General features: G+C 40.3%; 2 protein-coding genes across 3 annotated transcripts; one reads left to right on the top strand and one right to left on the bottom strand.

Moving 5' to 3' along the window:
* Positions 1 to 21,239: 21,239 nt before the first annotated feature.
* Positions 21,240 to 22,457, bottom strand: LOC135211483 (uncharacterized). Its single transcript, XM_064244790.1, has one exon. The coding sequence runs from the start codon at positions 22,455 to 22,457 to the stop codon at positions 21,240 to 21,242; it is 1,218 nt and encodes a 405-aa protein (XP_064100860.1).
* Positions 22,458 to 31,989: 9,532 nt separating this feature from the next.
* LOC135211070 (GATA zinc finger domain-containing protein 1-like) lies at positions 31,990 to 104,346 on the top strand. Of its 2 annotated transcripts, XR_010313614.1 has the most exons (5): positions 31,990 to 32,493; positions 43,332 to 43,391; positions 59,796 to 59,982; positions 94,712 to 98,632; positions 98,667 to 104,346. XR_010313614.1 is itself a non-coding variant. In XM_064244131.1 (4 exons), exons 1-4 carry the CDS (start codon positions 32,095 to 32,097, stop codon positions 94,900 to 94,902), a joined length of 837 nt encoding a protein of 278 aa, XP_064100201.1. In that variant the 5' UTR covers positions 31,990 to 32,094; the 3' UTR covers positions 94,903 to 104,346. The 2 variants fall into 2 exon arrangements, 1 of the variants encoding a protein (XP_064100201.1); XM_064244131.1 differs by having other exon boundaries at positions 94,712 to 104,346.
* Positions 104,347 to 117,470: the final 13,124 nt, after the last annotated feature.

Genomic DNA, 117,470 nt, shown 5'->3' on the forward strand with positions numbered 1-117,470 from the left:
ATTTAATATTAGATACTGACCTAGGCTATACTGTACCAAAAAATTTCAAATTGTATACTTACATAATTATTAGGTTTTCAGATACTTTCTCTTGATGTTTAAAATCATAAAATATTTTTTGGGGTTTTTATGGGCAGTAGCAAGTATGTTAGTCATTTTCACAGAAACAATTTCCAACCAAAGTAAATTTTATATAACACTGAAAACTTGGAACCCAACACTGTTTTGCTAGTTTACACTAAATTAATCCACTAACTTACCAGATTCCTGTGGGGTCAGGAATGCTAATGATAAAAAGCTGTCAAGTTGATAAGATCCTGTAGTATTATAGTCTACATTTGAACATGCAGTATATCCTGCAGCAAATTCTTTCCTTAAATTAAATTGTATTTAACACTTATCATTCAGTTTTAGAGATTGATCTGTAAAGTGCATCACATCAGAGAAGGTAGCCTAGAAAAACATTCGTGATAATGTAGCTGATAAGCAAAAAGATTCACATTTGTATGTTGCCATACATCAAGTGCCCTCCCAGAAGCAGATAATACCTAGTTCATAATGTATCTATTTTCTGTATATTTAGAACCCTTTTGAAAGTTTATTGGCCTATTCAAGTCATATTTTTTCACCTCTTAAATATTTTTATTTCATATTTTGTGTTTTAATTTACTTTCATGAAAATTATGTGCATACCATACTCTATATACAGGTATAGGTCTATTTGCAAGCTTGTACATCTATTATAGATCTATTCTTCATTCCTAGGTTAGCTTACAGACAGCCATACCTTCCAGGGAGGTTGTTTTAAGGCTCATTAAAAGCATATTGATAGGCATTACTTATTTCTGTATTCTGTTATATGTCAGGAAACAAAATGGTGAGGCATATTTAACTTATATTTTAAAAGCCCCCATTATGTATTATTTTTTTATAAATGATAATTTGTTTATTATTATTATCTTTGGGTTTTATCCTCTCTTGTTTGTTACTAATACCACTTAGAGGAAGAGGAAATGCCTATTCAGGATGTAGGATATGTAGTAAAAATTTATGCAGTATTGCATATATTTTGCAAATATCTGAAAACTGTGATGATAAAACAACTGAGTGAAAGATTCAAAATCACAGTCTTGAAGAACATAAATGACTTTTAAACTCTCTTTCAACCACCTAAATCTGAAGCCATGAGTTGAAATTGCTCCTTTATTATTACAAGATAGTTGAGCAAGACCACCAAGTTAAACATCTTTTCTGTTTGGGAAAATTATGGAAGGCAGGATTTTAAGATGTTTGACAGACAGTCAGTTAGAAGGAAACAATAAAAAATGAACCATTGAAAAGTAAAAGGCCAAAATAATCCATCTTGGAGTCAAAGTGGGCTTACAAAGAACTTTAAGTACCCAATAGTGTCCCACACAAAGCATACTATAGGTACATTTCTTAGTCAAAGAATGAAATTTTATTCTGGGTCAAAGGTAAACTTTAGTTCTTTTAATTTTCTATGAATTGAATAATCCGGAGATGCTTTTTGCACAACATGACATTATGGAGCTTCCAGTCTTTCATTCTGAAAATTATCTGTGTGATTAAATATTGTCTGGATTATGTTGCACATGTAGTGCATAATACTGGTGGCTTTCTGTAAATATCAAAGAGTATGCAATGTCTTGAGCCTGATTCTGTAGTAATTGTTGTTCTTGAACAACTACAACTGGTTGGTTACCTAAAGCAGAGACTGGACTTTGTAATCACAAAATCAAATGGCATCTGATATTGTGAAAAGATGATTTAGATCTTATAATCCTACAACTGGAGGAAAGATTTGTCAAATGATAGAATCATATAAGACTAAAATTAGTTATGGAGTATGCACTTTTTAATTGCTGAAAATGTGTTGATTTGTTTTATTTACATGAGTGTAAATTATCCCAGTGAGTAATAGTAACAAGAAAAAATGGTTGAGTGTGAGGACTAGTAGAAGAAAAAGTTTGCCAAATTTGAATTATCGCTAGATTGCTTAATTTAAAGTAGATTATATAATGATTTGCTTTTTTCTTCATTTCCTAAATCTTTTGGTACCAGCATAGTACATGAATTTTAAATGTTTTGCAAGTTGCCAAAAATATCATAAACCCTCTGTGTCATGAGCAGAATGGTTAAGGAAGAGTTTTTCTGCTCTAGAAATGGACACCACAATTTATCACTTCATTCTTGTGGAAATGTCAGATTTTGAGAAATACGTACAATGATGAGTTAGTATGTTTACAATTTCCTTTTTGTACTCTTATAAGCACCAAACATACCACATGTAAATACACAGTAATTGCCGGTGGCCTATTATTTTTTGAGAGATGTCATCGTCATCTCTAAATTTCTTGGCATTCTTTTTCTTTCTTTTTGTAAAAAGGGCTTTGTGATAATTTTGTGTAAGAAGTTATGTCGTTTAAGAGTTTTCTTGTTTTAATAAAGCTGAATATTTGATGTGAATAAATGTATATTTATGTACTTTAATAAGATTTAGAAAGGTTATTTTTTGTGTGATAGGTCCTTATGTTAAATGGCATTTACATAATACGTATAATGAACATTTTAGTACAGTATTAGTACCTGAAATGAAAATATTTGCCAAAACTTAATTATTTATTTCCCCAGTGTGTACAGTGCATAGCTTTGGGTTGTATATTATAGTTTTAATGAAGGTTATTAATGATCAATCTCCTTCATTTGCATTTGACATGAATTTTATTGTAGATGGTTTCTTGATGTGTTGACAGTGCTTCATGGGTATTCTTAGATTTAAACATATTCAAAGCTATAGAAAGTACAAATTTGTTAGACTTTCTATGATAACTGAATCAATTCTTTTTATGTTATATGTACTAGAAATATCATCTTGTTTGTTGTTTACCCAGTAAGTGTGAACCTTCATTTGTATCGTAAGTTACAGTAATTTCAATTTTTTATGAGAATTTTGTGTCATAAGTGTCGGGCACACTGACAATTAATCTAGGCATCTTTTGTGATACGTAGTTATTTATTATATGAATCTATTTATTTGTATGAATATAGATGAAATCAATAAGATTTTTATTATCATGTAAAACTATGTCCTAAGATAAACATTCATTTGATATGGGACTGACCCCCTCATTTTGGGACCACCTTGACGTGGTGAGGGGGCTCTCGAACCGCAGGAATCTCTTCCCAGGTTCGAACCCAAGAGTCCCATATGACATTATATATTTTCGAGTTAACTTATGTGGACTTTTCCATTTTTGCCAAAATTTTTGAAAGTAAATAAATGAGAAAACATATCATGGCTTAACGTGGCGTTAAATCCAAAGCTAAATAGTGAGAACTGTGGTAGATCCATCATCTACCCGACAATGTTCGGACCTGTTTTTCAGGCGGAACTATTCTGTGGAGCTGGACCACGGATTCCAGGGGGGCCCGGTTCTAGGAATAGAACTCTCGGCATTCTATCCAGTTTGCCCATAATGTGATTAGGATGGGGATAATTGTATTAACATAATACTCTTAGTCCTAGCAAGCGGGTTCTGCTTACACTTGGGCCATACTAATCATGTTATGCCATCCCCTTTTTGGGGTAGGGTAGGGATGCAGACATTTGGGAGTCCTTTCTCACTTGTGCCTTTTGCGGAAGATTTAACTTCGCGAAGGGCCAATGATATCTTTTCAAGATTTCTTTTTTTTTCTTTTCTTTTCTTTTTTGTAAAAACTCAAAATTTATGAACATTGAAATAAATGATTTGAGTACCCCTGGGCCCCATGATGGAAAAACTACGGCACAGTTGATGACCATTGGCATGTCACTCCCGAATTTCCTAGGTACTGCCACAAGTTGTGAAAGTACTATAAAAGATACAAAGGAACACCCTGTTCCAAGTAAAGCAGCAGAGCCAGAAAACCAAATAGAGTGCATAAATAAAAAAGAAACAAACAAAAATAAATTGGTAAACTCCAATATCGTAACAATGGAACCATATATGATGAACAATAATTCTGAATTAGAGACAAATAATCCTCCCAGCAATACAGAAAAATATAAAAATCATAATAGACAGGCAACATACATAAAACAAGGACCAAAAAGAAACAAAAATTACCGACTTAATCCCACATTGGTACATTTTTGATGACCTCTTTGGACCAGATAATTGGTCAAGATTTCTAGTCCTCAAAGCTGACAACAAAATCTCAGCAGCGATGCTAGAAAACAAATTACTTAACATATATCCAACACAAGACATGGAATGCAGACACATCAAGGACAATGAATGGCTTATCCAAGTAACCAATAAAAAGCAGTCCACTGCCTTTTTAAGTATAACAGAAATAAATAATATAAAGGTAATAATTACAAGCCACGAAACATTGAATTATGTACAGGGTACAGTCATCCTACCCAATAGCAAGCAGGAGCTTCCTTCAAAACAACTATTGCTAGACTCCCTAAAATTGAGATATAACAATATCCACGGTTTAGAAATATACGCTATTTCAAGTAGGAAAGATAAAAATAAAAATTTCAACATTGCCAAAATAAAATTTACAGGCCAAGACTTGCCATTTAAAATAAAAATTCTTGGAAAAAATAGAGAAGTTCGTCCTTTTGTTCCTAAACCACTACAATGTACACAGTGCTCAAGGTATGGACACACATACAAAAGATGCTGTAATAAGGCTATATGTGCAGTCTGTGCATCAGATGACCATACCACTAATTGGAACTGTAATCAATCAAAATGTATTAATTGTGGACTAGCCCATCACGCAAAATCTAAGGAGTGTTCATTTTACCAATATAACACAGAGCTTCAGTTGTTAATAAATAGGACAGGAATGTCAGTCATGGAAGCCAGACTTGAGCTAAAAGTAAGAGGCGTTAATCATCCATCCAAAACCCCCACCTTTTCAAATGTGACTAAATATCAAGACATCAAACAGCACAATAACAAACAAGATAATATAAACATAGAAACTAAATTTCATACCAATAATACTGAAACCCAAAATAAAAGTGATATTACAACAACCAATACCACCACTAACATAGATGATTCAGTTATCCATGGAAAAGAACTTCCAATAGAAGAATAATTAAATAATGATGATAATCGAACTGGCAAAAAGAAAAGAATTCTAGAAAGAACCCCACCTAAGGGAAAAAAAGTAAATATTGAAAATTACAATCAATCCAGAGAAACTCCAACTCTACCAGGAGAACATTTTAAAAAAGATATTAAACTAACCTCATCACAAGTGGAAATACACAATTACCCTCAATCTCAATCAAACAGCCTATATCTGGACAGTAAATATCACACTTTACAATTTCCATCAAATATTACTAATGAAAATCATACCATTAAACCAAACCAAAATATAACTATCACCCCCCAACCATCCGCAAGACCCAAATATCCCATTAACAACAACAAAACAAATAACCCCTCAAACCAACAGTCATCACTACAGAAAAGGAACAATAGAATTACAAAACCAGAAATTTCTAAAGCTAGACCAAAAACTTCTGAACCAATAATTAACATTACCAAACATGCTTCATCTTGTGGTTGTAATGAATGCTTTGTAAGTACATATAACCAACTAACTACCAAGACAGAGGACACAGTACGAAATTGTATAGACAATTTTACCAAATTAAGGAGGTGCCCTTTAACACACCAACATGAGAAAGAATTATGTTCTGAATCCTTAAAATACAAAAAGGAAATTATAAAATCAAAAATAGACTTATTAATATTCAACTATGAAAAACAAACAACTGCAGAATCTAATAACCAACATACAAATGCAATGATTAAAAAACCACAAATAAATTCAAATGCATATAAACTACGAGATAAAGCAAAATCAGCAATCAATTTACAGAATTTAACAACAATTCCTCCCAATAATGGAATATAAAATCATTCAATGGAATATAAATGGTCTCATAACCCGACTACGTCTGGGTGAATTACAAAGAATCATACGAGACCACAACCCAATGTGCATATGTCTACAACATAAAGGAAGTAACCCTACAAATATCCAACACTATAAAATTGCCTGTTATTCACCAACTGACGGTGGAAAATTAGGCACAGCCATATACGTTCATAATAGCATTACATATGAACCTGTTGACATACCATCTATGTCATATCAAATAACATCAATTAAACTTTATATGCCTGATAAAAGTAAAATCACTATTTGTAATTTATATAACCAACCAAATTTCAATGCAAATTTCAGTGATTTTTCTGAACTTATTAGCAAAAGTATACAGGAACCCGTACTTATAGTAGGAGATTTTAATGCACATAATCCATTATGAGATTTTAATGCACATAATCCATTATGGGATATTAATAACCCCACCGACACATCCGGAATCAACGTAGAGAATACTATAATGAAACACAACCTGTATTGTCTCAATGAAAGTGAAGTTCCAACATATTTTTCAAATACACACCTAACCTTTTCTTCAATTAACATTTCATTATGTTCAAATGATGTAGCCGAGAAATTTGAATGGAACGTCCTAGACGAGTCATACACAAGTGACCATTTCCCAATCATTCTGAACTACTTAAGTAATGTCAAAATATTGCCACCTACAAGATATAATATCCAAAAAGCTAACTGGGATAAATATTTCCTATACACACGAAACATACCACCATTCCCACATAATGAAGATCACAATACTACATGTGAATCCTTCTCAAACTTCATAATAAATGCTGCAGATAAAAGTATTCCAAAAACCAAATCACATTCCACAAAATCCCCTGTCCCATGTTGGAATCCAACCTTAACAACATAAAGTACAATGAAACATATATTGAGTCGCAATCTATACAGACTCAAAACTCGCCTTAAATCACTCAACAAAATACCCTATAGTATAAACATATTAAACAAAATAGTTATAACAAACATAACAATTAACCTCATTAAACCACTATATAACAAATATACATCCAAATTTAGAAAAACGGTAATAGCTGAAAAAATCGCATCATGGAAGGAATATGTCTCAAACATATCTTCAAACACATCCACAAGGGATGTCTGGCAAAAGATAAGGAAAATCAATGGAAAACATATAAGACCTCCAAGAAGTGCAATACATTTAAATGGAAAAATATACCATGATACTTATGAAATATCAAACATAATTGGGAAACATTTTGAAAACATCAGTGCTTACTCCAGCCTAGATACACATTTTCAAAATATCAGAAAACAAAAAGAAAATAAAATACTCAATTTTGAAACTCTTGAAGACCTGGAATATAACTATATTTTTAACATGGATGAACTAGATAATGCCATCAACTCTTGTCATCCCTCTGCACCAGGATATGATAAAATATCATTTGAAATTATAGAAAAATTATCTCTTATAGCTAAATCATATTTATTAAAATTTTATAATAGTATCTGGCTAAAACGTGTCTTTCCTGATAAATGGAAACATGCCATAATTATTCCAATAAACAAACGAGGAAAGGATGCAAGTAATCCATCCAATTATTGACCGATATCTCTAACAAGTTGCCTATGCAAAATCTTAGAAAAAATGGTTAATGCACGATTAACGTATGTAATAACCAAAGAATCCATATTAACACCAACACAATCTGGTTCAATAGCTAGCAGATCAACCCTAGATCCCTTAACACATTTAGAAGATCATATAAAAAAAGGCTTTGAACAAAAGAAATTAACAGTAGCTATATTTTTTGATATAGAAAAAGCTTACGATACAACATGGAAACATAACATCATGCAAAAACTCCACTCCAAGGGACTAAGAGGCCACTTATTAATATTTATTAAGAACTTCTTAACAAACAGAACTTTTCAAGTAAGAGTAGAAAATTCCTACTCAGTAACCTACAAACTGGAAGAAGGAATCCCTCAAGGTAGTGTCTTGAGCTGTACATTGTTTGCTTTAGCAATCAATGACATTACTATAAAATTACTAAGTGGTGTAAAAAAAGAGTTTATATGTTGATGACTTTGTCATTTACTATACGAGTAGTAATTTGAGACATGCTCAGAGAGTTCTCAGTACTGCCATTTCAAATATATGTAGTTGGACAAATTCAGTTGGATTTAAATTTTCAACTGATAAAACAAAAGCAATCGTCTTCTACAAAGACAAAAGATGGATGAAGAACCAAACAATCAAACTGCATCTTTATAGCACTGAAATACAATTTTGTACAAAAATCAAGTATCTAGGAGTAATATTTGATCAACATTTAAATTGGAAAGAGCACATCAAATACATTAAAGCCAAGGGCATCAAAGCTCTTGCCATATTAAAAAAGTTATCACACACTAATTGGGGATCAAAGCGAGACATTTTATTAATGATATATAAGGCAACAGTCTTATCCATAATAGATTACTGCTGTCCAATATATTCATCCGCCTCAGAATCTAGGTACATTAAAATCTCTCGATGCTGTGCACCATGAAGGCGTGCGATTGTGCACAGGAGCATTCCGATCGTCCCCAACAAACTCACTTTTGGTGGAGGCAGGTGTTTTGCCCTTAAAACATCACCGTAATTTAATAACAATACAAAGAGGTCTTTCAATGCAAGCGGGATCGTCTCCTGCAGCTGACTGCTTCCAAAACTGTAATCCAGTAACAGCAGTTAATAGTACTAGCTCTTTCCCAAAGAGAGCTAGATACATAATGAACATACATAATACGGATCCAATTTTTCACCAACCAATGGAATTTCCACCACCATGGATTTTAAATCGAGTAAAGATATGTACCTCCCTGTCTTACCTACTCAAAAAGCAAATGACAAGTACGGAAATGTACCGCCACCATGCTTTGTAGCACATTAGAAGAAAAGGCGACAAATTTATGGTATATACAGACGGCTCCAAAAATAATGTTGGAGTAGGAGCATCTGCATATTCGAAAAATATGTTAATTAAAAAAAGCCTACCTTCAATATCATCAGTATTTACTGCTGAAGTCACAGCCATACAGATGGCTCTAGATATGATATCTGAGGCAAAAGCAAGTGTCTCTGTTATTTTCAGTGACTCACGTAGCGCTATAGATGCAATAAGACAGTATAAACCAGGAAACCAAATAGTACAGGAAATTCAAATAAAAATTCATCAACGCCTCCAATCAGGAATATCAATGGAAATATGTTGGATCCCAGCACACGTGGGAATAAAAGGAAATGAATATGCAGACTCTGCTGCCAAATTAGCCTGCACTATCCCTCCAACAATTTCACATTCACCAGTGTCAGACTGGGTAAAATCTGTTAAAACATTGATTTACCAGGATTGGAAAGGAGAATGGGCCTCGGTGCCAACAACAAATAAACTTAAAAACATAAAAACTGAAGTATATGCATGGAGGACATCCTCACAGGAGGAAAGATCAAAAGAGGTGATCCTAGCAAGGCTCCGTATAGGACACACAAGATTCTCACATGGTCACTTGATGTCAACACCACGTGCTGACCCAGTGAAATGTAACAGATGTCAAACACCCATGACAGTACAGCATTTGCTTGTTGAGTGCCCAAATTGGACCCAGCAAAGATCTATTTATCTGCGGAGTTCGGAAATGAAAAGTATTCTTGCTGAAAGCAGGGATTTTTCAATTAATAAAATCATAAATTTTTGAAATAAGACGGGTTTCTCAAATAAAGTTTTTTTTTTTTTTTCTCCTCAGGATTGATCCCTGAGAACCAGCCCGAGAAGTCTACTTGAGACTCAGGGGTCTGGAAAAACTAACCCCTATTAATAATAATAATAATGATATGGGACTGAGAATGATGTTTTAGCTCTCAGAAAGCAACATTTAACTCATGCCAGTAATATTGTTAAAATAGGCCTGAAAATTAGTATTAAAAGATGAAAAGCAAAATTTACAGAAGGGTGAAGTTAAAGAAGTTGGAAAACCACAGGGGAAGAGATCAAATGACGTTGATAAACAAAAAAGAGGGAGCCATGCATTTGGGAACTGAAACAAACCAGAAAAAAACAGTTTATACCTTCTACACAGTACAAAATAAAAAAAAAGGAGCTCTATATAGGTGGTATCCCCTTAAGAGAACAGCATTTGCTAATGAGTAGGAAATTTGGGAAATTATAGTGATTAGAAAGGAAACTGTTTCCCTTTTCCGTTAATTGGCAGTGACAAAAATAGATTACTTACATCTTTGGTAGAACAGCAACTTCATTTTATTGTTTGTGTCACTTTAGCACTATGCCTATGACAGCACACTGGTGAGTAATTCCCTGAGAGGTTTTACTAAGCACTTTTTCAATGAATGCTGTATTACTAATAATGTTTGGTTAGTTGATCTCGTGCTGCTAAGAGAAAAACGGCAGAGTAAAGAAAAGGTAGAAATTAAGAAACTGTATACATACCTATTTTAATCACCTCTTGAGGTCAGTTAGGCAAGGGCAAGTAGGTATGGCATTTTTGCTTTGAAAAATAAAAATAATATTGAGTTATTAATTGGAAAAATTTATACATTTAGTTTATTATATGCTTCCTTTTTCTAAATAGTTTACGTTATTTTATATTAACAGCTGTAAAATTTGTTTGCAGCAGAGAGTGGTCACTTAAAACTGGAGGCTATTTTGAAGAGGGGTGACTTCAAAATACAGATATTTATAGATAAATACTGTACACTGGAAAGATTGTTTTAGATAAGGGGCTCCCAGGCTTTTCTTAGCACAATCCCATTCAGCGCTTTCAACTGTTCAGTGTGTCCCCAATCAGAATCTAGTTAATAATATATATATATATATATATATATATATATATATATATATATATATATATATATATATATATATATATATATATATATATATATATATATATATATATATATATATATATATATCTCAGGCAGTCCCCAGCTTAAGACGGTTTTGGCTTACGATGTTCCAAGGTTACAACACAATTCAATTATATTCATCAGAAATTATTTTCAGGTTTCTGATGTATGTTCCAGGGTTACGACGCCAATCTGACAAGAAATATGACTCCAAAAAGGCAAAATAATAAGTATTTGAAGTTTTTTTTAATACATTAAAAATACAGTTTTCATAGTTTTTTAATACAGTGGTACCTCGTTTGTCGAACATTTCTTATGTCGAACTTTCTGTTTTTCGAACAAAATTTTAGAGAAAATTTTGTATCGTTTGTCGAACAAATGCTCATACTTCAAACTGACTGATTATCTATCTAGTTTATACTTTTATTTGACGGCCTACTGAGTCTTACAAGTTAAACTGTATTACTTTTTTCATTTACAATATATAGTTTAATGATAACAATATTCGACAAAATAAATAAAAGTATAAAGCATTTAATATAAAATTTAGTTATCAATATAACATTTAGCATAAAAGATGTATAAAATCGTTCATAACCGTTGTGACGTCACGCCTAGCTGACTTGAGACTGAACAATTGAGCGATGATATGTTGAGGAGAGAAGAAGAGAGAGTTAAAATATTACTGTATGTATGTAAAAGCAATAACAATTCACTTAAGGGAGTTTCCCAATAAATTTAATGTAAAATATGAAAACAATCAAATGCAATACGTAGGCTACAAAAAAAAAAAAAAAAGTTAATTGAGCCAGTGTTCGGTGCGTAGAGTGAGACGATCTAGTTGAACAATATTAACGAAATAATAAAAGAAAGAGCAAAGCTTTTCACAATAAAATTTAGCACAAATGATCAACAAAATCATTCATCATTGCGGTGATACACAACTAACTTGAGGTAGCGGGAGGGAGTGTTTATATTTTTGAGGAATACAAATGAATGAATGATTTTTAAGTTATCGTGTGTCATGGTATTGTTGAGGAGAGAAGAGACAGGAAAATCTTTACTATGCTATTTACATTTACGTAAAAGCAGTACCAATTCACATGAAAATTAAAATGTTATTTCACATAAATTTAACATAATGATAAAACATGAAAACAAATGTAATAAAAAAAAAAAAAGGCTTGCTCAAGTCACTGTTCCAGTGCGCTGAGTGAGAGAGAGAAGGAAGGCTCTGCTTCCCACTGACTTATCAATTGATCTGGGATGTTTATTCGCCCATTTCTTTCACTTACACTCAATCTGCCCAAATCACTTTTCTTTTTGTTATGGTAAAATACCAGTCGTGTGGCAATTGCTTTTTACGATTCTTTACTATTGTAAAAGTAACTCAGCACTGTAATAAACAAACTGGCTCAGCTTTCAGCTTCTGCATGCCTTTGATTGTTTGTTGAAATGGCTTCCTTGTGAAAAGTTATTTTATCTCTCGTTCTTTTTCTTGCATTCTTGACTTATTCCTTATTTGTTTGCAAAATCCTCATGCTAGTTTTAAAATTCTGCCGTTTCCCAACAGTAAGTTGATGTATTGTGGCATAATTAATCTCTTTTGTGCACTTAAGATCCAAGTGTAAACACGCTGATTACTCTCTCTCTCTCTCTCTCTCTCTCTCTCTCTCTCTCTCTCTCTCTCTCTGACACACGCACTATCGATTCTTTTGAGTATCTTTGTACCTAATATGTGAATAAAATTGATTTTGTTATCGACCTTTGCATACTGCAACCAATTTGGAACGCTCAAAGAGTTCCCATTTCTCCTTCCTCCATCCCCCAGCCAGCTGGCTCCATTTTTACCAAACAGTTCATAAATTGTATGCAGAAAAAATAAAATTTTAAAATTTTACTTCATATAACGTACTGTTTCATTACTTTACACTTAATTTAACTTTTGAGCACGTTGATAATTGAAAAAAATGTGAAAAGGGGGACTTTTGGGGTTGGCTGGAACATATTATCCTGATTCCCTTTACTTATGGGGATATTTGTTTCATATTTTGAACAAATCATACTTTGAACAGCCTTCTTGATTGGATTAAGTTCGAAGTATGAGGTACTACTTTGCACCCAAAGCATTAAAAGTAAGGTTTTCTTATGATTTTCCACGATGTTCTGGCTTACGGCAATTTTCGGCTTAAAGCGAGTCTCGAGAACCGAACCCCTGTTGTAAACCAGGGACTGCTTGTATATATGTATATGTGTATATATATATATATATACTATATTATTATATATATCTATATATAATAATATATATAATATATTTATCTATTATATAATATATATATATTATATATATTTATATATATTATATATAGAATATATATATATAATATATATATATATATATATATATATATTTATATATTTATATGATATATATATTATATAATATATATATATTATATATATATATATATATATTATATATATTATATAAATATATATATATATATATATAATATATTATATAATATATATATATTTATTCAGTTTCCACCTCGATCACTCCCAGGAAATACAATTAACACTGAAAATTTTGGCTTTGACTGGAGGACGAGGGGTCAGAACAAAGAAAAAAAAACTAAACTACTCAGGCATAAGGCCAATATTACTGAGGAGGGAGGAATTTACATAAAAGCTGGACTCTAGTTTTAAAAGCACTGTACAGTGGTACCTCGAGATACGAAATTAATCCGTTCCGAGGCAGCCTTCTTATCATGAGCTTTTCGTATATATCTTGGACCGCACTTTACATGTAAAATGGCTAATCCGTTCCAAGCCCTCCAAAAACACCCCAGTAAATTTCATAATAAAGCTAAATTGACCTATAAACAATGAAATACTACAACAATTGGGACCATTCAATACCTAACTTAATAGCGTACTGCTAATTACCTGTAAATAAAGTGTATTAGTGTACATGGTATAAGAGAAATACTGTACATATGTAGTAAAATGTGGAAGCTTACCTTTCGAGTGAGGCTATCCCCGAAAGTGGCGACAGAGGAGGAGGACAAACAGCAGATACGTACGTACGTACGTACACTTAACTTTACGAAACATAAAAAAATGTAAGGAAAACATACATAAACTAAAATTTACGAAACACATTAACAAAACTGTAGCACTAAACTTTACAAAAAACTAAAATTAAAAGAAAAAAAATTTCTTTTTGATTTTTTAATTTTTTTGTTTTTGTTTACTTTTTTATACTGCGTAGGTTTTTTTTTTTTTTTTTTTTTTTTTTTTCAAAATTTCAACTTCATCACCACTTCCAACTTTCTGTTTTTTAGTATCACTTCGTTCTTCCTTTTTGCTTACTCCTGCTAATACTAAAGGGCTCTTTAAAAAATAAGTATCCAAGGAAGATTGCTTCTACCTACTTTTCACAATGTTCCTGAAATGACTCAGGCAAACGTCATTGATCTGCACAAGCATACGACCTGTGTGAGCCTTTTCGGGGTGTCTTTTTTTCTACAAATGATTGCACTTTATGAAAAGTGGCTAGAATATCCATAATTTCTGCCGTTGTCATAGGGTTGTCCTCCTCCTCCTCGCCGCTGCTAGAGAACTCCTCTTGAACGACGTTATGTTGCATGGCTTCCAACTCCTTCAGGTCATCCGTCGTAAGCTCCTCTTGGTGCTCCTCGAGAATGTCGTTGATGTCGTCCTCGTCGACGACCAGCCCCATGGACTTGCCGAGTGCAACGATCTCGTCAAGATCTGGGTTGCAAAACAGTTTCAGGACCGTCAACTGTTTCTGATCTTGCAGCACCAGCTTCGCCCGCGTCGAATCCCTCGAAGTCTCGGGCATCAGGCCAGAGTTTCCTCCACAAGGAATTAAAAGTTTGCCTCGAAGCTTCCTGCCAAGCTTTGTCGATGAGACGGATGCATATGACGATGTCAAAATGCTCCTTCCAAAATTGACGCAAGGTGAGGTTTGTGGTATCGGTGATGTCGAAACATCTCTTGAAAAGATGTTTCGTATACAGCTTCTTAAAGTTCGATATCACTTGCTGGTCCATGGGCTGGAGGAGAGGGGTGGTGTTAGGCAGAAGATAAAGAACCTCGATGAAGGAATACTCCGCTAGGATATCTCCCTCGAGGCCAGGAGGGTGGGGAGGGGCATTGTCCAACACCAGCAGACATTTCAGAGGGAGGCGCTTCTCTTCCAAGAATTTCTTCACTGTCGGGCCGAAACACAGATTTACCCACTCGGCGAACAAAAGCCTCGTTACCCAGGCTTTTGCATTAGCCCTCCACATCACTGGAAGCTTCTCCTTAAGCACTTTGCGGGCCTTGAAGGCTCGAGGAGTCTCGGAATGATAGACCAGTAGGGGCTTCACCTTGCAATCCCCACTGTCGTTTGAACAAAGTGCGAGCGTAAGCCTGTCTTTCATAGGCTTATTCCCTGGTAGCTTCTTCTCTTCCTCCATGATGTACATCCGACGAGGCATTTTTTTCCAAAAAAGGCCAGTCTGATCACAGTTGAAGACTTGCTGAGAACTTTACCTTCCATGGTCATCATCTCGTTGAACGTCTTTTTAAAGGCTTCGGCCGCTTTCGTGTCCGAGCTGGCAGCCTCCCCATGCCGCACCACCGAATGGATACCAGTCCATTTACGGAATTTCTCGAACCACCCATGCGAAGCCTTGAACTCTGGGGTTGGCGTTGATGTCCCTTCTCCTCCGTCGTCTTCGGCCTGGGCAATCAAATCGCTGAAAATAGCGCTGGCCTTGTGGGAGATTGCCGTCTCCGTTATCGTACCGCCAGCGATTTCTTTGTCTTTTATCCAGACAAGAAGCAGCCGTTCCATCTCGTTGTGCACGTGGGTCCTCTTGCTGGACAAAATAGTGACACCCTTGGAAGGTGTAGCTGCTTTGATGACATCCTTCTGCTTAAGGATGGTGCCTATTGTCGACGGATTTCGGCCGTATTCCTTGGCGATCACACTCAATTGCATACCAGCTTCATACTTCTTGATAATCTCCATCTTTGTCTCCAAAGAGATCATTCTCTTCTTTCCATGAATTTCAACTTTCTTGGGACCCATGACTACATATATACTGTACGTAATTTACATATAAGTAGAGTAAAGTTCTCACACAACACGATAAAGTACGTATACGGCAACGAAATCACTAACGAATTTACGTTAATAAACGAAATCGTTAGAATGAACGAATACCACGTGCATACGATAACGATGGTGGTACTGAGTGGCCGAGGCACGCTGCTATGTAGTAAGATGCATGATGGGAAGGATGCTGACCAATAGGAGAGAAGGATCTCATGGCGGTGACTAGCATCAGGAACCAATGGGAGAGCAGGAGGATGGTGGCGAGTCTACTCAGTTGGTGGCGCGCGAGCTTCAAAATTGTTATCGGTGATCTGGGCGAATCTCGGACTTTCCAGCAACAACCTTTCGTATCTTGAAAAATTTTTGTGTGTAGAGCCGTAAAAATTTTCGTGTTAGCTTTCGTATCTCGAGTTTTTCGTAAGTTGAGCTTTTCGTATCTTGAGGTACCACTGTATTTACATGAATTTACAAAGGTCCAGGAACAAAAAGGGGGACCGCGTTTTGATCCAACAGAACACATGGCTGGAGCAATTCGGTCACGGCGTTTAGAGATTTGCACAACGGATTAAGATTGCAAGCTTCAAGGATTTCCAATTTCTACCACAGCCAGGCACAGCGTTTGTCTGCAAATAGAGGACACGGGCATGAGGCAGGGGGGGTACACGAGGGCGAATGTTACTCACTACTTTCTTTCAATCGAAAAGGCTACTCATGGGGGGAATGAAATGACTGGGAAATTTACACAAAGAAAACTATTTCATGGCTTTAATTCACAAGGGGGATGTTACTAGTATCACAGGGGAGTAAATACAGAATTGAGCCCAGATGGGGGGGGATGAGAACTACGCAAGTCGCCTTGGAAAAGGAAATAAAATACAGACAAAGGTAAAAACAATTCCCTGGCTGAAATGGAACTTCCCCTTACAGTACCTGGATAATGAGGGCTGGTTGTCTTCTCCTCGATGTCTCCCGGCACTATGATGGACCTTAAAAATATACTTGGGGCTTCCCAGAGCATGGGAACGCAGGCCAGGTGGGGGGGGGGGGGGGGGGGGGAGCAGCGTTGGGCGGGCGTCTGGTCAGGTGCAAAGGATCTGACCTCTCCTAGGTCTCATGTTTCTGAGAGTGGGCTGCTGGGTTCCAGGCCTTTTGAAGTGTTGGCTCTGCAGGGTGTAATTCTAAGAGCCAATGGGAGAAGAGATAGCTTTTCCAAGAGATTGGATTCTTCCAAAGTGAAAGGGGCAACTTGTATGCAGACATAGATGCATTAAACTTGGGTAAAAGACTTTATTTTTCCTTGGTTCTGGCTTAAAATCTTGAACACCTCCCCATTCTAGAGGACATTTAAACCCTGGACGGGTTGGAATGGACAAGACTAAGCTAGAAACAAGGACCAATTGCAATATAGGTTACTGAGCCTTCCATTCTCCCTTGAGTGGGCTTATAATATAAGTAATATTTAAACTCTGCCGATGATAATATTCATGAAGTCTTACTCGACAGGCAGAGAATTAGGCAAAATGAAGTGTGACTTGACTAAAGATTAACTTGCTATATTCCAATAAAGAATACTCTTAAAATATAACGTCACACTGAGAATAACAATGAATAGCAAATAATTGGTTATATATGGACTTAACCTACAGGTAAATTACATCCTATATAATACTACTATCTCGGTTGTTCAAGGCAACACATACTATCTGTTTACCCTTAGGGAGCGATATGAAGCGTTCAGGTGTGTTAATGTCTCTACGATTTTGTTAAGTACTTGGTCTCGTAACAAGATGACGCCTAACAGTATTAATTACATCAGCGCTAACATTAGTGCACTAACAAGGGGAAAATTAATGGAGTAATTCTTCGTAGGGATTAAATAAGATGACACAAAAAAAAATTTAATTTTATCAAAGACAATGGCAATCTCACAAAATATAAAGACTAGGGAATAACACTAAATCAAAAAGCTAATCAACTGATGTATAAACGAGCCAAGCTTCGAAATTATCTCTAAGCTATAGCAACGTTTGCTGACTAAAATTTTCCCAAGTTAAATGGAATTCTAAATGCCTAGAATAGGGCACAGTGCCAATTGTGGCACTGTTAAGACAGTAGTTCCTAAAGAAATATGAATTTATACAAGACCAGAGTAGCTGGCAGGTTGGCTCGGCCTAAGCAGAGTGTACAATATACAATAAATGCCTCAAGGCAGTAAATAAGAGGAAAGGAAACCAAGGAAGATAAGATACAGACCGTACAAAAAGGAAAGTTACCAAAGGGTCAGAAAGAAGTAGAAGTAGCAGAGTCTGGCACTCTCTTCTGGATGGAGAGGGTCAGAATTCTCTATAAGAGGGTGGCACTGTGCCAGGCACACGTGCAGAGAGGCTATTGGCTCTCATAAGGTTTTGGAAAACCTCTACGCCCTTGTCCCTTCTTTCTTTGACCTCTCCGAGGTCGGTTTGACGATGCCATGGGGGTGCCTTGGAGGATCCAAGCCCTTTGGATATTCCGAAGGGGCATCTGCTCCACCTGCTGCGACAACTGGGGCCTTGTCACTCGTCCCCGTGCCTAATGCTGCGTGGCTCGGTTCCCTGAGTTCCTCGGCCAAATAGGATTCGGCAGAGTCATTACTCCAGGACCGGTTAGCTGCTGACGGAGGGGGATTGGTTGAGGTAATGGTATTCGGGATGGGCTTACCCATGGGGAGGACCAACTCAGGCCGCACCATTGGGGGAGTGTCCACTATGGTCATGGGTGTCCTGGAGGATTCCTATTGGAAATGGCTCTTCCTTGACTGCCAGCATGGTGTCCTGGAGGATTCCTATTGGAAATGGCTCTTCCTTGACTGCCAAGCCAGCAGAGAGAGAGTGACCGGGACTTAGAGCCCCAGGAGGAAGACTCGAGTCTGTCCTTGGCACTGGCACTAAGGCCGTTCCTGACTTAGTGGAAGGATTCGAACGTGGCTCAACATCCATGAGAGATGGAGCCTGGCACTGCCTGGCACCTTCAAGTGGCACTGGCTGTGCAGAGGTAGTCCTTGGAGGCCCGTGGAACGAGTCTGGAGCTACGTGAGGACAGGGGCCCTGATACGGTATAAAGTTAGGAGGAGACTTAAAATCTTGTCCTAGCAGGACATCATAACCTCCTGGTATATAGGTTGCTACTGCCATGGTACATATCTTAGAACGGTGAGGTCGTGTGACTCTCTTACCTTACCTTACCTTACAGACCTTACATCTTGTTCGGGTTGCCCCAGGTCCCTCAGTATGAGGCACCTCTAATGTCTACCAGAGAGTTGCTATTACATCTTCCGGTATATTCTGCATCTTCCAATCTTGGATGGTCTGGGATGCAGTTTAGATATTTGCCGAGAAAAAGAGGTGAATAACCAATTACCGTAGAAAAAGAGGTGAATAACCAATTACCTTTCTTAGACGTTCTTGTCACTAGGGATAATGGCTCTTTTAATACATCTGTTTTTAGAAAGAAGACTTTTACTGGTCTAGGATCCAATTACTATAGTTCTTGTTTTTATGATTTTAAACTGTTACTCTATTTTTACTCTCCTCCACAGGGCGTTTTATATTAGATCGAACTGGCAATCCTTCCACCGAGAAATTAGTTTCCTTTCTGGATATTTTACGAATAATTGCTTCCCACAGACCTTGTTTTATAAAAAAAAAAAAAAAAAAAGCTCCGTTTGATTCTTAACAAACAATTCGCTAATGTCGCCAAACCCTGTACAGTACCAAAATTAGCTTTTTATGCCAAATTTCCGTTTTTACATGATGACTCCTTTCGGAAAAAGTTTGCACAAATTGTTCATAAACATTATGGTGCCATTAATCTATGTCTATGTCTATGTCTGACGGTTTATCAAGTATCCCTGCTTTCGCTATTAAGCGTTCAGACGGGATTTCCAAATCACTTATATTATAGTTAAAAATTTAAAAGTCTATGTAATGTAAAGAGGGTTAATTGCATTTGTCTCAGTATTATAGCTGAGTGAAAATAAATGGGTTTTCAATAGCTTTTTGAACTGAAGGATATTTTCAGCACACTTAACTGATACCGGCAGTTGATTATACAATCTAGGAGCGCAGTGCTTAAAAGTTCTCGTACCAAGAGTGGTCGTTGCACGAGGCTCATCAAGTCTGAAATCATCACGGGAAAGGCGTGTATGAACACCAGGCCCTACTACGTATCTTTTCAGGCAACCTTTAAGACACAATAGCTCTCCCGTGTTAATAGCTTGATATGTTAAGACGCAAAGTTTAAAAATAATCCTTGCTTTGACTGGTAACCAGTGTTATTTAATTAAGGTTGGAGTAATATGTTCTCGCGGGGATATACCAACAATTAGTCTAGCAGCTCTATTCAAAATCATTTGAAGTTTCTTAAGACGATAATTAGGTAAATTGTAATACAACAAGTTACAATAGTCTACTCTACTAACTACCAAACTATTAATTAGCAGCTTAGTGGCATCTTCGTTAAGATATTTTCTAATGGATGCGATATTCCTCAGATGATAATTTGCGGTCCTAACCACATTGTTAATATGTTCATCAAATGTCAAAGAACCATCAACTACTACCCCGAGATCTCTGACTTTATCAGTTAACAAAATATTTTCCTTATTGATGGAGATGCTGTTAACGTTATCAAACCTTCTTAAGTTATATTTAGTGCCAATTAGAAGACATTCAGTTTTATTTTCATTTAGTTTCAGCTTTTCTTTGCATCCATTTCGAAACATCTGCCATAAGTCTATCAATAACAGCTTGATCTTCAATAATGTCATCCACTATTAAATAGAACTGGGTGTCATCAGCAAAAAATTTACATTGAACGCCACGTAATTTAAATATCTAAGACAACTCGATTGTATAAATACTAAAAAGAACCGGGCCAAGTACGCTTCCTTGTGGAACACCCGTGGTGAACTTTCTACTTTCAGAATATCTATCTTTAACCTTCACCTTGAAAGATCTATTCGATAAATAGTTATTAAACCATTTAAGAGCATCCCCATCGATCCCAATAGCAGTTATATCCTCTATTAACACTTCATGAACCACTGTATCAAAAGCAGCGCTAAGATCTAGGAGAATAAGCAAGCTACATTTACCGTCATCAGAGAAACCTAACAAATCATTAATTACGGCACAAAGAGCTGTTTCAGTAGAATGGAATTTCCGATAAGCCGACTGATCTTCAGGAATAGCTCCAATTACTTTCAAGTGCTGACTGAGTTGGTCTAAAACCTTCGATCATTTTTGACAAAAAAGACAAGTTAGAAATTGGTCTGTAAGATTTCAATTCTTGATGATCAAGGGATCCTTTAAGAGATGGTTTAATGATAGCAACTTTTTCAGAGGACGGGACTAAGCTCTTAGTAATACTCAAGTTGACTATTCGAAGCTGCAATTGCAATAACCTATCTATGTTCGGGGCGTCGATGACCTCATTTATTGGAAAAGGATCGTTACTGCAATAAGAGCGGCCAGAACTAATGAACATAGTTTTGTAGGCATCGAATGAAATTGGCCTAAACTGCAAAAACTTTGAGAAAGGAAAATCAGGAAAGTAAGGATAGGGGCAAGAAACATCAGTTGTGAAGTTACAAAGTAAACAGGCAACCTTTGACTCAAAGAATTCAGCAAATTCATTTGCCAATTCAAGCTCAGACCTCCCGTCTGGTAAAACATGCCTCTTAATTTTCCCTAAAAGTTCATCGAACACAGAATACAGCCTTCTGATATTGGACCCAACCTCAGTTACTTTTTCATTATAATATGTCTTCTTTACATCTCTTAATAATCTATTTACCTCATTCCTAGCTTCCACATATAACATTCGATTTCTCTTTGTTTTATGCTTATGCCAACGTGACTCTGCCAACCTCCGTTTTTTCCTGGCTTCCCTAATTGCAGCATTGAACCATGGGGAGCTGTCTTTTATGACAATATCTTTCTCTACCACAGGGCACATTTTATCATATTCTTTGGAAAATACAGAAAAATACAAAGCAACAAGACAGACCACACATTCACCTACAGAAATATTTCTGCTACTATTTAAGTCAGTACATCCACAGGGTTCATTATATTTTTCTTCAATAACAGTAACGCCCACATCTATTAGTACAGTAGAGTCTAATAACCGTTTGTTCCTAAATGTTATTTTAGTCCTAAGTTTACTTGGTAATAAGACTGAAATATCAAACATAATAAGCTTGTGGTAAAAAGAGATAGAAAAATCTGGCTCCACTATCAAATTCATAAAGTAATTATCACCCATAAAACAAAACACAGCATCTAAAATATAATCTGACCTAGAGGTAAATACATTCACCTTATTAACAAAATTCATATTGTTCATTATATCAATAAACTTCTTTACATTTGTATCTCTATAATCCTCTAACCACATATTAAAATCTCCACATATATATACATTACATTTTTCATTTTCAAAACAATCCAAGAATACAGAAAAGTCTTCTAAAAACGTAGCCTTACTTAGCTGAGGAGGACGATATACTACTAAAAATAAAAACTGTACTTTATAGGCCTTAAACTCCAAGGCTAAATACTCAAAACTCACAAATGATCCAACAACCCTAATTCTAACGTTTGTAAATGTTTTGGATAAGACAATGCCAACCCCACCTCCCTGACCAAAATTACGTGGTGTGTGAAAAAGTTTATGAGTGTCCGGCAATAGTTCATTAATTTTCAAATTATCAGTAGCACTTAGCCATGTTTCTGTTATAGCGAACACATCTATTCCTTGTTCACAGATTAATTCTCTTAATTCTGTTGTCTTGTTGCGTACTGACTGCGCATTCAGTAAGGCACATTTTATTCTTCTATTACTGGAATCCATGATCAGTCTGTTGGGCAATTCGCTTCCTCTCAGCAACATTCGATGGACAATTCCAGTCAAAAACAGCATGTTCATTATCGGAGAGGTTCATTCGCGCACAATGATGACATTTCAAACTTTCAGACTGACAATGCCTTGTCTCATGATCAGCTCTGTTACAACGTCCACATATCCGAGATCCATTAGAAGCCTTGACTCTACATTTGGACTCGAAATGACCATATCCTTGACAGTAGTTACATATTATAACATGACAATTATCCCATACCTTATGTCGACCAAAGTTGGTGAAAAGTATATCTCCATTTTCGTATATCCTGCGTCTAATGATAGGTGTACATTTAAAAGTATAATTATACGATTTACCATCTTTAGCTTCTCTAGTTGATACTAGTTTCATATCATCTGGACTTACATTAATACCTTGAAATATATTATTCTTCTTCAAGATCGCAGGCAGGACGCCATCCATCTGTTCTTGATTACTAACATTGGCAACGGTGATTTTAGGCGACATCTTCTGAAGTACAGTTGAACATAATTTATGGTTATCAGCTGTCTGGTCCAGAGTTCGTTTAGCATTTTCTCTTGTTTTCTTGTCTGGAAAGTCAACGACCAGTGAACCTTTTTTCGTAGGCTTTACATTACTAATTTGAATATTCCCAAGGACTTTTGTTAATACACCTTTCTTCTCTTCCATTGTGGTAGCTTCATTTTCATCTTCATCAGCAATCAAAATCAAATTTCTCTCTTTCACCACGTCAGAATAACTTGGTTTCAAATCCTTTATAGGTAGCTCACCAGTAACCCCAAGCCTAAGAAATTTATTTTCCGTCTTCAGTTCAATTATTTGTTTTTTTAATGAAGCAAACATATCTCTTGCCATTAATTCTAACGTTTCCATTTTTCGGCCAAGCTCATTCAAGGTAACTGTCTCCGAAAAATTGGGCTCACATCTTCTACAGTAGAATTTAAGACCCTTACATCCAATAGAAATTGACTTCTCTACCTTTCTGTAGTCTTCCATAGATATTCCCTCACATTTCCGATGTACTTTCCTGTTACATGAAGAGCAGTCCAGTTGGTTATCATCGTTTTGACGATCGCAATAACAAGATGCCATTTCACAAGAAAAAAAAATTAATTCCAATAAACCCACTAACAATCTGTTCCTTTTTCAGATATAAAGATCGATTGGACCCTTTTTTGACCTCCAACGTGGTTTAAGTATACTTGCCCTAAATGTAACTCTGGGACATATGTTGGATGCACGAGTAGGTTACTGCGGGTCCGAATCGACTCTCATCGGGGATTAAGTTTCCGTACTGGCTGTAGGCTCTCCAATCCCGAACATTCTAATGTAAGAAACCATTCACAGAACTGTAAAATATATATAGAGAGAAGCAATTTCCGTATCATAGGCCAAAGAAGCAATGCATATGAACTGCCTATCCTAGAATCATTACTTATTAAACAACTAGTTCCCCAGTTAAATACCCAGACCTCCTCCACACAACTGTACCTGAGTTCTTTTATTTATGTATTGTTATTCTGTCTTCTGCCTTCTCAGCATAAGGTTGGTTAGCGGTCTTTGGTCTTGTTTTTGCTTCTGTGTGCTTTTTTTAACTATGTTGTAATTTGTAAATGTTGAATTTGAGAGTAATTTTATTTATTGTCTAACAGATTCCCTGAAGATGTAATAAAGATATTTCAAAGCCTAGGAAATAAAGAATTAAAATGAATTACAACGTTTCCATTGGTCCACCATCACGCTGATGTGTCCTACTGGCCGTCGCCTTCCACTGTCTTCTTATATATATATATATATATATATATATATATATATATATATATATATATATATATATATATATATATATATATTTCACACTATACATTAACATAAAAGATGAGTGGCAGTTAGTGTCTTTAAATAGATCAGGAATTCAACACCCACACTTATGTCTTCAGTTAATCACTGTCCAGATTAATTTACCAGACAGAACAAATATTATTTTGTTTTAAAAGGACACACACACACATTACTATTATATATATATATATATATATATATATATATATATATATTGTCATTTCTTTAAAGAATACCAAAAGAACTAAAGGAGAAGTTTATCACTGATTAGTTGACTTCCAAATGGCAGAGTTGCAGCATGCACACTCCCGAGTTATTACTATCATCAGGAGAGCACTGAGAAGTATCACTGAGTCGCTCGAATCACGAAATATCGAGCCATAATTGGGCACGAGTAGTTGAAGGTGATCTGTTGACCTGGCTGTAAAGGACCGGGGAAATACCCGAACACCTTATAGTCCTTGAATTCCATGTCGGGCAAATCTTCTTTCAAAAAGCACTTCTATGTTGTAAACAATTACAGGTATAATGTTACCCTGCAATATTATCATGATCAGCTGAACTGGCTTTACGCTTCCCAGATCCAGTTTTAAGTAAGGATTGAAATAGTCACTAGGCCTATAGCACTCGTTGATTTTTAGGGTGTATATTCCATCCAATAAATTCTCTTTCACTCTTTTGGGGAACAAAGGATCGGCAGGGATTCCTGTTATTGTTGCCCCAAAGGTCAGGTCGGGCTGCTTCTTCACATAGCAGTCCATAGCGTCGGCCATGTTCGTTTCCTGATAGTAAGTTGATATGTACATGTTGCAGATTGAGACACCACAGCTGACACCATTGCAACTCACTGCAGGAGTTGAAGCAGATGAGTGGAGATCAAATGGCAGTGCTTGGTATAATCTGAGAGTAGCCAAGCAACGCACGGGACTTGGATAACTTACATGGACCATATAAGACCCCACTAATGCTGTGCACAACTTTGAGAACACTCATGGCCAAGGTTAATTGGAAAAGAAGAGTTAGGGCTCCTTTGCAGTGCTTGTTTCAGGACTGGTGATGTTCAGTGTCCAAAGCCTTAAGAGGGATGCTGGCAAGAGCGTAGTCTGATGTAGAGCAAGTTGTGGCCTTAGCCAAGCGTTTCTCACACTAAAGGTCTGTATTGACGCCACTACTCCACAGGGGAATTCTAATATGGTCTACTCTTAGCATGCAAACAGGGAACGCCCCCTTCCTCCAAAGAAAAGGCAAATCACTGCACTGGCTCTCTTGGTTCATTCAAAAGCTATCCTTACTCATGTGCCCCATTTTCATTCAATGAACTTATTGTCTTGGATATTGATTTGCTGACATGGCAGCTTTGAATCTTCGCATGTGTTGCTTTTCCCTCATATGTTTTTGGGTATAAAAGAACCACTTCGATATCAGAACATAGAAGCTTATATTACTTTCATATTAGGAAATAAGGACCCTTTATGAAATTTATGTTTCTGTTTTCTTTTTATGTCTGTGTTCTTTTTGCTGTATATTTTTTTCTTTTTCACAATAAATATTTGCAAAGTACTGTTCTTATCCTATGAGGGATCATGCTGTCATCTTCATGGCGTTCATGTGATATGATTTAATGATCAAGCTGTCATCTCCATGGCGTTCATGTCATATGATTTCATGATCACGCTGTCATCCTCATGGCGTTCACGTCATGATTTCATGATCACGCTGTCATCTTCATGGCGTTCACGTCATGATTTCATGATCACGCTGTCATCTTCATGGCGTTCATGTGATATGATTTCATGATCACACTTTCATCTTCATGGCGTTCATGTGATATGATTTCATGATCACGCTCTCATCTTCATGGCATTCATGTGATATGATTTCATGATCACGCTCTCATCTTTGTGGCATTTATGTCATATGATTTCATGATCACGTTCTCATCTTTGTGGCATTTATGTCATATGATTTCATGATCACGCTGTCTTCTTCATGACATTCATGTGATATGATTTCATGATCACTCTCATCTTCATGGCATTCATGTCATATGATTTCATGATCACTGTCATCTTCATGGCATTCATGTCATATGATTTCATGATCATGCTGTCATCTTCATGGCATTCATATGTTATGATTCATGATCACACTTTCATCTTCATGGCCTTCATGTCATATAATTTCATGATCACGCTGTCATCATCATGGCGTTCATGTCATATGATTTCTTGATCACGCTGTCATCTTCATGGCATCATGTGATATGATTTCATGATCACACTGTCATCTTCATGGCATTCATGTGATATGATTTCATGTTCACACTTTCATTTTCAAGGCGTTCATGTCATATGATTTCATGATCACGCTGTCATCTTCATGGCATCATGTGATATGATATCATGATCTCATTTTCATGGCATTCGGTGTATATAATTCAGGCAGGTCCTCTCTTCTAAAATGTACCTCTGTGTTGTAATGATACTGATTCCTGCCATCACCATGGCTATACACTTGCCTAATTAAGCTCCATTCTGTTAATAGAGCTGTTATATCACACGAATGCCATGAAAATGAGATCATGATATCATATCACATGATGCCATGAAGATGACAGCGTGATCATGAAATCATATGACATGAACGCCTTGAAAATGAAAGTGTGAACATGAAATCATATCACATGAATGCCATGAAGATGACAGTCTTTTGTTGGTTCAATTTAGCATGGGCATGGGCTAATTTTCTTGGGCAGCCTGTACCTGATATATAATAACCAGAAAAAAATGAGGAAACCTAAGAGGGGTAATTAAGACTGGTAACTATTTGAATGACACATTGGCTATCCAGAATCCTGCAGAGGCTGGAAGGAATAAAAGGATAAGCTTAAGGGGAAACTGCTTCAATCCAGCGAGCTCTGTCATTTAAGAGAAAAACCATTGTTGCAATAGTAAGTGTAAAGGCCTGGAAAGAAAGGACAATCTTCGGCAGATGAAATGACTGGGGAAAAAACAGCTCTATTAACAGAATGGAGCTTAATTAGGCAAGTGTATAGCCATGGTGATGGCAGGAATCAGTATCATTACAACACAGAGGTACATTTTAGAAGAGAGGACCTGCCTGAATCGAATTTCAATGGTTATAGGTCACTTGGATATTTCCCAGGTCCTTCACAGGCAAATCGACAGATCGTTTTCAGCTCCTTGTTCCCAACTAAGGCTCGATATTTGGTATTTCGGCATTTCAGTGACACTTCTCTTTGCTCTCCCACTACCAATGTTGACCTTGACTTGTGCATACTGCTGGTATGCCATTTGGAAAGCAACTAAACAGGAACAAAGTAAGTTCATTTCTGTCCTATCTTATCCTTCCCATATGAGCAGATATACTTGTAGTGGCAAATCTACTTGTAGTGGCAAATCTATTATCATTTTATCTAAACAGAATCCATTGAAAAAGTAAACCAGCATAAAAATAACAAAAGTTCCCCCTCCACCACCCCCTTTAGCAGGCCCACATTTGAAAACCACATGACCATGTGGGCAACACAATACATTCAAACTCCGGCCCAAAGCATAAACACACTCTAAGAGGACTTTGTGAAGAGCCTGCAAAATGCAGCAAGCATCTCCATCCCTAAGAACAATTTTAGGACAAACATAACCCCCCTCCCCCACAAGGACAGCTGGTACTATAACTCAAGAATCAAAGAAATGAGCATGAGAATAAATAGAACAAGAAAACTCCTCAGGTGTAATCCCACTGATGAGATGCATGCTATCCTAAGAGATATTATAAACCATGCAACCCAAACTGCCAAAGAAGTGAAGCAGGAAACCTGGCTGAAATGGTGCTCACAGACTACCCGACTTACTCCCATTGCAAAAATGTTCAAATGGTTCAACAAAATATCAGGAAAAACCAAGCCAACAAAAGTGCACCATCCTGACCCTCAAGCTGAAGCAAACAGGCTTGCACAACATTTTGCTGACAGGACCAAATCAGCGCACCTACCACTAGCTACAAAAGAAAGGCAAGTGGCACTAGATCCAGGAAGATGGAGAGTCATCGACACAGCTTGCAGTATGCCTGATGACACAGACACTCCATTCACACTAAAAGAACTTGGCAAAGGCCTTCAAAAGGGGACAGACACAGCCCCAGGAGTGGACATGAACACATATAGCATGCTGAAAAACATGGCACACCAGCCAAAAAAGTTCATCTCCATATAATCAACAGAACATACACAGAGCACAGCAAACCCACACAATGGAACCAACAAAATACACAACCAATCCCTAAGTCTAAAGAACCCAACTCCTACAGACCCATCTCTCCCATCATTTGCACAGAAAAGACTGCAGAGAGAATGATGCTAAACAGACTGCTATGGAAAACAGGACCTCTACACCATCGCCTATACGCCTGCAAAGAAGGGATAGGCACACAAGAATGCCTAGCAGACATCATGTCCACAATTAACAACAGAAAAGCAATTGTAGTATTTCTGGACCTAGAAAAACCCTATGAGCTACAGCTGTCATCCTCGAAGCCTTAGCTGACAAAGCAGTGAAAGGCAACCTTTTAGCATGGGCCAAAGGATACATGTAAAACAGACAGGCCAGAGTCACTCTCCAGAAAAGACTGCAGAGAATGATGCTAAACAGACTGCTATGGAAAACAGGACCTCTACACCATCGCCTATAAGCCTACAAAGAAGGAATAGGCGCACAAGAATGCCTAGCAGACATCATGTCCGCAATTAACAACAGAAAAGCAATTGTAGTATTTCTGGACCTAGAAAAACCCTATGAGCTAGCCAGTGCAGCTGTCATCCTCGAAGCCTTAGCTGACAAAGCATTGAAAGGCAACCTTTTAGCATGGGCCAAAGGATACATGTAAAACAGACAGGCCAGAGTCACCCTCCAGGGAGCAAGCTTGGACTTTCTCAGTCTGGAGAATGGAACACCACAAGGAGGCTTACTCATCCCCTTCCTCTTCAATGTATTAATGGAAAAATTAGCCACAATCACCCTGCCCATTGGGGTTGAAATATTCATATACGCAGACAATATCTGCCTAGTTAGCACAGACAGATACTGATCCCACCAGAATGCAAAATGCAATAACTAAAGCAATGGCAGACAAATAAAGTCTAGACCTGAACGGAATACTGCTCATGGGTGAACCCATCCAATGGGTAGACAACTTTGCATACCTAGGTGTAAACATTAACAAACAACTTAAGCAGAAAATCAAATGCAGACAATGCCATGAGAAGGATCACCTCTCTACAACAAGTAGCAGCATACCATGCCCACAGAACCTTCTATATACAAACAAAAAGGTCAGCAGTCGAGTATGCGGCACCTGTCCTCACCAGTCTCGCATGCACAGAGCAGAAAAAGCCTTGAAGTGATCCAAAACAATGCCCTAAGACTCATCACAGGTGCACCAGTGTGGACTAAAGCCTGTCCACACAAGCGGGCCTCATCGGCGTGCTCTGGGATTTACAGGCAAATTCTGGCGGGCTTACCCGTGAATGTTGTCCACACGGTTGAGGTGATGGAGAGGTGGGCGTGCCCGACAATGCCAGTAGTGTGTTCAGTGTGGTACAATAAACATGGTGCCTACTGCAAAGAAGATATTGTGTAGCATGATAATTGTTTTGTGTGTGATGAAAAAGAAGAGAATATGGTGCAAAGAAAGGCTCAGTAAAAGAAATGTATATAGTTAACGTATGTCTGCCAGGGTCGAAACTCAAGCCATCGGGCACCACCATGGTGATTTTGCTACAAGTCCCATGGGGCAATTTGACGGTTTGCCCGTCAAGTGTGCCTGTTAAGAGGGGAACTCCGCCGATCAGGCCCGATCGTGTGGACAGGCCTTAACTTATGCATCCTAAGAAATGAAATGAAACTACAGTCTCTGACATACAGAATAGACCAGAGAAACACATCCATCCTACTGAAAACCTTAAAAAAATGATAGAAACTGTCCACTAAAAAGAGAGATCAAAAGGTGCATTGATCTCTATGAAGAACTAAATCCACCCAAGATAGTATAGCTGGCAACCTTTTAGAGACATTAAGAAGAGAAGGCATGCAAAAACATGCTGCAGCCATCAGAGAAGGCTCACCTTCACTGAGTACGCAGAACCAGCACCCTGGGAACCAGAACTTTTCAAAACAAACTTCACAATCCTCCCGGCAAGCAAAGAAGCATGCACCACACAACAGCAACAAATTAAATGGTTAGAATGCATATTTTCCGATGTGGAATTATTTTCCGTGATGCTGAAAAACTACATGTCACGAGCTTAGCATAAAGTATTTTTGACAAAGAAAAATAAGGGATTTCAATGAAATTCATTTGTATAAATAAGCAGGATATGTTTTATAACCTTATTTTCATAATAAAACAAAAAAGGCAAAGTGAAGAATTTTATTCCTCAGTGCGTGGCTGTGGTCAGAATAGCCACAGAGGGTTGCTAGATGTCACTAGAAAGCCACACTAGTAGACGAAATTCCTCAAAGCGGCAACACTGCAACCAGTGGCTACAACACAAGCCTTTCGTTCTTCCAATCTATTTGCCTCTCCTACTCGCCAACACTCACTACTTTCGAGCTTTCCCTACAACTGAAGGGTACCTTAGGAAGGGTTTCAACCTTGCCCATCAAATCTTTCATTCAGTATTAATATCACCTTCATCGTGTCATATTCATGTATCACCAATAAAGTTTCATATCCTAAGCATCTCACATTCTCAACTTTCAATATGACCCAGGGGCTGCTCTGGGAGCAAGAGCCCGCGCTGGCATAAGGCCAGCTTAATCTCAAACAACAACCACAATAAAGCAGTAAGAGTTTCTCCTCGTCTCAGTCCACTCCTCACTGTTATATATTTTTTGCCTTCACCTAGGGCATTTCAAGCATAAACCAATTTATAAACAATTATCAAAACTAAACGGCGCGATGGAACTGTTTTCATCATCAAATAGCGTAGCCTTCATACAGTTGTCTTGATTTTCACCATTTAGGTTTATTTCACGTTAGTTTTGCCACCCTTTCCCATATATTTTAAAATTTTCCCGTTCAAATTCTCATTCTCCAGTTTAATGATTATAAAATTATAAATGAGAAATATAGAAACATTCATGGCTAAGGAACGAAACCAGAAACAACGTATCTTGCACATTTAAACTTCCATTGTTTACATTTTATAGAAAAGGTGTCAAGAACAGTCACCCAGTGGGAAGAAACTGCTTGTTTTGTTGACATTCATTCAATTTCTCTGATTCAAGAATGGTCTTCGGAACTAAACCAGAATGTGCAAAATGTAAAGTTAACGAGAGCAGTATTTGGCAAAAAGATGACAGAGACCAGGTACTGTGTACAAACTGCTATTCAGCCGCCACCCACTCTGCGCCTGGCTCTGTTCTCCCCAAGAATCAGAAGGAAGTAAAAAATGAAGACAACGACAATGGAAAGAAGGACGAAGAAAAAATGGAAATAGAAGAGAATAAAGAGGGCGATTCAAGCAACGGTGGGAAAGAAGACGAACAAGAGGTTGACAAAGATAGTAAGGATTCAGCTAAAAATTCTGAAAAACGGGACACTAAGCGCAGAACCCGCAAGGGACGCCAGGGTGGCAAGGGCAGCATACCTAAAGGAAAAGGAAGGCGGTACATATTCAAGAAAAGTGTAAGTTGACTTGTGACAAATTAATTTGAAGTTTGGGATAGGGTAGCTAGGTTAGTAGGGTAAAAAACCTCATGGTACAGGGTTAGACCATGTACGATCGTACAACCACAAAAAAAGTACATTACAATGCGTCCTGACATCAGAGATGGGCGTCAGTCGCGACTTGTTGTTGGTGAGAAACGGAGCTAAAGAATTCTACTCTCTTTTCGAAGTAAGTAGTATTACCTATCTTCAGAGTTAGAAATTAAGGCCAAATTTTAAGATTTACCTAAACAGAGGGTAGTGAAATGGTGGTACAAGGCAGTCCAAATCTCACCAAAACGCGTTCAACATTTTTACTTACAACTCAAAATATTTAGAAGATTGACGCCATCTCGATGTTTACGGAGTCGCTTGTGTCAATAAACTTCCCATTTCCTGTGATAAATCCGCACACCACTTGCACCCACAGACGCTGGGGCACTTTCATCATGACAATCGGAACACTGTCCCTAACCGGCTTGTTTGTTAGTAAACAACTGTTTTGGTAGAAGAAGACGACGAAGCGTGCACTTGGATAATTTTTTACATAAATAGTAAAACATCAATATTTTACATATTTGTGATGATTAATTTGAAAATATTCGTTATTGAAAAAGTAACTCGATTCTGACTCAAATTTAAGTACCCAGTTTTGTGTAAGTCTTATACCCAGTTTGGAGGGTAAACACATACCAATTGACAACACTGATAAACAATTTAAGAGCGCAAAATGCCGCAAAGAATGCCGCAGTCCCCTTGAATAAGTATTGGTTAAAGGTCGGGTTTACGATTGTTGTGATGAAAGTGCCCCAGCGTCTATGGGTACAAGTGGTGTGCGGATTTAGCACAGGAAATGGGAAGTTTGTTGACACAAGCGACTCCGCAAACATCGAGATGGCGTCAATCTTCTAAACTTTTTTAATCGTAAGTTAAAATTTCAAAAGCGTCATGGGTGTAGTGTGCACTGCGTTGGCCACACTTTTCATTACCCTCTCTTTAAATCTTGAAATATGGCCTTAATTTCTAACTTTGGAGAAAATACTTACTTCGAAAGGAGAGTAGAGGTCTTGAGCTCCAGCTATCACCACCAACAACTCATGACTGATGACCATCTCCGGTGTCAGGACGTGTTAAAGTACTTTTCTGGGCTCGGCCGTGTCGCTCCGTGAAATACGTTCCTTTAGCGCTATTTCTAAGGTAAAATATTGCTATACGTAATACCAGAGAACTGCTCTAAATTGGACATGCCAGAATATTCTGACTCGCTCACCTTTATTAAAAGGTGTCGGTATGGATCTGGGGCGAGTGAAATACACTACCACAGCAGCCTCTCCAATTAGCCTTTTCCACATCAAAACCCTTTAGAAAAGGGGAGCCGTGCTACGGCTCACTTCCTGCTACCGTGTAGGTAGCGTCAGTGACGTCATTCCTTTAGATAGCCTTTCGTGAGCTGCACACATTTTTTGCGCTCTCGTATTTTCTGCTTTTTTGCTTGTGTTTTTACATTATGGATCGTCAATCTCCTTCTGCTTCAAAGTTAAGTACTGGTTTTATGTTCGACACTATTTCTAGTCCATGTGTGTAATCATTAAAAATAACCAAACAAGATACAAAGCACAATGATACAGAAATACTTGCAAATATAACCTTCTTGTACCTAACCTGACATATGGTGGGTCTTATCTGACCGGGTGGCAAAGACCTAACCTAATATGACCTGAAGAGCTGTACGATATACAGTAAAGTACAGGGATGCATACTAATTTACCCTGATGTGGTGTGCTTGGTTCTACCTGACCTAGGCTACCATAAATGATATTATTTCAGTGTTTTGTTAAAATGTAAATGCTATAATGGAAGCCAACTCGTCTACCCTGAGTAGAAAGGGCACTAGCCCCAATGAACATGCACTCATACCTAATAAGGAAAGTGAGTCTCTTCCTGTTGGACCTATGAAAGGATGACTGGAAGATGGAAATAAGATACGAGGAGGCAAGAATATCCAATTTGATCTGAGTCATTTTATTTGTGTGTCTCTCTCTAGAGCATCATCAGCACTGAATTCCCAAGTGTCACAGTGCTTGGCTTGACATCCTAAATTTCATAATTCAAAGTTTAGACGATTATTTCTATACAATCTGTAGTTGACCTGCTTCATTTGAATTTTAATATTGTGAATAATAGTAATACTATACATCAAGAGCTATGGATGTTTTGACTGTTGGAATTGCTAATCACCCCTATGTATTATATGGTAATAAAAACTGCCATAAAAGTTGTTTGTTCCGACACGGCATACAAACCTTCGGTCCTTTTACAATAGGAAGGTACTAGCGGCAGCTGGATAGGTCGTAAGCTTTCGAACAAGGGTTCGGTAGTTAACTGCTTGTCCGACAGGCGCGCGCGCGCGAACTGGGAGGTAAAACAAATCACTTTTGCTTTCGGCCTCACAGCGAGTGGACGTGTGTGTTCGACGCTCTCTGCCCGCTTCTCGTCGTTTGCTTTCTTGAGTATATGGTTGTGTTTGTGTATGAAAGAATTCATTGTAAGTACATCATTTTCTCTCTTTTCATATTAATTGAACTGCAATTAATTAATGATGGAATCTCCTCGCCTCGCTACCCCACGGAGACTATGCCCGGTGTACCGAAGGGCGTAAATGCGGGAAGTTCCGCTCTTTCCCGGAGATAGACCCTCATTATTATGTGCTCGGTGTCGGGGGCGCGAATGCTCCCGAGCCGAGCCTTGTAATGTGTTTTATTAATTGGTCGGAGGCGCAGTGGATTTTGTATGAGGGCAGGAGGAAGCGAAGGCCTGCAAAGGAGTCGTCGGAAAGCTCTCCCCGCGACTCCTTTGGTGACGGACACTTCGTCTTCTTTCCTGCCGCCCGCTCAACTTTCACGTCTCGCGCCTTCCCCTTCGGGGGGGGGTCTAGGTCCTTCTCCTCTCCTGACTTGTCGAGTGTGGAGGAGGGCGCTAGATACCCTGACGTCGAGTTTGTACTCTGGGTCCTCTATCTGTTCGTCTTCGCCGCGAAACGAGTAAGAGGATCCCCCCTAATCACCCGAATTTTGCCTCCTCAGGTGCGGTTGCCGCGAAGGATGACCTCGGACAGGTGTGGGCATCGTTGGGGCTGCAGGGCGTGCCGAGTGTCCAGGGGCTGCTCTACCATCTCGCTGGCTCCGTGGCGGTCACCCTGCAACGGTCACGACCACCACCACGACCATTACAACACCGGCTACGCTTCACCTCCTCACCTGGTGTACACCCAGCACGCGGTCCTCTGTGACACCCACTACATCGGTGCAGGGGCCAGTCGCCGTAACTCGGGGGAGTGTGAAGATGCCGCCGCCTGTGTTTGCCGTGCTGCCGCGACCGGACTTCGTGTGCCCGAAGAGCTCGCCCCTGGACCTCCCACCGGTACCTAGATGTCTGTGCCGCTGGTCCGCCCATCTAGACCGCCTACACAGTCTGCCGTACCTGCCGTACCTGCCCAGCTGCTGTCCACGGACGTGACGTGGACACTGCTGCCGTTCCTGTACCTGCTCCTGCGGTTTTCTGCCGTTCCTGTGATGCCTGCACCTGCTGATGTTGTTTCCTGTTCCTGGCGCCGCTGCTCCCGATGCTGATCTGTTCGGACAGGTGCGTCCGGGCCCTGTTGCTTCGGCAACAGCAGCCCCGGGCTCCGCTCTGGATGACAGATCTGACGTCGGTCCTGAGAAGGTTGACGAAGAAGAAGAAGAAGAGGAGGAATGTGTCGTCGTCGTCTTCATCGTCTTCTTCGTCTTCGTCGTCGTCTGCCGCCTCTTCCCCCTTCGTCTTCTAAGGCTCCCCTGCCGAAGAAGAAGAAGGTCGCCTCCCCCCCCCTAAGAAGTCTCCTTCGGGAACTTCTAAGGGCCCGTCTCGCTCTGGTGAGACGGGGGGTTCTTCCGCTGGTCACCCAGCTCCTTCGGGGGCAGGACCGTCTATTCTTCCGCAAGGAAGAAGACTACGGGGACCAGAGGAGTGCCGGCTAACACCGGCACTTCCTCACCTGCTGTCAGTGGTTCGGCCACAGCAGCAGGGTCCGTCTCGGCCTCTCGTTCACGAGAGGTACCGAGTGTACGGTCGCTTACCAGCGACCGTGCAGCCAGGAACCAGACCTCTGAGTTCGCTCAGCGTCAGGTTCACGGCACGGAGCGGAAGACTGGTGACAGCCGCTCACGCGACTCTCACCAGACCAGCTCTCGCTCTCGCGGCGAGCAGCTGGCTACCCGGGCGGACGTGACGGTCCATGACCGGCCACGGGCTGAGGCGGGGAAGAGGTCCCCCCGTTCGCCGGCACCAGCCACGGCTGGTACCAGCGAACTGACGCACCGTGAGGATACGCACCGATCTCACCGTGACAGTGGAGCTCGCCGGTCGCCTGACCGTCACTCTCACAGAGAGCGATCGGGTACGGCGACCAGCACCAGCTCCTCTGACACACGAGACCGGAGCCGCTGTTCTCGGTCCAGCCAGTTCTCCACAGCGAGACGGCTCGACTAGGTTCCTGGCAGCTCGAATCGCCACCACCCGCGGGTTTTGGCGATCGCCTTGCAGTTCCCCCCCCCTTCCAAGCCCGCTGGTTTCTGCCAGCGAGCGAGGAGGGAGCGTCAGGTCTGCCTCTTCCATGCCTTCAACCTCCTCGGATTACACCGGGAGGGGTGGCCGAGGTATTGAGGAGTGATCGTGAGGGGTGCGCCCCTCAGGATCCCACCACGGCGTCGTACGTACCAGGCACGGTTCTCGGACCAGCCAGGTCGTACGCACAGGTGGTTGGAGCAGACCGAGAGGGGTCTGTCGCTGTTCCTCTCCTTGAGGGAGGAGGGTCTCGGGAGTTGCCCTGTTGAGGGACTGGACGGTCCAACTCCGCAGGAAGCAGTCACTCCTGAGATCCAAGAGGAACTTTGCGAGGTTATTGCGCTGATTCGTCAGCACAACGACCTCACGGAAGGATCGCTGCTCCCACCATCCGAGCCCACGTCCTGGCTCGAGTCGTTCTGGGGCCCGAAGAGGGAACCCAGACCGACGGTGGGTTTGCCGCGTTCTGAGCTCCGCCGGGACTCAGTGCTGGACCAGGGGTTGAATCGCTGTCTCCGGACAAGACGGCTCGCTTTTTCCAAAAAAAAAAAGTCTGGCAGGTCGAGCAAGCTGCTTCCACCTCCTCTGCTGCGACAGCGCGTTTTTTACGTGCCATCTGAAGACCCGATGCCGCCCAAACAGGTGAACCCGGAGTTAGCCAGGCTGACTTCGGGTGTGTCTCTGCAGCAGCTCCTGTCCGAGAACCTGTGGTTCTCGCAGCAAGAGACATTCGGCCTGGATCACGGTACCGCCATGGCAGCTTTCCAGGCCGTCTCCTGGCTAGATCTGTGGTCCCTCACAGTATCTAAGGTCGCAGCCAACTCCGGGGAATTTCTCCCGAAGATGACTCGGCCTTCAGGAGACTTTTGCCAGTCTGGGGGAGGAGCCATCTCCTTCCTTGCCCACCAGACGGTGAACCTGTGGGCCAACCTGGTTCTCCGACGAAGGGACGCTGTCCTTACTCGGGTTTCCAGGGCGGCCGGGCGTGAAGCGGCGTTGGGACTTCGCAACGGACCTTTACGGAGTTCCACGTCTCTCTCTTCCCAGGAGAGATGGTGGACGCTGCGGTGGACAGACGGCGCACTGACGACAGTGACCGTCTGGTTCACCAGGCAGTCTCGAAGGCCTCTGGGCAGCCTTGGACTGCCGGCCAAGTCTATCTAACGGCTCGGCTAGCGCTTCCTCGGTGGCTAAGACGGTAGCTGCGTCGAAGCCCCGTGGAATGACTCTGTCTTCTTCGACTTCTAGTAAGGGGAGCCGTAACCAGCCCTCCTCCCAGCCCTCCTCCTCCCGTGGAGGCTCTGGGAGGAAGTCGAAGAAAAAAGGGGGGAAACGCTAGGGACGGCGTTCCCCCTCACCTGCTGCCGGAAAAAAAAGTGGGGGGGGTGGGGGGGTGCCTGGCCAGCCATTGGGCAACTTGGCAGCGCTTAACGGCGCCGAGACCTGGATTGTAGATGTCCTTCGGGAGGGAGATCTATTACCCTTGCGAATCTCGGTCACCCTCACCTCCACCCGGTCCAAACAGCAGGCGTACGTTCCAGGGGGCATCGAAGGACGTAGCATTGAGACAGGAGATCAAGACCATGCTGAGCAAGAGAGCTGTAGAAAATCGTCACGGATCAATCACCGGGCTTTTACAGTCGACTCTTCTGGTGGAAAAGTCTACGGGAGGCTGGCGCCCGGTGATAGATCTCTCTCCCCTGAACCGGTTTGTTCGCCAGACCCGGTTCACGATGGAGACGGCACGCTCAGTGCTCGACTCTATCAGGGAGAACGATTTCATGCTTTCAGTGGACTTGAAGGATGCGTTATTTCCAAATAACCCATTCATTCAGTCCTCCAGAAAGTACCTCCGCTTCATCCTCGACGGGACGGTGTACCAGTTCAGGCCACTTTGCTTCGGTCTCTCAACCGCCCCACAGGTGTTCACGGCGAGTGTTCACTCTGGTGTCTGCTTGGGCCCATTCGCACGGGATACGTCTGATGGGGTAGGTTCTCGACGATTGGTTAGTCCGGCTGGCGAGCTCCCGCTCGCAGTTGCTACAGGACAGGGATCAAACTGCTCGAGTTCTGTCGCGATCTGGGGATCGTTGTGAACTTCGAAAAGTCCGATCTCGAGCCCAAGCAGAGGATGAAGTACCTCTGGGTATGCTGATCGACACGGTAGCAGGGCGTCTTCCCGCAGACTCGCGGATTAGCAAATTCAGGGAGGCAGCCAACCAGCTGTAATCGGCAGGAACGGGTAGCTCAGCGATGGCAAGTCGTGATCGGACACCTGTCGTCACTCGGAAGACAGTCCCCTAACGGGCGTCTTCACCTGCGGTCCTTCTTCATGGGAGACTAAAGGAGCGTTGGTTCCACAGGCGACGGATCCCCCAAGCTTTTCCATTGTGCACTGACACAGGAGGTGAGGCAGGACCTAGCCTGGTGGCTGGACGACATGGAACCTCGTTAAGAGGATGGGCCTACTGCGCACTCTCCCCCCCGGACATGCAGCTGCTCTCAGACGATCGACCGAGGGATGGGGCGCACACCTGGAGGAGTTGCTGACTTCAGGAGTGTGGTACGAGAACGACAAGCACCTTCACATCAATGTACTGAAACTCAAGGCAGCGTTCCTCGCTATCCAAGAGTTCCAGGACCGCTTGATGGGACACTCAGTGGTGTTGATGTGCGACAACACCACGGTGGTGGCTTACGTCAACAAACAGGGGGGGTGGGGGGGGCCTAGTGTCTCTCCCGTTGTACCAGTTGACTCGGCAGGTGCACGAGTGGGCCGAGCACACTCAATAGAGCTGTCGGCACTCTACTATTCCAGAGAAAGGAATGTAGTAGCAGACACGCTCAGCCGTCGGATCAAGGGATAGGGACCGAATGGTCTCTACACCAGGACGTGGCGGAAAGGCTCTTCGACCTGTGGGGGCGACCAGTCGAGGATATGTTCGCCACCCGGCACAACAGGAAGCTCCAGGTGTTCTTCTCGGCCGTGCCGGACCCATGGGCAGCTGCAGAGGAGGCTCTTCAACACCCGTGGGACAACCTTTTCGCCTATGCCTTTCCCCGTTCACCCTGATTCGCAAGTGATCAGTCGAGCACTGGTCACCCCGAATCTCAGGATGATCCTGATGGCTTCCCAAATGGCCACAGGCCATTTGGTATCCGGACCTGCTGGCTCTTCTCGCAAGAGAACCGAGAGAGATTCCCCCTTGGCACAACCTTCTCGCCCAGCCACACGTCGAGCGGATACCCTACCGTGCAGATCCATTCCGCCTAAACGTCTTCACTTGCTGGCTGTTATCCAACATCTCTTGCGAACGAGAGGCTTTTCTCGTAGCGCAGCAACAGAGATGGCTGGAAACGTCCGTCAGTCCTCTGCAGATGTGTACCAGGGGAAGTCGGCCGTCTTCTGGGGTGTTGGTGTCGTGACCGGGCCTATCTCCTCTCAGAGCCACTCTTCAGCAGGTAGCGGATTTCCTCGTTTTTCTTCGCCGAGAGAAGCTCCTCTCAGTTCCCACAGTCAAAGGATACAGAGCCGCCTTGACGCTCGTCCTGAAACTGACGGGATTGGACATCTCGAACTCGTTCGGAGATCTCCTTACTTAGGAGTGAGCTTCGAAAGGTCTTGCCCACCCAGGGAACTCACAAGCCCCTCTTCTTGCTGGACCTGGCATCGGCGAAGAGAGTACGGGAACTTCATGCCGATAATGATACGATGAGATGCTGCTTTGTCCTGGGAGGACGCTACGGCGCTATCTGAAGAGAAACTCGACACCTCGGGCCTGAGTGTCGACGCCTCTTCGTTAGCACCGGGGTCACCAAGAAAGAAGTATCCAAAGAACACTCTTTCGTCCTGGCTGCGTGAGGTCATCAGAGGGCGTATGAGGCTGATGGTAGTGACGACATCCTTACGTCCCGTCCGAGAGCTCACGAAGTCAGAAGTATTGGCCCCTCGTTGCGTTTCGTAAGAACTTCTCCGTGGCGCAGGTATGGAAGGCAGGGGTCTGGACAACCAGAACCACCGGCACCTTCCTTATACCTTTTGGATATTGCCCACAGGTCCTTGGATCGTTTTCCTTAGGACCCGTGGTGGCTGCTCAACACGTCGTCTAGCTAACCCAGACCCTAGCAGGCTGAACAGCATCGAGTCCTGGTGTGACTGTATGAATAGATAGTAAATGAGAAAGTGACTGGCTTCTCTTTCTATCTTTTTCTACCCCTCTACCTGTGGGTAGAGGGATACGGTCATCACCCTGCTGGATAAGGACGAGATGACCGTGTTGAGTCTATATGACAGAGCCCCATCCTATCCCTTTCACTAGGGAGAGGAGCAGAATATCCACCACTTCCTCCTACAAGGGGGGTGGGGGGGGGAAGTGGATGCCTACAGGAGTCAAATCCATGACTTTATATTTGCTCCTGTACAGGAACAAGTTCTTATATTGCTGGTACGAAGAGATACGCTTGCCTCTCTCTTAGTACTCGGTCCAGAGGTCTGACCATTGATCCTGCGGTGCACACCCCCGATCAATCGGACAGAGGCTTGGATCCCTCCCTCCGCTCTTACGACCAGGGAGGCTTCCAAGGTTGGGCGAACACCAGTCTGTTCACAAAAGACTCAGATTCCACCCACCGAAGAAGTGAGTCTTCCTATTGTAAAAGGACCGAAGGTTTGTATGCCGTGTCGGAACAAATGACAATTTGTCCAAAATTGCATTTTTCCTAACTATACAAACCTGAGGTCCTTTTACACATAGCCCCACCAACATGCCACCCCTCACTCTGCAGTTTTTGCTTGGGCCAAAAGCAAAAGTGATTTGTTTACCTCCCAGTACGCGCGCGCGCGCCTGTCGGACAAGCAGTTAACTACCGAACCCCTTGTTCGAAAGCTTACGACCTATCCAGCTGCCGCTAGTACCTTCCTATTGTAAAAGGACCTCAGTTTGTATAGTTAGGAAAAATGCAATTTTGGACAAATTGTCATTTTTAGGAATTATACTGTACTGTATTGGCAGACTGGATGAAAAGTTTGGTAAGTATATATGTGAGGATTTGTAAAATAATCATTGTTCAAATGCGAAACAAACCTTCGGTCTTAACATTAGGATAATCTTCCAGTGCCGGCGGGAAATCTGGTAAAATTAATAAAAAAATATGTGATCCAGGGACTATTAGCATCTTTTTTTTTTTAAATTTTCAGTGCATAAGATTTTTTGCACATTTTGATTTTGTTATTCCTGTGTAATTTCTCGTTACCTTTTTTTTTTGCGAGTGGTAACACAGGTACAATAATGTTGGTATGTATTGTTATGTGAACATGACTGTAAACAGTTGTAAAAATAATGCTTCTTCAGTATCCACTCATTATTTTTGCACAAATCATAATAGGATGTTGATAATACTGTAATTAATTGTATTTTGCAATACTGTATTTTTTTTCAATATAGCCTATATACCAGGAAATTTTCTATTTAGTAACAATTATAATTTTCAATGCTTTGAGACGGTTTTTCGATTAAAAATAATTGTGCATCCATGTATGTAGCTGGGTAGGTGGTACTTACTGTACTTTTATACTTCACCCAAACCCTTTTACCTGTAGAAAATTATCTTGGGGTGCTTAAATTTGTGGGTAGTGTGGTGGGAGGATCACATTATATTGGAGAAAGTTTCAGAGATATATAGTGGTCTGTGGATGGAAAATAGTTTACACTCAAAGATTGAGATTTTTTTGACATGTACTAATGAGAAAGGGGTGAAGGAAAGGTAAGTCAGAAGAGTAGCATGCAAGGAAAAAGTAGGGTGGAGATCAGTAAGGAGGTTTAGAAAATAAAGGAAAGGGTCAAAGATGAAGACTTAGATCAGATGGGAACTCTCACTTAAAGTGCAGGTGACAAAAAATGGGGAGAACTCTTAATCTGGCAAAAAATTCTAACTGTTGTAGATAGTTAACATTTGTGACCTTTTCAACCAGTATGTTAGCCCAAGCTATGCATGTTATAGAACATTAGAATTATAGTATTTTGTAGACCTAAGGAGGTGTAATATAGATCTGAATATAGCCTGTTATGCCAGTTGTTGATTTAAATGTTTTTTTTTATCCTTCATATCCAAGTGTATGCCAGGTAAGCAATTGTAGCTATAAGTAATATACTACATAGTTTGTTGCTATTATTTATCTTGTTTCTGATGTTCTACTGATTATGTGTACTTTGCAGGCCACCAAAGCTCCAGTAGCTGTAGCTACACCATGCACATCAGAATACTTGTTCTATAAGGTAACTATTTTATTGATACTGGAATTTGAAAAAACTTGTATATATCTTAGATGAAAGAATTTGAAAACGTAGTACAGTCGACCTTTTTTAAGATGGACTAATAGGGGGGCCCAGGGTGTCCGTCTTAGCCAATTGTCTGATTTAACTGGCGATACCTATAAATATACTGTATGAATAATAAACCAACGTAGAAACATTTGGATGAAACCTTATATGTAGTAAGAGATGAAAAAGGAAGAATAAATCACTATAAAAATGATAAAATTCAGCCGCATATGTAGATGGCTAGGTTAAGACATAAACGCATAATTGGGTAATAAAACATTACTACTACAGCAAAAACATTTTTCCTTTTTCATGGTTTTTTTATTTGTTCCTACACGATATACAACCCCTCGGTCCTTTACCGCAATATACAAACCCTCGGTCCTTTACCATGATATACAAACCCTATGTCCTTTATATTAGGAATTATTTTCAGCGCAGGCTGGAATACGACTGTTAAATTCTTGAACAAGGTGTTTAGGCAGTAACCACCGGCTGGTAAGCCGATAGGCCCACTTACCTAGATGTAAACACTCCACGTTACTTTCGGCCATTTCCTAATGAAGACATGTTTGTGAGCTCTTGCTGACCAGCCGTTAATCACGATTTTCCCGGCAGGATCTTTCTTTTATTGTTTTGGATGAATATACAGAGTATATATTGTTTGATGTTAGTAATTAATTGACTTTAATCATTAATATACAAACCCACTTTTGTGATAGCCTTGCTAGCCATCTTTCTACTTAATGTGTTAAGGGTCGAGGCGAGACTACAGGCGGTCCCCGGGTTACGACGGTTCCGGCTTACGACGTTCCGAGGTTACGACGCTTTTTCTTAAATATTCAATGGAAAAATCCATCCTGGGTTACGACGTTTGTTCCGAGGTTACGACGCTGACACTTCCGACACTCCGAGTTAACGATGCTTTTAAAAAACGCATACTATGATAAAAATCCTTTATAGTTTAGCACGTATATTAATAAAAATAAGTTTCTGGTTAGTTTACAACAAAAATTTTGAGGTTATGATGATTTTCGACACTTTTTATGTCGTATTTTTCGATGTTTTTTAGTGACGCCTCATATGCGGAACTAGTTTCCGAGCGAATGAATACATACTAGCTTGCGGTGCGCAAAGTTTACATATAACAGTCCAAAAGTGCAAATAATGAAAAAATCATTGCTTGTTTCCAGTAATAATAACAAAATGAAGTTTCTGGTTAGATTACAACGCAAATTCCAAGTATCCAAAGAGAGACATTATCCAGTAATTTGATCAGAGAGAGAGAGAGAGAGAGAGAGAGAGAGAGAGAGAGAGAGAGAGAGAGAGAGAGAGAGGTGTCTTCCGACGCTCCGAGTTAAGGACAGAGAAGTGTTCGTTTCATTAAACGGCCTCTGACTCATGCCAGTAAATGTTTTGTTGATACTAATAATATAAGCCTATTTAAAGATACGTTTACTTTAATTAGTCTATATGATACGTAAATAGTAATCGACTGTTCTTGTAGCCCTCAAGATTTGGCAAAATCGAAGTATCCAAAGAGAGACATTATCCAGTAACTGGAACCTTGACATACGAATTTAATTTGTTCCGTTACCATCGTCGTATATCAAAACAGTTGTATCTCAAAGCATTTTTTCCCATTAAAAATAATGTAATATGTATTAATCCGTTCTAGCGCTATGAAACCACACCTAAACACTGCTAAATTACATATAATATACACAATTTATACACAAATAAACGAGTAATAACACACACAATGATAAAATAACATAGCAATGTGATAAATGATAATAAATGTTAATAAAATCAATTAAAAAAAAGAAAGGAATTTTACTTACCACAACGAAAGATGACGTGAGGCCAGCAGGGGAGGAGGTAGGTAAGGGTGGCAGGGAACGATTTGTTCTCTTTTTATTTACGTATGTACACTAATAACTACGTAATTAACACAAATGAAATAACATTGCTAAACTAATTTTTATTTATTTTTTTTTAATCAGTTCGTAGTTTAGAAATAATGGTGATGCCTTTGGAAGGTTTTTATAGCTTCCTTCTGCTTGATGATCGTGGATATTGTAGAAGGATTTCGACCATACTCGTTTGCCAAATCGATGATACGAATGCCACGTTCATGCTTTGCTATAATTTCATGTTTTGCTTCCATCGAAATCATTTTCTTGGGTTTTTTCTTATCACCTGCTTTGTCTTTAGCTTTGAGACCCATGGTTAATAGTAAAATAGACAAAATAACACGAAAAATAGGCGCAAATACAACGAACTAAACAACGACGTGTTAACATGCAGCACCAACAAACAAACAGACTGAACGCCATTTATCGGTCGCCTATACAACTAACACTCATCGCAAAATCGTATCTCAAATATTTTGTTGTATATCAAAGCTTATATTTTCGCAAATTTTCTGTTGTATCTCAAAACATTCGTATATTAGGGTGGGGGCAATCGTATGTCAAGGTTCAGTGTAATTTGATCAGAGAGAGAGAGAGAGAGAGAGAGAGAGAGAGAGATAGAGAGAGAGAGGAGGAGAGAGAGAGAGAGAAGGAGAGAGAGAGAGAGGAGACGCCTTGGCGGCAACAATGGTCCTCGGGATTGATGGTAACGTTTATTTTCTGAACAGATAGGAACAGCGAAGTGTTTGTTTCATTAAACGGCCTCTGACTCATGGCAGGAAATGTTTTGTTGATACTAATATATAAGCCTATTTAAAGATACGTTTACTTTAATTAGTCTATATGATACGTAAATAGTAATCAGCTGTTCTTGTAGCCCTCAAGATTTGGCAAAATCACTCCAGGTTGTACAGAAAACTTCAAGAATGTAGTGTCACCAGAGGATTCCTAAGAATAGTTTTTTTCTAACCTTCAAGAAACCAGCATTCTTTTATGAAAATAACCTCCAGTTGTACATAAAACTACAGGAAACCCCATGTTTAGTGTAACCAAAAGGATTACAACGTAAGGTTTTTTATTAACTTTTTATTAGTTTAAGACATATTTCCAAGCGTCGTTCCGGCTTACGACGTGTCTCAAGAACGGAACCCCCGTCGTAACCCGGGGACTGCCTGTATATTAATTTGAAATTTACAGTTCTGCTTCAGAATTACCGAGGGGAACTTCGGAGGTTTGTCCTTTGTTTTTCTTCTGGTATTTCCTCTCCTTTTTTGTCCTTCCGCTAGCTTATTAGACAAAGAGAGAGTGGGGAGGCGTGTGGTGTTATTGTTTAAGGGATCTATTCTCATTTTGCAAGGCAGTGCCCTTGGATCCGAGAGGAGTATCCTTATTTTTTAAATCATATTTCCATTCTTTTACAGGCTAACAGTGGTGATAGTTGATTACGGCAGTTGATGGTTATATATCTCTTCATGTTGGCTATATCCTAACCTTGGAATTGTACCTGTAACTCATAACGTACTGTGATGTTGGTCCTCAAGTGTGTGCACCGTTCCCATGCTGAAAATCATATTAACTTGCCCCTGTTATCCTGGAGTTTCATCTCTGGACAATGCCTTTGCGGCTGGCCTATGACTATTAACTCTACTTCTGTTGTTAAATGTGCCTCATCCTGTAAAAGAAGTCTTGCAGAATTTGGAGAAGAAGCAAGTCGAGGAGGAAGAGAGCTCACCAGGTGTCTTCATCTTCCTCTTCATAATCATTATATTTTTCTTCAACCTCCTCCCCTTCGACTTCTAAAGCTTCTTGCTGAAGAGGGAGAAGGTAGTCTTCCCCCCCAAAAAGTCTCGTCACGGGACTTCTAAGGGTCTGCCTCCTCGAACTGAGGTGGCAGTTGGGTCTTCCATTGGGTCTCCTGTTCCTTCGGAAACAGGAACCATCATGCTGTCCCTAGCGTCTTATCATGTCGGGAGCTATAGAAGCGCAAACTTTGGTTTGCACTTCTGCTAGTCATAGAGGTTCTGCCCCTAAGATTAGTTCTGTGTCAGGCTCTCATTTTATGAAGATTTAATATAAGGGATTTTGACGAAGGAAAAATCTATTTCTGGGTGATTGGCTCGTGTCGCCCTATGAAAGGATCCTTAATATCATTCTTTCTAGGCAAAATTAATCTAAAATTACCAGAGAAAAACAAAATTAAGAAAATGTCAGTAAAACTGACTCGCTCACTCTTTAAAAGAAGTGTCGGTATGAGAATAGGGGCGAGTGAGAACACTACCACGAGACATTCACCAATTAGACCTTCCAATCAGAATCCCCACAAGAGGGAGCTGATACCAACGGGCGATGCGGCCGCTACTACTACTACTAGGGGACGCCACGGACAGCAGCGCCCCTAGCGGTCATCCTTAATCTAAGAACATCTTGTCCTGCAGGGGGGGGCAATCAATACAGGGTGGGTTTCATAGGGCGACACGAGCCAATCACCCAGAAATAGATTTTTCCTTCGTCAAAATCCCTTTTCTGGGCTCAGCTCGTGTCGGCCTATGAAAGAGTACCAGAGAAACAGACAAGATGGGAAAAAAGGACAAATGAAAAACAGTTGTAAAATGAGGAATATAATATAAGTAAATCAGTTTATTACAGTATATAAACTATACTTAAGGCTAACTTATTTTAAACAATGACATAAAAGAAAGTTAGTAATGTAAAGTACTTAAAATTACAGTAAACATAGTAAAGTACAAAAATGCAGTGTAATTTAACAAAATAGATTTACTTAGATAACTTATTTACAAAATATACAAACCACATTTGTCCACCCCTAGCATAAAAATAAGGTAGGTACACTGAAGTACATTATCAGTACATAGTGTGGATGTCCCTAGCAAAAAATAAGGGACAATCCACTAATATGATCTCAGCGGCTAAGGCTAGAATATCCGGAGTAGCATGGCGATAGGGTGAGGCATGTTGGATGAGGTAGGTAGAGAGGAGACCTGGATCTATACTACGACTACTATACAGTATCAGGGGAAACAATGTTTCCCGCTGCTACTGCAGAAAATTTTAAAAAGATTCCAAGGACTTTAGATAATGACGTTTAAAGACTGTCGGAGATTTCCATCCAGTATACTTTTTAAGATCCTCAAAGTTCATATGTTGAAAGTAATTGAGGTGGCTACTCCCCTGATGTCATGTGCTTTGGAAATGAATCAGGATTGGCTTGTTTAATGAAGTAAAGGATTTGTTGCCTAATACCTTTTACTGATAAAGTACCACCTTTTTCTCTCATGAAGAGAGAACCTGAGGATCTTGAGGATGTACGAGATAGAAAGGCTCTTAAAGTTGATACTGGGCAGAGAGAAGGGTCTTGCGGAAGTGGGATGACTTTCCAAGGGGCCCACCTTGCAAGAGGATCCTTATTTTTAGCCAAAAACTACGATCCGGAGCAAGCAGAACTTCTCCTGAGGGGAGGAATTCCACATGACCCGCATCTCTGGATAGAGCCGACAGTTCTGAGATTCTAGCTCCTGAAGCTAGGCTTAGTAAGAATAATGTCTTTCTAAGAAGCATAGTGAATGTACAAGACGAGTTGTCAGTATCTGATGCTAGTTTGAGGACATCATTTAAGAACCATGAGACTGCAGTAGGCCTTTGAGAAGGTCTAAGTCTAGCACAGGCTTTAGGGATAGACGTAAAAATAAGAATCAGTCAGATCTATCTGGAAACCTAACTGAAAGCTCTTCCTTCAAAGCCAGAGATTTATGAGTAGTAATAGTGCTAGCTGCTAAACCTTTTTCAACAAGGATCTGAAAAAGGATATAGCTAAATTAACTGTCATGGTTGTAGTGTTTGATTCTTTCAGGAAGATGCTAATTTTTTAACAGCTGAGTCATATTGTCTAATAGTTGACTCTCTCTTATCTGATTCTAGGAAGAGGATGTTTTGTGGATCAATGTTAGCATCTTTATTAGCCGCAAACTTCATGAAGTCCATAAAGTTAGGGTCTGAAGAATTCCTGAGGAAGCGAACACAGTCCTCATTTGTACTGATTGTGACAGCTTGGGATTGGGAATCCGTTGAGGTCGGAGACCCAATTCCAGAAGCAGAGGATACCAGTTGCTCTTGGCCCAGTCTGGAGCAATCAGGGCATACTAGTCCCTTGAAAGTCCTCAGCTTGCTCAAGACTTTCAAGAGAAGATTCACTGGAGGAAAAACATAAATTTTTCTCCACTGATTCCAATCTAACGGACAGGGCGTCCGTGGCATAAGCCAGAGGGTCCAGGTTTGGGGGCCACATAGCAAGGAAGCTTGTGGTTCGCTTGTGAGGCGAAGAGATCTACTTGGAGACCTGGGACTCTCCGGCATATCCACCGGCATGACCCGTCGTCTAGGGACCATTCTGATTCCAGAGGGACTGACCGGGACAAGGCGTCTGCTATCACATTTCTTACCCCCGCCAGGTGAGTGGCGGACAGATGCCATTTGTGTTTGTTTGCTAGGGCAAAGATGGCTATCATGACATGGTTCTTACATGCTTGGATTTGGACCCCTCCTCTGTTGATGCAATGAACTACCACTGCACTGTCCAAAACTAGTCTTAGATGAGACTTTTCGGGGGAAGAAGTCTCTTCAGGGTAAGAAATACTGCCATTGCTTCCTGAACGTTTATGGTGGAGCTGGCGGAATTGAACTGCTAAACCTTTTTCAAACAAGGATCTGAAAAAGGATATAGCTAAATTAACTGTCATGGTTGTAGTGTTTGATTCTTTCAGAAGGATGCTAATTTTTTAACAGCTGAGTCATATTGTCTAATAGTTGCTCTCTCTTATCTGATTTCTAGGAAGAGGATGTTTTGTGGATCAATGTTAGCATCTTTATTAGCCGCAAACTTCATGAAGTCCATAAAGTTAGGGTCTGAAGAATTCCTGAGGAGCGAACACAGTCCTCATTTGTACTGATTGTGACAGCTTGGGATTGGGAATCCGTTGAGGTCGGAGACCCAATTCCAGAAGCAGAGGATACCAGTTGCTCTTGGCCCAGTCTGGAGCAATCAGGGCTACTAGTCCCTTGAAAGTCCCTCAGCTTGCTCAAGACTTTCAAGAGAAGATTCACTGGAGGAAAAACATAAATTTTTCTCCACTGATTCCAATCTAACGACAGGGCGTCCGTGGCATAAGCCAGAGGGTCCAGGTTGGGGGCCCACTAGCAAGGAAGCTTGTGGTTCGCTTGTGAGGCGAAGAGATCTACTTGGGAGACCTGGGACTCTCCGGCATATCCACCGGCATGACCCGTCGTCTAGGGACCATTCTGATTCCCAGAGGGACTGACCGGGACAAGGCGTCTGCTATCACATTTCTTACCCCCGCCAGGTGAGTGGCGGACAGATGCCATTTGTGTTTGTTTGCTAGGGCAAAGATGGCTATCATGACATGGTTCACATGCTTGGATTTGGACCCTCCTCTGTTGATGCAATGAACTACACTGCACTGTCCAAAACTAGTCTTAGATGAGACTTTTTCGGGGAAGGAAGAATCTCTTCAGGGTAAAGAAATACTGCCATTGCTTCCTGAACGTTTATGTGGAGCTGGCGGAATTGAACTGACCAAGTCCCCTGAACCTGTTTGAACTGAGAATATCCCCCCCACCCGGACAGGGAGGCATCCGTGTGAATGGTTAACACTGGAAGGGGATATTGAAGGGGTACCCGCTTGGCCAAGTTTTCTTTACTTTTGTCCATGGACGGAGTTGATTGCGAAGGATCTGTGGAATTACTGACACTTGTCTCGAGATTTGGCGTTTGCTCTCGATCGCCAAACTCGATTTATATCTTTCAGCCTTGCTTTCAGGAGGATATCTGTCACTGAAGCAAACTGAAGGGAACCTAGGATTCTTTCCTGGCTTCTCCTTGATGTTTGCTTGCATTTTAGAAAATGTCTGACAGACTTTGCTATCTCTTTCCGTTTTGGCCACTGGAATTGACAGATTGTGGGAAGACAAATCCCATTGGATTCCTAGCCACTGAAAACGAGACTCTGAAGTAAGTCTGGATTTCGTTTTGTTTATCTGGAACCCCAGATGTTCCAGAAAGGACTGACTGTTGGTGCCCAGATCAACCAATCGTCGAGGTATGCTGCTATCATTATTCCCTGAGTTCTCAATTGTTACCACTACTTCTGCTATTTTCGTGAATACCCTGGGGGCTACATTCAGACCGAAGGGCATCACTTTGAATGAGAAATGTCTGATTTCCTAGCCTGACCCTAGGAATGGGCGGAAGTGTCTGGCTATAGGGATATGATAGTTATGCGTCTGTAAGATCGATGGAGCATGTGACGGCTCCACGAGGAAGTAAGGTCCTTACTTGCGAGAGGTAAGCATTTTGAACTTGTCGCAACGAATGAAAGAGTTTAGCCTTGACAAGTCTAAGATTACCCTTCTTTTTGTTGAGCCTTTCTTTGGCAAGCTGAATAAGCGACCTTGAAATTTTAGATGCTTGACTCTCGCAATAGCTCCTTTCTGAAGGAGTTCCTCCGCATAATCTGTCAATTCCTTTGATGGTACTTGGCGGAATGATTTGATTGGAGGGGGATCTTTGATCCAACTCCAACCCAATCCCTTGGACACTATGCTCTGTGCCCAATTGCTGAACCCCCACCTGTGACGGAAGAGGAACAGCCTCCCTCCTACCTGGGAGCCTCATTGTTGATGGCGGGTTTGACCACGCCCTCCTCTGAACTGCTTACTCCTTGCCTTGCCCGCCCCTTCCTGTGCCACGCTGGCGAAAGTGGCCTCTCGCCCTACCTCTCGATTGCCTATTAAAGGGAGGGTAAGTCTGACCATCATACATAGGGTTTGAAGGCCGGCGAGAGTGCGTAGGAGGTCGAGGGTTGTGACTGAGGAAGACAGCAGGAGGATGGGCTTGGGTCTGCTTGGATGTAGAAGGTTGTCCCTGTTGGGTAAACCGGGACGGCCTGAACGAATTGCTGCTGTTGCTGGTGTTTCTGGGAAGGCTGGAACCTTTTACCAGACTTCTTTGGTTTCTTACCAGCAGTGGGGGCGGATTCTTGCTTCCTCTTAGATGAGATACCCCACCTAGCTCTAAGGCTCTGGTTGAGCCTAGCAGCCTCGTGGTGTACCTCATTTACAGCGGACTCTGGGAAGAGATCCGCTCCCCCACATGCTGGAAGCCAGGAGTCTATTAGGTTCGTGCCTAATAGTGCACTCCTGCAGAACGTGCTTTCGGCAATTCCTCCTAGCTTGGAAGAAGTCGAAAGCATCTGTCTGAACCGTCTGAAGCTGGGACTTGGCCAGAATCTTAAACAAAGGTTCCGTGCCATACGAGAGAGCAGCCATCTCTGTGATAATCAGAGAATGAGGGACCTGCCAAACCTAGTTCGAGCGTCGAACTCTGCCTGAATCAAGGAATCAGGCAGCCTTGGGAGCTTTTCGCCGAACTGGTCCATAGCACAGTCCGTTTTGAGCTTACCAAGCGTGAAAGTGGCAGGCAAGTTCTCCCACAATTCTCCGAAAGCTGGGAAGAGCGGAGAAGTAGACTCTGCTTCCCTCAGCTGTGGCATGGGCTCATCCTTGAGGACTGCCTGAAGAGTCGTTTCTACTATTTTTGTAGCGACGGAAGAGAAGCCTCCTCCTCCGTCGCAAAAATAGTAAAAGGACTCTTGAAAGCCTGGAGCTTGGTGTTGGTACACTCCCAGTCCTCAAGGCAGTGAACCCATTCGCGTTGAGCGTGATCTCTACTATAGAGAACGTTCTCCCTGGAGATCTTGTCCTCCCTAGTGAGCGCCGCTACGGTCAGCCTAGCATAACCAATGAAAGGCTGCGTCAATCCCGGAGGATAAAACTCGAAGTCCTCAATCCTTCGAGTTCCATGGAGAAAGCTGGTAGCGACTCATAAGGTGGAAGCTGGAGAATACCAGCACTTGCTACTGGGGAGATTGGAAGAGAAAGCCTGAGCAAGCCCAGCTACTCGGTCCTCATTCTCTCTAACTCTGTTAGAGAGATCTTGGATGGACTGGCCCGACTGAGACAGAGTGCTCGACAGTTGTGCGAACATCTGCTCGAACTTTGTTCCTAGGGCGGAGACTTGTGAGCAACCATCTCACCTACCTGTTGCATCACCACTGCTGAGAAAGCAGTGGGATCAAAGGTGCTAGGTCCCGCTACTCCAACCGGCGTTGCCGGAGTGGATGCAGTGGAGGCCGGAGAAGGCATTGGCTCGGCGGGAGCGCGAGCCTTCTCCTTAGAAGACTTGCTTCTAGAGCTCTTTGAATATGAAGAGCTCGGCTTAGCCTTCACCGCGGGTTCAGCATAGGAAGTCGAAGACTTCTTAGCTGAAGAAGACGACGACGACTTTTTAGAAGTCGTCTTAACAAGGGTCTTCGGTTCTCTCTGTCCCTTCACCTTTGGGGGTACAGAGAAAGCGGGAGAGCGGGTAGGGATCTCAGATCCCAAAAAGCCTTGGAAAGAAGCAGTAGAAGAAGGGACAGGAGAAGATCCAGGAGCGCCCAAGGAAAGACCTTGGGTGGCAACCCGACACACCTACCTCAACCAACAAATCCTCAGCACCTACCGCCATAGGCTCAATATTAAGGTCCAAGGTTGCGACGTCCGGGACCGTCTCTTGCGTGGCCACGACCCCGAAAGACTGCTGCATCTCCTGCTGGATGGAGGCTATGAGAGGGGCTGCGGATATGGGGTCAACATATACCCTGTTGACTTGCCACCGGGGAAGATCTGAACGGCCAGCTTCTTGTCAATATGTAAGGCTGGCCTTTGGCGGCGTTCTTCCCCGAACGCGCCCACCACGATTTCAGGGTTGCTAGGGCGACTTCCCTCACACCGGCAGCCTGAAAGAGAAGGCGAAATGAAGCTTCTAATGGCGGAGTGGGGTTAACAAGCTTATGACTAAGTGTTGTTAGTAAAACGATAAAAAAGTCTATAATCGACTTACCCCCTCCACCAGCTGACTGGCCAGGTCGTAACAGATGGCGCAGGCTTCCGGGTGCCAGACGATCATGTCGTTGTAAGGCGTGGCACACGGAGCGTGAGACCTGCACTCATCGTGGGCACAGGGGTCGTATAACGTCGCATTGCAACCCAAGGACAGTTGGTAGCCTGTAAGTGGTTTTTTTTAAAGATACATAAAGTATCAGGAGAACACTTACAGCCTAACAGTTGCTCCGCTGGTGCTGGAGCGAGAAAGTTAGATTAAACCAGAGCCCCGCCATAATACGTGCGGTAGTAATATGGTTGGTTTGTCCAAGGCTACGCCGGAGACAAGAGATAGAATCCAACCAGGTGTGGTGGTGAAAATGAAACCACGACGGACAACGGCGGAGATGGTATACATATAAATATAATTATAGAAATCATCGTAAAACTAGGGTATATCCTTAAAAATAACAAAATAATTATCAAACCTTTCCCCTCCCGTCTACTAGAAGAGTGCCCGGGTAAGAAGCAAGCTCCCTTCCGGTAGCGGGGGAGAAAGGTAAGGATATAGTAGGCAAGCAATAGACCACTAGTAGTGACCACCCCGCCCGCTGGCGGAGCCAGTAATCTATAACCAAAGGTGCCCCGGCTGCGGCGGAAGGCTCCGTTCGTTACAGTGGGGGAAAGGTGGCTGAGCAACTGGGGAGGGGGGGAGGGTTCTCGGCGTAACACGGCGGGAGAGAGAGAGGGGGGGTGGCCTACTCCTCCCCGTCCCAACAACTACCCGCTCGGTGACCCGGTACCCGAAAAGTGGTCGCCCTATACCCCAGCTGGGGAGAACCCCTGGCCTCCTCAGAGAGGGAGGGAGGAAGGCAACTGAGGTTGTCATGGCAACCAAGGGGTCCCCCAGACCCCTCCCTATACCTGGTAGGGAGGGAAGGGGAAGGGTAAGGTGCGATGGAACACGTGACCGCAAGTGGCCTAAGCAGCGATAGCAACACAACCGTGAAAGGGCCACGTGAACCAGACTGTACCAATACATGGGACATGCACCTAGGCTAGCCTAACACCCTAAATAGAACTAAAATTACATCGTAAGATGGAAAAGACACTTTTAGTAGAAGAAAAAGAAGCCCAGGAGGGGGCAAACTGTTCCGAGGAACAGAAGCCTACTCGGAGCCAGCGATAGCCGATGAAGAGCAAGAGCCGGGATGCTGGGCTAGAACACAGAATAGCCCTAAATACCAAACTAAGAGAATGGTAAATGGGCTAACCTAGCTAAAAAGGCGATGTAAAAAACGATGAACGTGATATAGTAAGCCCATAAGTATAAGAAGTCCCAGTATGGAAGACCGGGAATTCTTAATGAGGCAGCATGGCGCCGCCACGAGTCGACCGGGAAACCGTATATGACCTATTAGAAGGAAAATACTGGTTCCTGGAAGACTAAAATACGGTAAAACACTACTTATGAGGCACTTAACTTAGCCGTTGCGATGGCAGCACGTTCCATAACGGATGATGAGGTAAATCCAGAAAATAGTACACAAGCAAGAAAATGCGTACGACGCTTGGCGCTAATAATTAAGGATGACCGCTAGGGGCGCTGCTGTCCGTGGCGTCCCCTAGTAGTAGTAGTAGCGGCCGCATCGCCCGTTGGTATCAGCTCTCTCTTGTGGGGATTCTGATTGGAAGGTCTAATTGGTGAATGTCTCGTGGTAGTGTTCTCACTCGCCCCTATTCTCATACCGACACTTCTTTTAAAGAGTGAGCGAGTCAGTTTTACTGACATTTTCTTAATTTTGTTTTTCTCTGGTAATTTTAGATTAATTTTGCCTAGAAAGAATGATATTAAGGATCCTTTCATAGGCCGACACGAGCTGAGCCCAGAAATACACTTTATAAAGATTTTATACACAGTTTATTATTATATTAACCGTTAATATTAAACATCAACAAAAATTGTCTGTTGGGTGCTTTATTGACGTATTTTACGTCGACACAAAAAAGTTTTTTTAAAAATTCGCGGAAAAATAGTTATAGGCCTAATTGGCAAAAACTTTTGCATCACGCACCTTGAGGGATGCTGGAATTTCACGGACCAAACTGTTGTTTTGTGTACAAGCGATACCCAGGCGTGCATGCGCGAATTTCTTTCTTCTCACACTAAAAAGCATCAGCGACACATTTCAGAAATTATTTTGTCACTTTGACGTAATTGGAACAGTTTTGACTAACTGCGCACTCCCACTGTGCATGTTGCGGTGTTGCAAAGTGCATGGCGTATGTCCTACTGGATGCCGCACATTGACATTGGTAATCATGTCATCCACAATCAAATGGCGGCATCATTGCGGCAGTCAAATTGCCATTGTGGCACTATGGTGTCTGCTGGCATGACATGGCGACTTTTGACAGTTGTAGTTGTTATGACTTGACTGCGTAGGTGCTAGGCAGCCTTGCACATCCGCCATCATTTGACAGACGTCTGCAAACTCTCCGACATGGTTACGGATCATGCCAATTGATGGCGCCTTGTACGCAAGTGGCGTTATAATAAGCAAATTTTCGGCTGTTATGACAGTCGCAGTCTTGAATCACAAATATGTGACTTAGGCATAAATGTTGTTGTGAATGCAACTGTATAACTGTATGTTTACATTTTGATTTATATAAATTGAAAATGGCTTTATTACCTTTATTGTCAGTTTTTATAATGTGAATCTTTTCATGCCTGTCGATGGTTATCGCACCGTGGCCGAGGTCTAGCCTGTCAATAAAGATCATTACACAACACAGACAAATCAGTGATGCTGTGATTCACACCCATGATATAGTAGACTGAAAAGCGGTCCAAGGAAAAACCTGTGGCTAACTGATCCTGCGACTGCTGATCCGTGACTAAGGGGTGATCCACTGTTTCATCCTCTAGAACCACTATCGCTCAAATAGCAGACTTTCTCTTGTATTTGAGATCTTCTAGAAGGCTGTTGACTTCCACCAATAAAGTGATGTTGAGCTCTGTATTCTGACACAGATATCGATGTCTCAGGTAATCAAGATCTCTCGGATCTGATTAAATCTTTTAATGTTTCAGTATAAAAGAGTTGTTATTCGCTTGGGATTTAAACGTGGTGTTGTAGTGGTTATTGAGTGCTCACTTCAAACCTCTTAGTTTGTCATCCCTAAGGGACTCAACTAAGAATACGATTTTTCTGGTGGTGCTCGCTATGGCAAAGAGAAGTAGCGAGCTTCAAGCTATCGATGAAAGGATAGGCTTCTCTACAGGGGATGCAATATGCTCCCTTGCTTTAGATTTTTAGCAAAGAACAGAACCTGTAACAGCCATGACTGTGTTCTTTTGCTATTAAGAATCTTTCTGATGTTTTAGGGATGTGTTTGGTGAGAACCCTCAGGTATTACTCACAACATACAGAGAAGATTAGAGAACAGTTTAATAACTTGAGTTGCAAGGTGAAAACCCCTGCAAAGCCTATGTCGAAGAATGCATTGTCCTTCTTCTTAAGATATTTGATTTTGGAGTTGCCCTGCCAAATTGCGGAGGAAGATCTATGGGTGTTAAAGGTCAGAGTACATAATTTCAGGGAGGTTGCTACTTCTGTAGCCTTTAGACAAAATTTCTTCCATACTGCAAGCAACGTATTGGAAATGTAAATCCGATTTTGTAATGCATTATCTTCGGGATGTAGTAAGAATTTATAGTAATTATAGTACCTTGGGACCATTGTCCATAGCTGGCATAGTGATGGGTGCGTAAGTGTAGGAAGCGGTCCTTCCTAAAAGATATTTATTTCTCTCACATTTCATATGGTGTCGAGCTCTATGGGAGTCTGGGGTTACCGAGTACCTAGAGTGCCCACCAGTTTTAATGTAGGGTAGTGGTCATGTTTTTAAAGTTGATGTAAATGTAATTGCATATTTTTTTGTATAAGTGACTAAATAATCTGATTTGGTTTGTTGGTACTAATCCCTGCACAGGGACTATTGTGTTTACCTACAGTTGTATCCTTCGTCACAAGCTGTATAATAACACCTTGTCAACCTTCAGAATACTCCTTTGACACAATTGTCATGTGGTAGTAGAAACAATTCTGGCTTATGCAGCCACATCCTACAAGTTGAGAGGAGTGCCAACCTGAGGTAAGGAACAATAAGCATTGTTTCAATGCTAGTTATTTTAGGCATTGCATTATAATGAAGGGTTTTGTTAGTAGTTGAGTCCAGTTTTCCCCACCTCCTTCAATATGGAATCAGCTAAGTAATTACTGGGTAAGGAGTGTGGTACGTGGTCTCTGACCAGCTCTCACCTCGCACGTGCAGGAGTTGCCATATCTCAGATTCCTTGCTTTACAATTTTTGATTGTTTTAAACCAGTTTCCAGCTGGTGCACTAAGATGTATCCTATTGCTATTGTTAAGACCTCATGTTTGTTAGCTATGAAAAATACAAATTGATTAAAAATTTGTCATTTTTATATATATACTCACCCGGTAATTAGGGATGGAACCCGCCCTCCTCCCCGCTCTTGGAGGTTTAAGCTTAAACAAATTGAGCTGTTGGTGTAGCTGTTCCTTTTCTCTGCCATGTAAATGGCCTGGTTAGTCACTTATAGAAACAAAAGAATCGCTACCGCGAATTTGGAAAATTCAAGCTGCCATCAAGTAATGACTCTTCGCTAAGTAATTACTGGGTAAGTATATACGTATATAAACAATTTTTTATCATAAAAACGTAATTTTTCTATGGAGAATTGGATGCCTACTGATGAGGACAAGGATTTATTTTTACTGTAGCATTATTAATAATACATTCCTCTTGCCTTATGTTTGACACTAGTATGCGGAGCAGTAGTCCTTGAAATTATTATTTTTATATCCCATTTTGAAGTGAGTAAGTCTTTAAATTAATAGTATCAGTTTGCATTTGAAAGGTACAGCTTGTGAGAAAGTTTTCAATGAATTTGCAAGGAACCATGTTTTTTTTTCTTGTACAATATTTTTAGTATTGAATATCTCCATGTGGTATCTTAAGCTTTTTGTATATCAAAGAAAATAATTATATTACTTTCTTGCATTAAAATCATCTATGGATGTGATCTTCCAGATGGGATAGTGAACAGACAGTAAATCTGTTCTGTGATCCAAATTAGGTAGGCTTCAGCGTATTGTATTTTTATGAGTACCATAGGATATGTTTATCATTTTCTGTAACAATTTGCAAAGCAACTTGTTAAGGAAATTGGTTTTTAATTGTTTAAGTAATGTAGGCCAGTTATTTAGTGAGTAACAGAATGAAACTTTTTCAAAAGAATTCTTCATTTATTTTAACTAACTTTGTTTTACCAATTCATTGAGATTCAGGATGTAATGTCTCCCCTAGCAGAGAGGAATAAGGTTTTTGCAAAATAATGATTAGTATTTGTGAAAGAAAATTTGTTTAAAAAAAATTTTTCCATTTTCAATATCAGAACTTGTATTACCAAGTTGGTGACATAGTCTCACTGATAGATGTTGACGGAGGAACGTACTATGCTCAAATTCGTGGGCTATTACAAGACCAATATTGTGAGAAGAGTGCTGTCCTTACCTGGCTGATACCAACCAAAGAATCTCCACCACCTGAGGAAGGATTCGATCCATCTACATACATTATAGGTTAGGCTATTTAATTTTTAATGTGGGTTTATTTTGTTAATTCCATTAACAAAGTTAATTATTTTTTATATAGCATTGTGATTTAATGTTATGGTTAATTTTCTGCTCCCAGAGCCTGAACTCTGACTTTTCTCAACCTTCTTAGGTTGATTTCATGTTAACATAATGGAATGTAACCTTTAGAGGAGAAAAAACTACCCATTATTTTGATATGCACAAGACAATGGTACAGTACTAATTATTTTTATAACAAAAAATTATGGTACCAGTGGTTTTGATACAAAGAGCAACAGTACAGTAGTACCAATTATTTTGTCGACACAGGAAGCAATAGTACCCACTAGGCAGTTTTTTTAATAAAAGTAACCCACCAAGTAATTACTTAACTAACAATTAGCTTCACACAGCATCCTAGATTATAAAATTTGCATGCAAGTGAATGTTGCAATGCGGGGGTGACAGGTCCAGCCCACCGCAACAGGAACTCACAAGTGGCATAAACTGACAGCCTCATTCTTTTTCATGCCACGCAACCGACAAGACATTGTCTTGCTCCCGAGTTCGTGTTCGCTGATTTTTCGATTGCTTGCTGAAGTCGGTGATGTACCCGCTTTAGTTGGTTTTTTGTCTGTTGCATTCAACTTGGTTGCTTTAACTGCATTAGTTTTTTCTTCTGTTAGCTCAGAATATTAGTGTTTGGCTAGATTGACCAAGCTGTGCTATGATGCATACACTAAGTGCAGTATAAGTGTTGGAAAGGCATGTCTGTGGATGTGCACCATTTATCTTCTAGTTTTGACTAAGTCGGATCACGGACGTTGTAGATGCTATGGGAACACTTCTGGGCCATTGAAAAGGCATGAGTATGATTCGGCTCCCAAGTCCCCGGTACCAATCAAGTGGCATAAGGACTCCTATGACCTCGCGCTTCCTTCGTGTATCTACGGGGTTGACCCGTCAGTGTTTTCTCCGGTACAGTTGCCTTCTCATCCATGGGACTCACCTGTACTGCCATCTCCCAAGGACTCCAAACATCAGAAAGAAACAAATAAAGAGAGAAATCAAGAATATCAGGTAAAAGAGAAAAGAAAACCACCAATGAGATATGCAGAGGTGTCAGCAAAAAATTTCAAAGCATCAGCTCCGAAATTCTACTCAAGAGATAATAACTGTATTTATTATGCAAGAGGATATTGCAGAAACGGAGAAAATTGCAGATTCAGACACAAAATGAATAATTATGATGAAGGAAGATCAAATATTATGGAAAAGTTGGATTTTTTAATGTCAGAATTTTCTGGAAATGAAAAAAAAGAACAACATACCAGAAACAGGAAAGAGACATGGGAAAATCCTTATTACTACCATTATTAAATGAAGGAGAAAACACGCAAACCATCATAGTGATGAATGCGCAGGGTTTAGTTACGAGTAACTCAAAAAGAAAAATAGAGTACTTAGAAGAACTAACCCAAAAATGAAAAGAAAAAGAAAATAGATATAATGAATATAAGTGAAACTGGTATTCCCAAGAGACTGGGAATGATGATCAAATAAAAGGGTTCCAAACTTATAGATCAGATAGAGAAAATAGGAATCAAGGGGGAACCGCAATATATGGGAAAGACAAAAAAACAAGGAAAAAATATATGAGAAATATAGTAACTCAGAATTGTGAACTAATAGCGGTAGAATTTGAATCTGAAAAATTGATGAACTAGTAATATATAGACTCCTAATACTAAAGAGTTTGACTTAATAATTGAAAAATTGGATGATATATGTAGAAATCACAAGGACTGGACTATTCTCCTATCTGGTGACTTCAACTTTCCTTTCGTAGAATGGAAAGAACGAATAGGAGACTGTGGTTGTACTTATACATATAAAAAAGAGAGTAATAGTAGTGCAGAAGATAAGAGGCAATTTGAAAAGCTATTAGATATGCTACTAGAATACAACATTCAACAAATAAATCACCTGCCAACAAGAAAGGAAAATACTTTAGACCTAGTATTTGTGAACGAGATGAATTATGTTTAAAGAAATAATAGTTTATAATGCGAGTATTTCAGATCATAATGTCATAGAATTAACAGTTCATTCCAAAGCAAGTGAAAATAGAGATAAGCAAGAAATGAAAAAGTGGGAAGGATATGGAAAATACAACTTCTACAGTAAAAATATAAAATGGTCAGAAATTAAATGAAGAATTAAAATAAAACAAAGATTGGGATAACATTTTCGTAAGTGTGATAATGGGTAAATACGGAGATATTATATAAAATATTGGAGAAAATAGTGGATAAATATATACCGAAGAAGAAAAGTAAATATCCATTCATGCATACCAAGAGACAGAAGGATCTTGTTCCAGAAAATCAGAAAGTGGAAAAAAGGTCTTGCAAAAGAAAAAAATGCATGGAAAGTTATAGAACTAAAAAGTAAGATAGAAAATGAAGAACAAAAGATTATACAATCAAAAGAAAATGAAAAACGGGACTTGGAAGAAAAAACCCTATTAAATATCAAGCAAAACCCCAAACTATTATACTCATATGCGAAAAGAAGATGAATAAAAGAAGAATAGAAATAGGCCCTCTGAGAATTGAAGGAGAATTAACGAATGAAAAAAAAGGAATTTGCAACATACGGCAGAACGATATAAGAGAGAATTCACCCCTAGAATAGATAATGAAGATAATGATATAGAAGTAAGGGACGAAAATAGTGAATATTTAGCTGACATAGAAATTAATGAAGCTGATATTGTGCAGGCAATTAATGAAATTAAAAATGGAGCTGCTGCAGGGCCGGATGGAGTCCCTGCTATTTTGTTAAAGAAAGTAGTTCATTCTATCGCAAAGCCACTTGCAATATTATTAAGACAAAGTGTAGATACAGGCAAGATTTATGATGAGCACAAAATTAGCATATATCACCCCATACTTTCAAAAGTGGATCAAGACTAGAGGCAAGTAATTATAGGCCTGTGAGTCTAACATCACATATTATGAAAGTGTATGAAAGGGTAATGAAGAAAAATATTATGAAACATTTATAAAAAATAATTTGTTTAATATAGGACAAACACGGTTGTTTCGTACCCGGAAAAAGTACACAAACCCAACTGTTAGTCCACCGTGAGAACATATTCAAAAATATGAAAAGCGGAAAATGAAACAGATGTGGTTTATCTAGACTTTGCAAAAGCTTTTGACAAAGTAGACCATAATATATTAGCAAAGAAAATTAGAAAACACAATATCGTAGATAAAGTAGGAAGATGGTTAAAAGAATTTTTACACAACAGAAAAACAGATAGTTATTGCAAATGATGAGAAATCGGATGAAACCAAGGTAATATCCGGTGTGCCACAAGGTACGGTGCTAGCTGCAATATTGTTTGTTATATGATTGAAGACATGGACAGTAATGTTAAGGATTCGGTAGTGAGTAGTTTCGCTGATGACACAAGAATAAGTAGAGAAATTATTGTGATGAAGATAGGAAACGCTGTGTATACAAAGAGACCTTAACAAAGTATATGATTGGGCAGAGGTAAACAATAGGATGGTATTTAACTCTGATAAATTTGAATCAATAAATTATGGAGACAGAGAAGGAAAGCTATATGCATATAGGGGACCTAATAATGAGACCAATCACAAATAAGGAAGCAGTTAAAGACTTTGGTGTGATGATGAATAGGAACATGTTATGCAATGATCAAATAGCCATTCTGTTGGCAAAATGTAAAGCAAAAATGGGAATGTTGTTACGGCACTTCAAAACAAGAAAGCTGAACACATGATTATGCTTTATAAAACATATTTTTGTACAAGTAACTTACCCAGCAGATATATACTTAGCTATAGACTCTGGTCGTCCCAGACAGAAACTTCAAAACTCGCGGCACACGCGACAGGTAGGTCAGGTGATCCACCATTCCCGCCGCTGGTGGGGGGCTGGGGTACTGGAACTATTCCCGTTTTCTAAACCATAATTTCTCTGTCGGTTGAACGGACAACACCTATTGTTCGTTCCTCCATCTTGGATTTCAACTCGTTTGCCGAGAATTTGGATTGGTTTTTTGGTGACGTATTCTGTTTTTTCTCTGGCTTGGCCATACGCTTATTGTGGACTGTTTTTCGACTTTGGTTTTGACTACTCTTTCACGATGTCTGACGCTAAGGCTTCACCTATGTTTAGAGTTTGCAGTAGGGAAGACTGTAAGGTTAGGCTGCCTAAATCGGCATTAGATCCGCATAGTATTTGCGCTAAATGCAGGGAGAATGAATGTTCTTTTATTAACACCTGTGTGGAATGCGAGAACCTTACGGAGCTTGAATGGAAGGAATTATCTCATATGTTAGGAAGCTTGAGAGAGATAGAGTGAGGAAGGCTTCAGCTAGGTCATCTAGTAGATCTTGCTCCTTAGAACAAGAAATTAACTCTCCATCTAACAATTTTCCCTAAGCCTCAGCTGCTTCTCCCTGTTCTGAATCCAAAGATTCTTCATCAGAGAGGGAAAATGTAAAAGCTTCAATTAAGAAACTTCAAGCTCAGCTACGAGCTCTAAACCAAGGTAAGAGTGGGTGATAGTGACTTGTGCAGTGTCCCCAGTGCAGTGGAGGGGGCGTCTGACCGGTTCCTCATTGCTCCTAGGCCTAGACCTCTTCCAAACTCCCAGGACCAGGGGAGGAGGAATTGTCGAAAGCCGCAGGGAGGATGCAGAACATCCCCAACGGTCAGGCGTCCCTTCGGCAGATCCTGTTGTTAAGTCCCAGGCTGCCTCGGATTGCCGCAGAAAAGGCGTCCTTAAGGAGTGTTTTTCGGCCTCAGACTCTTCCTCTCCTAAACGAGGATGGAGTTCGGCCTCCCGTTCGCGGCCCGCCCTTTGAAGAGAGCCTGGAAGGGCTCCTAAAGGAGACGCTGCTGACTCCAGCCCAGAGCGTTTTCCCGAGGATTGGCCTTCGGGACCTAAGAGGACTAGACAAGAGGAGCTGCTCTTCAGGATCCGACCAAGAAGTTTTTTGGTTAATCTGCAAGAGCAGTTAGCGTCGCTCGTAGGCTCTTTTGCTAAGGACTCTACAAGGAGGAAGGATGTCTCGCTCCCTGTTAAGAGTTCCGCTAAGCGTCCTTCTTCGTATGGGAGAGAACTCTCACGTTCTCCAGGGCGTTTATCGCCTTCGTCAAGGGACTCGTCGGATAGGAGTTGTTCTCCTGAGAGAAGAGCCCTTTCGCCCTATAGGCTGGCTTCCCCGAAGCGCCCTCTTAGACACAGCGCATCGAGCAGAAGTCTCGATCGGTTTAGCTACAAGGAACCGGAAAACCAGATTTAGGTATCAGGATCCCTTGGGTCTTCAGGACCAGGAGCCAGACAGACGCAAAGAGGCAGCAAGCAAGACGCAAGAAATAGGACGTCAAGAGCCTCTTTAGAACGCTGGATTCAGGACGTCAGGATTCTGCTAGAAGGCAGGAATCAGGACGCTTTGAGCCAGGACGCCATGAGTCAGGGCGCCAGGAGTCAGGGCGCCAGGAGTCAGGGCGCCAGGAGTCAGGGCGCCAGGAGATCAGGGCGTCAGGAGTCAGGCGCCAGGAGTTAGGACGCCAGAAACAGGACGCCAGGAGTACGTTAGGCGTCAAGTGTTAGGGCGCCAAGAGCCTGTTAAGCGTCAGGAATCAGGACGCGGGGATCTTTTCAAGCGCCCTGAATCAGGACGCCAGGAGCCTAGCAAGCGCCACGAACCCGACGAACCTAGACAACAAGAGTCTAGTAGGCACAAGAGGTGTTGCCGACAGACAGGAGCCTCACTCTTCGTATAGGAGTGCTAATGTTCCGCGCTCCCCTTCTCGGGAAAGGAGTTCTTCTCCCCGGGAAGAGCCAGATCACTCAAAAACGATCTCCTTCTGTAGATCAGTTGGACCAGGTATCGAAGACGAAGAGCCTGTAGATTTAGCAGTTTCGGACTACAAGAGACTTTCTCTTTTGCTGCTAAAGGAGTTCGGAGACTCCCTTCATCCTGCGGACCCTCCTTCACCAGGATCGTTGATGTCCAGCACTAAAGCTCTCAAATCGTCTTCCTTCGTTAAGATGCGCCCCGCTCTTTGTATGAAAAGGCATTGAAAACTTTTTCAGAGTGGTTGACTTCCAGAAGGGAAGCGGGCCAAGACAGTTTTTCCTGCCCTCCTTCCAAGTTAACAGGCAAACCAGGAAGGTGGTACGAGACCAAAGAGCCGATGGGGTTAGGCCTGCCTTCTTCCGCGGATGCGGATTTTGCTTCCTTAGTGGACTCTGCTAGAAGGAAGTCGTTGCTGTCTGCTAAGGCGACTTGGGGCATGTGTGAGCTGGACCACCTTCTAAAGGGCCTCTTTAAAACCCTAGAAGTCTTCAACTTTATGGACTGGGCGTTAGGAGCATTAGCGAAGAGAGCTCAGGACACGGACTTTGTTTCCATGGAGGAACTTTCGAGCGTCCTGGCTTGTCTGGACAGAGCGGTCATGGACGGTTCTGTGGAAGTTGCCTCTCTTTTTGGAACGGGAGTTTTGAAGAAGAGATCTGTCTTTAGCTCTTTCTTAGCAAGAGCAGTATCACCCTTGCAAAGGACATCTCTTCTTTTTGCTCCTTTATCCCCGCACCTTTTTCCACAAGAGACGGTTAGAGAGGTTTCGAAATCTCTTACGGAGAAGGCAACTCAAGATCTCCTCACGCACTCAGCCAAGAAGTTTAGGCCGGCAGTGCCGATAGAGAAGAAAGAGAGACCCTCTTTTGTTCAGCCCTTTCGAGAGCCTCCTCTTCTAGAGCCCCTCTCAGAGGTCGAAGACCAGAGAGAAAGAGTAGAACATCTAGAAGGTCCTTCGGGAAGTCTAGATGAACAGCAAGTCCTCCAGACGAAAGTAGGCGCCAGGCTACTCCACTTTGCCAAAGTCTGGGCGCAGAAGGGAGCGGACTCCTGGTCCCTCTCTATCCTGAAAAAAGGATACTTGATCCCCTTCAGGGAAAATCCTCCCTTGACGACAACTCCAAGGGAGTTAACCGCCAGATACTCGGATCCGGTCCGAAAGCTTGCTATGTTGCAAGCAGTGGAACAGATGATTTCCAAGGAAGCGGTAGAACTGGTTCAAGATCTCCAGTCCCAGGATTCTACAATCGGCTATTCCTGGTACCGAAAGCATCGGGGGGATGGAGACCAGTTCTAGACGTCAGTGCCCTGAATTTCTTTGTCTTGAAGAAGAAATTTTCAATGGAGACGTCTTCCTCTGTTCTATCTGCTCTTCGTCCAGGGGACTGGATGGTGTCCCTGGACCTTCAGGATGCGTATTTCCATGTGCCAATTCATCCGGCAGCAAGGAAATATCTGAGGTTCATGTTCCAAGGGAAAGTGTTCCAGTTCCGAGCGATGTGCTTCGGACTTTCGACTGCCCCTCAAGTCTTTACGGACATCATGAAGAATGTAGCTTATTGGCTACATCTGGAAGGGATCAGGATCTCGTTATATCTGGACGATTGGCTAATAAGAGCCCAATCGGAGAAAAAAATGTCTGGAGGACCTTTTAGTGACTCTAAAGTTGACAAAGTCCTTAGGACTTTTAGTAAATCACGAGAAATCCATGCTGACTCCCCAGCAAAGTATTGTCTATCTGGGGATTCAGATGGATTCTCGGGATTTTCTAGCGTATCCTTCGCAGGAAAGGAGAGAACGCTGCCTAGAAAAGGTGTCAGTCTTCTTAAGGAAAGAACATTGTTCCGCGAGGGAATGGATGAGCTTGCTGGGGACCCTCTCCTCGATGGAACAGTTCGTTTCCTTAGGAAGACTTCACCTACGACCCCTTCAATTTTATCTGAAGGAGAAGTGGGATTGGAAGTCCAACAATCTGGGAGAGACTTTTCCAATCTCGAAACGGATCAAGGAGAATATCCGTTGGTGGTTAGATCCACAGAAACTAAGCAAAGGAATCTCCCTTCGCTTACAGAACCCGCGCCTAGCGTTGTTTGCAGACGCCTCAGATTCAGGGTGGGGAGCGACCCTAGGTTCGCAAGAAGTGTCAGGCATTTGGGAAGGAGAACAAGTGTCCTGGCACATCAACAAGAAAGAGCTAACAGCCATTCATCTAGCTTTGGTTCATTTCGAGGAACAGGTCTCAGGTCTGGGGATTCAGATTCACTCGGACAACACAACAGCCCTCGCTTATATAAAGAAGCAAGGGGGGACGCATTCCTTTTCCCTGTACGAATCAGCAAAGGATCTGCTGATTTGGGCACAGGAAAAGGAAGATCTCTCTCTCACAAGGTTTGTACAGGGAGAGAAAAATGTCCGGGCAGATCTGTTAAGCAGAAAAGATCAAGTCCTACCCACGGAATGGACTCTCAATCCTCAGATTTGCCAAACAACTGTGGCATCTGTGGGGAAGGCCCAATATAGACCTGTTCGCGACCAACAAGAACCACAGATTAGAAACCTATTGCCCCCCCGATCTCGGATCCATCAAGCAGTAAGCAGTAGACAGCTTTCTGCTAGATTGGACGGGCTTGGACGCGTACGCCTTCCCTCCTTTCAAGATAGTAGGAGAAGTGTTGAGGAAGTTCGCTTGCTCGGAAGGAACAAGAATGACCCTCATCGCTCCCTTTTGGCCGGCTCTCGATTGGTTCACAGAGGTGCTGGAGTGGTTAGTGGATTTTTCCAAGATCGCTTCCACTAAGGAACGATCTTCTCAAACAACCCCACTTCGACAGGTTTCACAAAACCTCCCCGCTCTAAGTCTGACCGCCTTCAGACTGTCGAAGGACTTGTCAGAGCAAGGGGCTTTCACGAGAAGTGGCGAAGGCTATTGCAAGAGCCAGAAGAGTCTCCACTTCAAAGTAAAGTATCAGTCGAAGTGGGAGTGGTTTAGAAGATGGGTGTAGGGAAAAGAAAATATCCTCCTCCAGTACCTCTGTAACTGAAATCGCAGATTTTTCTCCTATATTTGAGAAAAGACTGTAACCTGGCAGTTTCAACAGTGAAGGGTTACAGAAGTATGCTGGCCTCAGTTTTCGACATAGAGGAATAGATCTGACAAACAATAAAGATCTTCATGACCTTATAAAGTCTTTTGAGACCACGAAAGAACATGTAATCAAGAAGCCTAGCTGGAAACTTGGATGTGGTCCTCAAGTTCCTAATGTCGGAAAAATTCGTACCGTCTCACGCAGCTTCGTTTAGGGACTTAACAAGAAAGTCTTTATTCCTTTTTGCGTTAGCAACAGCCAAGAGAGTGAGCGAGTTGCAAGCTTTGGAAGGTAAAGTGGGGTTTAAGAAAGATTCAGCGATTTGCTCCTTTCAACCATTTTTTCTAGCGAAAAATGAAAATCCCTCAAGCCTTGGCCAAGAAGCTTTGAGATAAAAGGAATATCTTCATTAACAGGGAGAGAACTAGAAAGGACTTTGTGTCCAGTCAGGGCACTCAAGTTCTACCTGGAGAAGAAGAAGTTGCTGAAAGGTACAGAAGAAAGTCTTTGGTGCTCTGTAAGAGATCCGAAAAGAGCGATTTCTAAGAAACGCCCTTACATTCTTCATAAAAGATGTAATAAGGGAAGCTCACCTTAAATGCGAAGAAGAGCATTTCAAGGTTCTCAGAGTGAGAGCTCATGAAGTGAGAGCCATAGCTACGTCGATGGCATTTCACAAAACATGGTCGCTTCAGGCTCTTATAGATTCGACATTTTGGAGATGTAATTCGGTGTTCGCCTCGAATTACCTAAGAGATGTTAAAATTTCGTACGAAAAGTGCTTTGCTCTGGGAGCGTATGTTTCGGCGAATTCAGTGCTGGGAGAAGGGGCTGAGGCTAATCCTTCCTATTTAGTTTAAGGCTTAAATTACTGTTTATTGGTGGTTGTTTTTATTGGTTAATTGTCAGAGGGAATAGGGACCCTCTTACAATTCATAGATTGTAACAAGACTAACATGGTCAGGTGATCGGGATTGGCTTCAGTGCTCTTTGTGATTTGTTTAAATAAACCTTAACTCTGTCATGTAAGAGGGCGAGTCTCCATTGATATGACAAAAGGTCAAGGCTCTACCATGTAAGTGGGTCAGCCCCATTGGTACGATCCAGTATAGGCTCTGTCGCGTAAGCGGGCTAGCCCCCATTGACACGATCCAAAGAGTTATTCAACCATAGGTTCATTCCTCGTTGAAACTCTTGAGGCAAGCAGACTCATCGACAGTAGTCATGAAGTCTTCAGCCCAATAAGGTAGGAACTATGGATTATGTTATCCAAGAACATAGGTTGTTTTTTCCCTGTTTTTTAATGTATTTAGTTAAGTATTATTTGTTTTTAGCTGTCTCTTGCCCGCCACCAAGGGTGCCAATCAGCTAAGTATATATCTGCTGGGTAAGTTACTTGTACAAAAATGATATTATTAAGATACAATAAAGTTTTGTACATACTTACCTGGCAGATATATACGATTAATGGCCCACCCAGCCTCCCCTCAGGAGACAGGTGTAAGAGAAATTATGGTTTAGAAAACGGGAATAGTTCCAGACCCCGCCACCCAGCGGCGGGAATGGTGGATCACCTGACCTACCTGTCGCGTGTGCCGCGAGTTTTTGAAATTCTGTCGGGTCGGGACCGACCGTCTATAGCTAAGTATATATCTGCCAGGTAAGTATGTATAAAACTTTATTGTATCATAACAATATCATGTTCGTAGTCCACTTGAATATTGCAATATGATATGGTACCCACACTATCAAAAGGATATTGCACAAATAGAGAGTGTACAAAGGTCCTTTACAGCTAGAATAGAAGAAGTTAAGGACCTAGACTACTGGGAAAGACTACAATCCTTAAAATTATATAGTCTAGAAAGGAGAAGAGAACGCTACATGATAATTCAGGCATGGAAACAGATAGAAGGAATAACAGAAAATATCATGGAACTAAAAATATCAGAAAGAGCAAGCAGAGGTAGATTAATAGTGCCCAAAACTATACCAGGAAAAATAAGGAAAGCACACAGGACATTAATCCACTACGCACCAGCATCGATAATGCAGCGTCTATTCAATGCGTTGCCAGCTCATCTGAGGAATATATCAGGAGTGAGCGTAGATGTGTTTAAGAATAAGCTCGACAAATATCTAAACTGCATCCCAGACCATCCAAGATTGGAAGATGCAAAATATACCGGAAGATGTACTAGCAACTCTCTGGTAGACATTAGAGGCGCCTCACACTGAGGGACCTGGGGCAACCCGAGCGAACTGTAAGGTCTGTAAGGTCTGTAAGGTAAGGCCTGAGCAGCTGGCTAGGCGCAAAGCTCCCACTCCCGAGAGCCCAGTCCTGGGCACAGTTCCATCTCCAGTGACTGCGCGCCCACCACTGGCTCCCACGCCACCAGTTCTCGCTCCTGCTTCGACTGCTCTCACTCTCATGCTGCATGCTCCCGCTCCCATGATGACTGCTCCTGCTCCTGTGATGTCTGCCTATGCACCTAATCAACCCACACCTGTACCTCCTCTGGAAGAGACAGCTAGCAGAGTTTCACCGGTTTCTTTGGAGGATGAGGAAGATGAGGGTCAAGATTTGGCTCAGTTGATGGCATGCAAGGCTTTACTTCATTTCCTCCTGGAGAGCTATCCGGGCTTCTTCACTCCTCCTACTCCTGCGTCTCCTGCCTCCCCATTCCTGATGTCGAAGAATCGGCTTCAACTCTTTCTCCTTCCCAAGATGTTCCTTTCCATATCCTCCAGGAAAGCTTTGGAGGTGGTCAAAGAGTGGCTCTCGATAAAGAGGAAACAAGGGAAGGTGACATTCGTTCATCCTCCCTCACATCTTATCAAGAGGTACCATAGGCCTTACGACACCAGAGAAAACCCCTCCCTGGGAGTCGCTGCCTCCTCCCAAGGGACTTCTCTAGTCTCATCTACTATTCGTGCCGGGCAGCCTTTGCCTCAGCCAGAGTTTTCTTCTCCTCAGTGGAATTGGACCACTCGTCAGGAGCTTGTTTAAGGTGTTTGAGGTATTCAGTTACCTTGACTGAACTGTGGGTGCTCTCGTCAAGATCGAGAATGCCACAGGGTTGGTTGACTCCGTTTCAGCTGACCTTCTGAGCATGCTTTTGTGCACAGATAAAGCCATCCAAGACGGCGTGTCAGAGCTTGCATCACTCTTCACTATCAGACTTCTGAAGAAGAGGGACATTTGGTGTTCTTTTGCTTCAAAGGGAGTTGAGACCTCGCAGAAAGGGGCTTTACTTTTCATGCCTCTGGACCCCTCCCATCTCTTCTCGGTAGAGCAGATAGCTGCAGATCTGCAGAAGTCGACTCAGGACCTCCTGACTCGGTTGTCACATTCCAAGTCTTCTTTGTTGGCATCCCTTCGTCTGAGGTTGGTCTTTCCACTCCAACAGCACCCCTTCAGTGCGAAGACCCCAGTCTCGTCCTAGACCCCTCTCCAACCTGCGCTTCCATTCGAAGTCCGTCAAGAAGCACTCCACCGCCAAGTCTCAACTGAAGAAGTGAACAAGAAGTCCTTTGTGCCCCAGTGGGAGCCAGGCTCCTAGAGTTCTGGGAGATGTGGGCTCTGAGGGGAGCAGAGCCATGGATAGTCAGGGTATTAAAGGAGGGCTACTTCATCCCTTTCTTGGAGATTATTCTGAATTATTTACTGTGAATAATAAACCAAGAAAAAACTAAAAAAATTTAATAATAAATTCTACAGTTTAATTTATAAATTAATTTCCTATCAATCTTCTGTGAATATTCTTGCTTCCTGGTTTGCAACAGGTAATCCCAAACCATACGAGGTAGAGGGATGGTGCTGGCCCTGCTGCCAACTCACAGTTTCAGAATAAATCATGAGAATCTGAAATGAGGGAAATCCTAATGTAAGAAGGGACTCCTAATCAAATTAACTTCATAAAATTTCATGTAAAGCTTGAGAAATTGACTTAAGTAAAATATATATATTTATAAAGTAAACCTCTAAATGCTCAAGATCAATGCAAATATATGGGCATTGTCCATTCAAAAACAATGAGGCAACGAAACACGAGATTGAGTGGCTAAGCAAAACTATCTGGGATAAACAAGTAGTTACTGGGTTAACCCGGCAGACCATAAATAGAATATTATGGTTTGAAAAATATAAATTACTACCTGGTAAATATAAGTAAAAGTACTATGCTAGCTCAAGAAATATTAAAGTTGCCTTTAAATGAAGGCCCAAAAGACGGTTATATAATAGGCCTACTTGGTAAATATAATTACATACATGGGTACCAATCAAATATGATTCTCTGATAAATTCCATGGGGAAATTCTGTTAGGACATTATTGTTCAACAATAATTACTGAAATTGAAATCGCAAATGACAAGCACCAAACAAAATTTGCAACGAACCTTCAAGTTTTCAGCTATCCTTTCTAGGTCCAAATTAAGCCGAATAGTTGTATTGGCAACTAGATGACATCGGTCGGCAAGTTGTTCTCCGTGGAAAATGGTGGTGGCCTAAGGTGGATAATAGGCAGCATTATTCTCCTCCCCACCCTCGGTACATGGGCCAGGTCACAGATACATTTTAGCTCTTCATAGTTCCTTTATAATGCACTGCACGAAAGATTGGTATGATCGTAATAACGATCTCAAAGTCGCGCTGTGCTAGGTAGTGGTCACGTCTTCACTGTCCCTCTCCTTCCGAGCTACTGCTGCTCCAAGGTATTTTGGGAATGGAGTCGAAGCTGGAAGATAAACCAAAACTAGGCAGTAACTAGTTACAGGGTTAACGTAATTAACTACCTTTGTTGCTGTTTGCTTGATGCTTGGTATAGTTAAGTTAAAGGAAAATCAATTTATCAAACATTTATTTAAATGACGGAAATGCATATATTTACCAAGCAATTACAATAGAAGAACAAGGACACCCAACAGCAAGATATAACTAATAATAATTAATGCTTATTTTAGAGCACAAAGAAGCAATAAAAGCAAACTACATGAAGAATACAAGACTAACTAATAATATTACTCAAGATAATGAAAATCTCTTCAATTAATGAGAAGGAAAAACTAAGGATAAACATAACTTTCCAAACACTCCCAGGAAAGGCCATTCAATTTTGTAGCAACAAAAAAAAATTGAATGGTAACAAGTTACTAATGCTTATTTCATTAGTAATTTTGTAATAAAAAAAATTTCAAAACAAACCATATACAAATGTGTTTATACAAGCAAAAATCAAATCAAACCATCTTTAGCCAGTTTAAAGTTTCTCTCATTTGCCCTAATGGCAGCTTTTCGCCGAGGCCTAACAGCATCTGCCTCTGGTATTTGTGCTTCAGCTGTGTTTTCTTGCAATGTCCTATTTTGCTCATATTCCCTGATGCTCATCAAAGGAATAAGGCTCTCAACATGCATATCCACACGGGATCTATTTCCTTTCATTACTGTTGCCCCTGTAACTTCTTGCAAGTCATTTACCTGCACCTTCAAGACCTTCCCCATGGGGTAATTTGCAGGCTTCTGCATGGCTTCTTTAATCAATACAATATCTCCTACTTGCAATGGTTTGTGGCCAATAGGCATATATCTTGATTTTTCATCTATTGCTTGACTAATAAGTTGAGCAAGAAATTCTGAATTATATAATTCTATTAATTTTAAGCGAGCTTTGCGTAGCTTGCTATAATTCTCCCTAATTTGTTCTGTAGAGTTAGGATTCCAGGAGGGATCATCCATAGGTATAGGTTGCAAGTTAGGGATTATATTTAAAGATACAAGTTCATAACCCTTAAGCAATATTTCCGGTGTAATTGGGGCAGGTATATCTTCATTCAGGTTGCAGTCTCTGAGAGCTTCTTTAAAAGCCACTGGCCTTCTGTTGACAAGGTGCACAACTTCACTAATTAAAAATTCAAAATCTACAAAACTCAATATTGAATTTTTTATTGCACCATAAATCAGCCTTTTTACAAGTTTAACACAACTCTCAACTAATGAACCCAGTTGTTTACAACCCTTGTAATACTGTTGAAATTCCAGAGCCTTGATATTATTCTCTTGCAGATATTGTCTAGTATTAGGATCACTGAGAAAATCCTTAATGATATTTGTGCCACTTACTATTTGAGTGCCTTTGTCAGAAAAACACTTCTCAGGCATGCCAAACTCATGAATGTGCATTTGGAATGCCCTCAGAAACGTAGGCTATACCGTTATGCGACACTGTATTTGGGGTATCAGTTGAAATATCTGATTGCCGAGAATCTCTACTTGGGCACAAAAATGAAAAGTGCCATTTACTACAATGCTTGCATTTGGTATTAAACCTAAATTTACAATCTTTGGTTCTGTGAAAATTTGCACATTTACAGCATGCATGCAAACTTTTAAGCTTCTCTGTCTTCAATTTAGGAGAGGCAAAATTTGGGCATTTATATATTGGATGATCAGAAGACTCCCCCTTCTTACTACAAAGAATGCATGCACGAAATCTACTGGGAGCAGATTCATCCAAGGGCTTAACATTTGCTGCAAAACTAGAAATAGCAGCATCAGATTCATTGGACTTTTTCCTTTTAAATTTCTCTTGGGCTTCGACATACCGTTCAGTAGTTTCAAATATGTGATCATCAATTTCCTTTAAAGAAGGTTTAGATTTTCCTGTGATCTGAATTAATTGTGACCTAAAGCTTTCATTTAGAGAGCTCCAATAAAAGAACTGAAGAATGTCATCCACAGAAACTGAAAGATTATTGAAGGTATCTCTGATCATTTTCATCTCTCCAATAAGCTTATATGGGTCATCCTGGTAAGAAAGTCTTAGCTCTGACAACAATTTAATACTATCATACTTCTGAACAATTACCGACCCAAATGCTTCCATAAGCAGTTTTTTGGCATCCTCATATGTTCGACTCCCTGAACTCAAAGACTGAATAAGTGTATGGGGTTCCTTCCGAGTCTGTCTTTGAAGGTACAAAAGCTTTGTGTAGGAGTTCAAATTAGCTCTACCAGTTATATCCTCAAAATCTCTAAAGAACTTCTCAATACTCTCTCCCCTAGCATGACTATACACTGGAAGTGGCAACTCTGGAAGCTTGAGCTTGTTACTTACATCATTACCATCAGATATATTTGGAACACTTTTGAGCAATGAAATGGCATTAGTAATTTTTTCATCATATTCATCACAGCTCTTAAGTTCAGCAGAAAGACCACCCTTATCCGACTTCCAAATAAGCTCAGAAATCTGTGTGTTGCAGTCATCAAGTTTCTGTTGTAAACTCTCCAAAGAGAGAATATTTTCTTTGACCTCACATGAGGTGAAAGATCCACAGTTATCCTGAACATTCTTACACTTTTTGGTTACTTGCGTCCTGTGGTGAGCTCTGACAGATTTTAAGTAATCCAAGTCACCCATCATGTATGAAATACTACTAAAATAACCGCAATTTCAGATAAACAAATTAATGGGTTTACAACGCGATGTGCAATATTAAATGTTACTAAATATTCAAATCACAAATTTTCTCAAACGAGTAACCTAACAAGAGCAACTTAATATACCCTAGAAATCTAATACAATACACAAGGAAATTTGCCTATGCAGCGACAAATATGAAACATGAAGAGTAAATATGACCCTAACCATGACCTTAGGTGAGGAGTTCCACGAAGCAAGGACCCACAGAGTGCCCCACGTTGGGCGCCATATTCTGAATTATTTACTGTGAATAATAAACCAAGAAAAAACTAAAAAAATTTAATAATAAATTCTACAGTTTAATTTATAAATTAATTTCCTATCAATCTTCTGTGAATATTCTTGCTTCCTGGTTTGCAACAGGTAATCCCAAACCATACGAGGTAGAGGGATGGTGCTGGCCCTGCTGCCAACTCACAGTTTCAGAATAAATCATGAGAATCTGAAATGAGGGAAATCCTAATGTAAGAAGGGACTCCTAATCAAATTAACTTCATAAAATTTCATGTAAAGCTTGAGAAATTGACTTAAGTAAAATATATATATTTATAAAGTAAACCTCTAAATGCTCAAGATCAATGCAAATATATGGGCATTGTCCATTCAAAAACAATGAGGCAACGAAACACGAGATTGAGTGGCTAAGCAAAACTATCTGGGATAAACAAGTAGTTACTGGGTTAACCCGGCAGACCATAAATAGAATATTATGGTTTGAAAAATATAAATTACTACCTGGTAAATATAAGTAAAAGTACTATGCTAGCTCAAGAAATATTAAAGTTGCCTTTAAATGAAGGCCCAAAAGACGGTTATATAATAGGCCTACTTGGTAAATATAATTACATACATGGGTACCAATCAAATATGATTCTCTGATAAATTCCATGGGGAAATTCTGTTAGGACATTATTGTTCAACAATAATTACTGAAATTGAAATCGCAAATGACAAGCACCAAACAAAATTTGCAACGAACCTTCAAGTTTTCAGCTATCCTTTCTAGGTCCAAATTAAGCCGAATAGTTGTATTGGCAACTAGATGACATCGGTCGGCAAGTTGTTCTTCGTGGAAAATGGTGGTGGCCTAAGGTGGATAATAGGCAGCATTATTCTCCTCCCCACCCTCGGTACATGGGCCAGGTCACAGATACATTTTAGCTCTTCATAGTTCCTTTATAATGCACTGCACGAAAGATTGGTATGATCGTAATAACGATCTCAAAGTCGCGCTGTGCTAGGTAGTGGTCACGTCTTCACTGTCCCTCTCCTTCCGAGCTACTGCTGCTCCAAGGTATTTTGGGAATGGAGTCGAAGCTGGAAGATAACCAAACTAGGCAGTAACTAGTTACAGGGTTAACGTAATTAACTACCTTCGTTGCTGTTTGCTTGATGCTTGGTATAGTTAAGTTAAAGGAAAATCAATTTATCAAACATTTATTTAAATGACGGAAATGCATATATTTACCAAGCAATTACAATAGAAGAACAAGGACACCCAACAGCAAGATATAACTAATAATAATTAATGCTTATTTTAGAGCACAAAGAAGCAATAAAAGCAAACTACATGAAGAATACAAGACTAACTAATAATATTACTCAAGATAATGAAAATCTCTTCAATTAATGAGAAGGAAAAACTAAGGATAAACATAACTTTCCAAACAGAGATCCTTCCTTTAGTCTCCTCTCCCATCGCATTGATGGCGTACTCGAAAGGCTCAGAGACACTTGGCTCTTTCGAAGGAAGTATCCTCCTTCCTTCTGAAGAATGCTATAGAATAAGTAGTAGAAATCCATTCCCATGAATTTTACAATTAACTGTTTGTATTTCCCAAAATATCAGGGGGCTGGAGACTGGTACTGGACGCAAGTGCTCTCAATCGCTTCTTAGGAAAGACCAAGTTGTTCATACGCGAACAAACCTTCGGTCTTAACAATAGGATAACTTCTAGCACCTAGCTGGATCCGGTTAAAACGCAGATAAAAGCAGGGAATCTTGTGAAATCTGGCAACGTGTGCGTATGTCAGGTGAAGAATGGTCAAGGACCACGCACCTACGCCACCGCGTCAGTCATTTCTTAACCGTCTGGGCGAGAGGTCATAACATTGACCTCTCTCAGCCTTTACCCAGTTCATTGCCCGTTTCAATTGTGTTTAGTGTGTGTGTGTGGGTATGTGCTGATATTATGGCTTCTTCTGCTCCTTCTCGGCCTCGTCATTTTGTGTGTCCCGGAACTCCAGGTTCTCCATGTTCTAGTTTTTTGGCTTCGACTGCGACCTCCCCCCCCCACATCACTTGCAGTTGGTATCGCTCTATGTTTATACATTAACGAAGCCTTGTACGGAATGCCGTGTGTGGCCTAAGAGCAGTGGAAGTTGTTTTATAGCAAGAGGGAGCATCATAGGATTTCTTCTTCCCAATGCTTCGTCTCCTGATACGATCACACCCCATAGTAGTGTGGTGCCTTGGCCCTCTTTTTCTTCCATCGATTCGTCGTTGGAAGTTTTGGGAGGCCCTCAGGCTTTTTTTTTTTTTTTCATCGTTGTCTTCTTTATTTTTACAGAGTCGGAGGCGTCCAAGATGGTGGCGCTTTGGAAGACCGTGGGGCTACGAGGTTCTCCATCCTTGGAGGGTTTGCAGTCGCTTTTCATGGATTTTCGCTGCCCCCCCTCCTCCTGCCCTCGTCTTCGTGGGTAGCCGAGATCAGCCATATTGTATTGCTCCGCCAGTGACAGTTGCCGCTTCTTTGAGTCAGAGGGAAGCCATGGTGTCAGCCCCACTAGTGACGTCACCGGGTCAGCCATTTTGTATCCCTCCGCCAGTGGCGTCTGCTTCCCATTCGGATTGAGGGGAAGCTGACGTCATCGCCGCTTATGACGTCACTTCTATGGATGACGTCACTCTCAGTCGCCTCCACTGCGCTGCCTCGCTCATCTGTGTCGTCATCGTTCGCTGCCGTGATGTCATATCTGCCATCCAGTTCGCTTCATCTCCCTTCCATGTCGTTAGAGCCTTCTCTTGCTGATCTGTCTGTGGCTATATGCCAGGAGGTTATTAAGAGATTGGACTTTATTTTGGAAGTTGAGTTGGCTGCCATGTTGGCTGGGAGGACTGGAAGCAAGCGTGTTGCATCGTCCCCCGCCTCTTGTGAAGAGGTTGCGTAGAAGCCAGTGCTGTCTTCCTCTCCTTCTCCCCCCATCTCCGCCGCGTTGGCGTATCAAGCGTTGGAAGGCTAAGGACTGTGCCCTTTCTCCACCTGCAAGTGAGGAGCAACATGCCCGTGTTCCTGAGAGTGTTGGTGTTTCGGAGAGTGTTATTGTATCTTCTTTTGTGCAATCTGCAGTGGCTCTTCGCCCTCTTCATTGAGTCACGAGCATGTTGCAACCTCCCCCGTCCATGCACATGTTGCAGTCACTCCCACTTCTTCTCCAGGGCCTATCCGTCGCTGTAAGGATCTCAAGGCGCCTGTCAAGAGGTTGAAGGTTGTGAGCGCGGGTTGGTGCGGCAGGAGTCTTTGCCTGCCCCTCTCCATGATTCTTCCAGGAGTTAGACTCCGAGGGGTTCTCATTTGTTCTCGAGTGTTTGAGATGCCTCCCCAGCTCACGCCCGGGTATGTCTGTCATACCTGTGCCCATTCGCTGCCCTGTTCAAGAGTCATCTGTTGGTGAAGCGTAGTAATGTTCCTGGTGTTGTGGTTGGTTCGTCCTGGCAGTCGGCACTTGGGTCCAGCCCACACAGTTTAGTTGGTGTTTTTGGCTGTTTGGCTGCTGGTTCTTCTGTTATTTTGAATGAGGAAGGGGTTTTAGATGGACTGCACACCCTTCTTGTCGTTGGTGTCTGTTGCCGAAGCAGGAGGAGGAAAGATGCGGAAGAGTTTTGTCTTCCTTTTTCAGAAGTCGTCGATTTCTTTCGTGGTTTCAACAATTTGGAGAGTAGAACTCGGGCTCGGTCGTCTTACACTCCTTTCTGCTTGGAAGCCTTGGAGGGAGCTACGCAGGATCCCAAGCCTTCGTTTCACCTTCCCTCGTCGGGGCATGTCCAGTCAGTCTTGCATAAAGTTAACTCCTCTATTTCAGATCTGGACAGTTTGCTTCATGCTAAGGCTCTCCCAAGCTGCTACTCCCACCTCTCACAAGGCATAAGAAGTACTATGCTACGAACTCTGGCTTTTTTTAAGTCACATCATCTTAACGCCTTAGCGTTGGAATCTACGGCAGCCTCCATGTTGCAGACGGTTTCTTGGCTCTGGTCTGTGGTCATTGCTAAGATTGCTTCTGACAGGTCCCGAGAATGGTTGATGACTGTGTCCTCCCTTGCCAGTTTGTTGCAGTCCGGAGGCAAGACGTTTTCGTATATGGCTTATCTCGATGTTAATTTATGGGCTAACCTTCTGATTAGAAGAGACGCGGCTTTATCCAGGATGGAAAGATCAGTTGACCCTGACTTCTTGCTGGTGTCGAGAAATGGGGATCTGTTGGAGTCTCATTTTTTGCTCCCTCGGACCAAGTTGGAGGATGCGATAGACCAGTGCCAGCCCGACACCAAGTACTTGGTGCACCACAATGTGTCTAAGTCGGAGTCTCGTCCTCTGAGGCGTCCTGCTCCCCCTCCTTCCCCTGCCCAGCAGCAGTCACAAAGTTTGTCGCCTGGAGGTAAAGGGGGCCGTCAGTAGGTTGCCGCCTCTGCCTCTCCTGAGCCACGGGTTGGGGGGTGCTTGGTGGGCCGTTGAGCCAAGTGGCTGTTGTGGGGTGTGAAGTGGGTGGTAGATGTCCTTCCGGTAGGGTACCCACTGCCATTTGGTTTCCCTCCTCCTCCCAAACAAGCTGCAGCTCAAAGGGCATATCCTCCAGATTCTCTGAAGTTGTTGGCTCTTCGGGAGAACTGCAGAAGATGCTGGACAAGGATGCGATAGAGGAAGTGGTGCGTCCGTCTCCGGGGTTTTATAGTCACATCTTGGTGCCCAAGGAGTTGGGAGGTTGGAGACCTGTGATTGATTTATCCACCTTGAATCACTTCTTCAGGAAGACACGGTTCATGATGGAGACCCGCATTCAGTGTTGGCAGCTGTGAGTGAAGGCGACTTCATGCTGTCGATGACCTGAGGGACGCATACTTCCAGATCCCTAGTCATCCGGTGTTCAGGGAGTTTCTTCGTTTCTCTCTCGGGGACAAAGTCTTCAAGTTCAAAGTCCTGTGCTTCAGGCTGACCACAGTCCCTCAAGTGTTCACAAGGGTCTTCTCTCTCTTGTCAAGTTGGGCCCATGCTCCAGGGATTTGTTTGCTGAGGTACCTCGACGATTGGTTGGTCTTGGCAGGTTCCAGGGAAAAGCTGCTGCAGGACAGAGATCATCTACTTTGGTTTTGTCTGGAACTGGGCATTGTGGTTAACCACGAAGAGTCAAACCTTGTACACAGTCAAGTATTCTCTACCTAGCCATGGTAATCGATACGGTGGTTGCAAGAGTTTTTCCATCGGATCAGAGATTAGAGAAGTTGCGAAAGTGGCACGCGACTTCCTCTCGGAACCACATCAATCAGCTCATCATTGACAGGTTCTTCTGGGAGTTTTGTCTCCCCTGGAGAAGCTGGTCCATCATGAGTGTCTTCATCTTCAGTCTCTACAATGGAGATGGGGTATTCTGGTCTCCATTGGGGACTCACACTGTTAAAGGTTCCTCTGTCTCTGGAAGTAAGAGAAAACCTTCGTTGGTGGTTGGATGACCAAAATTTTTTGAAGGGTGTCCTTCAGTGTTCTCTACCACAGGACTTCCTAATGTTTTCAGATGCCTCCCTCGCAGGTTGGGGCCTCATTTAGGCGGCCTCATTGCCTCAGGTGTTTGGAGTCTGGAGGACAAACTGCAGCATTTCAGCGTCTGGCAGTTGGAGGCAGCCTTCTTGGGTCCGAAGGAGTTTTGGGAGAAAGTTGAGAGTCGTTCTGTCGTTCTCATGTCAGACAACACCACGGTGGTCGCCTGTGTGAACAAGCAGGGAAGTGGTTTCACGTCAACTTCACGCCTTGACTGTCAAGGTTCACCAGTGGGCAGTCTGCTATTCAGTATAGCTCTCAGCCAGTATATTCTAGGCAAACAGAATGTGGTCACAGACAAACTCAGTCGTTGGGATCAGATCCTAGGCACAGAGTGGTCCCTTCAAGTAGTAGCAGACAAGCTCTTTCTGGTTTTGGGGAGACCCATGCTGGATCTTTTTGTGACTCAGTTCAACAGGAAACTGGAGATATTCTGTTCAGTGGTTCCAGATCCTTTGGCGTTAGCGGAGAATGCGTTACAACATCCCTGGGACAACCTGGAGGTGTATGCCTTCCCTCCATTTTGTTTGATCCATCAGGTTCTGAACAGACTGATGAGTTCGTAGGGTCTCAGGATGACTTTGGCCGTCCCTCTGTGGCCTCAGATGGAATAGTTTCTAGATCTGCTGTAGTCGTTGTTGGAGGTCTGAGGGAAATTACCCCTTGGTGGCATCTCCTGTGTCAGCATGCGGAAAGGTTCCACCAGTCAGTAGAATCCGTCTCTTCACGGTTGGAGGCTATCGAGTATCTCCTCCGAGAGAGAGGCTTTTCTCAGAGAACAGTAGGGCATATGTCCAGCAGTCTCAGAAGGTCAACCTCTGTGGTTTACCAAGGCTATGGGCGATCTGTGATTGGTGTCGTAAACTGGGTTTTTTCTCCACTTGCAACCTCTATTCAGCGAATAGCAGACTTGTTAACCTTCCTCAGAGATGAGAGACGTTTGTCCGTTTCTGCCATTAGTGGCTACAGGGTGGCCCTGACTTAGTATTATGCCCTAGAGGTATCGACATCTCCCTGTCCTGGGAACTTTCCTGGCTAGTTAAGGGGTTTGAGCAGTCGAGTTCTAGGGAGCTCAAACCTCTGACGTGGGATGTTTCCTTGGTCCTCAAGAGCTTCACCAAGGGTCCATATGAGCCTTTATATCGCTCATCTGACAGGAACTTGATGCTCAAGACAGCTTTATCCTGGCCTTGGCATCTTTGAAGAGGGTAGGAGAGCTCCACGGTCTAAGCTATGATGTGAAGCACACCAGGGGTTGGGGGTCGGTGTCCTTCGAATTTGTCCCGGAATTTGTGGCCAAGACCCAAAATCCCTCTGTGCACGATGATAGGTTCACTTCATTTTCCATTCCATCACTGAATGACTTTGTGGGTGGTGATGCTCAAGAGCTTTTGTTGTCTCCCGTCCGGACCCTGCGATGCTATCTTAAAGGGCACGGCACCTTAGAACAGGCTGCCGCAGACTTTTTTTTAGCACAGGACGTACAAAGAAAGAGGTGTCGAAGAATACTATCTCCTTTTTTTTTTTTTTTTTTTTTTTTTTTTTTTTTATACGGGAAGCCATCAGACAGGCATACTTGACTCATGATTCCACCACCACGTCTGCGCGGGCTAGAGCACATGATGTTAGAGGTATTGGTCCCTCTCTGGCTTTCAAAAAGAACTTGGCTGTACATAGAGTGCTGAGCGCTGGTACTTGGTTACACCAGCCCAGGTTCAGCTCTTTCTATCCTAAGGATGTTGCCCACAGATCTATAGACATTTTCCCTGGGTCCTGTGGTGGCTGCCCAACAGGTTGTGTAACTCATAGTTGCCCTTAACAGGGCACTTTTTTTTTTTTTTATCTTACCTAAGATGATTGTCTGGATGAGAGAATGAGGGAGTTGGCTGGTCTCTCTTTGTCTCTTGTACCTTTCCTTCTTCCTTCGGGTGGGTTAAGGAATAGACATGTCATTCGCTGGACTGGTCTGATACAGGTGAGTTAGGTAGTCATACTGATAGTGTGGTCGCTTGGTATACAAATATCAAACCCTCTATTCAGTAGCACATGCTCCACTCCTTGGCAAGGAGGAGTTCGCAGTGATAACAAACCCTGGTGTGTTGGTTTGTTATTGGACAGTCAAAGTTTCTCTTTGTTTCCCTATACAATGATTCTCCCATATATCATTGTACGTCATTCAGGGTCTGAGTGGTTAGATATAAATTTATCTAGCTTCTCACGGGCTTCAGTCCCTCTCCGGAAGTTATTTCTTCTGGAGCTGGACTGGTGGGTAGGCCCCCAGCCAGTTTAGTATGTCTTGTACCTCCCTCCGAGTATGAGTCTATCCTATTCTTAAGACCGAAGGTTTGTTTGTGTATGAACATATGACAAATTTTCTAAGACATTCATTTGGCCTCAGATATCACAAGATTCCTTGCTTTCATCTACTTTTTTACCGGATCCAGCCAGACGCTAGAAATTATCCTGTTGTTAAGACCTTAGGTTTGTAGTAATCAGTCATGGTCCAAGAAAAACAGACAATAGCTTGAAGAAGTGAAGTTTTCGGCATTGTCTCGTCACGAAAAAGTTGTGATTAAAAGAGGAGAGGCCGGCCATTACCAGATGTCTAAATATCACGGCCAGGAGTAAGCAAGAACAAGAAGTATATTTGAAGTTTTAATTCAGAATGGTACCAAAAGAAACGGTGGCTCTGTGGTTGTGAAGTGAAGAACGCATTATTTTGCTTTCCGTGTGTGCTGTTTGGAGGTGATTCAACATGGTCAAAAGACAGTTTTACAAATATAAACAAAATGAAAGAGAAAACAGAAAAACATGAGCAGTCAAAGAATCATATTGTTGATATGATTTCACTGTCTCTTTTCGTGACTGTAAATATTAAAGAAAGACTTAGTGAGGCCTACAGACACTCATTCAATGAACACGATAGGAATGTTACTAAAAACCATGAGATTTTGTCTAAAATAATAGACTGCATTAAATTTTGTGGAAAGTTTGAAGTTGCATTAAATTTTGTGGAAATTTTGAAGTTCCTTTACATACACATGATGAAACAGATGATATGGTTAATCTAGTATTCAGAGGACTCATAAATTTTGCATTAAAATTAGATCCAGACTAAAGAACCATTTAGAAACTAATACAGTTTTCAAAGTTTTTTAGAGTATTCAGAATGAAATTCTCAACTGCCTGCTACAAATATACTAAGATCATATTAAGAAAGAAATTGAAGATGCTTCCTTTATAGCTGTCATGGCTGAAGACACAACAGATGTTTCAGGGCACACTCAAATGGTTATTGTTATAAGATACATGGTGAATGAAGATATTGCCGAGTGCTTTTTGGGGTTTTTCACTCCAGAAAATCAAACAGCAGATGGGTTATCAGTGTATTCTTGATCACTTAGACATAATCCTCATAGGTAATAGAGAAAACTGATAGCTCAAATATTTGATGGTGCATGCAAGGTGAAAAAGGGGGCATTCAGGCTAAAATAAAATTAGTTTATAATGATGCTCATTTTGTTCACTGCTATGCACACCAACTTAACCCTTAAACACCTATTGAACGTATTTTACGTCGATGAAAATTGTCTGTCGGGTGCTTAACCCTTAAATGCCGAGCCATTATTTCCGAGTGTCTCCCGTGTTTTTTTCAAAAAATCACAGCACACTTAGTTTTGAAGATAAGAGTTCATTTTTGGCTCCTTTTTTTTGTCATTGCCTGAAGTTTACTATGCAACCATCAGAAATTTTAAAAGATATTACTATTATCATATATAATAAATATTAGAATATATGACAGCGCAAAAAAAAAATTTCATATATGTATAATTGTATACAAATCGTGCTGTGAGCAAAACGGTTAAAGCTAATAAGTTAATTTTTTTCATTGCATTAAATTGCGATCATTTTGGTATATAACAAATAATAAAGAATCAAAGCAACACAGAGAAAATATTATCACAATATGATGCATGAATTCGTAACACACGGATGTGAAAAAAAGTTGTTGTAAAAAATTCAACATAAATCGAAATATTGTGTCAGAGACTTCCCGTTTGTTGCCAAATGAAGGTAAATAATTGAATATTACTGGAATGTAAGTGTTGTAGCTTACAATTGCAGTTTTCAACCATTTTGGTCGAGTTAAAGTTGACCGAAAGTCAAATTTTTTCTATTTATCGTTATTTATATGAAAATATTTCAAAACTGATAAAAGCTACCACCATGAGTTATTTTTTGTTGTATTCTACATGAAATTGCGCACATTTTCATAAATAAAACTTTATGTAAAGGCTAATATAAAATGGTGCAAACATTACAATAATCCAATGAAAGAATTTCTGATTTTTTCGGTAGTTACCGTGCAGACGTAAGGAAAAAGTTTTTTCCAGAAATTCACCATAAATCGAAATATTGTGCTAGAGACTTCCAATTTGTTGCAAAATAAAGGTATATGATTGAATATTACTAGAATGTAAGAGTTTTAGGTTACAATTGCATTTTTCAACCATTTCGGTCGAGTCAAAATTGACCGAAGGTTGAAATTTTGGCATTTATCATTATTTATAGGAAAATATTTCAAAATTGATAAGAGCTACAACCATGTGTTGTTTGTTGTTTTATCTTACATGAAATTGTTCACATTTTCATATGTAAACTTTATGTAATGGCTAATGTAAAACGGTGCAAACATTACGACAATCCGACGAAAGAATTTCAGATTTTTTCGGTAGAGTTACCACGCGGACATAAGGAAGAAGTTTTTTTCAAAAATTCACCATAAATCAAAATATTGCGCCAGAAACTTCCAATTTGTTGCAAAATGAAGGTAAATGATTGAATATTACTAGAATGTAAGAGTTTAGCTTACAATTGCGGTTTTTGACCATTTTGGTCGAGTCAAAGTTGACCAATGGTTGAAATTTTGGCACTTATCGTTATTTATATGAAAATATTTCAAAACTGATAAAAGCTATAACCATGAGTTGTTTTTTTGTTGTATTCTACATGAAATTACACACATTTTCATATATAAAACTTTATGTAATGGCTAATATAAAACGGTGCAAACATTACGACAAACACAACAAACTGACGGAAGAATTTCTTATTTTTTCGGCAGAGTTACCGCGCGGACATAAGAAAAAAGTTTTTTTCGTAAATTCACCATAAATTGAAATATTCTGCTAGAGACTTCCAATTTGTAGCAAAGTGATGGTAAATGATTGAATATTACTAGAATGTACGAGTTTTAGCTTACAATTGCGTTTTTTAACCATTTCGGTCGAGTCAAAGTTGACCGAAGGTTGAAATTTTGGCACTTATCGTTATTTATATGAAAATATTTCAAAATGATAAAAGCTACAACCATGGGTTGTATTTTGTTGTATTCTACATGAAATTGCTCACATTTTCATATATAAAACTTTCTTCTCGCACTAAAAAAGCATCAGCAACACATCTCAGAAATTATTTCATCACTTTGTCGTAAGTTTTACACCGTTTTATATTAGCCGTTACATTGAGTTTTATATGTGAAAATATGCATCATAATTTCATGTCGAATACTACAAAAAACAACCCATGGTTGTAGCTTTTATCAGTTTTGAAATATTTTCATATAAATCACGATGTGCCAAAATTTCAACCTTCGGTCAACTTTGACTTGACTGAAATGGTAAAAAAATGCAGTTGTAAGCTAAAACTCATACATTCTAGTAATATTCAATCATTTACCTTCATTTTGCAACAAATTGGAAGTCTCTAGCACAATATTTCGATTTATGGTGAATTTATGAAAAAACTTTTTCCTTATGTCCGTGCGGTAACTGCCGAAAAATCAGAAATTCTTCTGTCAGTTTGTCGTGTTTGTCGTAATGTTTGCAACTTTTTATATTAGCCATTACATAAAGTTTTATATATGAAAATGTGCACAATTTTATGTAAAATACAACAAAAAACAACCCATGGTTGTAGCTTTTATCAGTTTTGAAATATTTTCATATAAATAACTATAAGTGCCAAAATTTCAACCTTCGGTCAACTTTGACTCAACCGAAATGGTCAAAAAACGCAATTGAAAGCTAAAACTCTTACATTCTAGTAATATTCATTCATTTACCTTTATTTTGCAACAAATTGGAAGTCTCTAGCACAATATTTCCATTTATGGTGAATTTATGAAAAAACTTTTTCCTTACGTCCACGCGGTAACTCTTCTGAAAAAATCAGAAATATTTTCGTCCAATTGTCATAATGTTTGCACCGTTTTATATTAGCCAATTGCATAAAGTTTTATATATGGAAATGTGTGCAATATCATGTACAATACAACAAACAACAACCCATGGTTGTAGCTTTTATCAGTTTTGAAATATTTTCATATAAATAACGATGTGCCAACATTTCAACCTTCGGTCAACTTTGACTCTACCGAAATGGTCGAAAACCACAATTTTAAGCTAAAACTCGTACATTTATGGTGAATTTTAGAAAAAACATTTTTCCTACGTCCGTGCGGTAACTGCCGAAAAAATCAGAAATTTTTTTGTCCAATTGTCGTAATGTTTGCACCGTTTTATATTAGCCATTACATAAAGTTTTATATATGAAAATGTGCACAGTTTCATGTACAATACAACAAAAAACAACCCATGGTTGTAGCTTTTATCAGTTTTGAAATATTTTCATATAAATAACAATGTGCCAAAATTTCAACCTTCGGTCAACTTTGACTCGACAGAAAAGGTCACAAAATGCAATTGTAAGCTAAAACTCTTATATTCTAGTAATATTGAATCATTTACCTTTATTTTGCAACAAATACGAAGTCTCTAGCACAATATTTTGATTTATGGTGAATTTATGAAAAAACTTTTTCCTTACGTCCGAGTGGTAACTTCTGAAAAATTCAGAAATTTTTTTGTCCGATTGTCGTAATGTTTGCACAATTTTAGTTTAGCCGTCACATAAAGTTTTATATATGAAAATGTGCGCAATTTTTTGTAGAATACAACAAAAAACAACCCATGATTGTAGCTTTTATCAGTTTTGAAATATTTTTATATAAATAACGTAAATAGAAAAAATTTGACCTTCAGTCAACTTTAACTCGACCGAAATGGTAAAAAAATGCAATTGTAAGCTACAACACTTACAGTCTAGTAATATTCAATCAATTACCTTAGTTTTGCAACAAACGGGAAGTCTCTAGGACAATATTTCGATTTATGGTGAATTTTTTAAAACATTTTTTTTACGTCTCCGAGTTACGAATTCATGCATCATATTGTGATAATATTTTCTCTGTGTTGCTTTGATCGTTTTACAATTTGTTATATACCAAAATCATTGCAATTTAGTGTACAATACAACAAAAAATAATTAACTCATTAGCTTTAACCGTTTTGCTCACAGCGCGATTTGTATACAATTATATATGAAAAATTTTTTTCCACTGTCATATATTCTAATATTTATATATGATAATGATATTATTTTTCATTTCTGATGGTTGCATACTAAACTTCAGGCAATGACAAAAAAAGGAGCCAAAAATGAACTCTTAATCTTGAAAATTAAGCTTGCTCTGAATTTTTGAAAAAAAAACTTTTTTCCGCTTCAGCGCTCACTCGCGAATGCTGCTGGGATACGGGAGACACTTTCGGAAATACCGGCTCGGTGTTTAAGGGTTAATTATGCATCTTTTCCATAAATCCTTTAAAAAGTTATATCCAATAATATTGCATGTATTCTCATATTATTGTATTATAAAATACTACAGCAAATCTAAGCTAGTATTCCGCGGAGCGGCTAATGTTTTGGTTTCAAATCAGCTGATGGCAAACACGAGTTTGTTTCACCATAGTTAACACAATTCTGAGCTAATTTTTTTGCTTCAAGTTGGCATAAACGAATATCTAGATACTTGACTTATATGTGACTAGGTTATTTTTCCTTATATGACGTGTTTTTAGGTGAAAACATGAATTTAATATGTCTCGTTGTGATTGTGAACTTTTTTTTTCGTTAACAGATTACGTTGGCGGCATATTTATTGCGTAAAAATATTACGTGATTCCGTTCACGATTTTCCTTTATATCATCGTAATATGAACTTTACGTTATTTATCTTATATCAGTGTGAAACCAATAGTAAAATGTGTTCTTTCAAGCCCAGTATTTTTGAATAAAATGATTTTATCTCAATTTTATCTACGGTTGTGTTTGATGGTATATACTTTTACTGGAGTTTTATCCTTGTTGCCGATGCATGATAATAGTCATTAGCAGCTTAAGCAGTTTTCTCAGCTTTCAGTTATAACTAGGTTTAAATTTAACTGTATATTTCCTGATTGACCTTTGATCTATATTGATCTTTGATATATAGTGATCATTGATCTATATTGATCTTTGATCTATAGCAAATAAAGTTATTACATTAAGATATTTCAGTCTATTCTATACAACGTCATTTATAACAACTACGGTAATACGTAGTGTACTAAAGTACGATGATTGAAATACAAGCCAAACAGATGTTATCGAATTCGGTTGTATACTTAGAAAAAAAAAGGTCGTTTCATGTTCGGTTGCTCATGGCTGTACATGTTTATGTAACGAGTATAACCATACTTTCATCATTCTCTGTTGCTGTTTTTGAACTTATGTAACTAGAAGATGAGATACAGTTAGGCTATTGTAATTTGGTCTCTCATAAAATTGGATTATCATAAGACGAATTATCGTAACTTTAACACTACACCTACCTGTGCACTGTATAAAACCTTATTATATCTTTACATACTCTAGACACCCAAAGGATTAAAGCTAGGCTTTTTTCACTTTACAGTATTGATAATACTATGATGTACTGTACAGTAAATTCTATAGATCTATACTGCATAAATATAATTTTACTTATTGCGCCATCGCGGGATTAAGGCGCTGTTTGACTGGTCTAGGGCACTGTTAACTGGTCTATAATTTCGAAAGAAGGTGTGCGGTGGCCGTAGGCTTTAAAATCGCTTAGCGTCGAAATCACTTAGCGGCGGCGGCCAGGAACGGAACCCCTGCCTCTAACTGAGGGCCGCCTGTAATAAATTATGACTGCCTACCAACGTACTTTGGTTGGTCAGGCTGAACTATGATTGAGCCCACCTCCAGTTGAATGTTGTAAATCGGGCTAATTCAGGTATTCAGGTGGTGTAGTACGTATTGCAATATGGAGTTTTCATATTAAAAATAATATTGTAATAAATGCCTGAACACCTGAATGACACCCCCCCTCCTCCCCTCGTCAAATGCTTAATGATTCTAGCAATTGACGTTGGTAGTCACCGTCGGCCGGTCTCCGGCAAGCAGCGTTGCCAACCTTGGACAGGCGACGCTGTAAACATTGTTTGCCTGCAGCGCTGGTAATGCTGGCAGTTAAAAAGTTTTACCCAAATGTGGGTAATTTTGTGGGATTTTGCTCGGGCTGGTCAGATGACCAGGGCTAATTAAGGTGTTCAAGTAGGTATCACAATATTATTTTTAATATGATAACTCCATTTTTCATAGCTAACAAATCTTAATGTTGACTGCCCACCTCTAGTCACCCCTCTGACAATCCTGGGTTGGAAGAAAGACTAAATGTGTCGTGGGGTTCATGTGTGGTGACCAGTCTCCACCTATTTTATGCATAAGATTCCTTACATATACAATCTTTGATTGTTTTTTAACTGGTTTCCAGCTGGCACCAGAAGATTGATCTTATTGTTAAGCCATCAGATTGTTAGCTATGAAAAATACAAATTGATTAAAAATGTCATTTTGCTTACCAAGACAATTGAAATGTACTTGAAGCCTCATACCACGTAAGTTACCACATCGCTAAAGCTGATGAAGCTCTTGCAGTTGCAGAGTACTTACTGAAACTGTGCGTGAAAGATGTGAGTCCCTATGTTACGAGAGAGACAGCAAGATCCTTGCTAGTATACCCCTGTCAAATGACATGGATCATGCTGAAACAAAGAAATGGTAAGTAGAAAATTGTGAAACAGAGTTAATAAATCACTTAAAACCAAGTTCTGTGGGTTTCAACATTCAGCTTGATTAATCTATGGATGTTGTAGGTCTAGATATCCACCTTGTGTTTGTATGTTATGTTTCAGAAGAGTCTGTGCATGAAGATTGCTGGTGTGCCAAGCTATGGAAATTACAATAAGAGGTGTGGATATATTTAAGATCTTGGACACTTTCTTCAACAAAAATGATCTTAGATGGCACCTTTGCATAGCTGCCTGCACTGATGGTGCAAAGGCAATGACAGGCCCAATAAAAGTTGTTCTTGGTCTGATAAAAAAACATTTTACCTGCTGTGAAGCATAGTCACTGCTGCCTTCATAAAGAGGCACTAGCTGTGAAAAAGATGCCAAGTTATATAAATGAGGCACTTAATGAAGTAGTCAAGGTAGTAAATTTCATTAGGGCTAGGCCTCTTCAATCTTGAGCATTTTCCTCACTGTGACATGAAATGGGGTCCATTCACAGAGCTCTGCAGCTACATACAGAGGTGCACTGACTGTCTTGCAGTATAATTCTTTCATGTGTGTATGAATTGAAAAATGAGATTGAACTATTTCTCAGAGAGCACAAGTCTTCTCTGTCAATCCAGTTCATTGACAAAGTTTTGAATGTTCAAGACAGAATTTCTTCGTAAGATTGAGTTCCAGATTGGCTGTGTAAAGAAAACCCAGAGAGAGCATTTGCAAAATTGCCATGCATTCCTGAACAGAATCTCCTTAGAACTGGCTGACAGTACAAGAGGCAGCATGATTCAGCACCTACAGTAATTAAAGGATAATCTATAAAAGTATTTTCCAAAGCAATGAGACCCTCTGACATGGCTAGGCAACCCATTCATGGATGCAGATAATGTGATGAAGCAGAATCTGCCAGTGACCGAAAAGGAACAGCTAATTGACTTTTTAAGTGACCTTATTTTGAAAACTAAACACAATAAGGACTTTCTCCTTCCTTTTTGGGTAAACCTATTGCATGAGTACCCAGCAAAAAAAGCATTGAAACATATTCCCTTTGGCAACATACATGTGTAAAGTAGCTTTCTCTTGTTATATTACAACCAAAAACAAATACTGAAGCAAGTTGGATGCAGCACCTGATGTGCATCTGCAGTGAAAAGACATAATTCCAGAGGTCTGTTCCAAGGAACAGTCTCACCCATCACATTAAATAGGGTAAGGGATGAGGGGGTTATAGGGGTTTCTGCCGAGTACCAGGAGAACCACTGCTCTGGATGTTCAGATTTCCATTTGAAGCTTCACATCAGCCAAGGTGTCCTTGATTTTAATTTTTTATTAGTATATCTTGTTGCTCATGTCATTAGAGAAGTCCTCTGGGCTTGACATGTGGCAGAAGCTTTTTTTTTTTTTTTTTTTTTTACAATGAGTACTGTCTGAAGACAAAACATTTCATAAACCCAGTCCATATAGGTATATATGTACAAGAGGACAAGGTGATTGCAAAATCAAGAAGTGCACAAAAAGAAACTCCTGAGTCAAATATGAAACTGAACACTGAGAACCTATTCCCTCCTATTCAGGCACATCAGCCACTCTAGTCATTTAGTGATGGCAGGACATTCTGCAAGGTACCTTTCCTAGGTACAGTGGGCCCCCCGTATTCGTGTTCTCCGGATTCGCGGATTTCTCTCAGGAACGTTACCCTGCATTATTCGCGTAAAATTAGCTCATTCGCATATTTTTCTATGAGAAATATCCACAAATTCCTGGTTTTTTTTGATCAATTTCATCATAAAATGCACTTTTTGTGATAAAACTATTAAAAAAACCAAGTATGAAAATTTTTAGTGTTTTTCTTGAGTTTTAACTAACAAAATAGGCTGTTTTTAGCGTTCCAAACATTCGCGGGTTCTAACTATTCACAGGGGGGTCTGGTACACATCCCCCGCGAATACGGGGGGACCACTGTGTTGCATATCAACGCAGAGAAATTCAGTGATGGAGTAGGGAAGACTTGGGGAATGTACCCCGAGCTGGACAACTAGAATAACACGAGCAATCATAGATATACACACTGGCTTTTGTTTTTGTACACAAGTCAGCAGTGAAACAGGAAGTTTTTTATAATATGAAGCTTGTCTGTGAATCAGCAGAAGAACTGGTATGACAGTAAATGTGTGGTAGTTCTCCATGGGAACAACCTGTCCCTGGAAACTTTAGATTGTGGAAAAATAACATTCAGTTTTGCTTTTGAAATAAAAGTATAATGCATAAATTTTTTGGTATATATATTTAAAATTACTCATGTTTATGGTCTACATACTGCATTCTTTTCAATTATTTTTCCTGCCACTATGACTTGTAAGAGGCTGCCCATCAAAATTATATTCATCTTAATGAATTACTTACAGGGCCAGAAGAAGATATTCCTCGTAAACTTGAGTACATGGAGTTTGAGTGCCATGCCCCCTCCGATTACTTCAAGGATCGCACTTCTCCATATTCCACAATTTCATATCGCCCACAGTCATGCTTTGTATGGTCAAGACTAGGTCCTCAAATAAAGCCTATAGAAAAAGCAAAAGAATTAATGGCTAAGTAATTGAGGTGTTTGATTGTATGGAGAGATTTTTTATTTTCTGTACCCTCTAGATGATAATGTTAGAAATTTTATATTCATGTTAATGTGTCCTCTCTATTAGTTTCATAGGGAAATAATAAAAGATTTCTATAGGTCCTATACAGGTATTTTGTATATTTTTTTTCTCTGTTTGAGGTAATTTTTAATTAGCTTGAACTATTTTAGAGTAAAGATAATGAAAAATTTATCTAGAACACTTGGATAAAGTGATGGCAGTAACCAAAATTGGAACATTTAGAATGCAATAGGTAAAGAGTTTGACTCAGACTGTAAATGACTATTTTATTGAGTATAAGTAGACACCATAAGAAAGAAAACAGTTAGTCCAGAGGGACTTCATTGCATGTGCTAAGTTTTAAACTAATATATAAATAGCAGTACAGTAATACAAATGCTCCTAGCTTTATGATGATCTGACTTACAGTATGATGCTGCTGTAGTGTAGAGTCTGTTAATAGGAAAATGAGTGTCTATTGTAATGCTTAATTGTTCTGTCGTTTATAAAGAAATTTCTTATTTTTATTAATAATAAAAAATTGTATATTTACTACAATGTTGTTCATAAACATAAATTACGATAATACCCTTGAGAATTACAGTAGCATTAGTAAGAAACAATAAGAGACTGTCAGCCACTGTTTTGAATTTTCTCATAGTTATGAGTTATTTATATTTATTTGGGATGAATTTTACCTACTGTTAGATAGCTCAGATCTCCGAGTTGATAGGTAAGATGACATCCAAACAAAAGTAAAGTTCAAATGGCTGCCAGGATGACTAACGAATACACCTGTTCTCCATCATGTGTAGTATTTGGAATGTTTAAGCCCCTATCAGAATTCTCCTTTTGCTGCCATTGTGTACAGGTACTTATTGGTACAGTCCTCGGTTATTAGTGGGGATTCCGTTCTGACGGCGTAGTGATAAGCAAAAATCGCCTAGAACTGAAATCTGCAATTTTTGGGGCTTATTGGCGCCAATAACTGGTCAGTGGCGCCTCTGTTAGGTGTATGTTGGGGGAGGCAATTACTTGCTATTACCATGCTCCAAAACCACAGGCGCCCCCCCATAGGGGGTTAGTGCCGTCAGTGCATCTCGTTCGGTGCAATGTAGGCATTACTCAAAGTTCTTTGCACCATCCCTTTGGCCCTTGCTACAACCACTTTCATTCCTTTTACTTTATCTCCATTCATATTCTCTTTCTTCCATCTTACTGTCCACCCTCTCCTAACAGTTGTTTCATAGTGCAGCTTTGAGGTTTTCCTCCTGTTACACCTTTCAAACCTTTTACTGTCAATATCCGTTTCAGTGTTAAATGGCCTTAGTTGCCCCAATGCTTGGCCTAATGCCAAAAATCTATATGAATCAAATGTATTGGGGCCATACTCTATTATCATTGCCGATAACCAGAATTTGGCGTGTTCCAATGCCAAAAATTGCCAATTTTCGGTGCTACACAAATGCCATAAAACCAGATTGCCAATAACCGAGGCCGCCAAAAACTGGGGACTTCCTGTACATGGTTTTGATTATGTGCTGGTATCACGACACTACTTTCATTTTCCCTAGGATATCTTCCACTGGAATCAAGGCTAAGAACATCAGGTTCTGTAGGAATGATTACGCACTGTTACCAGGATGTTGAATGTTGACACAGTTTGTGCCAGAAGCATTGGGTATAAAGACTGATCTTGAGAATAGATGTGAGGAAGTAGGGATTTTTTAAGTACTTCTGCTTAGGTTCGTTAGTATAGGAAGAGAAGGGAAGCAGATAGATTGCGAAAGCAGATAGTTAGGTCAGGTCACCAACTTGTTATTTCTTCCCCTTCTCAGGTCCTTTGTCTTTCATTATTCTTACTCTGTTTATGGCTTTTTCCTCTGCTAATACTTTAGCTAGTACTAAGACTTCCTCTTTAGCTCCACCTTCTGACCCCCTTCAGTTCAGGGAAAGCATATTTGTCACAGTAACTTCTGTTCTTTCAAAGCTAGATATTGTTCTAGCTACTTGGCTTTCTAAGAGTGTGTCATAGGCTTATATACAAAATCAATAAAATTAGTCACAGGGGGGTAGTAGAAGGATCACTCATCAGAGAGATTAAAGTAATAGAAGGAAACAAAGGTTTTACCTCAGAAGATCCCATAAGCCGAGGTTTGATATTAAAAGAAGCTAAGATTGACCCTGCTGACCTGGAGATTAGGTTTTCTGCCCAACAGACTTTTGGTGACCACTCCCTTACCACAAAGGTTAATCGCATTGACCATCAGCTCAGGATTTCAGAGCAACAAGAAGGGATTAGCAACTCTCAAGGAAACCAAAACAGCCATTACATAAATGACAGCTCAACGAGAAGAAGTTCCAGAAGACTGCTGGGCCTTGACCCAGGCTGACAACCCAAACATCTCTTGAAAATGGGCCATAGATAGGGCCTGAAATACTAGAGTTTGGAGTAAAATTAAATGTAATACTTAGAAGTAAACAAGTTACACAGTGATTTTGTGGGTTTCTTTTTCAATCTGCAGAAGAAAACTGAAAGAAATTTTTGTTTGGTTCTCTCAAGTCTGTTGAGTCACTTTCAGACGAGGCAAGAGAGTCATTGTAATCCTCTCTTCCCCTCCTCCAAGCATTTCCTGTTTTTGTTGACGTATCACATTATTTTGCTCAGCTGACTTGTGTTGACTCAGGTGAGTTGAGTCGCTTCAGACTGTCTCTCTCATTCATCAAGTAATGGATTTGTTGCAGGTAGTCAGCTGCTGTTGTCCTCTGGCAGCAGAAGAGTTTAAATTAGACAAATCTCTTTCAGTTTGTCAGTGTTTATTGGACCATTGCACATTGCTTTATTCTCATTCAGTGGATGACAGAGGCCATATAGAGAATAGGTATCGGCTGTCTTCGAGTATTTTGCATACATTAAATATTTGGAGAACGAGAACCCAAGCTTTCTCCTTAAGTTAGCTTATCTTTTTTTTTTTTCAAGTTGTGGAGAACTGCCTCTTACAATACAGATGCTTTATTGGCACTTAACCGTCTTCAGTCAGTTTCATTTCCTTTGTCATTCCTTTGAAGAGATGTACTCGAGATTGAAAAGTGCATTGGAAATACTGAGACAAAGTTTTTTTCCGGGTCACAGTTTTTAGTTTTACTGACTATTTTGCTCAGTATACCAGGAATACAGCATAATTAATTATATACGTAACAGGAAAAATTACTTGCTAACAGAATATTGCCTATGGAAGAGTAACACTGTATAATGCTATTAGTCATAATAAAGTTAAGCAATGGATCCAAAATATTTTAATATGTTATAGATTATGTAAATCAAAAGTGCATATTATGCAGTCTGGTGTAGGATTTGATGCAGTATTTTCTAATGGAACAAGCCAGTTCTCTTTATTCAGTAATATTTCTATTTTTACAGCAATATGGTTGGCAATCAGAATTATGTAACACTTGGTGCTGCAGAAATTTTCAATTTTTTGTGACTAGAATTGCTAGAGAAGCCTTTCAAAATCTTATTCCTAAAAATGTTTGTGTATGTTTCCTAGCCTTTCATATTGGAGGTAACCCACCTCATCCATCCTGCTTTGTTATGTGGGCATGTTGCTGGGGTGAGAAAGGGGATCCCCTCTCCCCCATCACCACATGCACAGGATGGCTATTCTATATATGAAGGGCTACAGTTTATATACCAAGGCAAAACATGAAGGGCTACAGTTTATATACCAAGGCAAAACAGAAATTACTTAAAAAATTTGGCATTTCAACAAATTAAGGTATTCCAAAATTATATGAAGCTGGTTGAAATATGTTGGGTTCCAGGACATGTAGGCTTTATGGGAAATGACTTTGCTTGATATACCTGTTCCTGTCATGTATTTTCAGTAAATGATAGGCTTTGTGGGTTAACGAAACAAACAATAACAAAATAGATTAAACCCAATGTTGGATTGTTGCATTCCTTCCTCCAAAGTGTCACAAAATAATTTTATCCAATATATTATTGCAGAACACAGTTGAACATGTGTGATGCCATTGTCGATTTTACAACTAGCAATAAATGCCAAGAATTCAAAGCAGGTTTGTTATAATGAATTTTGATAGGTTTTAAAACATTTAAATTTAGTTTACTAAATGAAATTAGTATATTTACTAGGAATAAGCCTGTTTGGGCCAGCATATCAGTGCTCAGAATACTCATTCAGTGTTTGGGTTAAACTATTCATTGATAATGATAATAGGACAGTCAAATAATCTCTGGGTGGTGGATATTGTTTTGAAGGACATAACTGAAATTATCCAAAAATTATCTTGGAATTAAATTTTCATTTTCATATTTGATCAGCAACATTTTCAGCTTAGTATTGGATGTAGAATACCATTGGGTTTATGGAATTTAGGTCAAGCACTAGGACCATGCAGTCATTCAGCGCTGAAAAGGAAATTGAGAGTAGAAAAGCTTGAATGGTGTAACAAAGAAAACCACGCAGTTTCAATAAGAAAGAAGTGTTAGTAGGAGAGGGTGGATAGCAAAATGGGAGAAAGAGGATATGAACAGAGGTACAGTAAAACCAATGAAAGGGAGTCGCAGCTAGGGTTCAAAGGGAGGAATGGAGACTGCAAAAAATCTTAAGCAATGCTACAGTGCACCACGTGAGTTGCACTGATGGCACTACTACTCCCATACTGGGATCCAAATTCCAGGAGCATCTGTATTGAAATTTACCGAAAATTTTGAAGTTTCTAGGCACACAGCTCAGGATCCAGTCCTAATGTTAAAGATTTAAAAAGAACTAGAAGAAGCTCTTTATCAAGCTAAAATTAATTATTAAAGGTTGACCAGCCACATTGCTCAGGGAACCAAGGAAAGGTTAATGCTTATAGTTTCTTGAAGATAAGTCTTCCTTATGAGCATCTTGTGTAATAAAACCAATACAGAACTTAATATGGTGCTCACATGACAATGTGAATAAAGATAATTTTTAATCAGAAATTTGTCAGTTTAATTTGGCTGGACTGAAAGAGGCTTTCATGCTTGTTTGTTCATAGATAGTAGTTCACATTTTTGGGAAAAGCTTTAAGAGAGTATGGTATAAAGATTTCAAGGATTGTGCACAAGGATTTTAATTAGAGAAATTTAATGCATTCATAAGGAATAATTGTGATCTATACATAATTTAATGTTTATGCCTATACAATTCCTCATGGTGTTAATAGTAGAACAGGAAGAAACTTAAAGGAGTTTGCCATAAGATTAAAAAAAAATGGTATATGCAAGTCACAAAGAGATATTAACAGTTAGTTTCAGTTTTTAAACAGATTCTCATGAATTATCTTATTTAGCAAGTTCTTACATTGTCTGGCAATAATTGATTCTATACAAGTAATAAAGTAGAAGTTGTATTGTTACATAATTAGACTATCTTGCTATTGTTTGATCTGTTATCCAGATAGAACTTTTGTTTCCTAACTTTGGAACCAGTTTCACACAAACCAACAAGTACGTACACTGCATTGTAGTATTTATGTAAAAGTGAAGTATAAGAAAAAAAAATAGTTCACATAGTTAGTATTCCTTTTCTTCCATGGTCCAAAATTACTGTAATACTATTATATTGTTGGCCTTGTAATATTTTTTGTTTCACTATAGGGCAAATTCTCTTTGCTTTGCAATAGTGTAAAAATTTGTATGTTTAGAAATTCTTTGAATTGCATGTAACAAAATCCATTTACATGAAAAGACATCGAGCATACCTGTGAAAGTTCTACTGATTAACTGTATGTAAACAAACTAGTCCTGTTTATTTATGCTTGTCATTTGATGTTGGCTGACTGTGTTAAGTAGTGGTTTCTGTTTGTTGATATTATTTTGATGTGTCATGTCACCAGTTGCTCAGAATGATAATGGAATCAGTATAAAATGCTGTAAAATGTCTTACTAAGACTTCAGGTAATATTTTAGTTATTAAGGATTGAGTATTTTGCAGTGCTATTCATTCTGATTACAATTTCTAAACAAGAGCTCAAATGAAATGTTATGTATTTCATGGTGTTGAATAGTGATGTAGTGTGTAGTGGGAAGACATTACCCAAAATGGCTCCCGTATTTCATGATTTTTTGATAATTGCCATATTGAAAACATTCCTGATTGGTATGGAGAACAGTGTCATGTTGATGGGTGGCCAGGTTCAGTAAATTTCTGTGTATGCCACACCATAATTTCTGGGCTCAGCCGTGTCGCTCCGTGAAATGTGTCATAGCAATATTTTACTAGAAATAGTGCTAAAGAGGACACATTTCACTGGGCGTCACGGCTTCCTCGCCCAGAAATAGATTTTTCCTACGTCAAAATCCCTTTTTTAAGCTCCTGACAACCAAGCTATATGCCCATGGCAGTTTTCAGTAACCCTGTGTTATCTGAGTTTGTAAATTTTTGTGTAATGTGTGACCTGCTTGTTGAATATAATTTTTTTCCACAAATTTGTTTTTTATCAGAAGAGAGAGGGGACTGATTGATTTGTGCCATAAGCGAACAAGGTGTAGTTTTGCTTGTTAATCAGTCTCCAAAGATACCCTCTCCTTTACCATACATAGTTACCATTAAAGGTTTATTTTTAGTATTGACAGATTTTTTGCTAATTACTGAAACTGCTAAATCCAAATTTCAGTCAGAAGTACTTTTTAACCCTCCTACCCCCTCTGAGTTCCAAAATCATGAGTTCACTTGTCCAGCTGAAATGTGGATCAAGTAATGTAAAAGATCAGGACCTGCAGGCATTTTTGGATATTAAGTGTTAGTGTAAAAAATAAACCCATTTCTGTTAAGGGTACGGTCTGCTGAACACAATTGCATAGCAAACTATGTATAACAGTACTAATGGTATAGTAGACATATTTGTTTTCTGCATTTTAATTTTCGTCCAAGTAGTACATATTCCTTTTATTGTTGCTTTTCATGCGGTTGTCAAATGTTTTTTAACTTTATCTTACTCATTTTGTCAGCTTGTTGATTGAAGACATAGAACATAAATCCTTATGTCCAACCCAGTGAGAGTAGAGAAAAGCAGCTCAGAGGTGTAGTTTTACAATGATAGTTTTATAATTACAATGATGAAATAAGAAGGGCAGGCTTAGTAATAATTATAGAGGTGATAAGAGAGTCAGGATTGAGATGGTATGGGCATGTGTTGAGGATGGATGATGAGCAAGGAGTGAAGAGGGCTTGGAAGAAACCTAGTAGAGGAAGAAGATCAAGAGGGAGAGAGAATTAGATGGTGAAATAAAGTGAAGGAAGATATGGAGAGAAGAGGTTTGGTGGAGGATGATGCCTTTGATAGTGGAGAGGGCGCATCAGGCAACTGACCCCTTAATGTAGGGATAATGGTGGGAAAGAAGAGGTAGAATGATAATAGTACATCTTAGTATTTATCTTTATTCAATTTTTATTAAGTTGCTGTCACATGGTCTATTTCATGTACCCTCTTTTAATGCTGTACCATGTATAATACATCAAGTGGTGTTCATGTGGGTGCAAGGGCTGGATTGTTTCTGACGTAAATAGGAATTTTTCTTATTTCAGTTGCTTTTATCCAAGTGTTGTACTGAAATGTTCTTAATATTATCCATTTTGTATGAAAGTTTATAATTGAGAATGTTATGCCTTTAAGAAAGTTATTAGTGCTTTGTAGATTTGTTTTAAAAAGACTTTAACCTTTAATGGACAGATCCCCTCATGAGTTGCAATAACAGGTTTTGGGTGGTTGACGGATCCACTCATAGTAATATTACGCGCTATTGATTTAAAGGAATCGGATAGGAAAGAGTTTCCATTACCTCTATAGCCCATAAATTCACATATGGCAACTTTTTGACTGGCTAAAATCAAGAATCAGGCAGCTCATAAGCAAGTTGTGATCTTGACTTTAAGGGAGCAAGTACTACTACCTCTCTCTCTCTCTCACACATTATGTCTTCTTATATATTTCCTCATAAATATACCCAGGGGTTGCTGTTGGTTTTAGTTCTTATCTTTTATGATAGTATGTCAGTTATAATTGCAATTTTGCAAAGAAATATTAGAAAAGACATGTATAATCCAAAAAAGTTACTGCACCTTCGAGCTCAGTAAATTTATGTAAATATTTTACAACAAATATACTACTCCGAATTTGTTACTGATTTTAGTTCTTATCTGTTTTGATATTGTATAAGCTGTAATTATAATTTTACAAAATAGAATAGATTTATTTATTAGAAAAAACATGTATAACTTGGTAAAATTTACGATTGTCTTGTAAAAGACAGGCCCCACAATTTCAACTTCTTGTAGAAGGTAGGGAAAATTTGTTCCTTACACCTTGTGCATTTACATTTCTTCTTTCCATTGATTTGTTTATTTTTTTCTTGAACTGGCCAACCTCAAACATTACCTGACCTGGGGTGCTGCATATTGATTTTTTAGCCTAGCTCTGCATTGCATGTGATCCTAGAATAAGCAAATAATTTTCTAACTGTTGTTTGGAATAATAATAATTAAAAGATCAGTCCATTCTTTGAATAATATACGGTATAATCTTAATAGTCACTGGCTGCATCAGTAAACTCTGATCCCAAGATGCCAAAAGTTGCAAAAAAGTGGCTGTGTGAGAGAATTATTATCTGAAAAAAAAAGTGGCTAAGTTTAAATAGAGCACATTCAAGTATAAGGACAATTACTAGTTCGCTAGTATGCCCCAGTCTACTTATTTAAAAGTTTTAAGGAGATCAAAAACTTATGCAGGGGTAATGTTTTCTGATATGTACTTGGATAAATGCAAAAACTTATGCAGGGGTAATGTTTTCTGGTATGTACTTGGATAAATGATATGTTCTGTTGATAAATGGTTGTAACTTTCATTGAGGAAGCTTGAGAAATATGGGAGTTTTCATGTCGTTAACTTCATGGTTTCTTGTTTGTTGTATGAAAAGAGATAACATCTTTCATGTGATCCTTGTATGTTTTTTTATTTTGATTATTTTTGAAGTGACTTGAATCTCAATTTTTTTTTATTCTGAATTTTTAGAAATTTTGAAGTTATGAGGAAAGCAAGTCTTAAGTCTTTATATTTAAAATCTTGGGAAAGTTTCAAACATAATAAAACTGGAAATTCCATATTTTTATGTACAGGAAGTTAATGAAGTTGGTAAAATGTACTTTGGATTTTATTGATTTATGTTTATGAAAATCACTTATTGACTAAAAATATGTGAATAGTGGCAAAGAATTGGTGAAGTATGCAATTAGTTGTTTAAATTCCATTGTGTCACTTATGAAGTGCCAAGTGCTTTGCTATATTATCACCTGTGAGGAAGTTTCATGGTGTCCTTTATTAAAGGATGTTTTCTTTTTGTAATAAATACTCCAACTAGAGGTCTTAATTTCTTGCCATTGTTATCATCCTAGGACAATAAAAATTCAAGTTATGTTGTGTGTGAAATATGTTGTCTTTTTCAAATATCATAAGGATGCTCTAGTAACATCAATTCAACTTATAACTTGTGCATCTCTTTCCAAGTCTTTGATCTTCTGGACCTTATCTTTCTCCATCTTTTAAATTGTCATTTTCTTTCTTACTGGTTCCCTCCATCAATCTGTTTTGTCAAAATGCCATCAGTCATGTGGCACTCACATTTGCAGTCGAACATTGTCTCCAGCTCACTGGTTGCAGGTACGCATATAGCACTATAAGCAGCTCTCGTTATCTGAGTTTCCCCTAGTTTTCTTTGTTTGACTGTTGATAGTTTCTTGTCAGTAATACTAGTTTGAATCTGTTATAACAGTAATTTAAATACAGGATTCATTTTTCATTCTTCAATTGTTAATCAACATTTTTCCTTTTTTTGTGTAAAGGATTGTAAAATGTCATCTATCTGTAAATAATAACAGTTTATTTTTGACTCATCTTGTGTAATTCAGCTGTTTTTCAGTGTATTCCTGTTATAAAAATTTTGCTACAGGTATTATTTTATTTGCATGCTACTAGCTAACAAGTTACCTTGTAAGCTCTAATAGGCAAGTTTTGCTGTGTTGCCTCCTTTGTTTGTTGTGCGAAGTATTAGATTTGTCTTTTGCTTCTTTATTTATTTCTTTTGGTTTCAGAAATTATATTCTGCATATTGATTTTTGTCATTTCTTGATATGGCATGGACTAATAGTAGCTATGAGATTTAAGTCCGAAAATTTATGCCTCATCTGAAACTGGGATCCTTTCTGGTACATCTCAGGTATGCAAAGGGCAGGCTATTCTCAAATCTGCAGTTTTATGTAGATTTAACAGGCCCTTCCTTATGTACACCAGGCGGCTCAGTCACGCTGTCTAAAGGGAAATGCATCCCTATTAGATGATGTGTTTAACACTGAATTGTAATGAGAAATGCATAGTAAATTGTAATGAGAAACATATGCTACCTTCTTGTTTTCCTAAAGCAAGACTCAGTAGCGTAGCATTTTGGTCCAATGATGTGTTGAGGTGGAGACCCAAATAGTGTTGAGGTGGAGACCCAAATAGTGTTTTTTCTTAGTTTTTTTTTTTAAAGACTTTTGATTGCTTAGACCCTCTATTGTAACTTTTTTGTAAGTTACCTACATTAAGTTTGAATGGCACATGTATTGGAAGGTTTTCTCCAAGAATACAATGTAGGAGTCATAGCTCCTAGGCTGCCCTCATTTTGGGACCACCTTGACATGATGAAGGGTTTCTAGAACTGCAGGAATTGCTTTTTAGGTTCGAACATAACATTATACATTTTTGGGTTACTATTTGTGGATTTCTCCATTTTTGTCAAAATTTTCCAAATCTAATAAGAAAACATATCATAGCTTAACATGAAGTTAATCTAAAGCTAAATAGTGAGAACTGAACTGTGGTAGATCCAGCATCTACCCGACAATGTTTGGACTTTTTTTTTTCAGGTGGAACTGTTCTGTGGAGCTGGACCACAGATTCCAAGGGGGGTCCTGGTTCTAGGAATAGAACTCTTGGCATTCTGTCCGGTTTGCTCATAATGTGATTAGGATGGGATAATTGTATTATCTTAATACTCTTAGCCCTAGCAAGCAGGTTTTGTTTACACTTGGACCATACTAATCATGTTATGCCATCCACTTTTGGGGTACGAAAAGAGTCTACTTGAGACTCAGAGGTCTGGAAAAACTAGCCTTATTAATAATAATAACTTTTGGGGTAGGGTAGGGATGTGGACATTTTGGGAGTCATTTCTCACTTGTGCCATTAGCGAAAGATTAAACTTCACAAAAAACCAATGATATCTTTTCAAGATTAATATTTTTTTCCAGTATTTTGTATGATTAGTGAACTTCAAACAATGAAAATATGCAAAGGAACACCCTGTCCCAAGTAAAATACCAAATCCAGAACACCATGAGGGTCCATATTAATTAAAAAAGAAACATGCAAAAACCAATTGGTAAACTCCAATTTCATAACTATGGAACCATATATAATAAACAATAATTCTGAATTAGAGACAAGTAATCCTCTCACCAATACAGAAAAATATAACAATTCTAATAGACAAGCAATATACAGAAGACAAGGACCGAAAAAAGAAAAAAGATATCGACTGAATTCCATACTGGTACATTTTGATAAACTCTTTGGACCAGGTAACTGGTCAGGATTTCTAGTCCTCAAAACTGAAAACAAAATTCCAACAGCATATACTAGAAAACAAATTACTCAACGTATATCCAACACAGGACATGAAATGTTGACACATCAAAGATAAAGAATGGTTAATCCAAGTATCCACAAAAAGCAGCCCACTGCCTTTTTAAGTATAACAGAAATAAACAATATTAAAATAGTAATAACAAGCCACAAAACGGAAACATTGAATTATGTACAAGGTACAGTCATCCTACCCAAAAACGAACAAGAAATTACTTCAAAACAACTACTACTAGATTCCTTAAAATTGAGATATCCAAGATCTTCCATTTCAAATCAAAATTCTCCGGTAAAATAGAGAAGTTCATCCATTTATTCCAAAACCACTACTACAATGTACACAGTGCTCAAGGTATGGACACACAAAAAATGTCGTAATAAGGCAGTATGTGCAGTTTGTGCGTCAGATAACCATAGCACTAATTGGAACTGAATCGCCCAAACTTTATCAATTGTGGTGTGATGTGTGGACAAAAAGGCAGGTAGTAGTGTACTGACTTTATTACAGGTAAGGGAAAATTCAAATATGCAGCATGCGGGCGGAAATGTGGTTACCGACCCGTGAGAGAATAAAAGTGGGTCGGCGAGACCCGATTTGTGTTTCTTGAGAGACATAATACAAAATACAAAAGTACATAAAATATGATTTCACAAGATATATACATTGGCAGAAAGCCCGCTGAACGCTCTCACGGAGGGAAGTAAGAACAACGCGAATGTTGAACTACATACAGAGAAAATTGTGAATAAGCATTGTCCTTACAAATACTCCCTCCCCTAAGACAATAATTAGGCTTAATTGTTGGCTGATTTCTTTGTTCTTCCGACCGTTACTCGCAGAAGCAAGCGGGCTGGAGGAGGCGCCCTCGGGTGCGCGAAATCAGCTGCTGTGGTAGATCCTCGGGGATTTCAGGGGACGGGATCCCTCCCCTGAGGTTACCCTTGGGGGGGTTCGACTGTCTTCCGAGGGCGGCCGCGGCTACGACTGGGAGGTTTGGCAACTGATGGAGCCGCTTCTTTCCGAGGAAGATTAAGGCACCCTATGGAATCCGCGTCGGCGGACTCTTCGTCCATAAGGAAGGCTGCTTTCAGGCGATCGATTGTGACCCAGTCCACGCGACCATTTATGGCTATGAGGTACGCCTTGTCAGTGCATCGTAGGACGCGGAAGGGGCCTCGGTAGGGTCTCATTAGCGGCGGGCGTCGTCCCTGATGAAGACGTGTTTGGATGATGATAGGGCCTTCGGGAGGAAGTGTTTGGTCCTGTCGGAGAAGGTTTTGATACAGGGCGTGAATCTCCCAGTGGATTCCCAAAGTCTGGCGATGGAGACGTCGGCGCCATCAGCATTGGTCGGGAAGAACTCGCCAGGGACTGTCAGTGGTTCCCCGTATACCTTCTCCGCGGGTGATGCCTCGCCGTTCGCCTGCGGGGCGGTCCTGAGGCCGAGGAGGACCCATGGTAGCTGGCTCTTCCAATCTTCGCCGGTGCAGCGTGCCATTAGGGAAGCCTTGAGCGATCGATGGACTCTCTCCACCATGCCGTTAGCTGCCGGCTTGTAGGTGGTGGTGGCGTGTAGCGATGTCCCCATTAGGCGGGCCAGGGCAGTCCACAACTCCGACAGGAAAACGGGTCTGTGGTCCGTCGTGATCTCATCTGGCACTCCGAATCGACTGATCCAGCTGGCGAGAAGGGCTTCGGCACACGCTTTGGTGGTTGCCTCCAACATCGGCGTTGCCTCAGGCCATCTGGTGGAGCGATCGATTACCGTCAGGAGGTATCTGGCACCTCCCGACAGGGGCAGGGGGCCCACGACGTCTATGTGAATGTGGCCGAATCTTCATTTTGGCTGCGGGAATTCCCCCACGCCTGTTTCTGTGTGCCGACTGACTTTACTAGTTTGGCAAGGCACGCAGGTCCTGGCCCACTCGAGGGAGTCCTTCCAAATTCCGTGCCAGACGAACTTCTCCGTCAGGAGGCGCATCGTCGTCCGGCCCGAGGGGTGTGAGAGTCCATGTATGATGTCGAATACGGCTTTCCTTCGGGAGGCTGGGATCAGCGGGCGCTGGCGGCCTGTGCTGATGTCGCAGAGGAGCGTCGTCCCCGCGTGTCCGAAGGGCACGTCTTCCCACCTGAGGGTGGTGATAGCTGTGCGATATGCGGCGGTCTCCGGGTCGGCGGCCTGTTCCTGGGCGAGGTCTTCGTAGTCGATCCCGAGGTGCACGGCGTTGATTTCTATCCTCGAAAGGGCATCCGCCACGGGGTTCTTCTCGCTGGGCACATACTGGATGGTGCAGCCGAACTCCGCGATGGCTGCCAGGTGCCTCTGCTGTCTAGCTGACCAGGCGTTGCCTGCCTTGGTGAAGGCGTGCACCAATGGGCGGTAGTCTGTTCTGATCGTGAAAGGGGCGCCCTCGAGCTCGCAGTCGAATGTGCTGTATCTCGTCTCGGCAGGTGACAGTTTTTTACTGTAGAAGGGGAGTGGCTGGGGACCGCCCTGGACCATCTGCTCGAGGACAGTAGTTCGTCGTCGTGGAGGGTATATGCATGTGTCAGCTGTTTTCGGACGTCTGGCTCGAGTTGCCGCAGGAATATTTCGCGGCTCAGGCAGATTTCTTTCTTTTTCCCGTCGGCGCCGCGCATGGGGTTTGTAACTAGGTCGAGGGCGCGGGCGACCTTTTCAGCGATGGGCGTGGAGTAGGCTGTCATGAGCCTTGTCTTTATCTCATTGAGTGTGACAGGTTCGGTTTGTGCTCAACCGGTCAGCCAGGGAGTTATTCGGTCGAACACCTCTGTCGGGAGGGCTACTGCGATGAGGTCAGCCTGCAGTACCTTATCCGTGAGTCCCGTTATCTGGAATTGCCCTTCAGCTCGGAAGAACCAGGCAGTTGGGTTCGCTGTTGTGAAGGGGGGTAATTTGACAGCTTGAGCGGCAGCTGTGTGCGAGACTGTCGTTGGGGCAGGGGAGGCCTGGGTTTTTCGTGCGGTACTGTCTGCGCCCATTGTCCTTTCTCACAAAAACAGTCGACAGAGTCGTGAATGGCGGGCCAAACCGTTTGAGGAACGCCTGAACACACCTTGGGAAGGTATGCAGTATTTAGTCCATTAGTGGCGTTGGTTTTTTCCACGGTAGGAGCTTTCAGAGATCTATACTGAGGCGCCATGTGAGTCCGTTAAAGATCTCTGAAGGTGAGCGGCGGTAGTTAGTCCCTTAATGGCTGAGCCAAAACTGCTTGGGTCACCGTCCAAACCGGGAGGTCACCAGTTGTGATGTGTGGACAAAAAGGCAGGTAGTAGTGTACTGACTTTATTACAGTTGTTGTTGTTTAGGATTAAGCTGGCTTTATGCCAGCACGGGCTCTTGCTCATAGAGCAGCCCGTAGTAAAATTACAGGTAAGGGAAAATTCAAATATACAGCATGCGGGCGGAAATGTGGTTACCAACCCGTGAGAGAATAAAAGTGGGTCGGCGAGACCCGATTTGTGTTTCTTGAGACATACAATACAAAATACAAAAGTACATAAAATATGATTTCACAAGAAATATACATTGGCGGAAAGCCCGCTGAACGCTCTCTCGGAGGGAAGTAAGAACAACGCGAATGTTGAACTACATACAGAGAAAATTGTGAATAAGCGTTGTCCTTACAGTGGGCTAGCCCTTTTACCAATACAACACAGAGCTTCAGTTGTTAATAATTAGAACAGGAATGTTAATCAAGGAAGCTAGACTCGAGCTAAAAGTTAGAGGGGTTAATAATCCATCCAAAAACCCCACTTTCTCAAATGTAACTAAATATCAAAACGTCAATCAGCACAAACACAAACAAGATAAACAAAGAAACTAATTCAAATGCCAATAATACTAAAACCCAAAATAAGCGTAATAGATTCACCAATACCACTACTAACATTAAAGATTCAGATATCCTTGAAAAAGAATTTCCAATAGAAGAGGAATCAAATAATAACCGTAATAATTGAATAACAAAGAAAAAAAGAAAAGAATACCGGAACAAACCCCACCTAATGGAAAAAAATTGAAAGTTCAGTCAATTCAAAGAAACTGCAACTACACCAGGAGAACATTTTGAAAAAGACATTGTATTAACCTCGTCACAAGTGGAAATAATTACCATCAATCCCAATCATACAGCCAACATCTGGACAGTAAAGAATCAATTAATCACTACAATGCCCAACGGATAATAGCATATTAATGATAGCATCCCCTTATATAATACTTGTGAAAATCATCATTAAACCAAACCAAAATAAAACCATTACACCCCAACCATCCACAAGACATAAATATTCCACTAATAACAATAAATCAAATAATATAGAAAAGAACCAATAGAATTGCAAAATCAGAAATTTCTAAAGCTAAAAGATCAAATGCTTAGATCAAAGATAGTGAACCAATAACTAACAACACCAAACATGTTTTGGCTTGTGGTTGTAATAAGTGCTTCATAGGTACTTAAAACCAATAACCCATCAAGACAGAGGACACTACAAAATTGTACAGACAATTTTATTGAATTACGAAAATGCCCTTTAAAACACCAACATGAGAATGAACGATGTTCTGAATCCTTAAAATACAAAGAGGAAATTATAAAATAAAAAATAGATTAATATTTAATTATGAAAAACAAACAACTGCTGGATCTAATATTAATCTGCATACAAATTCAGTAATTATAAAACCACAAATCAATTCAAACGCATACATACTTCGTGACAAAGTAAAATCGGCAATTACAGAATTTAACACTAATTCCTCCCAATAATAAAGGAATATCAAATTATTCAATGGAATATAAATGGCCTCTTAACCCGACTACGTCTGGGTGAATTACAAAGAATAATGCGAGACCACAATCCTGTGCGTATGCATATGCCTATACAACACATAGGATTTAATCCCACAAACATTCGACAGTACAAAATTGCTTGTTATTCACTAATTAATGGTGGGAAACTGGGCACAGCAATATAAGTTCATAATAGTATCACCTATGAACTTTTAAACTTACCATCACAATCATATCATTTAACTATCAAAATATATACGCTGGATAAAAATATGAACACAATTTTTAACTTAGACAACCAACCAAATTTTAATTCGAATTTCAGTTATCTACCATCAGTAATTAATAACCTACATGAACCCCTACTTATAGTAGGAGATTTCAATGGTCACAGTTCCCTTTAGGTTAACAACCACCTTGCTGACACGGAACAGACGTAGAGAAATACGTATTGGAACATAACCTATGCTGCCTAAATGAAAGTGATGTGCCACTATACTTCTCCAATACCCACTTAACCTTTTCTTCAGGAGAGTTCTCGCTGTGCTCAGTCGACTTAAGGTGCGTCCAAACGGTCGAGCAATGTCCAAAGGACAAACATTGTTACCAATTAACAATTGTCTACCGGTCTCTGCCTTGTGAGCAGAGTAAAAACACTGGTATACAACCTCATCTGGTACCATTGTTTGTTGCCAGATCTACTTCAATCGTTTCATCGCTTATGACGTCATCCTGCTTCCCCTATGATATGGTAACAATGTTTGTCCGTCGGACATTGTTCGACCATGTAGATGCACTTTTAGCTGAAAGACTTAAGTGGAATGTCCTAGGTGGCTCATATACCGGTGGCCACTTCCCCATAGTCCTTAATTATTTAAATAAGAATTTAATATTGCCACCTGTAAAATAAAATATCCAGAAAGCAGATTGAGACATTTATAATCTACATACCAGAAATATAACACCATTTCCGCATAACCAAAACCACAATACAGCATGTGAATTTTTCACGGATTTAATAATAAATTCTGCCGATAAAGTCACTCCTAAAACAAGGTCATACCCAAACAAATCCCCTGTCCTACGTTGGACTCCAAACCTAGCAACTTTAAGTAAAATCAAACACGTATATTAATTAAGTCGAAATCTTAGCAGACTTAAGAGACGGCTCAATTAAAGCCCTTAACAAATTGTCCAATAATACAAACATTCTAAACAAGATATAATCAATTATATTAAACCATTATATAATAAATATAATGCCAAATTCCGAAAACTTATAATATCTAAGAAAATATCATCATGAAAAATTATGCATCAAGCTTGTCAACAAATACATCTATAAAAGTGATTTGACAAAAGTAAGGAAAATTAATGGGAAATATATAAGGCATCCATGAAGTGTAATAAACCAAAATGGGAAATTATATCGACCCATATGAAATCTCGAATATAAAAGGGAAACACTGAAAGCTTAAGTGCTTACTCCAATCCAAATGAACACTTTCAAAATGTAAGAACACCAGCAAACAATACCATACCCAATTTTGAAACTATTGAAGATCTAAATGCAATTAAGTATTTAATATGGATGAATTAAATAATGCTCTAAATTCTCGTCATCCATCGGCCCCAGGCCATGATAAAATATAATTTGAAGTGATACAAAGACTAGCCCCATCTGGATGAAACTTGTTTTTCCAGATAAATGGAAACATATCCATCATTATCCCGATAAACAGACCTGGAAAAGATTCAAGTAATCCATCCAATTATAGACCAATATCTTTGACAAGCTGTTTATGCAAAATACTAGAAAAAATTGATCAATACACGACTAACATGTCATAAAAAAATTAAATTCTAACACCAACACAATCGGGGTTAATAGCTGGTCGACCAACCCTTGATCCACTAACCTGTCTAGATCATATAAAAAAAGATTGGACCAGAAAAAATTACTAGTGGCAATATTTTTTTTTACATAGAAAAAGCATATGATACAAGTACAACACGGAGACACAAGATCATGCAAAAAACTCACTCTGAAGGAATAAGAGGTCATTTACCAATTTGCATTAAAAATATTCTCAGATAGAACTTTCCAAATTCGAATAGGAAATTCATATTAAAATATTTATAAATTAGAAGAAGGAATCCCTGGAGGCAGTGTCTTAAGCTGTACTCTATTTGCTTTAGCAATCAATGACATCACAATAAATTTACCAAAAGGAGTTAAAAACAGCTTGTATGTTGATGACTTTGCCTTATATACTATACAATGAGTCATATCACCTTACCGCACTATACAAGTAGTACGCTAAGACATGTCCAAAGAATACTTAATACGGCCATCACAAATATTACCAACTGGCAAATTCAGTAGGATTCCAATTTTCAATAAATAAAACAAATACAATTATATTCTATAAAGATAAAAGAGGGTTAAAACACCATTCAATTAAGCTATATCTTTATAATATCGAAATTAAATTTTGCACAAATATTAAATAGTACCTAGGAATGGTGTTTGATCAGCACCTGAACTGAAAAGCACACCTCAAATATATCAAAGCAAAAGGCATAAAAGCCTTTGCCTTATTGAAAAAAGTATCACATACCAAATGGGGAACTGGACGTAACGCCATGCTAATATACAAAGCAACTGTATTGTCTATAATAGATTATTGTTGCCCAATGTATTCGTCTGACTCAGAAACAACATTAAAAACACTAGATGTATTGCATCCTGAAGGAATACGTCTATTTACGGGAGCATTTCGATTATCCCCACTAAACTATCTGTTACCAGAAGCAGGTATATTACCCTTAAAACATCACCGCAACTTAATAACTATGGGGGCTTTCCCTTTAAGCAGGAACATCTCCCGCTGCTACCTGCTTTCTGACTTATAACCAAAGATTTGAAAACCATAGTCTAGCTCATTCCCAGAAAGAATCAAATATCTCATGAATTCACATAATATTACACCAACTTTCCATCCAACAATAGAACTCCTACCACCTAGGACTTTGAAACAAATAAAAATATGTACTACCTTATAATTTCTTCTAAAAAGAACTATGGCAAACACAGAGATGTACCGCCAACATGCGTTAGAATACATCAGAAGAAAAGAAAGTCAACTAATGATTTATACAGATGGATCCAAAAACAACACTAGAGTAGGAGCTTCAACATTCTCAAAATATAGATTAGTTAAAATAAGTCTTCCCTCAATATCATCAGTATACACTTTAGAACTTACAGCCATACGAATAGCACTAGACATAATATGAGAAGAGAGCAATTTCCACCTGGTTTTCAGTGACTCATGAAGTGCTATTAATGCTATAAAGAAATGCAAGTCTCCAAATCATCTTGTAAAAGAAATCCAAATAAAATTCCATCAACTTATTCAATCAGGACTACTATAATAAAAATATGTTGGATTCCAGCACGTGGGAATTAAGGGAAACGAAAAAGCAAATACGGCTGCCGAATTAGCTTGCACTCTTCCATCAACAATTACACATGCACAGTATCAGATTGGGTAACCTCTGTTAAACCCCTACTATATCAACACTGGCAAACAGATTGCACATCAGTGCCAACAACAAACAAACTGAGAAATATAAAAAGTGAAGTTCATTGATGGATGTCATCCTCTCAAAAGAAAGAGCTAAAGAAGTATTAACAAGACTACGTATGCCAACGGCCATACCACGTTGAAAGCACCGCTTCTCTGTCAACAAGACTACGTATAAGCCATACCAGATTTTCACACATCATTTGATGTCAAATCCACATCCAGACCCAATGAAATGAAGTACATGCCAAACACCAACGAATGTCCAACACTTATTAGTTGATTGCCCAATTTGGAACCATCAAAGAGGCTTAGATTTTGGAAACCCACCATTAAAAGGCATTCTTGCTGAAGCCATCCATAATTTTTTCAGGGCAAAGGTCTAGTGAGGTCCGTTTTAACAAAACATATATGAATAATGCTTCACTTATTTTGCACTTCTTTGAAAAGTAATTTGAGATCCTTGATATTTTTGTTGATGGTGCTAGTCAAAATTGGTCCTGTCTGTTAGCGGTAGTAGCTGTCGCCGATTGTGTGGACCTTATAACTCCTGTTTAACAATTGATATTATCTTATGTCAGTATTATGTTGTTATATTTATTACAGTTTAGATCTCCAAAACTGTCCAGCACGTAAGTCGCACGGTGAATCGGTTCTGAGGACTAGTGGCACTCCACGTAGAACTGATCACTGCTACAGCAAAAGTAGCAATGCCTCATCTCCAGGCAACAGCAGGATTAACACCTCAACCCCATGCAAGAGCAACAGCAATGCCTCGACTCTACGTGACACCTCATTTCCATGTAACATCTCAACTCCAGGTAACATCTCAACTCCACATAACGCCTCAACTCCACATAGGAGCAACAACACCTCAACTCCACTCTTGATTAGACCAGACTCGGGCAGTGATGATCTCAGTGTGCAAAATTTATTATTCAATTGCATGTGTTTAAAATTTACTAATACATAAGTGTTATTAACAATTAAGTAAACAGGTACGAAACAAAATTTTATTTCATCTATGACCAGGGCTTTAAAGTGGTACAAATATGAAACTCAAAACTCCCTTGTAGTTTTTTAGTTGGTCTGATTGTTTTTTTTCAGCAAATTGCAGGCCATAAAGTTTTGTCAGCTTGTCTGAGAAGTCAGTTGTAGCAGGATATAATTTTCTGAGCCCGGTCTAGTAACTGACCGTTGATGCTATCTTGACTCTTAATTCTCTTCAACTTGAACACATGGTGTGTATTTGAAAAGGTGGGGGTAGGCGCTAAAGCGTTTTTCGTCTTCATGTTTCAGATGAAAGTGATGATGGACCAGTCACATTAACAGATAATAGTCAAGAGGATCGAGTCCAACCACCGCTGAGCTTTTATCCAGATGGCTAAAGAAATCCTTGTAAGAAAGAAAAAACTCCCAGTGAGCGAAACTATAGAACTGGTGTGTAAGTAACAAGAACTTCATGACTTATTTTATTTTAAAACATAATGAAAAAGTTTAACTGTAATAAATAGATATTAATCTGCAGATTGAAAGGCAGTTTGGTATCGTATTCCAAACACTGATGTAATATGCATTTGTTGCAGATAAATGCCCTTAAAAATATATCTTTACAGAGTCATCATGTGTAAGTTAATTCATTGCTCTTTGATGGTATTTTTTCCTGTGTAGTGAAACTGTCACATATATAAGTGTTAATGCATAGATTTCCCTCTTTTTTATACAAATTTTATTTCTTGGACTCCAAAAATTGGATAGCCACATGCTTTTGGCAGCAGATGAGCTACAAAAACAACCGCTGGCTCTCAAATGCGTTTGACATGGGTGGATCCATGAGCCTAACTTTCAATAAGGCTAGCACAAACACTGTACATATGAGAGCTTTTTTCTAAAAATACATTTGTGTTCTTTTCTGCAGGGGCTTGTATGAAGCAATACAAAGGTATCCAGCTGGAAGAAGTGGATAATGCTCTGTCAGAAGCACCAAAGCATGTTCCAAGAAAGGTAGACATTTTTAGTAAGATTAATTTGACCATAATTCACCCTGTGTTTGAAATTTGAAGTAAAAATTGCTACATTTTGTAAAGTTTTAACTGACTAAATAATATCTGTAAGGTTCAATAATCCTCTACATTTTCCAGTTGCCGTTTCTTTGATGTACTGAAATGCAGCACTGTTAAAACTGACAATCTATATATGCTACACAGATTCCTATGTAAAATTTATACATCTTCCTCAAAAGGATCAAGAAAAATTCACTACAGTCAGAACTTTATAGAGGGCAAGTTATAAACTATTGCAAAATTAAGAGCTTTGGTAATATTCATGATGTGCAATTGTGTATTATATATAATGTATCGCTCTCAGTAGTAAATTGAAATTTTTTGGTTAAATTT

Source organism: Macrobrachium nipponense, chromosome 4 (genome assembly GCF_015104395.2).
Source record: "Macrobrachium nipponense isolate FS-2020 chromosome 4, ASM1510439v2, whole genome shotgun sequence".
Taxonomy (NCBI): domain Eukaryota; kingdom Metazoa; phylum Arthropoda; class Malacostraca; order Decapoda; family Palaemonidae; genus Macrobrachium; species Macrobrachium nipponense.

Coding starts and splice junctions, on each gene's coding strand:
- LOC135211483 (XM_064244790.1), bottom strand. CDS start 22,457: ATGTGGTTAGAGGATTATAGAGATACAAATGTAAAGAAGTTTATTGAT.
- LOC135211070 (XM_064244131.1), top strand. CDS start 32,095: ATGGTCTTCGGAACTAAACCAGAATGTGCAAAATGTAAAGTTAACGAG. Junction 32,494..43,331: donor GGTACATATTCAAGAAAAGT/GTAAGTTGACTT, acceptor TGTACTTTGCAG/GCCACCAAAGCTCCAGTAGC. Junction 59,983..94,711: donor TCCATCTACATACATTATAG/GTTAGGCTATTT, acceptor AATTACTTACAG/GGCCAGAAGAAGATATTCCT.